The sequence below is a fragment of the Synchiropus splendidus genome, chromosome 7 (assembly GCF_027744825.2).
Source record: "Synchiropus splendidus isolate RoL2022-P1 chromosome 7, RoL_Sspl_1.0, whole genome shotgun sequence".
Taxonomy (NCBI): domain Eukaryota; kingdom Metazoa; phylum Chordata; class Actinopteri; order Syngnathiformes; family Callionymidae; genus Synchiropus; species Synchiropus splendidus.
In genome coordinates this window covers 17476900-17615271 of record NC_071340.1, presented here as the reverse complement: position 1 = coordinate 17615271, position 138372 = coordinate 17476900, and the positions used below count along the sequence as shown (strand labels likewise).

Sequence of the window (138372 nt, the reverse complement as noted above, 5' to 3'; positions counted from 1 at the left end):
AAAGCAGCTCAAGAAGGAGGCGCAGGAGGCGGAGCTTCAGGCGCTGAAGGATGAGATCATCGCAGTGGAGAAGAAGCGAGATGCCGCCATGGCCTGTATGGAGTCCTGGCTGAAGGAGGTAGGTAGAGTGTGTTTGGATGGTTCTGTAGGGCGGCAGCAGCACTCAGGTCATGTGACTTCCTCTTTCCAGCTAAGAGATTACCTGAACAATCTGAGAGTGGACTTCCCACAGCAGTATCATCAAGAGAGGTCGAGTTGGGAGAAGAAAGAAGACGTCGTCCGCAAGAACATGGATGAGCTCCAGAACCGCTACCGCGAAGTCCTGCGGCAGCTCCGGGAGGGTCGAGAGCTGGATTCCCTGCCCAGGATCAACATGCCCGAGCTGCCGCAGGTCCCCACGGTACGACCGTTTACGGCCGGGAAAAATCCACTGTGGTTCCCTTGTTTTACCTCTCTGCGCTCTGTCTTGCAGGCCGATCTCATATTCAACCAGCTGACCCAGTCCATTCCCCCCTCGGCCCCCGCACCCCAGCCAATCCCACCCAAGGGACAGGCCAACTATTTCCACCCCGCACCTCGATTTCAACCACCACCCCATCACCAAAGCGTGCCCCAGTTCCAGCCCCCGACAGTGACTCCCTCCCTGCCCCACAGTCGAGCGACCCCCCCACCCACTCACACCCCCTCTGCACCGGCTATGCCCGCCCTCCACCGTGCTCCTGCCGCTGCTCCATCCCCGCCTCCCTCCAGTGCTGCCAGCACACTGGAGAAAATTCTGGAGAAGCTTGCTGCTCATTACCCACAATGCAGCAGAGCCCAGCTCACATCGCTGCTCCAGCAGGTGAAGGTGTCTCGCAAGAGCTTGGCTGGCCTGTCCATCGACGAGGTGGTGGACCAGTGTCTAAAACGGGCCGCGAAAGATAGCTCCTTTGTAAGCATTGGCCGTCCAGCTGCTGCCGCTGCTGCCCTGGGTCCGATCCAGAGGCCTCCATCGTTGGACAGGCATCAGGGCGCCGCTGGCCGGAAGCTGTGCCTCATGTGCCAGAACTTTGTCGATCCAGAGAGTCGCCACCCGCTAAGCTGCAGCCACACAGTGCACAGAGACTGCATCAAGACCTGGCTCCAGTCCAGCCGGAACAACTCCTGCCCCTTCTGCCTGGCCAAGTGAGTCCACCTGAGTGACCGGACCAGGAGACCGGCTTCTGCTGTGATGCTGGTCAACGTGTGAACGTGGTTTAAATCAACAAGATGTGGGAACGTTGTATTTTAGTGTGTAAATAAAGTTGTTTATTCTCTGTTCAATCTGTGGTCCATGTGAGGTCATGTGGGGGGTCCAGGTCTGAGATGGCCCCTCATGAACGCTGCCCATGGAATGAAAATGGTGATTTAAAGTCCCAAGTTCTGTGCCGGTGATGCACAATCCGGTCCACTGTGTGTGCACCTACTCATCCGTTTCTGGGTCACACATGTAGCTTAGCATCTCCGACCTATTCAGGTTCAAGTTTGGGCTCCTGCTACAAAAGTCAGACCTGTGAATGAAGGAGTGGTTCTGCTGCACCTAAAACCACGTCAGCGTAAAACATAGATCTTTAGAACGGACTTGGCTGCTCACTCTGGACCAGTTATGAAACGTGGGTGGTCTTCACGTCAGGTGGACGTCTCACCTGGAAAACTGTTAAAACTGGAGGTCAGCTGATGGCATCGGCCTGGGAATGGCTACAAGAGGTTCATGGACGTGAGCGGGAGGCAAGGATTGCATCGCAAACACAGGCGGAAAATGATCGAATCAACTGGAGGCTTCATAATGAAGCTTTAACCTTTGACCCATTCTGTCCACTTCAGCTTCAACATCAGGTGGAAGTGCTCATGAAACATGTTTATTCGTTTTTTTCTGTCCATGACCTGTTGGACGGTCGTGGGTACTGCAGCCACAAAGACGCTAGGCTACAAAACACCACACTCTTTGAATTAAAGTAAAAAGAAATTCAGTCTAGTATGCTGAAGTGAGGTATGTTCCTGGCGCCACATTAGCTTAGCACAGTGGCGACTCAACCCTCTGGCGACCAAACGAAACGACCGGGAGCAGAAACCCCAAACTGCTGAGGGAAAATGTCAAAACTGCTTTCAACAAATCAAGTTCTGGACGGGGGCTGCGGTGAAGCCGCCAGATCAGCGGCGTAAACACTCCGAGACACAGCCGATTGCTTTTTAAAGGCTCCGGGCCGCGCTCGCCTTCCTCCCAGCGGACTTCCCAGTCAGCCTTAATGGGAACGCTGGGCGGTCAATGGTGGAGGTTAAGGGAGCTGTCGCCTCACAACAAACATCGCTCCAAGCGCCCCAAAATGTGTTTATCGGCTGTGTGTGTGTGTGTGTGTGAAATAATGACGCGGTGGGAAGTGCCTCTCGTTTGCTGTCCTGGACGTCTGTCTTCGGCCTAACTAGTTCTCCCCGGTCTCGGCGGGAAAGGTTAGCCGCCGAAATAAATGAGCAGAGAAGCAAGGAAGAAGAGGATGAAGCAGCCGGGGGTTCAGCCGGGAGGGACGGCCGCTCCCTGGAGGAGTCCTGGCTGCAAAGGCGGTTCTCAGGACTTCATGGTAGGAGCCATCTGATCCGAGATGTTCCTGAGGAAGACTAGGCTTCATTCACTACCGTTGCCATGGATGGGGCGCATTGAGGGGGGTCATGTGCCCTGGATCATCGTCCTGAGGGGTTTGCAGATGAGAAGCAATTGTGGCACTTCAGCCCCTAACAACCTGGAAACTGGAGAGTGATCATATTGTGGGCTTTATTTTGAAGGACCCCCCAGTGGCACCTGCAGAGAGCCCAGTTAAAGATGATCCGGAGCAGTTCAAAACTACTTTTATGTTGTTGGTGTGCAGTTATGGATCTGCTGTGTGAGACGGTCCGCCGTGCTCAGACCTCCGTGTGATTTACAGACCGCTGGACAAACAAGCATCATTAGAGCAGCCTATAAACGTGGGCCGCTCCTAAAGTGGGGTCTGGGGACCCTCCTGGGGGTGGGACAGCTAAGTGTCTCCCCCCTGGGGAACCCCTCAGCGCAATGAGAGAGTTTTATTTGACTATTACTTCATCGTGCTGGCGAGAAGAGACGAGCTGTCTGGGGTCAACGCGGAACAAAGATGGACAGAAATGTTGTTACGCGGAGATTCATGAGGACAATATAAAGGAATGTTCCGCTAAAAAACACCGGAGGGCTCTTTTTCTGAGGTCGTAGTGAAAGAGTCAACCTGGCTGGTGCCATTTTGGAGGAGGTTTCGAGTCCATACAAGCCTCAAATGGAAGCAGAAGTAGGATGCAACGCCGAGGCCCAACAGCCAGTAGAATTCACCTCCAGCATGGAATAAGAATACAGTTCTATGACCTTTACTTGACCACTTCTCAGAAACAGTTGGAGTGTCAGGGTTGGCGAACCCCTTCTCACATTGCGACTCGAAGAAAAGCAGCAGAGTTGTGAAATAACATGCAAAAGAAAAATCAATCATCTCCCTCTGCTTCCTTTATTTGTGACATTTTCCAGGACGTCAGCCGCTGTCACGGCGCTGGCAGAGGGAAAGCATCAATTTCAGCGGCAGGAAAGTGAAAATGAGGCGACGTTTACTGGAGGTTATTCACGGCTCGTCCTCGCCGAGCCTCCGGGGACAAACAAACACTTTAACAAGCTGTTTTCACACAACAACATCGACTCTAAATGCCAAACTACAGCTGGAGGAGACTCACTGTCGCCCTCTAGGGCTGCACTGGTGACACTGTAGCTCGCGAAGCCACCCCATCACGGTAGAAGCACAGATGTTTGGGGGGCCTGGTGCAAGAAAACAGGACATCCATCGCAGAAATATCTCACTCTTAAATAGAATTTAAGAGTGAAGGAAAAACCGCTACAGAATGGCCACTTTTGTCAGGCAGGGAAAAGGGCTTGAGCACCAGTAGGGGTCCATCCTCGCATGTGGTTGAAGCGAGTTGACCACTGAACATGCCTGACTTCGATAAGGACAGTTTAGTTAACTGTCTCTTGACTTGAGGACTCTCAAGAGGTTCCTCAGCCAGATTCAAACTGGCCATCGGCTCAACTGGTGACTCCTTCAAAGCGACACCTCTAGTTCCTCATGGGCCAATAATCCTGACCCTCACCTGTCATGACATCAGGGTTCAGATATGGGAGCAAAGAAACCTCGCAAGTGAGGGGACACGCCGACCTTCACAAACTCCTCAGGAAACCTCCATATATTCACCTGGATCTCAGAAAAATGAGTCTCTTCCTGGCTCCCCTCATCGTCCAGGAACCCGTCTTCGACTTCTTGTCGAGGCCCAAATGCAAATGTGCGCGTGATGCACATGCTAATGTCGCCGCACGTCCTTCGGAAAACCCAGACACAAGACGAATGGTGTTTATCATCCGGCCACAAAACCTGACGCTGTCTCATTAGCCTCTTTTTTTTGTCCTTAAAGGTTGTTTTTATTAGTATCCATCATCGCCGCTGCTCCATCAGTTAATGCAGTTGACGGCTGAGGAATTGTCACCGGCCTCGGTCGGCCTCCATCCTTCACCAGCAGAAGAACCTGCTCGCCTCTCGTTGGCATTAAAGACCTGTCATCCCAGCACGCCGCGGGGCCCCCGGCCCCAGCCCAGCGGTGTCAATTAAATTTGATTGACTGAGTAAAAGAAGCACACAAATAAGCCAAAACAACAGACACAAAAATCTATACATGACTCCTCCGCCCCTTCGCACCGGCTGTCAGAGCCGCCGCTTGTCTCGTCCGTGTGCCGCAGACGCTCCCCGCAAGCTGCTGTTAGCATCAGCCAAACGTCCCGCCTGCGCCCTAAACACAGCCGCCTGACCAAACACACACACACACACACCTCCTTCTCGCACACAGAACCAATTAGCAGCCTCCACCAGGAGCGCGGGCCCTTGGGTCTCCACTCAAACTCTTGTCCAATAAACGAGGTCTAATTTATCAGTTTAGCTTCACCCCGTACCCCGACACAAACACGCACAGAAAAAAAGCTAAACAAATAAGTTCCTTTTTTTTTTTTTGAGCAGCGGGGATAAAGCCGGCTGCGCTGGCACGTCACCGCCGCGCGTCTCTGTGCTGTTTTGCTAATTGTCAGGCGGCCGGCTCATGTTTCATATTCCCGTCGATGATTGAGGGACGCTATTAGAGCCGACCCCATTAGCCTCCGTGGGGAGGCCTGCGCCGCGGCGTGGGAACCATCACCGGCCAATTTGCCACCCAAACACCATAAATCCTGCGGCCTTAAGTGACTGTTTTTGATGCAGCCGGAGCACAGAGAAATAAATACAGGGGTGGTTATGTATCGTCCGTTAAATTACCACGGAGACCAATGCACACACCGCATCCATCTTGATCAGCTGCGCTGCAGCATGTGGCGCGGGCCACAGAGAGGGACGCTGGAAACACGGTGTGGTCCTGACAGTGTGTGTCAGACTTACACGACACCCGAGTCAGAACCCGGAAAAGAAGAGTGATCCATCAAAAGTGGGTGATCAAAGGAGCATATCTTGAGAAAGACCTACAACTGGAGAGGCAGCTCCGAGACCAAAGAGTGTTTCCGGACTAGAGACAGCACCCTATCTACTGGGCTCTGCAACCATCCACACATCCAGAATCAATTCTGTAGAAACATTTAATTCCAGACGTCAAGTCTTCAGCCTTACAAAACATCACACACACGTCGAAGGTGCTTCCTCCTCGTCTCGTCCTAAATCTACTTCATGCCAAAAATAAAATAAAAATAAAATACTGCATAGTCATAAAAAAGTGAGGAATACAATACAAACAATAATAAAACCAATTAAATATATTACATACAGTGGTTTTAAAAATACTGTCGCACGTACTCCATGTGCACTTTTGAAGGATACGATTGTGTGCATGAACATAAATATCAATATTGATGGAGACGCAATTCACACCGGACAGTTTGTCAGGATCTGAAGAGCCCTTCATGGGCAGAAGAGAAGCAGGGTGCAGTGCAGCAGCTGGATCAGGAGCTCTGTCTCAAAGCAACTGTTTGCCCCCACGAGGGTCCCAAGTTTTTCTGTCAACCAAAACACACCTACATCCTCAAACTTCTGCAGACTGGTGGCTAGCTCACGGAGGTGCAGCCTCAAGCGTCCACTGACTTTTTGACTATCCTGAGGTGCAAGTTGAGATCAAAGCGAGAGATCAAAGAGATCATCTCAACTCTGATGGGCCATGAGATGGAACAAGCAAAGCCTGCAGTCACAGTCAGGACCAAACCACAATCCAATCACTTGACTTGAGACCTGTGGCCAGGTTTCACCTTCACAAAAGTTCTTTCAAGCACAACTATCTAACTACACATCTCCAAACCCAACTTTCTCATCCGAATCGTGCTAAAGTCCTCTCCATGATGCAGTGAGTCCCTCATCATAATGAGGCTCTGTTTTAAAGTTATTGCTTCATAAACTTCTCTGTTGCCTGAAATCTCAGTGAATGAGAGGTTTTGAGAGTCAGGCACAGTGTGGTCTGGACCACTCGAGCAGGAGCCCAGCGTGTGTTCCTCTCTAAAGAACCCAGGGAGCGGACAGGGCGGCTCAGGTCAGCTTGTGGAGGTGGGGCTTCAGCTGTGAGGGATTTTAACTTACAAATCACAGCAGAGTGGCTGAGAACGAGATTTCAGCCCCCACGAAACAAAGCGAGTTTGAGGGGGCGGGGCTTATGCACATTTTCTAGAGCAAATATTTAATATCACAGAGAGTTCAGTGCGAACAGAGACAGACTGAAATGCTCAGTCACGGTCCAGTATTATATTAAAAGTCAGTACATAAGTTGCTCTTTGAAGTCCCGGGTGGGTTCACCATAGCTCTAAAATGCACGTCCTGTGATCACTGAGGAATGGTGTCCGGTGTGAGAGGCGTCTATGTTTCAATGTAGAAAGAAAGAATCTGAACACAAAAAGACCTCCACAGGATTGTAAAAACTACTGCAGTCCTGATAGAAAACAAGCTTCTTGACGAAGCCAGAGTCTCTTCACACACGTCGGCTGAGAACTGTCGCCGAGTAACAGGTGTTTTTGGCAGGTGAAGCAATGACTTATGGAATCTGGGCCACTGCTGCAGGGCGGACTGTTGAGGTACTGCTAAGTGAGTGTGCGTCACCTGGTCTCTGACTCGGCACTAGATTTAGATTTTTTTTTTTTAAGATCGAACTGCTCCTCCTGAGACTCATGATGCAGTTCCTCTTTTCTTTCAGCCTGAAACTGACGTGAGATTCTCTTGACATAAACAGGGGAAGCCACTAGAGGGCGCCAGAATCAGTGCTTAGCCTGCCAGAAACATCTCCTATGTGTAATGTGCTGGCTGTCCTCCAGAGGGCGCTGGTGTCTCAGACGTTGCTGATCTTGCTCTTGCTCTTGGCTCCTCCTGAATTGATTTTGCCCTCAGACTTCCTGCCTGGTGAGTTCTGGCTGCCCGCCGCTGACAGACTGTTGTTGTTGTGGTTGGCGTTTCCGCTCAGAGTCTCCATGATGGAGCGGAAGGCCCCGAAGGGCCGCTTGCCTTCAGTGCTACCTGTGGGAGTCCTGTCTTTCCCGGAGGCTTTGGTGGGCTCCTGGGCGGCGCTCTTCTGCACATGCTCGTCGAAGGTCACCCGCAGTTTGAGGTTCTGGGACGTCTTCCGGCGGGAGGACGGAGACTTCAGCGCGCTCTTGGGGCTGGTGGCCACTTTCTGGCCGTCGTCACAGGAGTCCGGCGTTTTGACGTCAGCGGCCTCGGGATCACTGGACGTCGGGGACGGGTTGTAAACAGAACCATCTACCGACTTGGACCCGCCGCCGGTAAACGCCAGTTTCTTCTCAGCAGAGGATGAGGAAGGCACATGCTTCTTCATCATCAGCTGGAGATGGTTGGAGACAGGCTCCTCTGTGATTGGCAGGTGGGACGGCCGATCGGGTCGAGCCGTGTTTGGCGGAGCGCCGGTCGGAGTTTTACCGTCCTCCGGCGGGTACCCGTCTGTGTCAGACTCGCTCAGCGACCGCTGCATGATCTGTTTGAGCCTGGCTAGCTTGAGCTCGCGCCTCTCGGCCAGGCCGGGCCTGCGGGCACCGGTGGAGTTGGGCCCCTCCCTGCTCAGTCCGCCCACCACAGGGGGTCGCTCCCTGAGAGGGTCTGCTGCGTCCTTCCCCAGCAGCTGTCGCAACACGGAGTCGGGTCCCGCCCCACCCTGACGGACCATCCACTGCCCGTCTGCCGGGGTTCCCTCAGCTGTCAACATCATCTCCTGCCACGTGTCGGCCGACGGCTGGTGGGAGCTGGAGGACACCAAAACAGTTGAGCATGTGGGGAGAACAGACCACATCACTGCGGCGTGGAGGAGGCCTGAGGTTTACCTGGGCGACCTGGATGGGGTGCCCTCGGCTTTGCCGGGTTCCATCACTCTCTGCAGGTGCTTCTGGAGAGCCACTTTCTCCACCGCCTGCCTGCAACGTCCCAGCAGTCCAGAATCAATCCACACACACACACACTAACTGCACTGTGCTGCTACACTGCAGCAGGAGGATCAGAACCTACTCTTGGAGCTGCTTGGTCAGTTTGACCACCTGCGACGCCAGCGACATGCAGGTTTCCACGACGACCAGGTAGCGGGCCGAGGTGGTGTGCCCCTGCCGCTCTGCGCACTGCGACGGTCGCTCCCCCTGCTGGTTCTGGACGGTCACATTGGAGCCATATTCCACCAGGGTCTGCACACAAACACCCACACGTCACCTACCCGGTCACAAGGGTGGGTCATGCGACCGCTGAGCTGGTACCTGAATGCAGGTGAGGTGTCCGTACTGAGCCGCCACATGGACAGCGGTGTTCCCGTTCTGGTCGACCTCGTCCAGAGAAATGGCCTGTTCCTGCATGAACTGGAGCAGCCATAGCAGGACCTTCTCCTGCACACACACAGAGCAACTTTGAAATATACTAAACTCTCAGTTGGGCAAAGCAGTGCTACCCACAGGGTTGACTTTCACTTTTTCCGGCTGCTGTCCTGCTCTGTGGTAGCAGCGTGGTAGGCTAACTAATACACCTCACATTAAAATAACATCAGTAGCTTGACTAGTCCAAGACAAAATGCAAACACTATACATCAGGTTTCCATGCTCAGGTCACTGCCAACAAGTTTTACTGTCGAGGCAGCGGCTCATCTGAACAACAATAATGGAGTGGAATAAATGTCACTTTCCCTCTGTGCGGTGGATTATTCACGTGTGATGTGTCACCTGTCCGTGTCGGGCTGCGTAGTGGATCAGGCTGGGGTGCTCTCTGGTGCAGCTCAGTTCAGCGATGGCCTCGGTCTCACTCACCATCCACCTTACACACTCCAGGTGACCGTTCTGCACACACAGGTGTGACTTTTCATGTCAGAAACACACAACTCTGAGCAAGCACACCACATTTACCAAGTCACCTGACCCAGACAGAGCACTGTGGTCAACCATGAACACTGCTGCTCTAACTGAACTCTGGAACTAGTTCAGGAGGTGCCCCCCCAAGTGGACACTGTGTGAAACTGCAATTGGAGAGCCTTGATTTTGAGCTGATTTCAAACATCTGTGGGACTTTTTAATTTCACAGTCACAGAAAAGTTACTTCAGTTTCTCACCCTGTCCATCAAAAAAAACTTGCACGGACTGAACGGGCCTCATGAGACCAGTAACATGCACCGTTATATGCTTGCATGCACACGTTGGAAATCTGTCATCCGGCTAATCTGAGTGGATAAACATGCCGGGAGATTCGAGCCAATCAGGACCCGGCATGCCACGGCACGACTTGTCTCCAGATAACACACTTCCTGTCTGGCAGCCGAAGCGGCTCCTGGAAGCCGGAGCGGGACCAACTCGGTGTTTATTTACTTTCTCTAGGCTCCAGGAATCCACCTCCTCGCTGAGGTCGACACAGTGGAGGTGACCTATCAAAACTATTGTGGAGCATGATGTCCTCATGATGAGGACTATTCCTCCTCATGTAAAGACTTGTGAACAAGTCGGGGTGGTTCACAAACTTGGCGTACAGCAGGGTAAAGAATGTGAGTAACAGAAAACAGAGGCAGATCTTCCAGGAAGGTGTTGGAGCGGTGAGATAGGGACAGAGTGGTGGCAGGGTTGCGAGCAGCACGTCACGTTGGTCACATCTCACCTTGACCCCGAGGCCGGCGGGGGTGAGCTGCTGGCTGTTGCGCTCGTTGAGCCCGTCCTCCCCCATCAGAGAGGTGAGATGCTGCAGACACTCGGCGTGACCCTGCGAGGCTGAGATGTGCAGCAGGTTGTTGCCGTCCTCGTCGCGGATCAGCTCCAGGTTATCAGCTGCCAGGTGAGGCTGAGAGGAGAGAGTCACAGACAGTTGTGAAACTTTGTTTGAACGGATTCTGTCAGATATCATTTGAGTCAAACTGTGCTGCGGCACGGCATCCCTCACCAGCAGCGACATCTGTCCCTCTCTGATGATGTTGATGATGTTCTGGTTCTTCTTGGACTCCTCGTCCAGCTCCCCTCCGGCACCCACGCCGAACCCTCTCGACCCCCCGGCTGTTCCAGTGGACCATGACTTCGAGGCATCCTGCCTGCTGCCCGGCAGGGAAAACATCGCCCCCGGACCTCCCGACGGCTCCACGCCGAGTCTCTGGGGTTGTGAGTCTGGGTAGACCCGGACGGAGAGCAGCTTGTCTGTATGAACACCAGAGTTTATTAACATTCAGGGTGAGAACACGGTCCCGCCCCCCCCCCCCCCCACAGATTCACCTGCATCAGAGAACGAGGAGAGCGATGAGGAGCAGCTGAGGAGGCTGGAGGATGAGAGCGTTTCCGGCTGGTAACCACTGAGGGACGGCGAGCGGTGAAGGTGGTGCATGTCAGGATCCATGGACTTGGACTTCCTCAGGTCCGACCATTTGACCGGAGACAACACACAATACTGTGGAAGATTTGAAATTGAGTAAAAGAAGACCAAAACAATCGCAGCAGAACACTCCACTAACCCTCTCAGTCCTAGTTAGAAAGTCTATATCACACTAGAAAACTGATGTCGAGAGGTCTCAGACGTTCAGATCAGGACTTTAATGGTTTGAAGCTCTCCTTTGACTCACTATCTACTACCTTGATTCCCTTCCCTCTCCCTTTATAGCAGTTTACTTGTTTACTAATCTGAGCTGTTATCACTCTGATCACTCTCTGATCACTGAGAAGTCGTACCGGGGTCTGTGAGCCGCCGCTGCCCAGACTAAGAGGCTCATTGTGAGTCTTCAGACTGCGGTTCCTCTCCAGAGTGCCCCCTCTGAGGTTACTGCTGGATGCGGAGCGTTTGTCGAGTGGGACGCGGGGCAGCGTGGACATCTGCTGGCTGGATTTAATGTAAGGCACGTCCAGGATCTCGTCCATGTCCAGGTCGTAGTGCTCCAGCTCGCCGAAGAGAGCTTGAGGGTTGTTCCCCCCGGCAGAGCCCTCCGGGACTTTGGGCTTTCCTGCCGGGACGCTGACGGAGGTGGACGCATGCTTGTTGGAGTTGTGCTCATCCTTGACCGACTCCCTCGCTTCCCCCAGACCCGGGACTTTCCCATCAGCTTCAGTCTCAGGGGTCTCGGGTTGGTGCTTAAGAGGGGAAACCCTCTTCACCGGCCGGAACTTGCTGTGGACCTCGGCGATGCCGGTGGGTTTGATTCCCCCGCCGCTGTGGGATGAGACCCCACGACTCCAGTTGATGGCAGGAGCTGAGGACCAAACGATTCTGTCAGACAGGTCTGGGATATTTAGTTTGGTGTGTGAGGTTTGGAGAAGCACTCCACTCCACCTGGTCTCTCCTCGGCTGGAGCGTCGCTTCTCCTGGACAACTCTGGGATGTTCTTCAGGGACGTGACAGGATACTGGGGAGGAAACACAAAGGAAGTTCTGGACCGAGGATTTCAGCTACTTCAGGTCAGGTTTTCACCTGAATAACGTGCAACCACTCATACGTACCACAGAGTCGTCGGAGAAGTCGATCTCGTCCAGGTCCAGATATTCAGGAGCCTCCATCTTCACACACCATCATCAGCCTCACCGCCAGCTGCAGACAAACCATGAGAGCCATGTGAGACACAAGCGACGGATTCCAGCGGACGAAGGAAGGAGCGACTTTAGTTCGCTCGTATTCATAGTAAGTAGTAGGTTTATTGAACAGACACCTGTCATGTATATGGAAGTCTGTCCAGCTATAGGTCCATATTCACAACAAAATCCAATCAATGCAAAGCTGGAAAAATGCCAAATGAAATTCGGAAGGAAACGGATCACACTCTCAGGAGTTCAGCTCTCTAACAGAACAATAGTTGAATTTAAAAGGGAATGTCCGGACTAGTTCCGCTCCGAAACCCGGCTGACGGTTCTGAGCTGTTGTGATCAAAGGACACAAACACGCGGGATTATCGGCACTAATCAGGAGGCGGCAGCAGCGTGACCGGCCACGCCGCGGATTTAACCACGCACCTCACCACAGAACCAGAAACAGGGTCGGAGAACAGCAGAACTGGCCCAGTGGGTCACCTTGTTCCATCTTGGAATCACAGCAATGTCAAAGTATAAATACTTGAAACATGAAACAAACATGAACTTTTAAAACAGGTGCATTTATGAGTAATACATGTATGAGAGAAGAAGTTGCAAACCGGGCTGACCTTATTTCATAATACAACTATATAAATATTTTCAATTTCTTGAAAGCCATCCATGTATTTCCACATCACCTTCCAAAAAAGGCCATCACACCTCAGTGTAAACCAACAAATGTTTGTTCTCTCTCTATAAAATGTGATATTTTGACAGAATGAAAAATCATGTCAAATCTGAACCTCCAGCTTGTTTTCTTCCTGGTGCAGCAGTCTCTCCTGTCCACAAACCGACTGTGCTCCCTAACTTTGCCTCCAAACGTTTCCAGATCTGTGACGGACTCATGTCTGAGCTTGTCTTTACTAGTCGCTCCCAATGACAATCTCCATTGATGTGGAGTCAGAGATTAAAGCTTGAAATCAGATGTTTACGTTGACGCTCGGTTTTATTTTCCAGGTCCAGCGTCTCTGCCGGTCACACATGTTGGGAACAAAAGCCGTTCGGACCAAGTGCTGAGTCGGCACGTGTTTTCCAGACAGTGTGGGCACGGCCACAGAACTGAACAGGCCCGGACCAAACCTCTGATTGCAGCTTTGGGAAACAGCTTGATAACAACAGCCGGACCCAAAAACAACATCAGAAATGAAAGCACCCACGGGGTTGACTCTCCTCTCCTGCCAGGCACTGAGACAAAAACAAACGGAGATGAAGAACTCCTGCGGTGGCGTCGTCACACACACACTCTCTCAGTGTGTGAGTCAGTGGAAGAGCCTCTCAGATTAAGGACTTGGTTGAATATAGGACAGACAGACCAGTCTTGTCAAACCTGCTGATATTTTGCATTTGGATTTTCAGGAGCAAGTGCAGCCGATCCAAAGTCGTTCTGCTGGCTCAACTGCCACCATGAATTTGTCCAGTGAAGCTGTGAATCTGGCATAGAATCAGAATCAGAATAGAATTTATTGCCATGGTCAGTGAGGGTCACACCAACTAGGAAAGTGCTTTGAAATAAAGTGTTGTTAATAAATAAAAATAAAAATAAAAATAACCCACAAACAGAAAAGGCTGATTACAAATTCAACAGTCTGATGGCTGAGGGGAAGAAGCTGTTCCTGTGACGGGAGGTTCTGGTCTGGATGGACCGTAGCCTCCTGCCAGAGGGAAGAGGAACTAACAGTCCATGACCAGGGTGAGAAGGGTCGGCTCTGATCCAACCTGCACGTCTCTGGGTCCTGGAGACATACAGGTCCTGGAGAGGTGGCAGGCTGCATCCGATCACCTTCTCAACAGAACGCACGACAGACAGGTAAATATGACCTGGACATCACACAGATGACGTTGAGTCTGCAGCGAAGCAGAGGTGAAGTTCACTGTGAGAGTCACAGAGAGGTTTGAGGGATCAGCACCTATCGTTTGCTATGGTGATGGACACAGGCTAGGAGGAGTCTCCAGGGACCATGATGTTTGCTAGGGCTATTTGGCATCCATAACTACAGCAAATGCAGAGATGAAGAATAAAACAATAACTCAAGTGTTTTAAACGATAACTGGTCCAAATGAGTGATACTAACACACAACACAGACATCAAAAGTCTCTTCACAGGAATCATTTCAGAGGTGATAAGATTTAGAATAGTCAACTGGTGAAACCAGTTTCCTACTAACCCTACAATATGTGACTCATATCTGCTAAAACATTCCTAAAAAGGAAGAGAAAGACGGATGCAAAGAAACCTCGCTAATTCATCATCTGCTAAAAGCTGTGTTGGCTCAAATCCCAAAGCAAATTCTTCTGCAGCGCAGCACGGTAATGGTGGGATTGTTGTGGCAGCAGAGGCTGGACAGTGCAGGGGCACAAGAATGGGTTTGGTACACTGGAACTGAGCGGAGAAGGGTCAAGAAGTTCACGGTGAAGAACAGGTTTTTGAGTTCTGCGAGCTCTTGCTCAAGAGTCCAGAGTTGATATCATCTTAAGAATCATTGCTTCGATGCCCATGATCAGATCTTGGGAGAAACGCTGTCATGACATTGTCCTCTAGATCTAGGGGAGTCCAGCAGGGACAGAGTGATCCAGCAGTAGATCACAGACGTGGATCAAGACAAGTGTTTTATCGCTCAGAATCTGGGGAATGTGGCAGGTTAAATGAACCACAACAATAGCATGGGTGTTTTAAAAATAGCCAGGACAATATGGAACCCTTCTTTTTGTTCAAGACAAAATGACAATGAAAACAAAACCACAATGTTAGAAAGTAGCATTTTCTTTACAACCCTGATGACCTCAAGTAACCTCTGTTGGTGTCCCTTGACCTCTGTTTTGGTCACTCTAATGACACACCTTCTATAACCCAAACAATTCAAAACATTTTGACTCACAATGTGAACACAGACACACATTTGAGAATGGAGATCCAAAACAGAATAAAAAAAACCTAAAAAGAATTTATTTCAGAATTATAAATAACAGAAACTAAGATCATCTGGAAGAAGAAGGGAACTCACCCTCCTTCAATACAATGGAAAGTGTCAAGGCGGTAAGCAGCGGCTTTTCCTCCTCTCCTCGCCCTGTCACGCTTCTTAACCTTAACCTTAATCCGCTCATGTAATAAGATGCAGCTACTTAGCTCAGTGGGCTAAGCTAGGGATGCTAACGAGAAAGCTAACTACTCTCCGAGTGGAAAACCGGGGCAAACCAGGGAAGCGAGATCAAGCTGGAATCAAGCGTCTGCCGCGTGTTTAAAAGAAGAAGAAGAGGTGCTTTACCTTGAGGGAGCGACGTGGCCACCGAGGGCCAGCAGCGTTAGCTTTTGCAGATCCAGCTGTTTTTCCTTCAGTCGATCCGAGAGGCACAAAGACTTGGACATATGTAAGCAGAGAGCGCCGTAAGATGAAAGACATCTCACTCTGACGACGCTCCCTATCCCTACATCAGGTGATCTAAAAGTGCACGGAGGCGACGGCTTTACCGGAGTGATCTCCAAAGACTTCCTATATAGCTGATCTGATTCCGAAAATGAAGCGCGTATCGACAAACTTTGCAGTTTTAGAAAATAGAAAACATGCCTTCTAGTCAGGCGTCTTCTTATTAGACGATCTTTAAAGCGCTCAGCGGCAGGAATGAGACCGTTAGTTTGGTACCGTTACCTTAGAATAAAAAACAAAACGCAGCATGGGCTGAATTGTGCCTTGTGAATTTGTTGAACAAATCTGCTGCAAAAAAAGAAATGGCCTCTGGTGTAAACATTATTCTCGCCATTGCCCACTCGCGTGCGTAATTGGTGTTAATTGATTTCGGTGTCTTACAAACTCAGTTTTTAAATTTAAATATGGGTTATTCAGTTGTGTCTCCGCAATTAAGGTGAGGTGTCAGTTTGTGGATGACCTTAAAGATATGTTCACTCGCCTCCTGGAATCCATCTACAACGAGGTGCAATTATGATTATTATTATTATTATTATTATTATTATTATTATTATTATTATGCATGCTGCCCAGAAGGGTGAGCGTTTTATTTATGATTTCGAGTGTATATTCTATCATCAAAGTTGCACGCGATACTGTGTTGAACACCGCCACCTGCTGGTTTGACTCATAGAAGAAAAAAGCTCAGAAATATTGGAATTTCTGCATCCCTCTGAGACTCCCTCAAACAAACTATTACTTACTCACTTTTCAAATAAAACTGAAAACTGGACATCGATCAGCAAACTTTATTCATGAGACATAATGGAGTAATACATAATGAAACAGCTGGGAAATTTATTTGTGCCTGGCGTCAAAAACAAAACACTCTTCAGCACCAAACTGGACGTCTAACATCGCCAATGAAACAAAATGATTCAGGCGATCAGAAAACTCTTCAAGTACTCAATTCCCTCAAGTATTCGCACAAAACAGCTTCCTTTGTACACAGACACATCCACTTCCTGTTTTCTGTTGGGTTACACTGGCGTTTTCAAAGGTTAAATAAAATCCAAAAGTCCACTCCACATGTGATCTTCTTCTCGTGGCTCACTCATGATTTCCCAAATATTTGGCCTTATTTTCTGAAAACCACAGCGATAAATGCGTCAAAATCCCAAGGAGCACTGCAGTGTTTGCTTTCTTACGAGGTGGTGACGCATCCAGAGACGTGGGCAGCGTTCCCTGTGTACTGGACGTCACACCGGACGATGTTGTTGTTGTAGTCCGACTCTGGAACCTGCTTCTTCGGGTTCACCGTCACCTGACGAGTCAGAGTGACTGGGATTAGACACAGTCATTACAACAACTGACATCTTGAGTCGCTTCAGCAACATGATGCTTCACCTTTGTTTATCACTCACTTATTTTATCGAAAATCCGGTGGCAATAGACCAACTACAACCAGCTTCATAACAGTTTTGACTCAGAAGGACCAACTATTTAGAAACACAAACCTACGAGATGAAAGTCATTGTACACAGTGAAAAGAATTCCATCGGTTAGAAATAGAAGATAAAATATATAGAATTTTTCGTTTATTCATATTTCATTTATTATGCTGCTGTGAGCAGATATGAGGCAGTGGACACCCTGGAAATGTCGCCGGTCCACATCGGGCTATCTTTAAATTTGATGTTGCAGTTCATAACTATGGAAGTCAAAAAGAGTGAGGGACCTTCAGGACGTATTTGCCGGGTGAGACGTCGGTGATGTCGATCCACTGGCAGTCGATGTCAGCGTTGTAGGTGTCGTAGCAGCCGGGACTCAAGCCCTGAACATTAGCAGAGTCATCAGGTGAGACGGGGCCGAGCTGCCGTGTGCTGCTCCTCACCTGCGTGTGCGCGGTGCAGGCGTACCGGCGGTAGTACCCGCTGTCGCAGGACGTGTCCTCCAGGCAGAAGCTGGCCTTGTGGCCTTCAGCCACTGGTTTTTGGGTGTCCACATCCAGCAGCTCGTAGGTGCTGAACTCGTCCATGCTGTGGAAGTGACTGTGGAAGATCCAGCTTTAGTTACGCTGGTGAAGGAGACAAGGGACGACTGCGGGTCTGGACCTACTTGTGGCAGCTGTGCCACTCCCAGGAGTATCTGGGTTTGCTGGGCAGGAAGTCAGCAGTGCCCTGGTTCTTGACCCGCTGAGGGAACCGCAGCAGAACCCGTGTGTCGTAATCCCGAGCGTAACTGGCAGAGCTGAGAGAAGAAAAGCAGACGTAGAGACGTTCACATCCTGAAATCTTCAAGTTGACTTTGTTCCTTTTGTGAACGTGGGATCGGTTCTTCGGTCCCAAAACTGGTCCCCAAATGAACCTGAAGTCACTTGATGAAGAAATGATTCTGGATTCAGAAGTCTTACGAGGCCAGGCAGTTCTCCTCAGCAGCGCAGCGGAGACTGTACATGGGGAGCCTTTGGATGTAGGTGGAGACCTGGATGTAGTTCGGGTCGGGAACCAGATCTGGGAGACCTGTCGGGAGAAATGGAGCATCTTCACTGTGGCAGTTACGCTTGCTGAGTGGAGACTCTGCAGTGAGTAAGGTGTTGTTTGAAGCCAAATTGTGTTCGCGTAGATACTGTTAACCCCTCATCTGTTGCCTGGCCACAGCAGCAACGGCTTTGTCATAGACGTGCAGATCTTTCCCATTAAATGGAGTTTCTTGTGCTGAACTGTTCAACGCTTCTGCATGAGGAGGCTCAGGCATCTTCTCCTGACGTCAAGATGGAGTGACAACTGAATCTAGAAGTCTGGGATGCTGATGACATAAAATGAGCTGAGCCAGAAGACAAAATCAAAAACACTGCTCACACCAAGGAAAAACATTCAAGAGACAGTTTCCTGGCCCTGGATGGACAAATGAGTCATCAATGAGAGACTCAGAGGGCAAGAAAAGTGTATCACAAACTGGGGAAAAACGCTTAAATCGACCCAACAATATTCGCTTTTTGGAGCTCCACAGGAGAGTGACATCTGCTGGTCGACTAACAACCGCTGAAGACAGTTTACGAGGCTGTGAAACCTGAAACTGTTTTTCAAACTTTCACCTGCATCCGAGACGTCAACAAGCTCATTTGGAGCCAAGTGATATGTTGGGCGGTGAACGACGGTTCATTTGGACTCCACCCTCTGAGACTGAACGAGTGTGACGTGTCATGAAACAGGTCATTAATTGAATTTATAGTCAGTCAATGTTTCTGACTCTCGCCCCCTGGTGGACTCATTAAGGCCATTACTGTCACGAATTTTAGGAACTTTTTCCAACTAACTCGTACAGTTTTTATTTAAAAATGCAGAAAACCTTTGGTACCAAAAACTTGGCTACTTAAGATCAGCGTATACAGAATTAAATCAATAAAAATCAATAGCCTTGGATGGGAGGTCTCATCCTTACCTTGCAGCTACTGATAGAAAGAAATGATTTCTGATGTCCATCTGCCCAATCTGGACATCAGTGACCACACACGGTTCATCTTTTCGGATCAAATCAAAACTCAGAATTTGGGCATATTTTGTCTTACTTACACCGTTTGACTGAGTGAGTTCAGTGAGAATAAAAGAAGCTTTAATGTTGAGTAGACTGCCGGATTAAAGCTCACCGTGCTGGTGGTAGCTGGTTCCGTACCCGTGCCGGTAGTGCGCCCAGGTCCGGGGTCTGAAGTAGGAGTTGTAGTAGTTGTAGTAGGGGTAGTAGTTGGAAGCCTTGTACGGGTTGTAGGGGTCGTCACCCACCATCATGTCTTCTCGGTTCTCCGGTGCAGAGACCCCTTCGTCACTGGCCGGTGGGTTCTGGGGCCGCTGGCGCGCCATGGTGCGTAATTGCGCTGCGCCGCTGGCTGCGGGGACGCGCATGGATGCTCGGGACACAGCGGAGGATGTTCTGTTACCACTGCCGAGGACCACAACCTGGTTAGCAAGGCGCGGTGAGCCTGGGTGTCGCCTGGCGGCCGGTCGGTACTGAGCTCCGGCGCCCAGGATGCTGTACACCTTCCCGTTGTGTTGCCATGTCAACCCGCGCCGCAGCGCGTCTCCGCCATCCTGACTTCCCGCGCAGCCCAGCCAGGCGCACAGGAAAGAAAAATGTGCGAAAGACAGCAAGAGACAGTCAAAAGAGAAGTCTCTCATGATGCACAGCGGTTTTCTACATCTGCGAGCTGAATCTGATGTGAGCGCTGAGGAGGTGAGGAGCAGCAGCTCACCGGGAGGAGGAGTCCCGGGACATGCCGGGGCCCCTCAGGATGAAGGAGCCGGGGGTCTTGACGTACGCAGAACCCTCTGACGAAATGCGACATTTCGTTCTGTTTTCCTCCTGCCTGGGAAAGCAAGTTGCTGGAACATTTATGGCTCTTCACCAAGTCAATTATGATTTTGTTTTTCAAAAACATTTATTATCTATTGACATAAAATTGGGGAAAAAAAAGTTTGGGGGGCCCAGCATCCCATATTAGATTGATGATTAGATGTAATGGTTTATTCATTTTTGGTTCAGTTTTAAACACATTCTCTGGATCTGGAACTGCTATATTGAAACTGACCAGAATTCAGTGTTAGTGGCAGTTTTACTGGGAAACAATAAACCAAAATGCATCTGTTTTAGTGTTTGATGCAGCCACACTTGTTGAAACGCACACAAAAAGTGATTTTTCATGAGAATATTTAAGATTGTGTCAAATTTGACAGTGCCTGCCACTTGTTATCTCGGGAGTCATTTACAATTTTCCCTCCAATGATAAAGAAAAAAAACTACTGTATTTTAAACATGGATGTGTGGTTAATAAAAAAAATGAATAAAAATAAAATATTATTGAAATGGAAGTTAAAGTGAAGAACTTTCAGAAGGGCTTTGTTTTTTACCACAGTAAAAAAAAGTTAGAAATTGACTATTGAATACGCCATAAGGAATACAGTTTTATTGCTTTGATTGAAGGGATACACGCTGTATTTTACGACTTAAACAAGACAAATTCTCATAAAATGATGGCCCAAAACGAATAGCTTCTGTCATAAACCTAAGATTTTTAAAAACTGTGTAAAATCATCAACAAAGGATCCGATACTGTTACCAGTCAGTGAAGTTTTGATTCACTGTCGTCAGGTCGGAACTAACCAACGTGTGTCATGTGACATGTTCTGTTCTGACGACGAGAGTCACAACAAAGTGAGGAGAGTGAAATCCGCGCACGTTTGAAACGATCATGCTTTTGTTCGGTTTTACGGTCCGTCCCTGCTGAGCGCTCATGAGGCTTTAAAAAACCCTGGAAGTCAGGCGTTCACCCGCCGAGGAGTTTCCTTCACCGTAAACGGCAGCAGCTGCCACCCACGCGCTGGAAACTCTTAACTCACCTGACGTGGAGCCACTGGCGCGAGGAGAACTCGAAGTTATGACGCGGATTGTCGCGGCCTCGGCAAGGTGCGGCCCGAGGGCCACATATGGCCCTTCAACTGCATTCATGGGGCCCTCAGGAGGTCAGCGTAGAAGGACCAAATCCTCAGGTGAAGGACTTCAGCTTCAGTCTCTCTCTCTGTCCCTTTGTGGGTCTTTCTTGTGCCTCAAAATAAATCAAAAGGTAACTAAATATAGAGTTGGAAATCATGTGCTTTTATATCATAATGACATGTTTTGTCTTTAATGGTGTGTTTTCAGAGCCATTTAACTAACTGTTTATACAGTAAAATCTCATTTTGCCTTCTTCATTGTGTCATGGTGTAAATATATCTAAAAAATCTGGCCCATTTGTCATAAATATATATATTTTTCCCCATCAATGAAGGCCCTTCTTTAAGGCTGTTGACCTGGTGGCGCCTCACAATGTGGCCCTTTGTGAAATGTCATTGCATGAATCCTTTCAAGGATGTGTATCTGTTTGAGTAGAGTGACTTTAGTAAAATAACTATTCAGTCGTAGCTTGCTTATGTTATGAACAAGGAGGTGGTTGGTGAACACATCTGGGTGGAGCGACCCAGGTGTGTTCACATCTAGAGCCACGGGGCCTCACTAAGACCTCACTGAGACTCAGTTGGACTATCTTCCTGTAAGGAACGCACCTGAGTGAGTTGGACTCCATGAGGCCTTCTCAGATGACACACAGTCTGAACCAGACCAGTGAGTCCGTGTGAGGTTGGAGACATGAAGCCGGAGGTATTTGTCGAACAAATGAGGGCACTTGTGCCTGAATTTGAGGTCGGGCCTCCAGCCGGCAGCTTCCTCCAGCAGCAGCGGGACGTCGGCCGCTGAGGCAGCTGGCTGCAGGAACACATGTGTGCCCTTTACACGTTCCTTCACCGTTAGAGGAAAAAGTGATGAAGCTGAACAAGAGCTGCTTTTATGACATCTGTGTAAAGATCAAAGAGGGCAGCTCCTCATCAGCAGCACGTGGCCAATGAGAAGCAGGTGTCGCTGTGATCCCAGCGCCTGGATCAGCTTCATAATGAGGGCCCGCCGGGCCTCCCGTGCACAGGACACATAAAGCTCGTGGAAACATCAGGCACAATAGCGCGGCCTCGTCCAGACAATGGCGGCCACGGCGGGAGGTTTGCTACACAAACTAGGCAGAGTTTACGTGAACTGGAGGGCGCCGTGATGTCAGAGGAAGCCGGTGCCAGGCGAGCGGCGACCCTGGACTGTAAAAAAGGTGTTTAACACCGGTGCTGGGATGTGGGTGAATGTCACACCTGGATATAGCAAATGAGGCACGTGATGGACCCAAACACGTGCCTCTCCATCCAGATCCAGATTCTGCACCACTCGAGTCGGGTCCGTGGACCAAGGTTAGTCATTCATCTCAACGCTTCCTCTGACCACCAGACTAGAGGCCAGGGACCTGATCTTCACCAAAAAGGCAAAGCAAAGCATGACACCATCTTTTCACCTCCTCCACACTACAGCTACCTATAGCGTCCACCCGGACTTGGTACTCCGGTTCTCTTCTCTCAGGTCTGCATGCATGACAGAACTCACAGTCCAGTGGCACAACTCAAATGAAGAGGCCTATCAAAGCATGAAGCTGGGCTACACAGAACCGGGATGGAGAAGTTTTGTGGCTTCTCCCACCATGAGACTTAAAGATCGGGGAATCCACAGTCCTGCGACAGCTCCATCTGAAGCAGCCTGTTGATATGACTTAAGCGGAAGGACCTTTGCTGAAAGCAGCATCACTGATGTCCTCACCTCACTCTCTACTGAAGATCACCTGTCATAACCCAGAGGGGCGGTTAAAGAAGGTCAGCTTTAGGCCCGTCTCAGGGAGGCTGCGACTGCCTGACTGGGTCAGGCTTGATCACCTTGAACCTGAGGGCGCACCAGTGTAGCCCCACCCTCACAGCCCACTACCCCAGGGTGAGACCGTACAGTTGCCCTGAATATCCTTGTTCAGTACCAAAGGACAGTACGGAATCTACCTGATCCCGTGTAAATACAGGGGCGGAGCTGTCGATAATTTTATGTGTCTCTCATCTGTCAGCAGCTCTATCTCAGAGGACCTCGTTCAGAGCCACACAGTTTCAGACCAGAAGCTCCACACGAGACCTTGGAGCCACTAGACACATCTGAGTTGGACATACCTTTGTTTCCCAACCATATCTGGACACTTTTTAAATCCACAGCAACTTTCTCGAGTTTTATCTGCTGGTTCCTCTCCTCATGCTTTGAAGAACATGCACCGCTGACTCTGCCTTCCTTGTTTACACTCACCTGTGAAGCTGCAGGATCAAACCAGCTTCCATAAGCTCGATTGAGCCAAAGACATGTCGGACCTCGGATACCAAACCCCAGGACTACTGAGCCTGTCAAACATGAACTGACGTCATAAGAGATTGCTCTCTATGGCTGCAGCGCCCCCTTGTGGTAGACCTTTGTATTACACCCAACTTCCGTCTTCATATTCTTCCATCGCATAGGAAACTTGATCGTTTCCCAGTCGTCCACCAGATGGCTGTAATGTTTAACCTCAGTCTAATCTAGTCTCGTCAGAGGTCAGCACCAGGACTACAGCTTGTTCTCTGGGTCAATCCAGAGCTGGTGACAACAGGTGAGAGCTTTGTCTTCTGGCTCAGCTCTTTCCTCACCACTTTATGAACATGAATCAGTATTATTTTAATAACTGAACTTTATTTAAAGCAGACTGAAACTGCTTAATCAACAATGAACGACATAGTATTATTTTACAGGTTTTGTTTATTATTATAAAAATATATATTTAAAATGGTTTTCCTGTGCCATTTCTCAATGCTGGACAATATTTTGAAATGAATTACTGTATAATTTGCATGGATTCTTCCAATTGATGACCATTTGAGGGGATGTTTTGAGTTTATTTTCGCTGACCAATATTAATGTTTTTTCTGACCTTCCTGTCATTAAACTGCACCTGTGACTTGTTCTTTACATGATGGACTTGTATTGATTTAATTGGAGCTTCATCTCTGAATCATCGACTCGGGCAAACCTCAGTCCTCCACAGAATCGAACCATCAGCCAGACAACAGTCACAAACACACCAACAAAAGTGAAACTACGTTTAACAATACAAATAAAATAGAATAAACATCTAAAAAAAAAAACACTACACTTTGACCCCGCCCCCGTTTGCTCCAGTGTGGTTAGCTAGACAGGAAGAACTGAGAGACAGTGCTTTACAGGGGAACCACAGGGACCAGAGGGACTACAGAATCCGCTCGAGGATGCCGGAAAGAGTTGGTGAGGCCTTGGCAGGTTGACAGGAAATGACGTGAAATGTCTGAATGAAAAAAAGAAGCTTAATAGTGACGAAGTCTCACAGTTCCTCCTCAGAGTTTCAGAAAAAAAACAGCAGCTCAGTCTCGGCTGCAGGCTCCAGTCCCGGCTCCGGGAATCTTCACAAACCTCTGCAGAGGAAAATCCTGAATGTGGGCCTGAGGGTCAGCTAGGGGTCACTGACTGACGTGAGGCCGCAGAGCCTCGTAAAGACCCTCGAAAGACGGCCGGTCCGAGATGTCGCGACCCCAACACCGCATCATCAGCTCGAAGAGAGACGGAGGGCAGAGAGGAGGGGCGTACAGGTGGATCTGGAACAGTCAGAGAAGAGGTCGTGGTGAGCGACAGCCTGTTCAACAGCAGAGCTCAAAGTGGATGAGGCACAGCTACAGTGTATGGAGCTGTGTTAGAGCCAAATGTTTCCAAAAATAAGTGAATAAATATATAATTGAAAAAGTTGAAATACATTTTTTTAAAACAAAAAGAAATTTTAAAGATGAAAAAATTTTATTATCATAATTCAAAGTTATTAATTGTTATTTTTCACTTTCTTACTTTTTCACTTTCAACAGTTTCTTACTGTCCTGATTGGACACACAACACAAACCAACACAGTGACACACGCCAGGTCCGGGTTCATCTCACCTGTCGGCCCTGGTTCCTGAAGAACTCGCCAGTGTTCTCGATCACCTGCTCGTCCGACAGCAGGCTGTACGGTTGTTCCTTGCACAGAGTGAAGATCTCCCACAGCGTCACGCCAAAAGCCCACACGTCACTCGCTGTGGTGAACTTGCCCTGCACAGGAGGCAGGGGGCGCCAGTGAGGAGAGATAAACCACACTGATGTATAGGGATCATCTGAGGTCCACTTACCAGCAGGATGCTCTCCCAGGCCATCCACCGGATGGGCAGCACGGCTCGGCCCTGGATCCGATAGTAGTCGCTGCTGTAGAGGTTCCGGCTCATCCCGAAGTCTGCGATCTTGATGGTCAGTCTGCGGTCCAACAGACAGTTTCTGGTGGCCAGATCTCGGTGGACGAAGTTCAGAGAGGCCAAATATTTCATCCCCGAGGAGATCTGGACTGACATGTGGAGCAGGTCCGACAGACTGAGAGAGAAAGAAGTGACTTTTCCCGACCAGATGGCGACTTTCTTGCTCGGTTGGTGGCAGTTACCTGACAGAGGGGATGTTGTTGGCGTGTGTCAGTGTGCTCTCGATCTCGCGCTGCGACAAGAACATGTTGAGGTCTCCGTTCTCCATGTACTCCGTCACCATGCACAGTGGGTCGGACGACACACACACGCACAGCAGCCGGATGATGTTGGGGTCGTTGAGGCGGGACATGATCTTGATCTCTTTCAGAAAGTCGTTGCTGCGGAAGCACAAGTTTGCTCTGAAGGCTGTCTGACAGAAGTCGAGCGCTGATGCCGTCAAATGGAAACTGGACCTACCGAGCCTGACTGGTGGCGTCGGCTCTCAGCTGTTTCACCGCCACCAACACAGAGCGGCCATCTCTGTCAGGAAGCGGCGAGCCCTCGCCCAGGAATTCTGGGAGACCTTCCGCTACACACAGGTGCACCTGAAGAACACACACACGTTAAAGTGACAGGACAGTGTGTCTGGGGCGCCACAGGACCAGAACTGCCCCTCACCTCTCCAAACTGCCCCTCGCCCAGTTTCTCCCTGAACAGAAGACGCTGCCGTGGGAACTCTGCAGCAGAGATGTCCTTCCTGGTCAGCGAGTCCACGGTGAGGGCGGGGACGGCGTACATGTTGCTGCCGGTGACACCCTGTAGCCGCACGATGTCCGTCTCTGCGTAATGCGGAGCGTTGCTATGGAAACACTGGTGCGGCGTGCACTGGGTGATGTCCGGCTCGGCGTAGCCTCCGCCGCAGGCTGAGGGCAAAATAAAAATCAATTTATACCAGTCTCCCACTAGTTCTACTCGAAAAGAAGTTCTCCTGAAGAGTGGCTCCCTTTTAGGCCCTTTTCTTGCTTTCCACATTCATCCTTACACTTCTGGTCTTTTTTGGTTCTCAGAAATAATGTGTCAACTCAACTGAACAGACTTAAAGCATCTTCTCTCAACACTTTTTTTCTGAAGTCGACCCTCAAATTCATTTACACATCCAACTTTTCTGTTTGTGTGGTCAACAGTTACATAACAGTTGATGTTGTATCTATTGTGACCTACGCTTCTATACCTTTCCACTTCCTATCAAATTCAATTGGAGGGTAAAATGTAAAAATATTTGCTACTTCTCTCCCAGGGCTTTTAGGTGAGGTGAGGATTATCTTTTTCTCTGGGTTTCCCAGGTTTTTGGGTTTAAATACAATTTTCTTTTGTGACTTTTATTTTCCCTCTGATATTTATTCTTCATTTATATTTCATTTCACTTTTCTGTTCAGGAGCCAGAGAGCAGAAGAACCTTGGAGTGTGGCAGCAGATGAGGTTTGAGGAAACAACGTGACAGACTGCTTTGGAGGTGAGCACTAGGGATGTGGCTGTAATTCAGGGATTTGAGTGGTAGATGATATTGAAGAGCAGAAATCAAGGTAGGAAATCCATAAGGTGAGTGGAGGATGAAGATTGATAATGTTATGGAGATGGAAATATGCAAAACCAGAAGGAGTGATGGCAACTCCAAAAATCCATTCCAGACCTGGAGCTATGTTGGCTAGGACGTCCGACCAGTGATAGAGAGAGACCCCCCCAACAAGGAGGTCAGTCGGGTGACAGAGAAGAGGGAAGGGTGATGTGAGCCTCTCAAAGGTCTCTACTCTGAAGCAGACCATGAGTGTTGCTGGGTCACAGCCAGTCATTTCAACCAGCACATAACAAACCCAGCAAAGGAGCAGGCAGTCGGAGTCATGTGACAGGAAGTCAGGATGAGAGAGGGAAGACGTGAAGCCTGAAAAGAGCTGCGGAGGACTAAACTAAGAGAGAAAGTCCGGTCACCTGATGCCTCAGCGCTCTGCGACAGCTCGGGCAGTTTGTTCCTCAGCACTGCCGGGTTCTGGTACTGAGGGTCCAGCAGGAAGACCCGCTCGTAGTGTGTGTCGGCGTGTGCGCGCCCTGGACAGACTCCACAGTTAGGTGGCGCAGCTGAACACCATCTAATGTCAGACACAGTCATGCGAAGCGTGTTTGCCTGCAGAGCCGTGTCCAGATCGAGGGGGCACTGGGGGGGTTTGCAGAATGATGGTGTCGCTGCAGGAGGACAGCCGGACAGTGACCTCCTCGTCCAGGATCCTTCGAGGCCCCTGCATGCGTGAGAGTGGCGTTACCGACACTGAGAAGTCCAAACGTCATGTCTTGTACTGCTGTCAGCAGCCAGCAGGGGGCGACTCCTTCACTAGTGGCAGGAGTTGGCCGGTGTGTTGCTGAGAGCGTGTTGAGTCTGACCTTCTCCAGAACCTTGCAAACGCACTGACACATGAGGATGAGGAAGATGATGATGACCAGCAGCAGGATGATGGTCACCAGGCAGCCAATCAGGATGGGTGTGTTTCCGTCGTCGGGCAGAACACTGGCCGAGGGGCTGACCGCTGTGGAGACCGACTCGTCAAATTCTTCTACACACACAGCCAGTGTGTCGAGGTCAAAGGTCATACTGCTCTTTGGTGTCGGGGCCACGGTGGGCGGTCTGCCGGAGGGTGAGGGGGTCACAATCATGGAGGACTGGGTCGGGAAGAGGGTGTCTTCTGACGGGACGACAACAACACAAGTTTTGTGTGGCTGACTATATAATGTGTGTGTGTGTAGCTTGCATAGGTGCACTTGGAAAAACACCTGTGATTGGGGACCTCCTGCCAAACCCCACAAGGTTAAGGTTAATAACTGGATTTCAGTTTGGTTCAGAGTCCTGGTTAAGGTTAGCCATGTGTTTTGGATGGTTAGGTTTAGGGTGAGAGGCTGGGGAAAGGGTATGGCAATGGGAGGTCCCCACAAAGATAGAGATACAAACGCGAGTGTGTAATGTACCTGACTGGAAGGAGATCTCACTGAACATCATCCAAACATCTGCAAAGTAAAAGCGGCAGCGCAGCGACTTGGCGGCACGGCGGTTCAGCGGCACGGTGACGTAGCGAGCACTGGGGTTCCGGTCGTCCAGCACGGTCGTGAAGTCGACAGAATCCGACTCCCAACTGTTGGCGAGTCTCGGCTTGAACCAGCAGGAGACGGAGGAGAAGATCTTCACGCCGCGAGTGAACATGTTGTTGCTGTGAACCTGAAGGCAGAGGCACGAGTTAGAATCCCGCCAGTGAGCCATCGACCTGTGACGACGTCAAACCTTCATGGAGGTGAAGTTCCTCGGTCTGTCGAACACAAACTCCATCTCCACGTGTCCCCGAGTTCCCAGCGAGTCGTTCCTCCAGCCCAGGTAGTCGTAGCCCGGCCACCCAGGATACTGCCGAGTCAGCTTGAAGTCGTCCTGGCCGATGACGCCGTCGGTCAGCTGACCCAGACCCCCGGACAGCCTCCTAACAAACCGGCGTCAGTGAGTGAGCGCTTCCACACTTGTGACTTGGCGAGTCCCACCTCCGCTCGTGCGTCCCGTCGTAGGTGGAGTCGTTGAGGGTGATGTAGGGAGACCCGGGCTGCATCATCACCTGACCCTCCGGAGCGCTGTAGCTGGTCAGACCGTCTGCGGGGGGGGGGGCGAGACATCAGCTGTCCATCTAACCAAGTCCGTGTGAATCCGACTCACCCTCCCACTGACACCCGTAAAGCTCCACTCTCATGCAGATGATGGTGGACAGCATGGTGACGGGGATCAGGCGGACGTGGCGCGTGATGACAGGAGGATGGAGGTCGTTGATAACTGACGTGTAGACGTTCTTGTTGCCCTCGATCTCCTGCAGCCGTCAAAACCATTACTCCCCCAGCCTCCACTGATGGTCAGCACATATTAGAGAACCACCATCTGAGCACTTCTTCTGACTCATGAACACCTAAATCTTGGGAATTTCCCAGGAGTCCCAGGAAAAAAACGCGACCAGGTCTAGAGGGTGTCCGTGGTGATATCCTGGCAGAGCAAGCAGCTGTTTTGTCTTCCTTCCTCTCCCTCGCTTCTATCGCTCCGTCACAAGCTTCCTCTGCCAGCCTCATTCTTTTCTTCGACCCGTTTCCCCTCGCTGCTTCAGAAACAGAACTCACTGAGTTACCGCGCCGGTTCCTCCACATGTGCCAGGTCAGCCCGTCTCGGCTGTAGTTGAGGCGGTAGGCCTGGACGAACTCCTTCCCCGAGCTGCGAGCGTATCGTCCCTGCGTCCCGATGATGGTCAGGAAGGTGAGTCGACCCAGGTCCACCTGTGCAAGGGCCCAGAAGCAGCAGGAGACGAGCAGAACATCAACTCATTTCACAGTTTCAACACAACTGCTTCAGCTCGAGAATCGGGTGGAAGTTGTGGGGAGTCAGGTCTGGAGCTACAATGGGGTCGAAACTTCTGAATCCAAAATCAGCTAATAAATAGATTATTGAGTGCACAAAGAATTTCATGAAAATCGGAAATAAAAAAATCAAACAAAACAAGTTCCCCCCCCAAATTAATAAATAAACAGCAAAATGTTCAGAATTCCACCCAAAACCGGAATCAGAAAAAGAGAATAAAAGTTTTTTCAATATTCAATATTCTGAAGTACAAGATTTTTTTCCATCTTTTTAGCAGTAAAAAAAATTTAGATTCAAAACTTCGCTGAGTTCACACCTGCAGGTACTGACTGTCGGAGGTCTCCTGCCACGCAGGACACCAGGCGCCGTCCCCCTCGTCACGGTTCCACCTGCAAACACGAACAGAAGAACTGAGCTGCGCCTCGACCAGAGGAAGAGACCTGGCCCTTCGGACCTGGCAGCCTGGGGCTCACCTGGCATACTTAGGTCCGGTGGTCTCGTGCGACTGGCTGGACGCCGTGATGTCACTGTCCTTGATCCGTCCATCCTCCATGCCCAGCGCATAGCGGCAGTGTGCTGCGGCGGTCACACAATATCAGAAGACTCGCAGCAACACGGAGACGACTGTGTCTCAGACAATGTCGCACCTTCCTTCATTCTTTCACATTCCACTGATCATGTTTCTAGGGTCCACTTTCATGGTCATACTATGATCCTCATTCACGTTCAATCTATCATTCACTTTCCCTTTATTGCAGACTTTAGAATGAAGAAGAAGTGTGTGTTTGTAAGGTCATTCTTTTGCCAGTTTAAGCCTCAATTTGAGGAAGAAAACTTTACTTTTAATAACTCATTTTAAGTGGGTTTCAGTTTGGTGCAGAGTCCTGGTTAAGGTGAGCCATGTGTTTTGGATGGTTAGGTTTAGGGTCCCCACAAAGAAGAGATACAAACGTGAGTGTGTGTGTGCGTGTGTGTGTGTACCAGGGTCGATCTGTGCGAGAGCTGCTGTGGTTTGAAGAATCAGCAGCAAGAAGAGGTGCATGATGGTCCGCCAGTCTCACCAGCCCACTCCCTACATCTCTGGAAGAAGATTGAGAGAAAAACTTAGTGATCTTCATATGATACAAGATCCACACAAGTCCAGACCCACCGAAGACCAGCACCATAAAGGTCCAGGACCCCCGGGGTTCAGAGCCACACGTGTACTTCTCCTCTCCACTGACGGTTCATGGATCTGGTCTGTGAGTCTGTTGATGTTTCAATGTTGCGTAACGGCTGTTTGTGTCCAGTGTTTATAAGATTGTGTAACACACACAAAGAAACAGCTGTCAAGGTTCTGTTTCTAAGATCTAGTCCTGACAAAGCAGCTGGAGGGTTGAGGAACAAGTGGACCAAGAGCCCGACGCCACATGCCTTGAGCCGCCAAGGTTGGTGCGTATTCTACCACAAACTCACGGTCTGTGACCCGCACCAGCTCAGCTCACCAAGCTGTTTCTCATGTCGACGGACGGTAGAATCGGACATGGAGCCTGGCAAAGCCTTCACCGATGTCATTCATGACCTCGCCCGAGGAGGGATGACTACACTCGGCTTCACTCGCCACCATCGTGGAGCAAGGCAAGGCTCCTCTTACTTACCCATCCTGACGGCACTTTCCCATGATCCAATAACGCATTCAAAAGATGATTCTGAACATGCTCCTCACTCAGTGTCTTCCCTTTCATGAGATCAGTTATGCCCCAAAAACCCCATGAGATCAGCCCGGAACACCAATGTCCCATCAATATTTCCCAGTAAAGACCTGAAGAGTCAAACCCTGGGGAGGCCGGGCTGAGAATGCTGCCCCCACGACCTGACTTAGAGCAGATAACAGATGGATGGCATCTCCGCGGCAGAACGTGATCTACTCACCATCTCATCTTTCATTCTGTCAGAACCTCAGTCAATGACATGGTTCTGTGGGGAACCCGGTACCAGGATGAGTGATGGTCCGGAACCTCGAGAATCTAAAGCATATTTTCTCTGAGTGTGATTCTTTCAGCCCTCCTTTGTCTCCTCTCTCTCAGCATCTGTTTTTCTCTCCCTCTCGGGTCACATGACTCTCCTGTCGAGATGAGCAACAGTTGAAGAATCTGAGCCGCGGCCAGACTCGTTACATAAAACTCTTTCACTTGTTGGCAGCGAGCGAGCGGAGAAGCGTCCAGCTGAACTCACTTCCTGAACCGGAGCTCGCAGCAAACGTCAGGAATAATGAGGAGGGGAAGATGGAAAGAAGAAAAGAGCTGAGGAAATGAACCAGAGACCTGCTGTCTCACTGCTCCTCAGGCCCGACGTGTCCAACCCAGAGGGACAGAGCCACGCTCAGGTATCTGTCAGAGATTCGGAGCGCAGCTGCTGCCTCTCAGAGCAGCAAGCTGAAGTAGGCTTTGAACTAGGTGTCGCTCTCAGACCTCAGAGTTGGAGGTGCTGATCCTCATCTGGAAGAACAGCAGACTCAGTCTATGACCTTTGAGGCACCAAATGCACCAAACCTCTGTACGTCGCTCACAACACAAACACACAACTTAAGCTCACATGTTGCTTCTTTTCCTTTGTCTAAACTTTCCCCACTTGTCCCTCCCCCCTCTGCCCCCGCTCACCTCCTCCTCCCTTGCTCCTGCGTCAGAGCGAAAGCAGCCAAAAGCCTCAACATTCCAAACATTCAACGCAATCCAGATCTCCCTCTTTCTCCGCTCCGACTCGCAGGACTCCACATGTCCCGCTGCCAGACTGTGGCAGGCAGGAATCTGTGTTTGGGGGTGAAGGAGACAGAGTTCACCGAGAGCAAACACGGCGCCCGGGGAGAGGACCTGCGACCCTCCCCAGAGCCCGGTCGCCAGCAAGAGGAAATCAAACTCATTGTTCATATGCAGCAGTGAAAAACAAGTGGAGGCCGAGTGTCGGCAAACCAGTCCCAGCGTCCAACCGGACTAGATGTGTGTGACCACATTAAACTATTTCTAAAAGACAGGGCGCGGGCGAGTCTAGCCAGCGCTAACGTCCAGCCTGCTTCCTCGTGCCAGTTTTGTCTTTTCACTTTATTTTCAGCCAGTGCGAGTCTGCACCGCCGACAGCCAGGTCACAGCTCACTCCAGTTTCTGCAGCCATGTTCGCACCAGACACGACAGACAAGACTGATTTACACAGGAAGTCAATGATAAGGTGACAGACAACACGCTAGCTAGCTAGCTAGGGTGATGCAACATGAATGGGTCGCAGTTTCAGCGCTTTTCTAGTAACTCTTTACAGGCGAGTATTAAAAAATATTCTGCGGCAACTCCCGGCTTGTTAACCAATCATAACCCAGAGTTTACGGTCATGCATGCAGAGAGGGAAAATTCATCAGCAAGAAGTGGCTGCTAGCATTCACTCGTCACTGAGCTGATGAACCCAGTCTTTTTCATCTAGTGTGGGAGTCTAAGGGTGGTGGCCACCATGTTGACTCTCCAACTTTAACCCGGCCCCCACCAGACTCTGAAGCAAGAGCAGCTACTCAGGTGCTAGTACTACAATGCAGTTCACCAAGTCAGGCTTGTTTAAGAGAGAGTCCTGACAGGGAAACTCTTGTTCTCTGGGTCACACTAGAGCTGGAGGAGAAACCCTGCGGTCAGTGGAGAACTCTGTCTTCTGGCTCAGCTCCGTCTTCACCACGAATGAAAACACAGCACCTATCCATCACTCACTTGTGAACTAGACCCCAAGATACTCCAGCCTGCACTGGACCTTCTGTGAGCGATGTGAGGCGTCCGACCCCCAACTTTTACATCGGGTTTCTCTGAAGTCATGAGTGGCCCCCAGGTCTGATGCACGTGGGCTTCTGAAAATGGACCAAAATGGATTGGCGGGCGACAGAGAGGTCTGACCGAGGCAGCTGGAACGTGAAGAATGCGGGGCGCTTGAGTTAACATGCAGGGAACCGTCAGAGGCATGAAACACCTGAGAGTGATTCAGCCCCGAGTTCTGACTGGCAGGTTCCCGCCCTACATAAAAATGGGTACAAGAACAAATACCATGTTTTAAACTCCACGACAGCAGAACTTGTTCCATCTGCGGTAAATAAAAACAGAAGTGGGTCCAGCACTCGCTGCATCACTGGAGTTGAAGATGAGTGACGCTGATGAGGAAAACAGTTTCCTTCAACAGCCAATAACAATATTTTGGTTAGGGGAATGAAGTTGTTTGACTCGACACACTTGAGATGCTCTCGATTTCTGCTGGCAAGAAACACCAAAGTGAGGCAAGAGAACCGAGGACGGCGTGTAGCTGAGAACGTTCAGCAGGCAGCAGAAGGACAAAGTCACCAGTGGCAATGAGGATCAGCACCTCCAAGTCTCTTGAGGAAAGGAGGTGAGCCAGATGACAACTGAAGCTCAGGTTCTCTGGGTCGCTCGTGCGATCGCTCTTGCAAGGTCAAATGATACTCCCCACCATCTTCCAAGCTCCCACTGGTGTCCACAGCTATTTGTCCGCTACTTCTCTCGCTGTACTTTGTTCAGTATTCAAGTATTTCATGAATATCGACTGTAATTCAAATCTTTTCACTGTTGCATTTTACATAACACCTTTTAAATATGCTTGTTCTTCTCTTTTGTTTTGTTCATCAAAAACACTGAGCAACAAAAGCAGTTGCGTTCCAGAGATGCTCGGGACTTGGTGGGTCAGCAGGAGAAAGCTGGAGGTCTGTGACTGGACTGAGCACCAACACTTGGATCAGGACTTCAGTGGACCAGAGAGCAACTACACTACTTCATTAAACACAGTATCCCTATCTCCTCTTGAGTCTCGTGAAGCGGCACCAGAAGGTTCCGGGATTTTCAGGTCGGTTAAATTCCAGCAAGTTAAAAGAGGCCATCATTTCCGTCGACATCATCAAGCCACAGCAGAGCCGGATCATCTCCACCAGATCCTCGCTGTGGTCTCCTAAATGGTTTAATGAGCCGCCGCAGATGGAAACTCGACGCTCCTTCGCTCATTTACACTCATCTGGAGCTACACGCAGTCAGATTCCCGAAAGCGTCTCTGGGGAGGGTCGAGGGCTGCGACACATGACCGACAATGATTGAGTTGATGGCCAGGACTTCAGGGCTCACCTAGTACGTTCTGCTTGCGAAGCAAAACACAGCTGGCGTTTCAAGGCAGCGGAGAAAGAGATGATTTCTGGGGCTATGTTTGGTCATTATACTGCAGGTCAACCTTCCTGTATCTGCTACAGATGTCCGAAGCTCTGCACCAAAACTCTTCTGTTCAGCTCTCAACTCGGGACACAGATGAAGTTATCTTGACTCAGTTTAACTTGGATATCAGTTTGAAATATAAACTGTGTTTGCTATGCTGATGGACTGACAGATAAGGAGAGGGAGGAGCCTCCAGGGACCATGATGTTTGCTAATGATGTGGTGATCTGTAGTGAGAGTAAAGAGATGGTGAAGATGGAAGAGGTGGAGGGACGAAGTGGAGAGGAATGGAAGTCAATACGTATATGGACAAGAGTGAAGATGGCTATTGTGTGGTGGTTGAACAGTTCAAATATTTGGGATCCAGAGTGAAGAAGGAAGTGAAGAGAGAGAAGAGAATGCAATGACGTCAGAGCAGCACACGGCAGATGTAGTCACTGCTGTAATGTTTAGAGTTTCAGGAGTCAGAGTTAGAAGAGTCAGAGAAGAAGATGCTGAGATTGTCAGTTGGAAGAAAGGATGACATCAGAAATGAGTCTATCAGAATGACACATAGAGATGTTTTGGAGACAAAGTTAGGGAAATGGTTTAGTGGAGAGGACCAAGGATGCTGGAGATGAAGAAGAGGTTGGTGATACAACTGGAGGATGATGTGAAGATGTCGCAACTACACACTGCAACGACACGCTTTACAGATGTAGCCTCAGTTTGTTTGAGATTTAATCCCATTTATCATCCCACAAACTGCATGATCGAATGACTGGAATGATTTTGCTTTGTGATCTGTATTCATCACCACATCACATGACCTAGGGCCAGACGTGGCCCCCAGGCTTTGTGTCGACACCTGTACAGAAGGTGTGTGATTAACACCGGCGTCGCTTCAGTGAGTGTTTGTAAAAACCTACCAGGTCGCGCTCTCTATTGAGCAACACTTTTTAATGGATCACACCTTTGGTTAACTGACACTGAATCAAAAATCGTCAGTTTTCAACTTTTTTTAAAGTGACTGTTCTTGTTATTACGAGGTTATTACAATTTCAAGAGCTGCAAATCTTGAATAGTTTCTCGGAAGACAAACAGAATGGTCCGCCTGGTTGGGCGGCCAGCCCCCGCTGAACACATCCGTATGAGGTGAAACTTATTTAGCTCAAACTTTAAAAAGTTTGTCTCGGACTGTTGAGTGGCGCTGGCAGGAACCCTGGACAGACTGCGGGCCGCCCACTGACCTGTCCTCCGTTAGCCTCCGCGTCCAGCAGCAGCGGCGACTCTCTCAACTGTCTCCGTCTTTCCGAGCTGGCGGGCGTCGAGTGGTGGTTCCGTGAAAGTCCCCTCCAGATGTTCACGGGATCATTCCCGACCGAACTCTCCCAGTCCTTGACGGTTCCACGCTTGCGTGTCGTCTCGGGTTCCGTCCACTTTTCCTGCAACAAAACATCAGAAGTCGACGCGCACACTCCGGAGAGAGGAAAAAAGTTTCAGTGTATTTACATCACATCCCGTTTCCGAGGAGGAGGAGGATGAAGAGGAGAGGGAGGAGGAGGCAGCAACCCGAAACCCTCTGACATCTGAGAAGTCTGGGGGAACTTTGGGAAGAGACGCGGCCACAGATTCAGTCGATGATTCCCAAATAGAAACGCATTCTGCCTGGATGAAATCAAACTTTCCACCTCAAACCCGTCTTTTCTAACCTCCTGCAGCCCCTCACCTCACTGATAAGCCACCGGTTCTTCTTCTCCACGTTGCGTTTTCTATTCATTAAAACCTGACTGTGCAACACAATGAGAATCTTCGTTATGTTTTATTGTAGATCTTTCCTTTAAAATATATTTCACTTCGTAAACTAATCTCTCTCATGTCGTGTATTCAAGAGCGTCTTCCTCTTCTCTTCTTTGGAGGATCGACGCATCATCAAACCCAACAGTGTTTGCAGGGCCCCTTCCCTCTCACCCTGGGGAGCTGGGAAGCGACCCCCCTCAGTACCATCCAAGATCAGAACGGATGGAAACTTGACAGCTTGTTGAAGAAATTAATTTGTGAAACAGCGCCCTCTTGTGTTCAGAAGACAAACTTCATCGCCACAGAGTCCCCAAACCGAGATCACTGAACTGTGTGCGTGCATGTATTAATGTCCCTGTGTGGCAAGACACTGATCTTATTTTGCTTTGTGGGACATTTTGGCCGAACCACATAGAGTTTTGAGGGTGAAAACATCAACATAAGTTGGTCATTATAGTTGGGTTTAGGTTTGGTTCAGAGTCCTGGTTCAGGTTATCCATGTGTTTTGGATGGTTAGGTTTAGGGGGGGAGGCTGGGGAAAGGGTTTATGGCCATGAGAGGTCCTCACAAGGATAGCAGAATGCGTGTGTGTGTGTGAGCGAGCAAGCAAGAGTGAGGTAGAGCGAGAGGAAAAGCTAGGAAAAACAAAATAAAACCTAAATAAAAGCGAAAAAGCAAAATGCACCTTGAATTGAGATGAGTTTCTGCGTCCACCCAGGACAACAAAACCTCCACGACGTGGTCTGAGCTAAGCCTCTCACTCGTTACTGTCATCAACAACAAATGCATTTTGAAATCAACCCCTCCTACACTGTTGGTTTGGAGTCAGGTCGTAGGGGCAGCAGGAGGAGCCAAGAGGTCGAGCCTTCCCGATTGTCCACTTTCGCACTTTGACGGAACCTTCCCATCACAGTGAAGCTGTCGGAAACGTTGAATGAACGGTGGTTTTGGTCATTAAATGAGACTGAAGGACCCTGTTGCTGCTGATGTGGAGTGAAATGCAATGCTTAAGTTGTCCTGTTCATCTCACAGTTGGGTCAAAGAAGCCTGGCATCATTGTGGAAAAGAATATAGCCAATCGAATCAAATCTGATCTCGAAAGTAGTCTTCGCTCCTCACACGTCACATGGGGCGTTTTGCTTTTTATTCTCAAATTAATAACCTTTGAGCAATCTCTTGTGTTAAAGTAGATCCAGGAACAAACACATTTACAAGGCTGAAAATGACACTCTATTCTTGCTCTCGCTTGTTGCTGAACAAACATGTCAGCATTGTCAAGATAAGTGATGAAATAAGGAGGTTTTCTCTTGATAAGTTGAGGTGAGTTCTGCCCCAGATCAGCTATATTATCAAATCAATCATAAAATCATGACGGATGTCGTGTGGATAACTGCTGCTCGTGCTAAAAAGCATAAAAATAATGAGAATGTGTTATTATGTTAATGGTTTCCTCACGCGCCTGTACTACTTTCATTGCGTATGATTCTCTCACAATAGTTTTTTAATTTAGGAATGTGATCTCCCGGGAGACAGATGGAGGAACCGTGACCATGTGAACTGAAATTCAGAGCAAGATGACCCAGACACTACAGGTGTTTGTCTAGACGGTCGTCCTGAGATAACCTCGGTGCTTGGCTGGACCACTGCATGTGCTTTTCCTGACTTAACCTCGTGTCTTGTCAACCAAACTCACGTGGGGGCACGTGCCAATCACAAGCCACATGAGGTAATGTGTCAATCAAAAAAACGTGACCACTAAAAAATGTATAAAAGTCAAGTGGGAGTGCTCCGGAGTTTCAGAGGTGACACACTGGATACGTGCACTCAAAGCTGCCTCCTGGACTTAATCTCATGTTTGGACTTGGTCTCTCGCCGAGAAACGGGACTTGGAAAAAGTTCAAGACTTTGGCTGTTTTTGCAGAACCTCCGCGAGAGGAATTTGTGGATTACACTTCCAGGACCTTATTTCTTTCTACATTTGGAATAAGTTTCCCTTGAGCTGGATACACTCTCCTCTGCCCGCTAAGGAAGGGCAGCCGGAGTGTCAGTTCCCACAGCCCCGCCAGCGGTCATTGCAGCATTTCTGTAAGGTCAACGGTTTCTTAGAGATTCTTTTTTTTTTCCTGTAACTAGAAATAGGCCATTTCCCCGATGGCGTCTGAGTTTTATACTTTTTATTTTTTAATTTTTATGCCTTTTTTGGAAACTGCTTTGCCATTGCTTAAATGCTTCAATAAAAATTAAATTTTTAATCTTCCACTGGACTTTGTCGATGAGGAGTACTACACCACACCAAGGCTGAGTTGAGGATTTTCTCCTCCGTTACTCGGGAAGCTGAGACACACTCAAATGCTTGGGTCAGGCACCACTACTAGAGTGCCACTGAAAACGACTGCTGATAATTCCTACTTCAAAATACCAAGAGTGGGCTGCTCGATTACAGCAGCTGAAAGACGGGTCGACATGCAGATGATTAGTGACTGTTGGAGCTGGGCGAGTCTCCTCACCGACCTTCCACGAAGGGAGTAGCCTGAGTTAGGATCACCTTCTACAGATACAAGGAGACCTGAGTGAGCCCTGAGTAAGGGCCTAAAGGGCAGAGTTCACGAGAGCCTTTATCAACCGACGCTTAAAACTCGTTCAAACTCTGAAGTCTGGTCAGTTCCTTGCATAGGAGGATCCAGGAGGAGCTGCTTCTCAGCACCAGAAAAGGGAGGAATGGGCGGAGCAAATGTCACGACTGCAAACACAAAGGACCGGTATCTAATTTGATGCTCCTGACAATCTCAAATCAGTATAAAGACTTGATGAATCTTGTTTCTTATCACCTGGCAACACGTCAGCTGACTTGACACTGACATCAATTTAAACATAAATGTTTTGAGAATCGCACAGTCGGCGCTGCCACTGTCCCTGCTGGGCTGCCATAGAAACGGAGACACGAGATTGGTCATTGCGCATGCGTCAGCCGACGTGTCGATTTCCCGAATGTCAGAAAGAGAATGCGAATTCACTATTTCTGCTGCCTCATGGATCCTGTAGTGAAAACTAGTCCTAAGTGTCCTTCAATCGATAGCACACGACGACCATCTGCTGCCACGTAATCACGACCTATTATCGCGACAGACCAGGGATGGAAGAGTGGAGCGGGGATGGGTGACGTCATAGAGTGGAAAACCGCAGTGCATTGTGGTCTTGTAGGTAAACGGAACAGGTTTGTGTACGTCCTCTCTCTGCTGCGCTGCGCTGCACTTGTTCCCACGGCGGTCCGTTTTGGGAGAAAACACGGTGGTGATATTTTTCATTTCCAACGTGGAAGAAGAGGCCAAGGAGTGCGAGTCTCGGAAGTAACTGGAAAGCCTGGAGAGCGGCCATGAGACGCCCCGACAGCCCATTCGACAGGATTACTGGAACCATGTCGGTGTGTTCACGGCATTTTCTGACTGGTCAGTCTGAGTGAACTCGATTAGAATTTTTGGCTGTTTCATAAGTGGCAAGTAGTAACATCTCTTTTGGACTTCACACCGTAGCCACTGCTCATGTTTGCTTTGCAGGGAAACCTGCGACCTGGGACCCTCGCTGCATCTGGCACATAATGAGATGAAAAGCTTCAGACAATTTCAGTAAAGAGAGCGAGCTGTGGTGCAGCTACTTCACCTGCACCTCCCACACCAGGTGTGGATCCTTTATCAACTCAAGCTACGCACTTGAGTGTCATCCTGCAGATGGAGACCCAGACAGGTACTGTACACACACACACACACACACACACACACACACACACACACACACACACACACACACACACACACACACACACACACACACACACACACACACACACACACACACACACACACACACACACACACACACACAATCTGCCCCAACTGTTCTCTACGCTACTTAAATCACATGGTGTCAAAGCCTGGTGTTAACTTGAGTCTTCTGTCTCATCACTCTCTACATTGATGTCACACTTTCAAATAATCCACCTTGCCGTCGACTTCCTCCTGAATTCAAAGTCAAAACTACTTTACAAAGACCTTGGGTATGGAAAAACAATATGACACACATTCGAGTGTCCTTACACAAACGTTGCCGTCAATGGTTTCCCTACTGGTCTCCTTAAAAACAACCATGTTATCGCAGTATAATTTGAACTTCATGGGCCAAGAGCAACTTTACATCAAGGGGACAGTAAAGTGCATGTGGTAGTAAACAAACCCTTTCGATTAACAAGTAACTAGAAAGAACAGCAGTTAAACTGCCTTTCAATTGAGGAGGTGACAGGTTACTAACTCAGGAGTCGCTTTTACCTCAAGTATGAAGCCAGAAAAAATACATAACTTATTATTTTTTTGTTTCAACCGTTAGCTCTCAAACAGATTGTATAACTCATTTTTTATAGTGGAGTGCAGGAAGATTGTCAAACAGATTGTATAACTCATTTCTTATAGTGGAGTGCAGGAACATGGGCATGGCAACATGCTAGAGCTGGGGCCTGGCTCTCTGCTTCGAGGTGATATATATGGCAGGGTTTCAACACCATGGCGGAGGTGCTCCACCATCACTGCTGACTTTTGTCACTGGTTTCTTGAGCATCAGGGCGAGTGCTGTGCAGCCACAGGCGCTTAGTTGTCATGAGCAAACTCTGTGGTGCTGGAGGTGTCGTTGCAGAAGGTTCCTGCTCTTCAGTTTTCAAAAGCTGTCCGACTGTGGTGGTGATGGCAGATCTGGTCGTTTCCATCTCTGTGTGAATGGCACTTCAGTAGTGTTGCTCGCCAAAACCAAGGCATATTAAATGTTTTGGTTTGTTTGTTGTCAATCGTATATCTCCTCTGCGTTGCACCTGTCACATCAAGGATCAACATCTGGATTAAGTATGTCTCGGTTTCGATCTGGGCATATGGCCATGCTGGAGCACAGAGTGATAGATTCTTCAGCAATGGGAATATTCAAGTCCTCTCCCCAAGTACTGTGAATCTTTTGTGTCAATGTTGACTTTTTTGCTTCTCCTTTACATGTAAAAGCCTGTTGAACAGTGGTGTCCATCATTCAACTAATGTTCAGTGACTCTGGTGTGTGTGTGTCCCTGCAGATGTCCTGCAGCTGCTGGTGATTAAAGAAGAAGTTCCTACTGAGCAGCAGGAGAGCAGCTCCAGTCTGGACCAGCAGGGACATGAGCCTCATCTCATGAAAGAAGTGAAAGAGGAGGAAGAAGAACATGATGTCTCCCAGCTCTCACACACTCCTGTGGATGTGAAGACTGAAGATGATGAGAAGCCTCCAACCAGCAGCTTAACTCAACACATGAAAACAGAAGCTGGTGGAGACTGTGGAGGATCAGAACCAGCCAGATGCTTGGACCCACCTTTACTCCCTGACCAGCAGAGGTCACTCTCTTCTGACTCTGACACTGATAACAGTGAAGACTGTAGAGAAACCAGCAACCCCATGAGTGGATCAAATGTTCACGACAGCAAGAAGAAAGGTGATGATGATGATGATGATGAAAGATCACTGATCTGTTCTGAGTGTGGGAGAAAATGTTCCTCAAAAGGTGGACTGACAAGACACCTGAAATCCTGCTCTGGAGGATCATTTACTTGTTCGGTTTGTGGAAAATGTTGTAAATGGGGACATCATCTTAAGGAACACATGAGTGTGCACACTGGAGAAAGACCGTTCAGATGCTCTCAGTGTGAGAAATCCTTTTCAACGAGTGGGCGCCGAAAGATACACATGTCAACTCACATCGCAGACAAACCTTTCAGCTGTTCACTCTGTGACAAATGTTTTACTCACAACCATCATTTGAAGGTTCACATGAGAACGCACACAGGAGAAAAACCTTTCTGCTGCTCTCACTGTGATAGATGCTTTGCGGGCTTGAAAAACCTGAAGGATCATTTGAGAAGTCACACTGGAGAAAGACCCTTCAGCTGCTCTCTCTGTGGCAAATGTTTTACTCACAGCCACCATATGAAGATTCACATGAGAAATCACACTGGAGAAAAACCTTTCTGCTGCTCCCACTATGACAAATGTTTTAAGGAGCTAAGGTGCCTGAAAGATCACATGAGAAGTCATTCTGGAGAAAAACCTTTCAGCTGCTCTGTCTGTAATAGAGATTTTACGTACAAGAGGAACCTAAATAAACACATGAGAACTCACTTTCGGGAAGAAGCCTCTTCTCTTAGTTTGATAATTATTTGAATGAGAACACGAGAGTTTATCCTAGAGAAATGCTTCTCACAGGTCAGGCGTGTGAAGGATTCACAAAGTAAATGACATCAAACCCTTGAAACCAGGCGTGACTTCTATTCTGGTGCATATGCACAGTGAGAAAGAAATGGACTTGTATATTTCGTATCTGCACACAGCTAAGTCAAATGAGCCTTTGGTCGATATTATAAGCAGCAAACAACAATCGGGAATGATATAGAAAAGTGCTCTTGGATCCTCCGTGGAAAGTGACAACCATATATGAGATTCAGATGAAAACGTGATGAGTGACTTAGCGAAGAAGTCGTTTGAACAAGGCTGCTTTGGTGTGTTGTAATATGATGGATCTGCTGTTGTCATCAGTCATACGACATGATTGACCTTCATCTCGATCCATAAGTCATTCAGCTGCCCTTCACTGAAGTCCTGTCAGAGGATCTAGTTCTGGGCTTCCACCTGGGAAGCACTTTTTAACAGGCACACAATACCCCACCAGCTCATCATCTCTTGTCTGGCTGCCTGTGTGTTGTTTACATACGTTTTCATGCATTGAACAGTCTCACTCCTCTTTCTGCCTCCGGCCAGCTGGTCCTTGTGGTCCCTGAGGGGGTACACCAGGAGCCGTTCCCTGTGTGTGCTTGCAGGCTTCACTTCCCTCACAGGTGTTGTCCAAATGCTGAAGTGCTTTGATGGTTTGGATTTCAATGTTGACAATGTTTACTGATTGTTAATCGACTGACCTGTGTGGTAACTGTTTTCCTCTCATTAAATATTTCTTATTCCCTCATTTGGTTGTCTTTAATGCCACGGACAGGTGTTGGGGGATTCACTATGCTGTTCATGGAATGATCAGGTTTTCAAGTACCATATCTCCTCATGGTCAACTTTGCAGAACAGCTGAGGCGAATGAAGACCAGCACGTATTACTGGAGAACCAATATGCCTCTTGCAAGTTGAAGTTCTGTGAAACCTACAAGATACAGTGATGTCTCAGGAGTCTTTTTGATGACTAGTGCTGAGGCTCGTCTTGGTCACCAGGTCTCTGTCACAGGGAAGTCCTGGTTGTCAAAGGTTGTGAGATCATTTCATAGCAAGCGCACAACAGTCTGAATGTGAGGGGGATGCTGGAGGAGTGGAGAAGCATTTCATGGCAACACACAGCGGCATATTTACCCGCTGTATTCATTCACAAGGTTCAAGGGTGAGGCAAGGTTTTGTGGAGATGTTCCACAAAAACACTGTATGGTCGGTGAAATTAAAAAAAATGAAAATATTTTCTAATAATTAGCCTTGCAATGGTTTTACACATCCATATCCATACAGGTGCATACAGGGGGCGTGAGAGATTCCTTGTTGATGCCAGTGATCTCAGTACAGCCCTTCTTAACAGACAGTTCATTGATATGAGCTCTGTAATCTGCCTGATACATTATTCTAATAGCCTTGTTCTGTAGCAGAAAAAGCATCCTGTAGTAAAAATACATCGGTGTAATGTGTCAACTTGATTCTCCATTATCACTTTTTCACTCCTGATTTCTGAGGAAGAAATAAGAGGGTGATATGTGGCAGTCATTTATTTGATTTCCATAGAACATAGTTTAACACACACATCAGGGTTTGCGGGTCAAGGACATTCACAAGCCTCGCCTGGGTGATTCTGGTGTCTCTGTGAAAGATTTACATGATCCAACTTCCTCTCTTCATAATTCATCACAATCTGAAACCTTCATCACACAGAGAGCAGCTGAAAGGTGTTTTCACGAATGTGATTTCTCATATGTACCTCCAAGCCACGTCTTCTGACAAAACGTTCACCACACTGAGAGCAGCTGAAATGTTTCTCTCCAGTGTGAAGCCTCATGTGTGTCTTTAAGTTGCATTTCAGGGTAAAATGTTTTTGACACAGAGAGCAGCTGAAAGGTTTCGCTCCAGTGTGACTTTTCATGTGTGTATTCAGATTGCATTTCTGTGTGAAACTTTTGGGACACCGAGGGCAGCTGAATGGTCTTTCACCAGTGTGATTTCTGATGTGTATATCCAAGCTGCTTCTTCTGGCAAAACCTTCTCCGCACTGATTGCAGCTGAAAGGTTTCTCTCCTGTGTGCTTTCGCATGTGAATCTTCAGGTTATGTCTGTTTTTATAACATTTTCCACAAACAGAACAAGTAGAAAATCTAGCAGAGCAGGTTTCCATGTGCTTTGCCACAACAGCTTTCGAAGAATACTTCTTCTTACATCCTGGGCAGCCCACTGACTTGCGATGATTACTTTTCTTCTTATGGACCTTCTGATTCTCCACAGCACCTGAACCTGACAGAGCTTTCTTGGTTTCGCTCCAGTCTTCACTGTCATCAGTGTCTGAAGGTGACCTCTGGCCAACAGAGTTGGGAGCTGTGTTCAAGACACTGGCTGGTTCTGATCCTCCACAGCGGCCTTCATCATCTCCTGTTTTCATATCTGGAGATAAGCTGCTGGTTGGAGGCTTGTCATCCTCTTCATCCTTCACAATCACAGGAGTGACTGAGAGCTTGGAGACATCATGTTCTTCTTCCTCCTCTTTCACTTCTTTAATGACATGAAGTTCTTGTTCCTGCTGCACGAGCCTGGAGCTGCTCTCCTGCTGCCTTGGAGAAACTTCTTCCTTCATGTGCTGCTGAGGCTGGACAGCTGCAGGGACACACAGGTCACTGGATTGTATGAAAGTGCTTTCGAAGTAGATTTACTTTGTAGAGGAGAGAGAATAGTCTTATGATACAACATTAACTAGACAATCAACACATACGAATAGAAACAATAGAGATATTCCTCGTCCACTGGATAAACTAGACAAAGTCTGCAGGATGTAACTCCCACCCCTTCTGTTTCCGTGATTGGTCAGGCCCGTCTCAATAAAGACAAGGAGAAGTGCGGGCGGTCTGACACACAGAACCATACAACTTTATTCAAAAAGCACCTTCACCAAGGGCCTTACAGACAAAGCAGAAATACCCTTCAAAACTTGTATAAACACACAGAGACAGGGGTGTGGTCACCTCATGTCTCACAAACAAGATTCTAAGAGAACTGTTCTCCACTCTGCTCCTCATTAATCTCTCTACATCACTCTCCACTCTCTACAGGTCACAACTCACAACTCAAGCAATGTAGGTCAACACCAGAAGCAATGACATTTTTTACTTGAGGAGATTGAAATAAACATTTGTTCATTCACTCACAACTGTGAGGATGATTCCGTGCATGTTTGTGTGGCGTACGTGAGCGGCTTCTGGAAAGACTCAGAGCAAGTGACTGTGTGAGTATGGTCAGGTGTGGGTGTGTGTGTGTGTGTGTGTGTACCTGGTCTCTTCTTCACCATCATCATCAGGATCCTCTTCTGCGCCGTCTCTCGTTTATAACTGATCAGAAAGGCAGCAGAAGGTCGCCGGCAGCTGCTGCTGGAGGGCTCGCCTGCCATGTCACGTTCAGTCTTCACTTTGACAGGAGTCAAGGAAAAGTTGGACACTTTGACGAAGCGGGGTCTCTGCCTCCCCTGCTCCAGGCTGGAGCTGCACGACCGCTGCTCTGGTGGACCTGCGTTCCTCACCAGCAGCTGCGGCACCGCTGCAGACACACACACTTGGATCAGTCAAACTATTTTTGGTCAAGGAGCAGTGGATGGCTAATAATTAAAAAAAAACAAAAATAAATTATAATAACATCGCGAGGTTAAAAGCTATCAAAACATTAAGTCCATGGACATTTCATTGGCTGATACTTTGCACAAAAGTGGAGGTTTTTGTTTCTGTCTTCATCAGATCTCAAACTTCATTACAAAGCAATTATCAGTACATACGAATGTGCCAGAATACTTTGTGTGCTCGTGTGTCTGTGTTGCCATTTTCTGTCTCATATTTTATAAACAAAAATAAAGTAGCTGCTGAAATCAAATCTCGATTGTAGTATATTTACGAGACTGAAAATGGAAACAATAACGGCATCAGCCACTGCAATATCGAGAGGGAAATAAATATTTAAATAAATAAATGTTTAAACTTTGACTCTGTCCCTCCGATAAACCGAGTTTTCCAGTGCACCTGGTCTCTTCGTCTCCATCTCCAGCGGGACTCTTCTTCTCCCACTCTCGTCGATAGCTGGGGACAGAGGCAGCAGTTATCAGCCAAGTCTTGAAGGAATCGTTCAAATTTTCATGCCAGACATTTCCTCCACCAGCGACCAGCGAACTGCGTGAGGACACGGAGGAACGGCTTCCTGCCGAAGGAAAAAAATGGCTGAACTTCCGCTCCACTTCCACGGAATTATTTTCTTTTTAAAGCAGGAGACTCACACACCAATGCTTTTATTTTGGTTTTATTGAACAGTTACATATTTTAAAAAAATCTAAATTTAAAATTAAAACGTAATGGACAAAAATATTACGAAATGTAATACCAGATCTGGACAGTAGATGAAGCCATTGGACTGTAGCGCCTGGTGAACAACGTGCTTCACAGTGAGAGACACGAGACTCTCTTAGATACCCGTCATAGTCCATGAGACGCCGCTCCAGCTCTGACGTCACAGTCCCACCGCGAGCGTAAAATTGAGTTGGAGAAGCTGGAGAGGCGGAGGTACGAGCTGGAGACAGGAGAAATGAAGCTCATCAGGAGCGAGACAGAAGCCATGTGTGCGAGTGGAGGAGCGGAGGTGGCAAGAAATATCTGGGATCAGTTTCACGAGTCAGAGCTGAAGATGCTCAGCTCGTCAATGGGAGTGAATCAATGAACAAGATTAGAATCCAGTATATCAGAGGGAGAAGTTTAGAGACACAGGTGGGGAGGCCAGAGGGGTTGGACACGTGGAAGTTCCAGGCAGAAGAAAAAGAGGAGGAAGACCATCAGTGAGGTGGATGGATGTGATGAGGGAGGACACGAAGAGGAAGGCAGGTGAAGATGGAGGACACTGACTTGCTGTGGCAGCGTTTGAGAAGAAACGAAAAAAACCCCAAAACATTTGTTGCTTCAGTTTCACAACACAAACTTTCAGAAGATGCACCTTATCAGGTCTGGTCAACGTGCTGCGGTGACAACCGAATTTCCCCGGACGCCAACTGCTGTCATGATGTGTCTGATACCCAGAGTTAGGATCCTAGCAGGTGCATATCCTCAATACACACCTCTGATGTCACTGTGAAGGAGTAACCTCTTCTTTTACTTTCATTTCCTGTCAGTTATCCTGATCATCACCATCTCTTAGGTGTCAGGGAGCAACTGCCTGGCTGCAGCTGCTGAACAGACTCATGTGCTCGCCGGTGTTGGGTTGGGCTGCTGTCAGAGCCCGTCCTCCTCAGTCACTGGTTCCACCTGACGACACACATCAGCCTGGTAGAGACAGGGGATGAGGGCACTTCACTAAGTGAGATAGACACACAGCCAGCAGCTCCATGGTGCGTTCAGGGCTCCTCCAAATACAGAACACAGTCACGTCCCATAACTGTTGCACAACATTCGCTTTCAAGCAGAGGTCTTAAAACAAAATCCTTAAAGACACAAAAGCGAGCTGCTTTGACATCTGAATATGGTGTGAAAGTATTTTTATTTGTTCTCAATATTAGGAGCAACACAAGGACTAAACTTAGCTGGGGTAAATTATGATCCATGTCTGTTAAATAATGAATAAATAATACTCAAAGATCACACTGCTTCCCGACTTTGACTCTCCAGCTGAGTCATGGACAAACCGATTAGTTTCACTCCTTCTCACTTAATTTTAGAGAAAAAGCAAGAGGTTGAGATGTTGCTGTTATCTCAGTTTCATAAAACAGTCAACACAAAACCAAGATCTAAGCATATCAATAGTTCTTTTCCTCTTTCTACCCCTGTCAGTAACATTTCAAATACCTGAGGTTTCAGTGACAGAAATAGTTTGTGCGGATGCGAGGCCAGTCTGACACCATACGTGAGGACATGAGACACTTCCTCATGTGGACAGAGCTTCAGTGTCTTTCTCCCTGCTCGTGTTTACCTGCTGAAAGTCACATTTCAATTCGAGCGGTCGAGGCAGAGAAAACACATTTACTCGAGTGTGAGTGCCGACATGTATCGCCAACTCACTCCTCCTGTTGAACCCTTTATCGCAGTAAGTGCACCTGAAGGGTTTTTCCCCGGTATGAATTCTCATGTGCACCGTCAGGCTCCTCTTCTGAGTAAAGCACTGACCACACAGTGAGCACTGGAAGGGTTTTTCACCAGTGTGACTTCGGAGGTGCACCTCCAAGCCACTTTTCCTGTTGAAACGATCACCACACTGAGAACAGCTGAAAGGTTTCTCTCCGGTGTGAATCCTCATGTGTTCCTTTAAGTTATATTTTTGTGTAAAATGTTTCTGGCACTGAGAGCAACTGAAAGGTTTCTCTCCTGTGTGGACTCTCATGTGTACCTCCAAGGTACGTCTCCTGACGAAACAATCTCCACACTCATTGCAGCTGAACGGTTTCTCCCCAGTGTGCAATCTCATGTGAATCTTCAGATTTTGTCTGCTTTTGAAACATTTTCCGCAAACTGAACAATTCGATCTGGCAGAGCAGGATTTCACGTGTTTGGTCAGTGCAGCTTTTGAGGAATATTTCTTCCTACATCCAGAACAGCTGAGGGACTTGCCATACTTGTTTTTCTTCTTACTGCCGTAAACCTTTCGCTTAGCCACAGAGTTTGAACCTTCTCTCCAGTCTTCACTGTCATCAGTGTCAGAGTCAGAAGAGAGTGACCTCTGCTGGTCAGGGTGGAGAGGTGGATCCAAGCAGCTGGCTGGTTCTGATCCTCCACAGTTGTCTCCATCAGCTTCTGTTTTCATGTGTTGCGTTAAGACGCTGGTTGGAGGCTTCTCATCGTCTTCAGTCTTCACAACCACAGGAGTGAATGAGAGCTGGGAGACATCATGTTCTTCTTCCTCCTCTTTCACTTCTTTCATGAGATGAGGAACTTGTCCCTGCTGGTCCAGACTGGAGCTGCTCTCCTGCTGCTGAGGAGAAACTTCTTCTTTCACGTGCAGCTGAGGCTGGACCACTGCGGGGACACAAATCACTCGAGTCACTTGGGTGAACTAATGTATTGTTCATGAACAAGAACACCAAGCGTATTAAACCTCAACATACTTAAGCATCTTGAAGACAGTGAGACAGTGTTCATATAACAAAACAACATAGATGAATGGAAGACCAACCAAAAATTTCAGAAGCAACTGGAGCAAGTTGAGCAAATTGTTCGCGTGAGCAATCCACGAGCAGAGCAGGAGAATTTAGACTAGCAGCAGAAGACAGGCCATGAGAGCTCGCAATTCATTGTGTGGCATGGTCGCCATTTTGGGTCCTGGGTTTACATTAGAGTCAATTGCGGCGCTGCGAGAGAGACACATAAAGAAGGACGGCACAGCAAAAAACCTTGTCTGGAATCATGACTTCATCTGAATACAATAAATTGTTTAGCCCTCACATGCAATCCTCTGAAACAGACCAGGAATGGAGCAGGGATTATTTCAGAGCGAGCCCTCTGGGTGTGGGGGCGGGGCCTCCAGTACAGGGGCCTAACTTGGTTCATAAGCTGGGTCATGACATACCATGCCACGTATATTTATAGAAGACTTACTGTAAGAACAACACTGCTGCCACCAAAGTGTTGTGCAGAGGTGAATATGTGAATAACACCAACCTTCAAACCAATATAAGGCAGAAGGTGCAGTAATAAAAAGCATCAAATACAGCAAGACAAGTTAAACAGAAACCAGAAAAACAAAGGAGGTCTTCTGAGCTTCTACTGAGCTCAGCTGTTCGTTTGAATACAAGCCAAGGAGGAATAGTGCACTTTAAAAATGGACAGTGATGCTGACTTTCTTACGCGACTCTGTCTCCTCTCATTTCTCTTTAGTGTTTGGTGCAATAGGAGCAGCTGGTCAGCTGACCTGAGGGACCGGGGAGGGACATAAGGGGTTAAAAGCTTGGCCAGATAAGGAGGAGCACTGGTTCTTTCCTCATGCTCACTGTTTCCACAGCTTTAGGGCCCAAATCAGGCGGAGCAGAGCGACTGGTTAGAAGGCTTGAGTCAGGAAGTCAGTGGAGGAAAAAATGGTGGGTGCTGAAGTCATCCTGTTGATAAGCAGGGCAGCACATTTCCATAACAAGGGATCACCAGAACACCTTGCCTGATACAGACCGACATGTAGCCATTATTTATGTTGCCGAGCTGAGTGTGTGTACCTGGTCTCTTCTTCACCATCATCATCAGGATCCTCTTCTGCGCCGTCTCTCGTTTATAACTGATCAGAAAGGCAGCAGACGGTCGCCGGCAGCTGCTGCTGCTGCTGCCTGAGGACTCGCCTGCCACGTCACTTTCAGTCTTCACTTTGACAGGAGTCAAGGAAAAGTTGGACACTTTGACGAAGCGGGGTCTTTGCCTCCCCTGCTCCAGGCTGGAGCTGCACGACTGCTGCTCTGGTGGACCTGCGTTCCTCACCAGCAGCTGCGGCACCGCTGCAGACACACACACACACTTGAGTTACTGGACAGTTGTTGGTCATGTGGCGGTTGATAAATAACAATATCAGTGTATTATTTCTATAAAAGAGGCAACTCACTATAGAAGCCATGACTATCCATGACTGAAGTCAAACAAAGTATTTTTGGACGGTAATATTTCTCACTCTATCAAACATTACGCTACATCAAAATTGCATTATCGGTATATTCTCGATATAAAAGAGACGAACGTTTCAAAGTGATTTCTCTGACCGGCTGCAGCAGAAGTTATTACTGACACATTACTGATGATTGATACGATCATGAAGAGAACGTCATTTAGAGCGACAAACAACAGATTTATACAGATTTGCAGTGTGTCCATAAATGGTTCCAAACTGCGATGTCTGTGGTGGTTTTTAACGGGGCTAAAACACTGAGAAACTGTGGCGGCGCCGTCTGTGTGACACCGAGCGGCACAGATAAAGAATAATGAATTTATCAATCCTCGCTTTTCACAAACAAAAGACAAACGTTTCGAGTGTGTTCGCGTGCACCTGCTCTCTTCGTCTCCATCACCAGCGGGACTGTTCTGCTCCCACTCTCGTCAATAACAGTGGAAAAAGGCAGCAGACGACTCTCGAATGAACCTTTCCAACTGTGAAGCCAGATATTTCCTCCGACAGCGATCAACAAACGGACTTCCGGTATCAGGCAGAAAATGGCGGAACTTCCGCTCATTCCTCCAACAGAACTATTTCCTTTTTAAAGCAGGAGACCCGCACACTAATGCTGTTATTTTGATTTTATCCCACAGTCAAAATCATAAATGAATCAATATGAAACGTATATTTTAAATCGCCAATAAGTAGAACGAACGGTAATACCTGCTGCGCCCAGAAGATGGCGTTATTACATCGCCGAGCAGCTCCCGGAACCCAAGCGCTGCTGGAGAACGAAGTCACCCTCATTCAGCAAAACCTGAATACAGAGTTTCGTTTACCAGCCTCTTAAATTGATCATGTGAGTAGGTTGTCCGCCAGAGTGATGGGATATTTGTAGGCGGCCAACACAATCAAGGCACAAGCCAAGTAGTGTAGCTATTATACATCATATCTCAACATGACATAAGTCATTTGTCACTTATGCAATGTAACCAACCGAATATTCAAGTGAACAATTCTCATCATGTACTAGCTTTAAATCCATTCCATTACCTCAGTTTAGGTTTGAACTCCTTCAGATTCGATTTGAGATGAGCTCAACAGGGCAATTAATATTCAACTCAATGAATGTTGAACCCTGGGGTCAAGCAGAGGTTACTTTGAGTGACTGACCCTCTGACAGCTCGGCCAAATCGCTATCACAAAACTGTGGAACAACAAAAAAATGAGACCAACAACATGATCTGAACATGGTGTCAAAGTGTTTTCATTAATTCACAAGTAAGAGAGGTTGAGTGACACTGCAGCCGTTGCATTTTCACTCACGAGGCATCAACTAGCGACTATCTTGGGGGCGACTTTTGCATCCTCTGCTGACGCACTGTTCCATGGAAGCACACGTTCAGCCTCCCTCAATACATTCTGACACCATGGGTTGTGCGTCATGTGACGCGTAGAGATGGAGGTTGGTGTAAGACATGATGGTGTCCCTTCACTCTATACCTCACAATATCACTTGCTTAGGTGTCTCCAGCGTTTCAGCCACAGTGACATCAGGAACTAGGTATCTGCATTGAAGTAAAGATGAAAACATTTTTAAAAACAGTCGACAGAATCAAAGTCAGATGAAGAGTTCTTGTTTGACCTAAAACACAATCAGAATCAGAATAGATTTTATTGACATGGTCAGTGGGGGTCCCACCAACTAGGAAAGTGCTTTGAAATGAAGTGCTTAATAAAATAAATAAATAAATAAAAGCTAAATAAAATAAAACCCAACAAACAACAAAGGCTGTGAGGGGTCACTTTGGGGGCCCTCTGCGCCCCTCCACCGACTCTTCAGACTTCACCAATCGTTCTTTGTGTCTTTCACCCTGCACTTGTACACCTGCTGAAAGCATCATTTCATTCCAAGATAGGTGCTCTGACTGCCTCTGCATCATCCCTCAGGTGAGCAGGGAAATCTACTCGTGAGTTCTGACCGTTGAATCACTTCAGGTAAAAACTTTTTGACACGTTGTTTTTTTTTTCTTCTCAAGAATGAATTTTTGTGTGTGCATTTTCATCGCTGTGACTTCTCAAATGTACTTTCAAGCAACTTCTTTGACTGCACTGATGAAACACCGAGAGCAGCCAAAAGGTTTCTCCCCAGTGTGCATTCTCGTGTGTGTTCAGGTTCTTTTTCTGCCTTAAACATTTATGACAATGGGAACATTTTCATCAGAGTGAATTCCCATGTGGTCCCTCAAGATGTGTTTGTCTGTAAAACATTTATGATGCTGAGGGCAGCAGAAAGGTCTTTCACCAGTGTGCTTTTTGATGTCTATATACAAGCTATTTCTTCTGGCAAAGTGTCTCCACACAGAGCAACTGAAAGGTCCCCTGTGTGCAATCTCATGTGATTCTTCAGGTTTTGTTTGCTTTAAAAAGTAGAAGATCTGGCAGAGGCAGGACTGTACGTAGTCAGTGCAGCATTTATGGAATATTACTTCTTACAACCAGGAGAGTGATCTGATCTGTGAGCATTACTGTTCTTACTGGCATAGGATTTTTGACGGTCCAGGGAGTTTGACGTGATTGAGGGTTCTTACTTTTGCTGCAGTCTACACGGTCATCAGTGTCAGAGGATGACCTCTGCTGGTCAGACCTGACAAGTTTGTCCAAGCAGCTGGCTGGTTCAGAACCTCCACAGTGGTCCTCACCAGCTCCTGTTCTCAACTGCTGTCGGCTGCAGCAGAAATGCAAGACTTTGTTCCAACGTCATGCAAGTCACAAAGCTAAACAATTGAAAAACGCTGCATGCGCTATCACTTACTGTATCTGGGTCAGACGCTTGGTCAAGTTTCATGTTCGATTTTAGTGTGTTATCCTGTTGGAACACAAGTCTGATCTCTGTCTAGTCACCACAACATGCTCCACTGATACAAACACATTTAAGTAATAAAAACACACATGGTCACTTATTAAGGGGCTCTATTTTAACCTTTGTCAGTGGAAATGAGGGTGTATTGCTTAGCTTAAGTCCCAGTGTCTTGAATGTTGTATTTTTTCTTGTTCTTTTAAAGGCGCCAAGACAGAATCTGTTAATATTAAAATAGAGGCTAAAACCAAGATCTAATTGAAGCGTCCTGGTCTCGCAGGAGATTCTCAGGCGTTGTTTTTCCAGATCCTGGCTTAAGGTTATTGCTATTTAAAGATAAGACAAATATTAACACTCTATCAGGAGATGTTGGCATGAGGAAAGGAGCTCTGCAGTCTTCATCTCTGTTTGTATTTGAGAAGTCATTCTTAGTTAGGCAAAGATGTTTCTAAGACAATAGTTTATCAGACGCCTTGTGCTCTATCAGATTACTGTGTGTGTCCTGTTTGTAGATTTCAAATCATCTTTTCCATGGAAAAAAGGTTGAGTTGTTGCCTTCATTTCTTTATTCCCTTTAAGCATACATTTTTCTTCCAAAAAGGCAACGCAACAGCAGTAAACAGGTCATACACAGTTTTCATTTGGCAAAAAACACCCACAGGATTTGGGGTCCCTTGTTCTCCTCCCCTCTTCCTCAGTGAGGTAGTCGCTGATTTGTGTGACAGGCCTTGAGTCTCAAGCTGCTTTCGCAATGTAGGTACCTTTTTAGTTCTTGGAATGATTTAGCCTATCAACTGGTTCCAGGTTGATCTCAGGCAGCAAGTCTGGCCACACATTAATGTGCGCTGAACAAGCACGAGGCCTGCCATTGTTGTAGTGAAGAAAACACTTGTGGATGGAAGGTTCATGAGGCACCATTCAGACTGCACAGAACAAAAACCCCGTCCACTCTGAGACAAGAATTCAAATTTCTTCCTTGATCCTCAGCCTCAGTTCTCAACCTCAAAAATGCATGCCCACGCAAAGACCACTGGACTGTCCTGAATCTTAGGAAGCGAAGTTCAGGTGTGAGATTGAGGGAAGCAGCTTCCTTAGGATTGAGGAAACCCAAGACTGGCCAGTAAGGATGCACCAGATATATTCATTGGCTGATGTGTCCTCTCTATTTGATCATTTGTTTGTTGCCAAGAAGCTAAGTCAGTTCATGTTGTCACCATGACGCTTCAGGGCAAAAGTTACTTACTAAACGTCGCTTTTGCGCAATGCTGTCCCCATGATCTGAGAACGTATGTGCAGTTAAGGGATGTCCTACTTTTAGGTCACACAGATCTCAGAAAAGTTAATGTTTCAGTGACTGAAAATGCTTGTGTAGACGAAAGGCATATATTTGGCAGACACATGCCAAATCTCCCCATTGTGGAATAATCAAATTTATCTTAGATTGACAATCCCAATTTCTTTAATTTGAATTCAAGACTTAGGTGTTCCAGCTTCCACTCCACATAATTCATCAGGAAAGGCATTTCCTTCATTGTGAGTTTTCACATGGGCCATCAACTCATAGCTACTGAGAAAGGCTTCGTCACACTGCGAGCATGTGATTGGTTTCTTGCCTGCATGGATTCTCTGCATGTGAGTCTTCAGGCTCCTTTCCTGTGTGAAACATTTAACACACTCAGAGCAAGGGAAAGGTTTCACATCAGTGTGCGTTAGCATGTGTGTCACCAACTCACTCCTCCTGACAAATCTTTTGTCACACTGAGAGCAGCAGAAGGGTTGTTCTCCTGTATGAATTCTCATGTGCAACGTCAGGCTTCTTTTCTGTGTAAAACATTGATCACATTGAGAGCAGCTGTACTCTTTTTCTCCAGTATGAATTCTCATGTGCACCTTCAGGCTTCTATTCTGTGTAAAACGTTGCTCACATTGAGAGCAGCTGTATGGTTTTTCTCCTGTATGAATTCTCAAGTGAGCCTTCAGGTTCTTTTTATCTGTAAAACGATGATCACAGAGTGTGCAAAGAAAAGGCTTTTCACCCGTGTGACGTCTGAGGTGCACCACCAAGCTACTTTTTCTGTTAAACCGATCACCACATTGAGAGCAGCCAAAAGGCCTCTCTCCAGTGTGAAGTCTCAAGTGTTCCAAAAGGGCCCTTTTCGTGGTAAAACGTTTATGACACTGAGGGCAGCTGAAAGGCCTCCTTTCATTGTGAATTTCCATGTGTTCCATCAGACTTTTTACCTGTGTAAAACCTTGATAACACTGAGAGCAGACGAAACATTTGTCACTGTTGTGCGTTCTCATGTGTTTCTCCAATTCACATCTGCGAGTGAAATAATCACTGCACTGAGGGCAGCTGAATGGTTTCTTTTCCTTGTGAACGCTCATGTGGAGCTTCAGATCAGCCGTGGTTGAAAAAGATTCTCTGCAAATGAAACAAGTCGAAGATCCTTCACAGCAGGCTTTCACGTGTCTCGTCAGTCCAGCCTTCGAGGAACACTGCTTTCCACATCCATAACAGACCAGTGATTTGTCATCATTTTTCCTCTCACTGACATGAGCTTTTCGATTCACCACTGAGCGCGAGCCTGACTGTGTTTTGCCGCTTCCCCTCCAGTCTTCACTGTTGTCAGTGTCTGAGTCAGAGCCCGATCTGTGGAGGGCGGGGTGCGGAGTCCTTCCCAAGTTTGGTTCTCCACATCCATCTCCACCAGCTTCTGTTTTCATGTGTAGAGTTAAGCTGGTTGGAGGCTTCTCATCATCTTCAGTCTTCACATCCACAGGAGTGAATGAGAGCTGGGAGACATCATGTTCTTCTTCCTCCTCTTTCACTTCTTTCAGGAGACGAGGGCCTTGTCCCTGCTGGTGCAGACTGGAGCTGCTCTCCTGCACCCCTGCAGGGACACAAACACACTCGAGTCACCTATCAACCACGCTACCGATCAGCTGTTCTTCTGTTGTACAGGAAACAGAACAGGCAGTTTTAATAACATAAACTACACACCTATCAATATATTTGGATAAAAATAGGTAAAGAAACTTTCAGACTACATCCACATGCATCTTTCTAATGATGCAATGCAATAGTAAGCCAGCAGGTGACATTGTACTGTGGTGGAAAAATGTTTTCAGACACCACATGCATTCGACAGTGAGCTAAAGGCAGAACCACTATATATGAATTTGACAGTTTGTTTATTCGTTCAGTTTTGAACACATTCTGGTTCATTTGCTTGTTGACCTTGATACTATAACCTTGAAACTCTTGTAAACTATAAACTAAAGAAAATCATTTGTAAATTTATAATGCACAAAAAAAACACAAATAGAAGACTTTTCATGATAGCATTAGAGATTGTGTAAAATTTTAAACATGTCCGAAAACCTGTTCCTGAGATGAAGATGGAGATGAAGGAGGAGCAGATGACATGGAGCATGTGAATGAGCTGGAGCACGGTGCTGCAAAGCAGCATAAAACACAAGTGTAGAAAGACATTCTTGTGAACCGCTGATGAGGATGCGCTCTTGCAATTCTTCTCCCAATGAGGGCACCTCCCAATGGGTTAAATAAAGTCGTCTAAAGTCGTCTAGCTCCAAACAAAAGTGACAGAACACTCTGTGCCTGGGGGGCAGAGTTGGTAGATCGCAGAGCTACCTGGGAAACGCATGAGTCCAGTTTGATCTGTCAGTTTCAGCACCTTCAAAACATGAGAAATGCCCAGCATGTGAGGTGCTGTCAACAATAAACTCAGACTAGCTTCGTGTCTCCCAGATCGAGCATCGTCACATAAGACGGGCCGAACAAAGTGGCTGGAATGTCATCGATGTGATGAGTCATGGTTATAGTGGCGGCATGACGTGTGTCTGTTTCATCTCCAGTCTCATGCACTGTTTCACTGACCTTTCTGAGACCAAGACTGCACCACTGCTTCAAGACCAGTGAAAAAGTGAATCGCTCTGCACTGTGTGACTGATGGAGACGCATGACGGAGATCAATGCCACTCTGTGATGGGTCAAGGTAATGAATGAAATGCCAGAATGACCATTACAGGCAGGCAACTGTCTGTGTGTGGGCATGTTTTGCCATACTTGTGAAGACCAAGTCTTGACAAGCCACCTTCTTGTGAAGACATTTTACTTTGTTAGGACATTTCGGCCTGTTCTCAGAAGGTTTAGACGGTTAAAACGTGTTTTGGATGGTTAGGTTTAGGGTGAGAGGCTGGGGAAAGGGTTATGTCACCAAGAAACCTCACAATGTCCCCACAAGGGAAGATACAAAAATACAAGTCTGTGTGTGTGTACCTGGTATCTTGGTCACCATCACCAGGAGGACTTTCTTCTGCGCCGTCTCTTGTTTATAACGGATTAAAAAGGCAGCAGATGATCGGTCACTGCTGCTGCTGCAGCCAGTTGAAGACCCTGCTCCCGCAGCATTACGACCAGTCTTTACATTAACAGGAGTGAATGAGAACTTGGAGACGTCGTAGTCTTCTTCTTCCTCCTCTTTCACTTTCTTCAAAAGACAAGGTTTTTGTTCATCCTGGTCCAGACTGGAGCTCCTCTCCAGCTGCTCTTCCTTACGTTGCAGCAGCTGCTGGGCATCTGCAGGGACACACACACACACACACACACACACACACACACACACACACACACACACACACACACACACACACACACACACACACACACACACACACACACACACACACACACACACACACACACACACACACACACACACACACACACACACACACACACACACACTTGAGCCACTGAATAATCGTTCCAACTTCTGTTGGTCTCAAAGCCGTGGATGATTCCTGATATAGTTTGCAATGAGCTCGATGGAAAAGCAGGTGGCAGCAGAGTCACAGAGGCCCTGAGACACACAGGAGGTGTGTGAATAAGAGCTGACACAGCAGTGAAACAAAGCTGGTGGTAGCATCCGCAGCCTGCTTGCTTGCCGAAACATGGCACTGCCACCTGGCGCTGTTTCCGTCCATTCAGAAGATTTGGAAATGAATACCAACAGAGACCCAAAAGGACAGGAGAGACTGGAGCAGGGGGCAGTGATGAGGCTGGTGTGTGGCAGAGGCAGTTCATGTACGACAGAAACCAGTTTCACTGACAGTAGACTTCCACCTCTTCAGGTGTCCAGATTCCCATAAACATAAAGGAGTGTCTTATCTTGAGCTGCAGATGAAGCGATTCATAGAGAAAACACATTCAGAAATCCATCTTAGATGGAGATTAAAATCCGAGTGACAAGCGCTGACTGTTTGTTAGACAGTTAAGAGGAGGCAGAGGACACAACTAATACTAAGCACGGAGGCATCACAGAGTACATTTTCAGCCTGACTTGGCAAACTCAAAGTTAGAAACCAGATTTCATTCTGAGTGGCTGTTCATCGGTGATGATCATCATAACATCATCATAACAGAGAAATGATCAAGTTGCTGTTCATTGTTTTAACAGCAATGGATGCCAAAATTAAACATGCTGTAAAATAAAATATACATATTAACGCAGGGGGGTACAATGATGTAAATCAAGATTTAAAATTGGATCTCGGAGCTCTCTTGATATTTGGACACCACCGTCGGTGACATCAGAGCCGACTGCAAGTCCGGACCCCACAATGCATTGTGCGCTTGTTGATCAGCACTGTCATTACATCATATGTATACAACAGAAAAGGGCGAATGAATGTACACGACTGCAACATTTGAACGTCTGTCCGTATTTTCTGATCGTTTTGCTGCGGCACAGAAGCTTTAGAACACACCAGTTCCACAGCATGAGAGACGACTCACGTAGGTAACGCGATAATAAACGATAACAGGCGAGTGTGGAGCTACTCAGCGTGTGTGCGCACCTGGTCTCTTGGTCTCCATCTCTAGTCAGGAGCTTTTTTGCACCCGCTTCCGTCAACAACCGAGAGAAAAGGCAGCAGATAACCGTCAGTAGCACTTGCCATCCGCTGCTTGAAGAAAATGGCGCAACTTCCGGTTATTCCAACGTGGGAGGAAGTGGTTCCGACGCGAGTTTTTCCCCCTTAAAAAGCAGGAACTACCAAACCCATATATATATATATATATATATATATATATATATATATATATATATATATATATATATATATATATATATACACACACACAGTCACAACGAAAATGGTTGTTCATTACAAACACCTCACCTGCAGTGTTGGCGAGTGCTGAGCCCTCAGTGCAGACATGATGTCTCCTGTCAGTGTCGGCGAATACTGTATCTGCTTTTAGTTTTTAGGATATGATGAGGAAAACATGGATCTGGAGCTGGCAGGGGGCACACACTCTATCCTTGTGAGGACCTCTCATGGCAATAACTATTTCCCCAGCCTCTCCCCCTAAACCTAACCATCCAAAACACATGGCTAACCTGAACCAGGACTCTGAACCAAAATGAAACCCAGTTAAAATGACCCAGTTATTCTGACGTTTTAACCCTCATATTGAGGCTTAACCTTGTGGGGACTGGCAAAGCAAGGTGTCCTCACAAGGAGGTGCCTCTGATTTTATTCTAAACTCCAGTTGTCTCTGTGGTGGAGGGAACTTTAGATCATTAGATCACATTATTATTCAAGAAACGCTAAGAACAGACACAAGGAAAATAATGACAGTGTCTTCTCTGATATTTACTGTTATTGTTTACTGCATTTCTTGTTTGCTTTTGTCTAACCGAAGCTCTCCACGATGGTGACGGTGTTGAACTCTGACAGCGATGATTCAGGACCACTTCAGTCGACACCACGTCTTATCACTTAGGCCACTCTCCTCAGTATTTCAGTTCACTCACGCAGCATGTAACAAAAATATGTCACAGGTGAAAGCACTTCTATATTGAATTCACATGTAAATCAGTCACTCATGAGGCATAATCACAATTGGAGTGACCGCACCGTCGGTCCTGGCACTGTCGGCTTGGAAACGTGATCATTGAGTAGAACATGTACTTAAGAAGCAGCAGAAATGCTTTAGAGAGTATTTGGCGGAGAGGATCAGCACTCTTATCAATATAAAATCTATATTGGTCTCAAAGAATAGGGAACCAAATCATTAAAGCAAGTCAGAGGACAGTTGTTACCCATTATTATTATTATTATTGTTGTTGTTGTATGTTTAAAAGCTGACCGTCACACTTGAATTCAAAAGTTAGGTGTTGTCAGATCCTGATGTTGGGTTTCTTCAATCTTCCTCTAGGTATGAAACATACATCACACTGAGAGCAGAGTTTCTTCAGATGTTACTTTTCAACATCTCTGTTTGAGCAGCTCTGAGCGTTGTGGGTTTTCATGTGTACTTTCTGGCTTCGTCTCTGTGTGAAGTATTTATCACACTGAGAGCAAGGGAAAGGCTTTTCACCTGTATGACTGATCATGTGTTCCTTCAGGTGCCCACCATAGGCAAAACACTTGTCACACTGAGAGCATATGAAAGGTTTTTCTCCTGTGTGACTTCTCATGTGCACCTTTAGGCTCCCCCTTGTTGTAAAAGATTTTTCACACTCAGAACAACTGAAAGGTTTTTCCCCGGTGTGAATTCTCATATGTACCTTCAGAATCTTTTTCTGTGTAAAGCATTTATCACACTGAGAGCAGGGGAACGGCTTTTCCCCGGTGTGATTCCTCATGTGCTCCTCTAAGCTAATTTCCCTACTAAATAACTTATCACAAAAAGAGCAGGTGAAAGGTCTTTCTCCAGTGTGCACTCTCATGTGTTCCTCCAAACTCCGCTTCTGAGCAAAACATTTGTCACACTGCGTGCAGCTGAAAGGTTTTTCTCCAGTGTGCATCCGCATGTGAATTTTCAGAGCATGTCTCTTTTTGAAACATTTGCCACAAACGGAACAGTTAAAGGATCCTCCACAGCAGGACTTTATGTGTAGAGTCAGTCCAGAAGTCGAAGAACATTTTCTCCCACAGTCGGAGCACATCAGTGATTTGTCATCACCATCATCTTTGTATTCACTGTTCTGATGTTTAAAATCACACTGAGAGTCGCTGGTTTCTCTCCAGTCTTCACTGTTGTCAGTGTCAGAGTCAGAAGAGAGTGACCTCTGCTGGTCAGGGTGGAAATGTGTGTCCAAGCAGCTGGCTGGTTCTGATCCTCCACAGTTGTCCTCATCAGCTTCTGTTTTCATGTGTTGAGTTAAGCTGCTGGTTGGAGGCTTCTCATCGTCTTCAGTCTTCAGATCCACAGGAATGAATAAGAGCGTGGAGACATCATGTTCTTCTTCCTCCTCTTTCACTTCTTTCCTGAGATGAGGCTCTTCTCCCCGATGGTCTAGACTGGAGCTGCTCTCCTGCTGCTCAGTAGGAACTTCTTCTTTTATCACCAACAGCTGCAGGACATCTGCAGGGACACACACACACCAGAGTCACAGAACAATCCTGACACTGAAGCGCTCCTGCTGGTGCTGCAGTAGAGGAGGAAGCATTACTTTGTTCAGGATCTGAATGCAAACAGGGAAGGTCATCACCAAGATCATTGAGATTTTTGAAATTAGGTGTGATCTGAGAAATAATTGTTGGTGTGCAATACTTGTGGATGTTCCGATCCGATACTCAGCATCTGCTGTTTTGGGAACACTGGAGAGCATCAGGTTTTGTCACATGGTCAGACAGTTTTCACAGCCCATGAGTCCCTGAAGGTCTGCTTTAATGTTGCAGGGATAGTTGGAGGTGATTTGCTCCACGGCCTACTCACGCCTTGAGCACATCCACGTTGATCTTAAAATGCCAACAAAGCGCCTGTACATGCTGCAAAACCTTCTGGAGCAAACCGTCACACAGCAGGTATCACATCAACATGTGCTGATGTGATACCTGCAATCACAGTGCTGAAGTGTGTTTTTTTCCAAGAAGAGGTCAGTGGAGGCCATGAACAGCCCTCTATTAGAGGCGGAGCCACAGTCCTGCATTGCCACTTCAGTGCCCTGCCAGAGGAGTGGCTAGTTGAGAGTGTGGAGGTCAGCAAAGCCAGTGGTGATGAGTCTGCTGAAGAGCCAGTGATAAAGGCCCCACAGCAAAGGTCAACAACAGGAAGCAGTAAATTCAGAAGCATCTTGGACGACATGGAAGAGTGAAGTTGAAACCAGCAGTGCCATCACATCCTCCGCCAAGTTTCTCGGCGCACAAGTGTGGACACTGAGAGGCTTCTCAGTTCTGCCTCAAATATGATGGATAAGAAGAGAAACAGTTATTCAGCAGATGTGTCTTTGTCAAAAAGAACTTTCACTTGGGTGAGGGTCAAGGCAGGCTCTCACCAGGCCCTTGCAGCTCCACAAGAACGTATAAGGGGTTCAATTTGGTTTGATGTTGTTGACAAAAGCATGTTTTAGTTGGAATATTTCACTGCCTGAATTCTGTACTATGTTCAGTTCCTTTGTCGTAGCAACAACTTTAGCACATTTGACCTAATTTTTATACAATAATTGTTAAGTTGTATATCGATATTTCTATGCTATAAAGCACAATAAAAACTACACATTTCCTCTTTTACTCTTCTGTTTGATGCTGTCAAGTTGTATAACCATATGCCATAGATTTCGGTGTTGAACCAAAACATGTGTAGAATAGGTATCGGAACGGTATCGGTGGAACTCGTCACTAAAAAAAAATCGGATCGGTTCTGGGGCAGAAAAAACCTGGATCCCGACATCCCCATTAGCTTTAGGAAAATGTTGTTGATCATGGATATTCAGCTGAAGCACCGCGCAGCCCGACGACAGACGTCATCCCTGATCGAATCCGACCTTCACCTTGATCCCTCCGTCACTGCTTCAGCTCACCTCACTGCAGTCTCACTGTCCGCATCCAGTGCGTCAAAACTATCAACGTCTCCTGCACTGGCCTCCGGTGTTTACGGTTGTAGTGACGAGACTAAAGGGGAAACATTGACGGCAGCATTTCTAACACCGAGAGGAAAGGAAACGTTTGCAGATCCGTCAGTCCATTTAAAAAGAAACAAGAAGAAACAACGGTAGTTTGGGGCTGTGTGTGCACCTGGTCTGCTGCTCTCCATTACTGGCTTTTGTTCCATCCCTCGTTTCTAACTGCAGCAGACGATCGTCAGCAGCAGCAGTTGCCAGTCGCTGCTTGGAGGAATGTTTCACACTCTGAAGCCAGAGCTTTCATCCACTGGAGGATCCACGAAGAGGAGATAAACAGGAAGTGCCTCAGAGGTCCGCCAGGAGAAAGTGACCACACTTCCGCTCAAGTCCGTGTTGGCGGACGAAGGTTCCGCTGATAAAACGTTTTTTTAGATACAGTCGATACATTGCTTTCATGCTCCCCATAATATGGATATTTTAATGCAGGAGAGTCTCACACCAGGTTATTTTTCATCCATCAAACGATCAAAGTCAAGCCAAACAAGCTACAACATCCGTGTTTACACACTGAGTCCAGCGAAGAAAAGAAAAAAAAAAAGACAAGAGGTACTCACGTATAAATTCAAGTGGGAATCTTTTGATTGAATTTGAATTTCTTATTGGATTCCATCCACTTCTGATGGTCTGGAACTGTCCGCGGAAGGCGGCACGTCACGCGTTATGAGTCTGGTCCGGCTGGCGCAGTGTGTTCACTCTCTTCTCCAGCGGGGGCGCCAGAGTCTCCTCCAGGGAACAGGCTTCGAGTCGATCATGACCGTTATCACGACCATCTTGATTCATATCCTGCGTGACAGTCTCCTGGTGCAGTACATCACGTGCTGTTCCATCTGAACTGTTGAACTTACAACAGTAATGAGGACTCCTCACCAACTGACTCATCTAAATCAGTGAAGACGCACAGTTGAGAATTTATTTTAATATTCATTCATGTTTGTGCTGCCAATAGATTACAATTTAATCTCAATTAATCCCACTAAAACTGAGTTAACTCGCGATTAATGGCTCAGTTTCAGTTCATGCAAACATTTGTTTACTATTTAGAATAACCTCAGAAGCTCTGAAGAGGCTCAGCAACATGCGAACAGTAGAACATTGTCAACACCAGCCCAAAAGAACAGCACGGAGAAAGCACTCAGAAGGAATATTCATCTTTATTTGGTTGCGAGCGACTTTAACGTACAAGTGTCTAAGTCAAGTTACCCTCAACCAGAGTGTCATAGAGGCTTCTTGTGTTGTTTTCCAAGTGTGCTACATAAAATATAGAACATCACATTCTGTCTATTTATTCTACTCACGGCAGCAAATGTAAAAGTATGAAAATCCAGGACGAATGAAAAAGAGCATTCAACAGACTTCCCCTCCTCTAATCGCCCCTCACAACATCACTGCTCAGCTCCCTGAGCTCCTCTGCAAGGTTCGGAGGGTCATTCATAACACCTATTGATCGCACATCAAAAACATTTGCAGCTTTAAGACTCATGATAGTTAGTGTGTTTTTATAGCATCTTTTCACCTGCATACATTTACTTATCTTAGATCACAGATGAATCAGGATTTAGGTGCTACTGAAGGTTACATGAGGGAAGTCTAATGTTCCATTACGCTTCCTCTTCACATACATGCATCACACTGAGAGAATGTTGAGGAGACCAAGATTCATTTTCTATCACAATACTTTATGTGTTTCCCCAGGCTACGTTTCCAGTTAAAACATTTACCACACTGAAAGCAACTGAAAGGTTTTTCACCATTGTGCTTTCTTAAATGTTCCTTGAAGTTACTTATTTTGTAAAAAGATTTATCACAGTGAGAGCAGCTGAAACGTTTTTTTCCAGAGTGAATTCTCATGTGCTCTTTCAGGGTCCTACTCACCGTAAAACATTTACCACACTGTGAGCAACTGAAAGGTTTTTCACCAGTGTGATTTCTCAAGTGTTCCTCCAAGCTACTACGCCTGTTAAAAGATTTGTCACACTGAGGGCAACTGAAAGGTTTCTTTTCAGAGTGAACTTTGATGTGGTAGTTCAGGTTCCTGCGCCGCGTAAAACATTTATCACATTGAGAGCAACTAAAAAGCTTTTCTCCAGTGTGTCGATTCATGTGTTCCTGCAAGCTATGTTTTCTGGTAAACATTTCATCACATAAAGCACAGCAAAAAGGTTTTCCTTCTGTGTGAGTTGTCATGTGTTCCTCCAAGCTACTTTTTCTGTTGAAAGATTTATCACACATAGAGCAACTGAAAGGTTTTTTACCAGTGTGGATTGCCATGTGAGCGATCATATTTTGTCTTCTTTTAAAACATTTCCCACAATGTGAACAAGTAAATGTTCTAGAGCAGGACGTCATGTGTTTAGTCAGTCCAGACTTCGAAGCACATTGTTTTCCACAGCAAGAGCAGATCAGTGATCTGTGATCAGCATCTTTCTTCTCACTGTCGTGAACCATTGACCCACTCTGAGAGTTGCTGGTTTCTCTCCAGTCTTCACTGTCATCAGTGTCAGAAGAGAGTGACCTCTGCTGGTCAGGGTGGAGAGGCGTGTCCAAGCAGCTGGCTGGTTCTGATCCTCCACAGTTGTCTTCATCAGCTTCTGTTTTCATGTGTTGAATTAAGCTGCTGGTTGGAGGCTTCTCATCATCTTCAGTCTTCACATCCACAGGAGTCTGTGAGAGCTGGGAGACATCATGTTCTTCTTCCTCCTCTTTCACTTCTTTCATGAGATGAGGCTCATGTCCCTGCTGGTCCAGACTGGAGCTGCTCTCCTGCTGCTCAGTAGGAACTTCTTCTTTAATCACCAGCAGCTGCAGAACATCTGCAGGGACACAAACACACCAGAATCTTGGTTTTGTTGGTGCCGTGGTAGAGCGTTCCGAAAGAGTGTTTCGAAAGGTGTCCTGGTGTGCTCAGAAAATGAACACACAAAAACCATTTTGAGTGCTGACCGGTGACTACTGGTCATCTGACTGTGATACTCTGACACCACACATTATTAAACAAGTACATTAAAATAGTGACACATAATCCAGGAACATGTGTGTCCCATATAAAATATCTGATCAACATCCACATCAAAAGGAAAGATAATCTAAAACGATGTGTTCGGTGTAGCTCCCTAGTTCAGTTCTGGTTATTGTTAGGAGGAGGAGAGAGACTGAGGACACTTCACTACATCACTGTAAAAAAAAAAAAAAAAAAAAAAAAAAAAAATCACTTTTGTAGCCCAGATGTGACGTGTGTGACATCATTAAAAACAAGTCAATCTCCGCTAACAAGTTAGCTACGTGCTAACCCACATGCTAGCTGTTAGGACGCTTTATCTTCACACACAAAACGAAGGCACGCTTTAGAGTCAGGAAGTACTCAGTCAGGAACCAATTAAAGGAACAGAAATGAACATGTTTTAATGGTTCCAGAGAATGTGATACTTTCTCACTGCTTCTCAATAACAACCACTTCTTGACGCCCATCCTGCGGCCTGTGTGTGTGTTTACAGCAACACGACGCACAGATTTTGACGTTGACCAAGTTTTGTTGTCGATATTATCAACGACGTCAACTAATCGTTGCAGCCCTAAAATAAACATCAATTTTGATTATATATCCATTATTTATCAGTTGACTTTTTAAAGTAAGATTTAAATATGGCAAAACTGCATGTAACTGAACAACTTCAACAACAAAATCACTTAAATAACCTTTTCTGGCTATAAACATTATACTGTATCTCACTGAATGTCCAAATAAAGAAGGCAACTACATGGCCTCAGGTCAGTTCTGATGGCCTAGTTAAAGTAGAGTTTAATCTATAGTCACAACATTTACCACCATCAGGCATCGTCGTAGCCTTCGAACAGATCATCAATGAAATAGAGGAGGTTAAATCACAGGAAGCTATAAAGCAGTCACTTGTATTCTTAAAAAAACGTACTTACTATTGAAACATCCAAATTCAAACAATCGTCACACACACAGGTTTGTTTGTCTCTTGCTCTCTTTGCCATAACCCTTTCCCCAGCCTCTGCCCCTAAACCTAAGCTCACAAAACACATGGCTCACCTGAACCAGGACTCACTGTGCAACATCGGTATAGATACATGTATTGTAGAGAGGCCTGCAACGATATACATTCCTGATGGATGTGCTGAACACACACCTCGACGGAAGGTGGCTATTTAAGCGGTGACACTTGTGACTGTCTCTTATGTGTTTGTATCTCCCTGCAGTACAGCCTTCGCTATCATTACGCGTCGTGCGATATTTACGGTTGAAGAATCTCTAAGGGAAAACAAGGAGGGCAACATGTTCATTGACCACTGAGTGGCAAATCTATGCTTGAAGTTTGATTACACAATTCTTCGTCCTCCTGCCATTTAATAAAAAAAGAAACATGAAACAACGGCAGTTTGTGTTTTGGGGTGCGCGTGTGTTTCGCCTGCAACCGTGCGCGTGTGTGTGTACCTGGTGTGCTTCTCTCCATCGCTCGTGTTTGCTCCGTCCCTCCTTCCTAAATGCAGCAGATGGTCGTCAGCACCGTTTATCGGTCGCTGCTTGGAGGAACATTTCAAACTCAGAAGGCAGAGCTTTTAGCCTCCGCTTCGGCGGTCCGGAAGCAGAAAATGGCCGAACTTCCGGCCAATTCTGCGTTGGCGAACGAAGGTTCCGCTGAGTCTCCCGCCAGCTTTGTATCAAGTCAGTATCAAGTCATGCAAAACCTACCTCCAAACCTCGAACATAAATGCGTTCACACGCAAAAAACATCAAACTATTATTTTAATAATAAATGTATTCAAATCAAAATTTCAAGATTCTCATAAAAGAGATTAAAAACAACAACCATCCAATTAATTAGCTCCCATTAACTCGTGTTGATGGGTTTCCAATAAGTTGAGAATTGAATCTTAAAGATATTTTAAGTTAGAAAATAATGTAAAAAAAAAAAAAAAAAAATCTTATGTTAGAAGGAATGCCTTGAATCTGACTGGATCTGAAAGTGAGCCTCTCTTCATTATGTAACCCGTGGCACATCCCTCTCTCTCTGTCTCTGTCTGTCTCTCTCTTTCAAATGCAGAGTTGCTAAAAGAGTCAGTGATGGGAAATATCTGCTTCTAGTTTTGAGAATGTGAAGAATCTTCGGCTTTCTTATGAAACTTCAGCCCAACCTGTAAAGTTTTGAATAACTCCACACACATGTCAGGTGCCACTATCCTCACGATCCACACTATTTCAATATCCAGCACTCCCCGCAGCCCTGAACAGGACAAATTAGTAGTGGTGAAAATGTATATATGTATTTTAGAAAATTCCTTAAGAGACAGCATCAGCCGTGGATAATTCCATGTGTATTGTTAATATACTTACAGAGAGTCTCAGTCGAATCATCCAAAAAAACAATTATAATAATAAAAAAATCTTTATTTTCATGTGTCATTATGACACATTTTTCAAGCGTGTGAGTTTTCTTAATATGAAATGAGCAAACCTTCCTTCCGCTCCGACTTGGTATGTGAAATGTCAGCTCAGAAAAATGACCACACATTTGTCCAGGCGTGAGTTGACCAAACATGGCTAAACCAAATGCACAATAGACAGAAAGATGGCGCGTTCAGAATGCCTGACAACCACCCAAACACTTTCGTTTGTCACTGGAAAATAAGGGACCTCAATGAGAAGACGGCACCATCCATGTGGGAAACCACTGACAACTAAAGATACTGTTCTGAAAACAAAAATTAGAATCAAATAGATTTAATCTCCATAAACATGGCAACAACTTGATATCAGAAGACATGTTTTAACTGCATTAATTAATTGGTTAAAACCACTGAAGTTATTTAACAGAATCTATCTTCCAAATGGAGAGCTCGACATGTTGAAGGTCATGTCTGAATAACATTGAGAAGCTCAAGTTAGTTACAAGACAGACGTCCTCTTCGCAGAAAACCTAAATCACATGGACAACTACGGAGAACTAGATTTGTCACCGGCGTGGTTTCTCAGCTGTTCCTCTAAGTTGGATAGACATTTAAAATGTTTAGTATACTGGGAGCAGCTGGAAGGTGTTTTTAACATGTGACTTTTCATGTGAGCCTTCAGGCTCCTTTTGTGTGTATAACATTTATTACAATGAGAACAGGAGAAAGGTTTTTCTCCGGTATGGATCACAAAGTGCGCTTCTAGGTCCCATCTTAGTGTAAAATCTTTACCACAATGAGAGCAAGAGAAAGGTTTTACACCTGTATGAATCATCATGTGGTTCTTCAGGTTCCTTTTGTGCATGAAACATTTATCACATTGAGAACAAGAGAAAAGTTTTAGACCTGTATGACCGATCATGTGCTCCTTCAGGTCCCTTTTCTGGGGAAAACCTTTCCCACATTGAGAGCAGGAGAAAGGTTTTTCTACATTGTGTTTTACCATGTGTTTCTTTAGGCCAATTTTGTTTGTATAACATTTATCACACTGAGAACAGGAGAAAGGTTTTTCACCTGTATGACTCTTCATGTGCTCCTCCAGGTTGTATCTGTGTGTAAAGCATTTGTCACATTGAGAGCAAGGGAAAGGCTTTTCACCAGTATGATTCATCATGTGAATCTTCAGGTTCCTTTTGTGCATAAAACATTTATCACACTGAAAACATGTAAAAGGTTTTAAGCCTGCATGACTCTTCATGTGCTCCTTCAGGTTCTTCTTCCGCTTAAAACCTTTACCACACTGAGAGCAGGGGAAAGGTTTTTCACCAGTGTGAATTCTCGTATGTTCCTCCAAGCTGCTTCTCCTGTTAAAAGATTTATCACACTGAGAGCAGCTGAAAGGTTTTTCTCCGGTATGACTCATCAAGTGCTCCTTCAGGTTCCGCTGATGCAAAAAACATTTATCACACTGAGGGCAGGGAAAAGGTTTTGCACCTTGATGACTTATCATGTGATTCATCAGGTTCCTTTTGTGCAGAAAACATTTATCACACTGAGAACAGGAGAAAGGTTTGAGGCCTGTATGACTCATCATGTGGTCTTTTAGGCTCCTCCTTTGCTTAAAACCTTTACCACACTGAGAGCAGAGGAAAGGTTTATCACCAGAGTGACTTTTTATGTGTTCCTCCAAGATACTTCGCCTGTTGAAAGATTTATCACACTGAGAGCAGCTGAAAGGTTTTTCATTGGTGTGGACTGTCATGTGGATCTTCAGAGATTGTCTCTTCCCAAAACATTTTCCACAACTTGAACAAGTAAATGATCCTCCAGAGCAGGATTTCATGTGTCTCGCCAGTCCACCTTTCGAGGAACATTTTCTCCCACATCCAGAGCAGATCGGTGATCTGTCATCTGCACCATCTTTCGTCTCACTGTCGTGAACCATTGACCCACTCTGAGAGTTGTCGGTTTCTCTCCAGTCTTCACTGTCATCAGTGTCAGACCCAGAAGAGAGTGACCTCTGCTGGTCAGGGAGGAGAGGTGTGTCCAATCCTCCACAGTTGTCTACATCAGCTTCTATTTTCATGTGTTGAGTTAAGCTGCTGGTTGGAGGCTTCTCATCATCTTCAGTCTTCAGATCCACAGGAATGAATGAGAGCTGGGAGACATCATGTTCTTCTTCCTCCTCTTTCACTTCTTTCATGAGATGAGGCTCTTCCCCCCGATGGTCTAGACTGGAGCTGCCCTCCTGCTGCTCAGTAGAAACTTCGTCTTTAATCAAATGCAGCTGCAGGACATCTGCAGGGACACACACACACCAAAGTCACTGAACAATCCTGACACTGAAGATCTCCTGCTGGTGCTGTAGTAGAGTGTGAGGTACTACTTTGCTCATGGACCAGACTAGCATCAATAATACATTTTGTCAACACAGTCACATTGAACCAACCCCAAAGTTGCAATATGTTTGTCTGTTTTGGAGTAAAGTTTTTGTTAGTTAATGAACAAGCAAAGGAAGAGAACCAGACACAAAACCTCTGCCACTCTGTGATAGGTGTAGGTCTAGAAGTGTATTAAATCTCAGGATACTTCAGTGTGTGAGAGGGAACCTTTGGCGAAAGTGTCTGATGAAGTCACTTCCTTTTGTTATGATTTCATGACTATTTCCATCGCAGGTTCTAAAATGAAGGCATCAAAGCTATGAATGAACACATTATGTTGTAAACAAAAAAGTGTGAAATGACGAATTTCATCATTTACATCATCTACAAAATAGCCACCGCCTGCTTTCATGACTGTGTTGCACACTCCCGCCATCCCCCTGATGAGCTTCATGAGGTAGTGACCTGCAGTGGTTCTCTTACAGGTGACACAATGAAGCTCATGAAGAAGGCCGAGGGTTTGCAGTTAGAGGCTACTTTGAATTGAATTTACCTTTTTTGTGACACAATTTCATATCCTGCTTCAGTGTGTGTGTAAGGTAAAAAGTAAGAAATAAATTAAAACTGTAAATCATATGTATTTACACAACATTAGCTGCACATTATTTCGGCAGCTTCCATACCTTCTGAGAGCATTACGGTTTTTTTCAACATTAAGTCGAGTGTATTTTAAGTAGATTTCAAACAACACCTGTCAAGTCATGTCGCTGTGGATAATAATATATATAGATATATACGGTGGTTTACCAAGGACACCGAAAAGAAAAAATAATGACCATAAAGTTTGTGTGGTGTCCAGAGGAAAATAAATGTTTCAAGATTGATAACGAAGTTCTCTGTTCTCCCTTCGTGTACCTGGTTTCCTGCTCTCCATGACTCGCTTTTGTTCCGTCTCTCGTTTCTCACTGCAGCAGAGGATCGTCAGCGGCAGTTTTCAGTCGCAGCTTGAAAGAACATTTCGAACTCTGTAGCCAGACCTTTCATCCACCGGAGGATCATCATAGCGAACATAAACAGGAAGTGCTTCAGTGGTCCGTAGCGAAAATAGATCCTTCTTCCGGTCTTTTCTGTGTTTGCGGACAAAGGTTCCGCTTCAATGTTTTAAGCAGGAGATTTTAATTCTTTGAACGGTCGAAGTAAAGCAAAACAATCTCAATTTATTTTCTTATATCACAAATCAGGACAACGCAGATAAGATACAAGAAACACCAGGAGGCGGAAAAGTCACGTATCTTCATGAACATCTGTAATTGAATTAGCACCTTAATTTGATTTCTCATTCTACTGACGAGACTCTTAGTGAAGAGAGAAAATCTGTGTGATCAAATGTGTTACTGTTGTGGTGAGAAATGTTCTGAGAAATGTCCTCAAACATATGTTGACGCAAATAAGACTGAGAGCCATGACTTTATTGGAATCTAAAATCCACATTGTGATGTCAGTTCACTAAGGAGAAAGTGTCTATTCAGAATGAGAATAAAATTTTAATCTTTTATGAAAAGAATGCCAAATCTCCCCATGAGGGAAGTATACGTCTGGAAAAAAATGGTACTGGATTGGAGCAGAAACAGCTGTAAGACAGTTTTTTCAAATCGAAAGAGAGCCTCTCTTTGCCCTGTTACCTTGAGAGTCAGACAGACAACCACTTCGCACATTCAAACTGAGGGAGATTATTTTCCAGACTAGATGGCCGTGGTCTCTGAACTCACCTCACGCTTTTACATGACAACCAGCCATATGCCTTATATATCCTTTACATGTCTAGAGTTTGTTTTGTTGTTAGGTATGTTTAGTTTGTCAAGTGCGGCAGTGGATCCAACAGCCAAGGTTAGAACAAAAACTCAAGTTGATTATGAATTTCAATCATTTTATTTGAAACCTGGATCCCCATTTTATGCAAATAAAGCCTCAATCAAACAAAGCAAACTGGATTTATTCAAGGTGAGGTCATCCTCAGAGCCATGATCTACAGGACTTAAAATCAGTTCAGTGTTTCAAGTTGTTGTTAGCTGTTGTAAGCTCTTCTTCTCCCGCTTATCCGGGACTGGGTTGCAGAGGCAGCAGTCTGAGCAGGGATGCCCAGACTTCACTGTCACCTCACACATCCTGCAGCTCTTCCGGGGGGACCCTAAAATGTTCCTAGGCCACCTGTGAGCTGTAGTCCCTCCAATGTGTCCTGAGTCTTCCCTGGGGCCTCGTCCCTGCGGGGCACGACCGGAACACCTCTAAAGAGTGAGGCAACCGGGAGGCATCGGAAACAAATGCCCAAGCCACCTCAGCTGACTCCTCTCCACGTGGAGGAGCAGCGACTCTACCTGACACTGAGGGAGCGCCCAGCCACACTGTGGAAGAAACTAATTTCAATCACATGTTTCTGGGACCTGGTTCTTTCGGTTATGACCCAGAGTTCATGACCAGTAAATTGAGACTGAGCCATCTGTCAATCTCACGCAGCCATTGTCCCTTACTCGTGAACAAGACGCCAAGGTACCTTAACGCCTCCTCAACTCAAGTTGTGCCATGTATTTCCTGTACTGTTCATCCTTGATTGCCGTGAAGTAATTTTAACTGAGTGGAGCAGAGAGTCAACGCGACACACTGCAGACACTCACACAGCACACAGGTGACACTGAGATATTAGCAAGTCACAACTATGACTGGATACTAAAACAAACCTGTATTGGGTTCACTGTCACTCAGAATACATGCAGACTAAAGGTTTGCTCCAGAGAGACCAGCCCGCTGACATCACACACACCCGCAGCTGAGCCTTTATTTAACCAGTTTCAAACACAAAATCGGAGGCTGATTTCCTATTGAACATAATCGCTTTACTAGTGTGTTCCAGAGATCCTGTCAAGCGAGTGAAGCCCAGTGCTGCGACTGACTGGGCCGAAATGGGTGTGTGAAATAGATTCCATTTCAACCCTTTGTTTACACCTGAGGTTGGGGTGGTCTCTCCCGCAGCACTGCTGAGAAATGAACTGCAGAGTGGCTGCACAGTGCAACAAATATCTTAAAACCACATTGTTTAAAATGGTGACTTCAGTCAGAATACGCTAAAGTGTTCAGCCCTAAGACGCAAGAACAATTTTAGGCTTTTCATAGAGAGATTACATGCGTCTTCAAGTCTGGCAACCACTGTAGCTTGTCACTGTCTTGTCATTGACACACTAACACACTTAACACGAATCACACATTTTACTCAACATCGTCCCTTAAAATTAATGGAGGTGTTGAGCAGTATCTATCTTTTCACATGCTTATCTCATCTGATGTTACAAGTACTTCCTCTTTGCCTAAACATGAATCACAATGACAACTACAGAGTGCTAGATTTGCCAGCAGCATGCGCTCTCATGTGTTCCCTCACTAAGAGCAGCTGGAAGGTGTTTCTACAGAGTGAGTTTTCGCATGGACCATCAGGCTCCTTTTGTGTATATAACATTTACCACAATGAGAGCAGGAGAAAAGTTTTTCACCTGTATGAATCGTTAAGTGCTCCTCCAGGTTACGTCTTTCTGTGAAACACCTATCACAGTGAGGGCAGGGGAAAGGTTTTACACCTGTATGACTCATCGTGTGAATTGTCAGGTACCTTTTGTGCACAAAACTTTTATCACACTGTGAACAAGGGAAAGGTTTTTCACCTGTATGACTCATCATGTGCTCCTTCAGGCTGCTCTTCTGCCGAAAACCTTTACCACACTGAGAGCAGGGGAAGGGTTTTTCTACAGAGTGAATTTTCATGTGCACCTTCAAGGTGTTTCTCTGCATAAAACATTTACCACACTGAGAACAGGAGAATGGCTTTTCACCTGTATGACTCATCATGTGGTCCTTCAGTTTCCTTCTTTGTGTAAAGCATTTATCACATTGAGAGCACGGGAATGGTTTCACATCTCTGTGACTCATCATGTGGATTCTCAAGTTCTTTTTGTGCATAAAACACTTATCACACTGAGAACAAATGAAAGGTTTTTCACCTGTATGACTGATCATGTGGTCCTTCAGGTGTGCATTGTGGGCAAAACATTTATCACACTGAGGGCAGATAAAAGGTTTTTCTCCAGTGTGACTCCTCATGTGAACTTTAAGGCCACCTCGCCGCATAAAACCTTTACCACACTGAGAGCAGTGGAAAGGTTTTTCACCTATGTGATTTCTCATGTGTTCTTCCAAGCTAATTTTCCTACTGAATAATGCACCACAAAGAGAGCAGCTGAAAGGTTTTTCTTGTGTGTGTACTCTCAAGTGTTCCTTCAGGTTCTTCTTCTGTGTAAAACCTTTACCACAATGAGAGCAGAGGAATGGTTTTTCTCCAGTGTGAATTCTCTTGTGTTCCTCCAAGCTACTTTTTCTGTGGAATGATTTATCACAGTGAGAGCAGCTAAATGGTTTTTCAGTGGTGTGGATTCTCATGTGATTCCTCAGATTCTGTCTATTTGACAGACATTTTGCACAGACTGAACAAGTCAGTGGTCCTCCAGAGCAGGAGTTTAAGTGTCTCGATAGTCCACCTTTTGAAGAACATTTTTTGCCACATCCAGAGCAGATATGTGGTCTGTGATCAGCACCATCTTTCTTTTCACTGTCATGACCTTTTGGCCCACGCCGAGAATTGTCGGTTTCTCTCCAGTCCTCACTGTCGTCAGTGTCAGACTCAGAAAAGAGTGACCTCTGCTGGTCAGGGAGGAGAGGTGTGTCCAAGCAGCTGGCTGGTTCTGATCCTCCACAGTTGTCTCCATCAGCTTCTGTTTTCATGTGTTGAGTTAAGCTGCTGGTGGGAGGCTTCTCATCATCTTCAGTCTTCACATCCACAGGAGTGAATGAGAGCTGGGAGACATCATGTTCTTCTTCCTCCTCTTTCACTTCTTTCATGAAATGAGGCTCGTGTTCCCGATGGTCCAGACTGGAGCTGCTCTCCTGCTGCTCAGTAGAAACTTCTTCTTTAATCACCAGCAGCTGCAGGACATCTGCAGACACACACACACACCAGAGTCACAATCCTGATACTTGTTGGTACTGTAAGAGAGGGTGAAGTACTCCCGTGTTCATGAACCAGACCAGCATCAACAACATATTTTTTCATCGCAGTCACATAAAGTTGATGTCATTGAGACAGTCAAGCGAATGTTCTAAAGTCAAATTAAATTTAGTTTAGTTCATTCAGTAGTTATTTTGTTCATTCATGAACCAACAAAGGAAGACAACTTGACACACAACCTCTGCTACTCTGTGAGTGGGAAACAGTGCTGGCTCCAAGTACACAACAGAAAGTGTTTGATGAAGTCACTGGCAATTCCATTTGCACAGACATATCTACCACCACCATCATGGGCCTAGTGTTCATATCATAGTATCATAGTATTTTTAACATATATATTTTATCATTGTGCATTGTGGCTTAATGCCAACATATTCATACACGTACACAACTTGAAGTGCTTTTTATTTTGGATGCTGCATCTTGTGACCCTCTAATCCTGGGACCTCCCATGATCTTGTTCAAGCTTGTTCAAGCTCAAAATTGCCATTGAAAGAGCACAATAATAATAATAATAAATATGTATTATAAATAGATTATATCATCTTTAATTGTGACTGATATGACCCCTGTATTTTAGATCACAACCAGGAACCTGAGGTCTTGAGTGATCCAGTTCAAGTCTGACCAAGTGTTTGTGAGATTGTTCTACGTTTTTTCCACACATTCGTACTTTCACCTGGGTCGCCGTTTTCGGTTTTCATATTTTATCGCATTTTATATGGCAATGTAGCTCTTCATTTCAGTGCAAATTATACTTATTTATACTTACACTTATCATTATTATTATTATTTTTTTTTTTAAGAAACGAAAGGGGGTAAAACGGCGGAAACGAGTGAATAAGGTCGGAAGGAAAATAAATCTTATAAGTTGGACCACGTAATTCCCTGTCCTCCCTTTTAATATACGGCAGACGACGGTAGCGCGCGCGCGCGTGTGCACCTGGTCTCCTGCTCTCCATGAGCCGCTTTTGTTCCGCCCCTCGTTTCTAACTGCAGAAGATGATGATCAGCACCAGTTATGAGTCACTGTTAGAAGACATATTGCAAAATCCGGCGGTTGCCATCCACCGGAGGGTCCTCGAAGAGACGATAAACAGGAAGTGCTTCAGTGGTCCGCAGGAGAAAATGACGAAACCTCCGCTCAAAGGTTCCGTTGAGCAGCGTTTTTGTTTTGGTTTGTTTCTGAAACAGGAGAGTTTCCCACCAGCTGATTTTTGTATCTGTTTATAGGTCGCAGAGAAGCAAACATTCAACCTTTTCCATACGTTTTTATGCATTCCAAAAATGTTTAGCGAAGAAAAGAAAAACAGAAAAAAGACACCAGGGAGACGATTTTTAAAATTGTATTTATTAACAAATCTCAATTTGATTCTTCATCTCGTCTGACTAGATTCATTGAGAATATACTTGGGTGACTCTGTTTTTAACGAACATCAACACCAGGTCACTGCAGGCTTCACGCCACTGCAATTCAACACCACTCAGACACACACAATTACGGGCCGAGAGCTCCACACCGAAGCACTAGGGAGCGCTGCGATCTTCAGCGCTGCGATCATCACTCACTTGTCACAAGTGCGCACTCAATCCGTGAGTCAATTCTGATGTGGACGACCATCAGGATGCCTGATTGAAGCGTTTTCTCTGATAAGCTTTCACTCTGATGTTCATCAGGATCAATCCGCAGCTGGGAGGTGAATGAGAATTTATGAAAATCAATAGCAGCAGAAACACTTGAGGACAGTTTTGAGCTTTTACAAGCTTCTGGACCAGGTTGAAAGATCACCTCTCTCCCTGCTGTTACCTGAGTCATGTCTCTCTCTTTCAACAGCAGGGTTTGTTTACATGATGGATCCCGTCAGTGCTGGGGAATATCTGCTTCCAATAAGATGAATCTTCTGCCTTCGTATGAAATATCAGTCTGATCACACCAGTCTTGAGCCAGAGGAAAACATGACCCTGGAAGAAGCTGGAAGAGATCCAGCTCATATTTAAGGGGTTTGATTGTTGATCATCACAACAATCAAACCCTTTCCAAGACGTGACAATGAGCAACATTTCTTACCAATCAGAGTTGAGATTTCAAACATGAGTCAGCATGTCCACTGCATGTCTAACTTAGCCCAGAAGAAAGGTTTTCCTCCACGGAAAACAGCTGTTTCAGGCAGCCATCTTAGTTTCAGTGTATATAAACTGTGTCTGAATCAAACAATCCCAAATGGATACAGGTATGGATGCGAACAAATATGTCTCTAGGATGCTGCACCACTGACACGATATAGCTTTTTATTGGCAGATTAATAGTTAGAAATGTCATGTATAACAAACGTCTGACAAACACTTGAGCTTGTCGCCGTCTTGCGATGAAAAAAGGACGACTGATAAACACTGAGTAAAAAGCACTAGTCACACGAGGAGGTGCTGAAACGTTTGTGTACTCTATTACAATCTAAAATCTTAGATTTTATATAGACAAACAGGGCAACACCACGCTGACCAATCTGAGCAAACAATGCAACATAATCAATTGAAATTTGAAGGTATTACTGAGATCTTACTGCGAACACACTTAGAAAAAAAATGTGACAACTCAAAATTCATCTTTGCAGATATCATAGATTACACTGCCAGCTGAGGTGTCATCCATATGGGTTTTCAAGTGTTTCTTCAAGAAACCTCTCCCTCTAAAAAGTTTACCACATTGCAAGCAACTGGACGGTTTTTCTACAAAGTGAATTTTCATGTGCTCCTTCAGGCTCCTTCTCCGCTTAAAACATTTATCACAATTAGAACATGGGAAAAGTCTCTTAGCTGTGTGAAGAATCATATGTGCCTTCTGTTTCCTTTTCTGTGAAAAACACCTATCACACTGAGAGCAGGGAAAAGGTTTTATATCTACATGACTCATCATGTGAACCTCAAGGTGGGTGCTGTAAGCAAAACTCCTCTCACACTGAGAGTAGTTGCAAGGTTTTTCTCTTCTGTGAATTCTTGCATGTTGTAAAAGACTCATTCTATGTGTGTAAGATTTACTGCATTCAGAGCAGTTGAAAGGCTTTTCTACAGTGTGAATTTTCATGTGAATATTGAGGCCCCTTCTCTGCATAAAACATCTGTCGCAGTGAGTGCAGGGGAAAGATTTCTCACCCGTGTGACGTATCATGTGTACCTTCAGGCTCCTCCTTTGCCTAAAACATTTATCACACTCAGAGCAGGAAAAAGGTTTGGCACCTGCATGACTGATCATGTGCTCGTTCAGGCTCCTTGTACGTAAAACATTTATCACGCTGAGGGCAGGGGAAAGGCTTTATACCATTAAGACTCATCATGTGCTCCTTAAGGTGCCCACTACATGCAAAACACTTATCACACTGAGAGCAGATGAAAGGTTTTTCTCCAATGTGAACTCTCATGTGAACCCTCAGGCAGCTTCCCTGCATGAAACCTTTTCCACACTGAGAGCAGAGGAAGGGCTTTTCACCTGTGTGATTTCTCATGTGGTGCCCTAAGCTACTTCTCCTGTTAGACGATTTATCACACTGAGAGCAGCTAAACGGTTTTTCTCCAGTGTGCAACCTCAAGTGTTCCTTCAGGCTTTTCCTCTGTGTAAAACATTTGCCACACTGAGAGCAGGGGAAAGGTTTTTCACCAGTGTGAATTTTCAAATGTTCCTCCAAACTCCATTTTCGGTTGAAATATTTATCACACTGAGTGCAGCCAAAAGGTTTTTCTGAGGGGTGAACCGTCATGTGAACATTCAGTGCTTGCCTATAACATTTTCCGCAAATCCAACAAGTAGAAGATTGTCCAAAACAGGTTTTTATATGTTGAGTCAGTCCAGACTGTGAAGCACATTTTTTTCCACAGCAAGAGCAGATCAGTGATCTGTCATCAGCATCACTTTTCTTCTCCGTGTCAGGACAACCTTTTGACCCACTCTGAGAGTTCCGCTGCGTCAGTTTATTCAAAACTATCAAAACCGAAAACAGCGTATTAATCAAAAGCAAGTCTCCTTTCCACTCTCAGGGACAAAACGCCAGGAGGCGATGCAAACTATTTTATCTGAATGATCATCTGAAATTGAATGCCAGCTCTTCCTTTGATTCCTCATTCTTCTGACGAGATTCACAGGAAAGAAAGAGAAGACCAATCCTCAACATCCCCATTGCGGAGTTGAAACATATTGGGTAGTGCATATTAGAATATATTTTCCATTCTGATGCTTAATGTTAAACAATGTTAAACAAGTAACGTTTTAATGTGTCGTGTGCTAAACTTAAACAGAAAAAAAAAAAAAAAACACGAGGAGAAGGAAGAGACCAGTGTATTTAAATCAAAAACTTTGAGTACAAACTCTTTATTCAAACAATCCTGGATTCTTTGTTGGTGGTGATGTTGAGTTCTCATAGAAGTAATGGCCACAGAGCCTCTGGAATCACTGGAGCTTTGTCCCCATTGCTTCAACCAAAGGTTGAATACTGGATGCTTCATCCACATTAGCTCTCCACCTACTTCTACTGTGTACTGAGAAGTAAAGCACATATATTTTAGACGATATGAAAATTGCTTTACATTCAAAAAAAAAAATCGGGATATTAACAATGACAATGACAGCACGAGACCACCATGGATAAAAGCTCCACACAAGAGATCATAAATAAATTTTAATGAAAAATAAGAGCATTTCGGCACAAGACTTTCATTGAACCAAGTGAATTACTGAACAAAATTCCAATCATACTAAGAGCAGGTTTTAACATCTTCTTTAAATGACTTGTCATGTGAACATTCAGGTTCCATTTGTGCCAAAATCACACTGAGAACAAGGGAAAGGTTTGATACCTATATGACTCTGCATGTGGTCAGTGAGGTGGCCCCGGTGCGTAAAACATTTATTACACTGAGAAAGGTCTTTCTCTGGTGTGACGTCTTGTGTGTACATTAAGACTGCTTTTCTGTGTAAAACCCCGACAATGACAGCAGATGAACAGTTTTTCACCACTGTGGTTTCTCACGTCGTGCTCCAAGCTACATTTTGTGTTACATTTTAATCACACAGAGAGCAGTTAAAAGGTTTTTCCCCAGTATGTAACATTGTGTATTCATTCAGGCTCACCTTACGTGTAAAACCTTTACCACAATGGGAGCAGTGGAAAGGTTTCTCACCCGTGTGCTGTCTCATGTGATCGTTCAAGATACTTCTCTTGTTAAAAGATTTACCACACTGAGAGCAGCTGAAGGGTTTTTTTGGGGGGTGAATGGTCATGTGAATCTTCAGAACCTGCCAACTTTCAAAACATTTTCCACAGAGCGAACATTTAAAAGATCCTCCACGGCAAGTTGTCACACGTAGAGTCAGTCCAGACATCGAAGAGCTTTTCTTTCCACACTCAGAACAAATGAGTGATCCATCGTCATCACTGTTTTCTTCTCACTGTCCAGACCTCCTGACCCACTCCGAGAGTTGTGGTTTCTCTCCAGTCTTGACTGTCATCAGTGTACATAATTAACGACTGTCAATGAATATCTCAAGTTTTTCTGTTGAGTTTCTGTGTGGAGAAACTCACTATTGGAGTTGAAAAAAGCACTCCAAAAAAAGTTTCTGAACTTTTAGGAAATGCTGGATCAAGTGAAGACAGAGCCTCTGGTAGCATGAGTAGGGCACATCAGAGATACCTATCAGAGAACGCCTGCACTCTGAGAAGAAATATTGCAAGCAATATTTTTTATATTATTTTGGGATTTTTGATCTTTGATCAAAATTAATAGATCAAAATTTAGATTCTATGATACTTACAGGATTACATATTGTCATCCTAGAATCAAGTCCACAGTTTCTTACTGAACTTTCACGCCATGAGGTGAATGATTTTTCATGTGAATCTTCAGACTCCTGCTCTGCATGAAACATTTATCACACTGAGGACAGATGAAAGGTTTCTCTCCAGTGTGTATTCCCATGTGTACTTTCAGGTTGCTCTTCAGTGCAAAACTTTTATCACAATGTGAGCAACTGAACGGCTTCTCTCCAGTATGAGTTCTCATGTGTTTTCTCAGATTACTGCTCCTCGTAAAACACGTATCACATTGAGAGCAGGAGAACATTTTTTCACCGGTATGGCTGGCAAGGTGCTCCTTTAGGAGCCCACTGCACACAAAACCTTTATCACAATGAGTGCATATGAAAGGCTTTTCTCCTGTGTGAGTTCTCATGTGCACCACCAGGCTCCCTCTCGTAGCACAAGATTTATTACACCAAGAACAGATGAAAGGTTTTTCTCCAGTGTGTATTCTCATGTGTACTCTTAGGTTCCTTTCCAGCGTAAACCATTTATCACACTGAGAGCAGTTGAAAGGTTTTTCTCCTGTGTGCACTCTCATGTGTTCATTCAGACCCCTCCTCTTTGTAAAACATTTGTCACACTGAGAGCAGGTGAAAGGTTTCTCACTGGTGTGGGTGATCATGTGAATCTTGAGAGCCTGTCTACTTCCAAAACAGAGTCCACAAAGTGAGCAATCAAAAGGTCCTTCATAGCAGGCCCTAATGTGTTGAGTCAGTCCAGACTTCGAAGAACATCTCTTTCCACATTCAGTGCACATCAGCGATTTGAGATCAGCACCATCTTTCTTCTCACTGGCATGAACCTTTGCGTCACTCTGAGTGGAACAAGTTTCTCTCCAGTCCTCACTGTCGTCAGTGTCAGAGTCAGAAGAGAGTGACCTCTGCTGGTCAGGGAGGAGATGGGTGTCCAAGCAGCTGGCTGGTTCTGATCCTCCACAGTTGTCTCCATCAGCTTCTGTTTTCATGTGTTGAGTTAAGCTGCTGGTTGGAGGCTTCTCATCGTCTTCAGTCTTCACATCCACAGGAGTGAATGAGAGCTGGGAGACATCATGTTCTTCTTCCTCCTCTTTCACCTCTTTCATGAGATGAGGCTCATGTCCCTGCTGGTCCAGACTGGAGCTGCTCTCCTGCTGCTCAGTAGAAACTTCTTCTTTAATCAAATGCAGCTGCAGGACATCTGCAGGGACACACACACACCAGAGTCACTGAACAATCCTGACACTGAAGAGCTCTGGTTGGTGCAGTCGTAGAGGGTGAGTGAATAAGAAGATGATCAATAATGTGCTGAGCAGACTCAGGTCCTTCAGTGTGAACAGAACACTGTTGAAAATACTCTTTTATAATGTTGGTTCAGTGGACGGTCAGAGAGGGACGGGAGGAGACTCAAGAGACTGGTCAGACGGACTAGGACTCCATAGAGGAGGGGGGTGAGGACGATGTTGGCTAAACTGATGTCAGTCATGGACAACCCCTCTCACTGCCAGACGGGGCGGGACACACAGCCAGTTATACAACTACAAGATTTTAGGGTGAAATGAGTCAGGAGACTGCAGTTGAACACCTGCATCTCACCAGTTCTAACAGCAGTGTTGTTAACTGTGTCGCTCAGTGATGCAAGACGTGAGCAACTTTTCACTGATCTGACCTGAGGTAACATGCAACATGTGACAAGTCTAAATCGATCCAATAATCCAGCTTCAGAAATGATTACTGAATAGCAGGAGAAACACTGCCGCACGAGGATTGAATGTAAAAGCTGTGCCAGCCGCACCTGAAGGAACAGTCCAAGAGAGGACAGCTGCAGCTGAGAGTTTATGGAGCTGAAAACGTAGCAGGCATTAACAAGATGTGTGGCGCGAGGATTGTATCGAAGGATCATGACGGATATATGGTACCATGGTTCCTGTTGAGTCTTTGACTTCAGTAAAATATAATGGACATTCATTTCCTTTTCACTTCAATCAGCCTGAAGAGAAGGTAAAAAGAGACCCTTGCTATAATATAAAAACGATCATGAGGAGCCTCAGTTGGCACAGCCCTGTTAAGACTGGACAAACATGCACGTCTGGTCTATCAGAAGCTCAAGATGTATGACATGTCGGACGACTATACGCGTCATCTGTCATGTTCTATTAACGGAAGTAAAGTAGACTGTTGCAGTGAACATACTGAAGAGTCTCTCAAAACAAGAACAAAGCCAGCGGCGACACACACACACACACATTATACATTACATTACAGTACTAGTGGCGCGTGTTTACCTGCTCCCTCGGTCTCCATCTCTTGAGTCCCGTTCATCCAGATCAGTAATACGTCGTGGAAACGCGTCAGCGAACCGTCGGCAGCAGCTACCAGAAGCCGCAGGAAAGAGCCTTATGCGTCTGATATTTCCACGGACAGAGGACACGGAGAAGCCGCTTGTCTGTTGTCATGGGCGCCGAAACAGAAAATGACGGAGCTTCCGCTCAATCCTCCACTGGCGGAAGTGACGATTCTGCCGCGGATCTTATGACCTCCGGTCAATTCTTTGTTAGCTGACGAAGGTTCCGCTCTGAACCATTTTTCTTTTTTTAAGCAGTAGACTCGTTGCTATTCTTGACGATAATGGTCAAGAATAGCAACAAACAGTGTTTAAATATCCTGTTCAAAAAGAAGGCAACAACAAATTGAAGCACATGCTGTTTAATAATGGCGTTTATATATTTCCACAATGAATATTCTAAAAAGAAAATTACTCTAAAACAGAAAAATAATTAAAAATCTGGTTGTTTTCCTGTTGTCTTGAACCGGATGAGAGCACAGTGGACGGCCTGGATAACAGAGCAGTGCATTGTTTTCCATGTCAAAAGAAAGAGGACAGTACTGCAGACAAATGAAGTGAATTATTTCAGGTAAAAAGCATCAGGTTATTTAATTATGTGACTAGTTATGGAACTAACTAGTACTACTACTGTCTATGATGTGTTACTTCAAGACATGGATATGAAATGAAATATGGTAACCTGGTTGGTTATAATGTAGAATGGGGACCACATATTGGCCATTAAAAAAGTCACAACTTGCTTATTTACAGATAATAATTGGTGATAATAGGGTTGATCGGTATAGTTGGAGCAGAGAGACAAAAACCTCACTGAGTAAAAAGTTCTCCTGAACATTTCTGACTGAAACAACTGCTCACGGAGAAGCTGAACTATTATGTGGAATAGTTTGTGTAGAAATCCAAAACTCTTCTGATGAATGTTTCTGTCTGAAACCGTCTCTGAAAAAAGGGAAACAACTCTTTGTTTTTACTCAATATTGACATTGGAATTAAATGTGTTAGAAGCACCTACCTGTCTGACTGTGCATCCACGTTTTGAAGATGATGTTTGAATAAACAAAATGGGAAAAAAAGATGCTAATGTTACAAGCTTGAATTCCTAATTTTCTTAAAACATGAACATTGAATGACAGAATGTGTTCTGCTGTGTTTCTCCAAATTGTCTTTCAGTTTTAAAACACTGATCACACAGAGAGCAGCTGAAAGGTTTTCCTACAGTTAGCATTTTCATGTACTACTTCAGGTTCAGCCTCGACATAAAACATTTATAACATCAAGGTTTTCCCATCTTTTTGACGCATCACATAAATCTCCAGGTTCCTTTAACGCATAGAACAGTTAAACAAAATAAATTTCACATCATGATGCAATTTCAGTTAAAAAGAAAGTGTTTATTCATGTGAATTTTACAAAACCTTTTGAAAGTGAACAAAAACATGATTACGTTATTATCGACTGGCAATCAAATGAATATCTGAAGTTTTTCTGTCGAGAAGATACAAGTGCGGAGAAACTCAGTGTTGGAGTGGAGAAAGAAACACTTCAAAGAAAGTTTCTGAACTTTTAAGAACTGCTGGATCAAGTGAAGACAGCACCTCTGGTAGCATGAGTAGAGCATTTCAGAGATACCTGCACTCTGAGGAGAAGAAATATTGCAAGCAATATTTTGGGATATTTGATCAAAATTAGAAGATCAAATTTTGATTCTATAATACTTATAAGGTTGTAGAATCAAATTAAATTAATCACTTTAATGTAATGACTTAATCAGTAAAAAGTAAAGGTTAGAGAGTAAAACACACTGTATTTTCATCATAATACACTATTTGAACTGCTGAGAATCATGAATCAGTCTTTGTCCTACTCTGCAATTTGCCATTGTCTTCTCCTCCAAGAATTAAGTCCACAGTTTAGTTGACCATTTTCTTAGTAGGGTTTCACACCATGAGCTGAATGACTTTTCATGTGTATCTTCAGACTCCTGCTCTGCATAAAACATTTATCACACTGAGAGCAGATGAAAGGTTTTTCTCCAGTGTGAATTCTCATGTGCACCTTAAGGTTGCTCTTCATTGAAAAACGCTTATCACACTGAGAGCAGACAAATGGTTTCTCTCCAGTGTGTATTCCCATGTGTACTTTCAGGTTGCTCTTCAGTGCAAAACTTTTATCACAATGCGAGCAACTGAATGGCTTCTCTCCAGTATGCGTTCTCATGTGTTTCTTCAGGTGCCCTCTAGATAAAAAAGATTTACTGCACTGAGAGCAGGCGAAAGGTTTTACTCCGATATGAATTTTCATGTGATCCTTTAAACTCCTTTCATGTGTGAAACTTCTACCACACTGACAGCAGAGGAAAGATTTTACTCCGGTATGACTCCCCATGTGTTGCTCCAAAGTACGTCTCCTGTTAAACAACTTGCAGCAATAAGAGCAGCTGAAAGGTTTTTCCCCAGTGTGCACCCTCATGTGTTCCTCCAGGCTCCGTCCATATGTAAAGCATTTGTCACACTGAGAGCAGTTGAAAGGCTTTTCTCCCGTGTGCATTCTCATGTGTTCTTTCAGACTACTGCTCCTCGTAAAACACTTATCACAATGAGAGCAAGTGTAGGGTTTTTCACCAGTATGGCTGGTCATGTGCTCCTTTAGGAGCCCGCTGTACGCAAAACCTTTATCACATTGAGGGCATATGAAAGGCTTTTCTCCTGTGTGAGTTCTCATGTGCACCACCAGGCTCCCTCTCGTAGCACAAGATTTATTACACCAAGAACAGATGAAAGGTTTTTCTCCAGTGTGTATTCTCATGTGTACTCTTAGGTTCCTTTCCAGTGTAAAACATTTATCGCACTGAGAGCAGTTGAAAGGTTTTTCTCCTGTGTGCACTCTCATGTGTTCATTCAGACACCTCCTCTTTGTAAAACATTTGTCACACTGAGAGCAGGTGAAAGGTTTCTCACTGGTGTGGGTGATCATGTGAATCTTGAGAGCCTGTCTACTTCCAAAACAGAGTCCACAAAGTGAGCAATCAAAAGGTCCTTCATAGCAGGCCCTAATGTGTTGAGTCAGTCCAGACTTCGAAGAACATCTCTTTCCACACTCAGTGCACATCAGCGATTTGAGATCAGCACCATCTTTCTTCTCACTGGCATGAACCTTTGCATCACTCTGAGTGGAACAAGTTTCTCTCCAGTCTTCACTGTCGTCAGTGTCAAAGTCAGAAGAGAGTGACCTCTGCTGGTCAGGGTGGATAGGCGGGTCCAAGCAGCTGGCCGGTTCTGATCCTCCACAGTTGTCTCCATCAGCTTCTGTTTTCATGTGTTGAGTTAAGCTGCTGGTTGGAGGCTTCTCATCATCTTCAGTCTTCACATCCACAGGAGTGAATGAGAGCTGGGAGACATCACGTTCTTCTTCCTCCTCTTTCACTTCTTTCGTGAAATGAGGCTCATGCTGCTCAGTAGGAACTTCTTCTTTAATAACCAGCGACTGCAGGACATCTGCAGGGACACACACACACCAGAGTCACTGAACAATCCTGACACTGAAGAGCTCTGGTTGGTGCAGTCGTAGAGGGTGAGTGAATAAGAAGATGATCAATAATGTGCTGAGCAGACTCAGGTCCTTCAGTGTGAACAGAACACTGTTGAAAACACTCTGTCACTCTTTTATATAGGTGGTTCAGCGGGAGATCAGAGAGGGACGGGAGGAGACTCAAGAGACTGGTCAGAAGAACTGGCTCGGTTGTGTGGACTGAGAGTTTAGAGGAGTTTATGGAGCTGAAAACGTAGCAGGCATTAACAAGATGTGTGGCGAGAGGATTGTATCGAAGGATCATGACGGATATATGGTACCATGGTTCCTGTTGGAGCCTTTGTAAAATAGAATTTTTATTATTTCACCTCAGTTCCTAAACTCTGACTAACGTATCTTGTTTAAAAAGTAGAATCAGCCTGAAGGGAAGAGAAAAAGAGACCCTTGCTATAATATAGAAACGATCATGAGGAGCCTCAGTTGGCACAGCCCTGTTAAGACTGGACAAACATGCACGTCTGGTCTATCAGAAGCTCAAGATGTATGACATGTCGGACGACTATATGCGTCATCTGTCATGTTCTATTAACGGAAGTAAAGTAGACTGTTGCAGTGAACATACTGAAGAGTCTCTCAAAACAAGAACAAAGCCAGCGGCGACACACACACAGACACACACACACACATTATACATTACATTACAGTACTAGTGGCGCGTGTTTACCTGCTCCCTCGGTCTCCATCTCTTGAGTCCCGTTCATCCAGATCAGTAATACGTCGTGGAAACGCGTCAGCGGATCGTCGGCAGCAGCTACCAGCCGCCGCTGGAGAGAGTCTTACACGTCAGATATTTCCACGGACAGAGGACACGGAGGAGCGGCTTCTCTGTTGTCATGGGCGCCGACACAGAAAATGACGGAGCTTCCGCTCAATCCTCCACTGGCGGAAGTGATGTGTCTGCCGCGGATATTGCGTTTTTTGCTATTATTGCTGGAGGCTTCTACACAAATACCTTTATCACTATGTTTTGTTGAATAATTAAAGAGAAAACAAAACAATCAGGCTTCATATCACACATGTTAATAAAATACGTATCGCGCTTGGAGGGAACAAACAAGAGCACTTGAACCATAAAGGCAAAGGCAGTTTAAAGGAGATTTTTTGTTTGAGAATTTTGACTTTTGAATGCGGAATTTAGCTTCAATTGCTATCAGGTTATTAGCTCTGAACCCTGAACAGGATTACGCGCTGGTTCACACACGATGTATATAAGCAGGTGTGAAATATCAGAGAAACAGGGAACACATTTATTTTTATTCATAAAATCAAAAGCCGATGCTTTCTTCGGTTAGGTCTGAAATAATTCTACGGATGAGGATAACGGAAATATTTTACCAGAAAGCCTTTACTCTGAGACATGTCAGATGTGAAGCAGGTTCAGTCAAAGGATTTCAAAGGTCACAGTTGTCGTCCTTTTAAAATTAGTTTTTAATAATTCACTGCTTGGATAGGATTTAATGAATGAGTCTGGAGGCCATTACTTGGTTGTAGTTCTTTTAAATGTTTCTCAAAGTAAGAGGCCGACCTTCTTCCGCACCACTGCTTCCATGTGGTTCTGCGTCCTGTGATTCACACACGCTCTAAATGTGATGGCTAAACTGCAGACGCAACAAGCACAGCAGAAGTTACTTTAAAACAGAGAGTGCTGGTCGCTGAGAGAGCAGAAGCCCACTGACTGACGCACCGTTTTGCTCCGTGACTTCCTGACAGCACCAACTGTTGCAGTCTGTTGGCCAGTATAGATGCTCTGATCCACGTTTGTTTTCATTTCCAATCTTGATACGTGTGAGAGAGTATCTGTCGATACCAATGTTCCACCGATCTGATACCAGAGCTCCGTTTAACTATCATCATGTAATTGCTATCGACTGTGTTTTAGAAAAGGCCACTAGAGGTCTGTATTAGACCAGAAAATGATGTCCGAAAAACAAGGAATCACATCAGGAGAAAGAACATTATCCTGAAAACAAATTTGAAACTCAAAACTTTCACACTGAAAGTTCATATTTATTAAATCCAAGACAGATGTGTAGGAAGATGCTGCTTCCCTGCTCGTTTGATCAGCAAAATGAGACACTCCCTCTTGTAGCATAAATAAAATGATTTTCCGACTGAATCACAGAGGGTGAATTGGTGACGGGGGACGTCTGAAGTCCAACAACAGCTGTTTGTGTGATTTGATGACATAACATTGCATTTTGCTGAGTTGAGCAGTTTACAGGCTGGGGACCCTGGCTCGCTGTCTCAGTGTAGACGCTGTACTTATGAGTGCTCCGGGTTGCAACTAACTCACAGACACTGTATGTACAGCACAGCCAGGACGGGAGTGATTCCACAGTGGCTGTGTTTGTCAGGCGAGTTTTAGCTGCTGCTAAATGCCTGTAAACGGTGGAATGGATATCCTGAACAGAGTCGTGTCTCAGTGAGATGCACAAACATTGAGGAAAACCATTCCACAGTTCACAGTGAGCTCACAGAGCAGCTGACAACATGAAGTTCATGAATCTGAAATCCCCACTGGTTGGATCGGCCATTTCTGATCTGTTAAAAAAGTTGGTATTGGAGTACCATCCGCATTAACCAGGTGTCTCTGGGTCCTCCTGGTGATGGCTGTCCAGCAAATTCCTGAGCAGGCAGCAGAAAACAGGGCTGCATGTCCAGATGTCACGCCTGGCAGACAGGTTCAGGAGTTAGACTTTAACGAATGTGGGTACTCATGTGCTTCTTCAGGACCGCTTTCCGTGAAAAGCGTTTATCACACTGGGAGCATATGAAAGGTTTTTCTCCAGTATGACTTCTCATGTGGTCCTTCAGACTGCTGCACGAGGTAAAACATTTTGCACACTGAGAGCAGACATAAGGTCTCTCTCCAGTGTGAATTTTCATGTGAGTCCGAAGGGCATATTTCCACGAAAAACCTTCACCACAATGAGAGCAGAGGAATGGTTTTTCTCCAGTGTGCACGGTCATGTGTTCCCTCAGGACATCTCCCCGAATAAAACAAAGCCCACATTGAGGGCAGCAAAAAGGTTTTTCCCCTGTGTGAATTCTCATGTGTTCCTTCAGAGCGTGGCTCCGGGTAAAGCACTTGTCACACTGGGAACAGATGAAAGGCTTTTCTCCTGTGTGAATCCTCATATGACTCTTAAGGGTGTATCTCCATGCAAAACGTTCCCCACAGTGAGTGCAGCTGAAGGTCTTTTCTCCAGTGTGAATTCTCATGTGCTCCTTCAGGCTGCCCTTCTGCGAAAAAGATTTATCACACTTGGCGCAGGTGAAACATTTTTCTCCTGTGTGGATTCTCATGTGCGTCTTCAGAGCCTGTCGATTTGACAGACATTTCCCACAGATGGAACATGTGAATGAGCCCCCACAGCAGGATTTCAGGTGTAGAGTCAGTCCCGACATTGAAGAGCATTTTCTTCCACATCCGGAGCAGATCAGTGTTTTGGGATCAGCACCACCTGTCTTCCCACCGTCAGGACCTCTTGACGCACTCTGAGAGTTACTGGTTTCTCTCCAGTCTTCACTGTCATCAGTGTCAGACCCAGAAGAGAGTGACCTCTGCTGGTCAGGGAGGAGAGGTGTGTCCAATCCTCCACAGTTGTCTCCATCAGCTTCTGTTTTCAAGTGTTGAGTTAAGCTGCTGGTTGGAGGCTTCTCATCATCTTCAGTCTTCAGATCCACAGGAGTGAATGAGAGCTGGGAGACATCATGTTCTTCTTCCTCCTCTTTCACCTCTTTCATGAGATGAGGCTCATGTCCCTGCTGGTCCAGACTGGAGCTGCTCTCCTGCTGCTCAGTAGAAACGTCTTCTTTAATCAAATGCAGCTGCAGGACATCTGCAGGGACACACACACACCAGAGTCACTGAACAATCCTGAAACTGAAGAGCTCTGGTTGGTGCAGTCGTAGAGGGTGAGTGAATAAGAAGATGGTATATTATACGGACATGTATCCCCTCCGGTGAAAAATGAAAGTGTGTTAAATCTCTACACACTTCGGAGCAAACGTTACCTGCATCTGCTCAACAGACTGAGGTCCTTCAGTGGGAGCAGGACACTGTTGAAAACACTCTATCAGTCTTTTATATTGTTGGTTCAGAGAGGGACGGGAGAGACTCAACAGACTGGTCCGAAGGACTGGCTCAGTCGTGTGAACTGTACCAAGGAAACCTAGGTCCCACAGCAAACACCTGGACGCTTCCTGAATCGCGAGGATGAATTATTGGGGTATCAAGACGAAGCTTTTGACTTCAGTGAAATATAACGGATATTATATTGCTTACACTGTCAGATTATAACGAGTAGCGCGAGTGTACCTGCTCTCTCGGTGTCCATCTCTTTTATTCCGTCTTGACAGGTCGGTAATGTGTCATGAAAACGTGTCAGCAGGTGACGGGCGGCAGCAGGTATCAGCCGCCGCTGGAAAGATTTGTTTACAGTTGATATTCTCGCGGACAGAGGACACGAAGGAGCTGCTTCTGTATTCCGGCGTAGGTTCTAAATGTGTCCGCTCGTGAAATGTGTCCGGGTGATGACGTCACATCCCGCAGTCGCCATCGGATTGTCTGAAACTTTGTAGTGAGGGAATTTATCTTCAAATGAAGGATTCGATGTCAGTTTTTATCACACACCAAAGATTTATATAAAAGAAACTCGGTGTTTGCCGAACATGCGCTCTTCCTCCTGGCGTAACGACGATCGCTTCGTGATTAGCTGACATGGACGGTTATTGCTTTTATTTACCATCGAATAATAGCAAGAAACAACTTTCTTTCGTACTAAATAAAGCACAGAAGTTGCATCTGTTCATCTGTCGTGAAAATGTTGGTCAATTAACACGGTTTCACTCTTTCTTTCTTTTTTATTGTTACCAAAAATTACAAGTCATAAATTAAGAAAATGGAAATATAGTCAGCAGCCTCAGTCAACTGTCCAAAGACATCACTCATGTAGCCCAAAATCTCAGCGTCTTATTTGACTCTTCACTTTCCTTTGATGCTCACATAAAAAAATCAGGCAACTGGGCCCTCAGATCCTCAGATGAGTCGTGACGCAGCTGTACAAGTGGAAGAGCATGATCCCTGACCTCCACTTTGGAGATACAAAACACTGTACATACCTCTGTACATACTGGATATTGTCCAGATTTTCTGCTTACTTCCACTTTCACAGAGATGATTTCCTCCCACACTTGTGTCACTGCATGTTTACAGGTGCATGTATTGGCACGCAATTCTCACTCTTGTTTACATTCTGTTTTGACTGGGAAAAACTGAAGAGTGCGTTGAAAGGTGCTGTACAGGGGCTAAGGCTTGGTTAGTATTATAATAGATCAAAATCACACAGAAACATGAATTGCACTTTAACTGTGATTATTTACACTCAACTCTCATGACACACAGCAGCCCCATCAACCAAGCCCTTTCGTCATAGCTCAGATCCACTTGAAATAAATCCACAAACAATGACGTGAGGATGATGTGGAGGAAGAGTCAGGTCTAGGACTGGAACAGCAGGATCTCTTGATGCCAGGTTTGCTGTTTTCCCCATTATCATATACAATGATTCAAGCTTTTACGGTCTGTGAACTTTATTGAACAGCAATAAAATAACCAAAATAATGTGTAGAACATAAACAATAATTTAACTGTTATCTCAAGATACTCATGAACAAATGCAGATTCTATTTGAATGAGTTTGAGCACTGCGCTCTACTCTGATGCTCCCGCTTCCACAGGTGTCAGGGAACACCTACCAAAGTAGAAGAAGACCACTGCTTCTGCGACAGAAGAAGGCTCTTGGAACAACAGCAGATTACTGAGCACATACGAAACATAAACTTTAATGTCATTCTAGAGAAAATATTTCAAAGATCAGAGTGAGCTGAATGACAAATTGTTGAATTTCCTGACGGTGGGACAAACAAAGGATGTCTAATGTGATCCAATGACAGCAACATCAAGTCTCTCATATATAATATAATCCTGCATATTTCATGATATATGATGGATATTTATTTGACTTCACTTTTTTTTTGTATTTTTTTGTCATTTAAATTAGAAGAGCACCATTCAGTTTGACATGTGGTGGAAAGAAGCACATACAGACAACACACAATTTGGATAGATTTCATGAAACCCCTCAAAATAGTTTTCCTCATCCAGCACTGTCTGAAATGGATTTGCATTGCTTCCAATATTGTTCGTGTTTGTGTCCTTGCACTATAGTGCTTCCCCCTTATTTTTGGTCTTTTATATGCATGTTGTGAAGGGAATTGAATGGAGGCAACAAATATAGGATGACCATGTAAATTGTGTTGTCCTGAGTCCACTTGAAGAGAACAAAAAAGACTGAACCATCTTGGATACATATGGAGACATTTATGGCTCTTTATGTATTGTACATTTTTCATCCTTCATTCCTTCACAGGTGAGATGAAGTCAATGGTGCCATCTGGGGAATACATGCATTCTTCATCACCGTCTTTCTGTCTGACTGCAGGGGTCCACATGATCCCGGTCACATCAGCATTGAAGACTTTCTTTCACGTGTTTTTTTAAGTGGTTCAACAGGGATTGTCTCTCTGAGAAACATTTTTCACAATAAGAGCAGGTGTAAGGTTTTACTCCAGTGTGAATTATCATGTGTTTCTTAAGACTCGCCCTCCGTCCAAAACAGAACCCACACTGAGAGCAACTGAAAGGTTTTGCACCTGTGTGAATCACCATGTGATGGGCCAGGGTTTGATTCTGTCTAAAACATTGACCACACTGAGAACATATGTAGGGTTTTTCACCAGAGTGAATTCTCAAGTGATTCTTCAGATTACTGCGCCGTGTGAAACATTGACCACAGTGAGAGCATTCAAAAGGTTTTTCTCCAATATGAATTTTCAAGTGTGCCCTCAAAGTCCCTTTTGCTTTGAAACATTTCCCGCACTCAGTGCATTCAAAAGCTTCAAAAGCTTCATCTTTCCGTTTAACTCCAGCATGAACTTTCATGTGCGCATGCAGGCTCTGTTTCAATGCATAACATTTCCCACACTCAGAACATTGGAAAGGTGTCTCTCCACTGTGAATTCTCATGTGCACCTTCAGATGACACTTATAAAATTGTTTTCCACAAACCAAGCAAGTAGCACGTGGTTTGCGTTTGGGTCCGCCGCCACAGCAGACTTTCAAGTGTAGAGTCAGTCCAGTCGATGAGGAGCATTTTTTCCCGCATCCAGAGCAGATCAGTGGCTTTTTAACGCCACCAACCGTTTCTACACCGATTTGAATAGCTGGAGTCTCCACAGACTTTGTGTATGGCTGGGTGTTGCTGGAGTCCCGCCAGTCCTTACTGTCATTAGTGTTAAATTCAGAGGAGAGCGACCTCTGGTGGTCTGGGTGGGGAGGTGGAACCTGAGGTCCTTCAGAGTTTTCTTCTTCAGCATCTGTTTTCAAGTGTTGAGTCAAGTGCTTATTTGAAGGCCCCTCCTTTTCTTCTTCTTCATCATCATCATCATCCTCATCCTCATCATCATCATCATCAACTTCAACCTTCACAACAGTCAATGACAGTTCGGTCACATCTTCTTCTTTCACTTCTTCAATAAGATGAGGTTCTTTCTGGTCGAGTCTGGATCTCATCTCCTGCTGTTCACTGGAAACTGCAAGGAGGCAAACACACATGAATCACTGAACTATCAATCCCTTTTGAATTTTATATTCTGTGTTGACAGTGCTTCTGTGCCACAAATGCGTTATGTGGTTCCACGACAAGGTAATGACAATATACATCGAAGGGACTTTTATCGTTTCTATCAACCTATTCAAGAGAGTATGCACAGTGTAGGCTACTTTTACCACAAAGAAGATAGTATTCTGAGGATGGTTTAGTTTTGTGACACTACGCAGCGTTACGTGAGTCACAGTTTTGACATTCACATGCTCAATTATGAAGAGGCCATGACGGTGTTGGTGAAGGTGGGGCTACCAGGCTTTTCTGCCAGCGACTGATGATGTCTGATACATTTAATTCTTTCATTTAAAGTTAAAAAAAAGCAGAACCCATCAGTCAGTCTGGACAAATATGGCTGAGGTGATCAGGGAGACAGGTAGAAGAGTTCTTGGTGTGTCATCTGGAAGAAAAGTGGAAAAGGAGACTTGGTGGTGGAATGATGAAGTGCAGGAGTGCTTACAAAGGAAGAGGTTAGCTAAGAACAAGTGGTACGTTGAGAGAACAGAAGAGAGTAGACAGGAGTACAGGGAGGCCCAGCAACAGACGAAGGTAGTGGTGTCCATGGCCAAACAGAGGGCCTACGAGGACTTGTATGTGAGGTTGGACAGTAAGGAGAGTGAGAGAGATTTGTACAGGATTGCAAGGCAGAGAGATAGAGATGGGAAGGACGTGCAGCAGGTTAGGGTGATCAAGGATAGAGAGGGGAATGTTTTGACTGATAACAGAAGTGTGTTGGGAAGATGGAGACGAAGAGCCGATGAATGAGGAAAATGAGAGCAGAGAACAAAGAGCAGAAGGAGTGACCATCGTAGATCAGGACGTAGCAAAGAGAAGGGCGTTGAAGAGGATGAAGAGTGGAAAGGCAGTGGGTCCTGATGATATACCTGTGGAGGTCTGGAAGTGTTTAGGAGAGGTGGCAGTAGACTTTTTGACCAGAACAGTTAACAAGGTCTTTGAGAGTGAGAGGATTCCTGAGGAATGGTGCCCATCTTCAAGAACAAGAGAGATGTCCAGTGTTGTGGCAACTATCGAGGGATAAAGTTGATGAGCCATACGATGAAGTTGTGGGGAAGAATGGTGGAAAGGCTTCATGCCAAAAAAAAAAGGAGCACAGCAGATGCAGTGTTTGCTTTGAGGATGTTCATGGAGAAGTACAGAGAAGGTCAGAAGGAGCTCCATTGTGTCTTTCTGGAGAAAGCGTACGGCAGAGTGCCAAGAGAAGAGTTGTGGTACTGTATGAGGAAGTCTGGAGTGGCAGAGAAGTATGCTGGAGTGGTGCAGGACATGTATGGCAGGTGTAACACAGAGGTGAGGTGTGCTGCAGGTGTAACAGAGGAGTTCAAGGTGGAGGTGGGACTGCACCAAGGCTCAGCTCTGAGCCCCTTCCTCTTTGCGATAGTGATGGACAGGCTGACAGATGAGGTTAGACAAGAAGCCAGGATTGATGAGTAGTGGACGTCACCTCCGATGACGCACGCATTAACTGATCTAACGCTGGAGTTGCCTCACGACTTTTGTTTTGATTGATCCCAAACGCAGCCGTTGTCACTCGTAGTGCAGTGCTTCGTATGCGCGCGCGCGTGTACCTCGTCTGTGTGGCAGGCTCATCTTATGTTCTGTCTGTCGTCTCTAGTCACCGAGCGACGTGTGGCGGTAGATGGCTTCAATGCTCTGTAGTAACAACGGACAAAGGACAAGGAAGAGTCGTTTCCGCGTTCTGGTTCCGGATAAATGAAGAAAGGGTCGGAGTCTATTTCATTTGGAATCCACGCATGCGCGACTTGTTGAATGACGTTCATCGCTTGAATACGGAGCATCGTATAAGACAAAAATGATCACAGTCATTTATTTCTACCCTTTAATGGCTTTAGTTTGGTTCATTTCAGTACATTTTAAAAGGTATTTCATACTTTGCAACCCACAACTGAGTTAGGAGTTCTAAACGTGTTGAATTCAGAAAAAAAATCATAGATTACAAGTGACACAGAAAGTGCCTGAACCCTGTGTCATTAAGTATTTTTTACAGCACTTTGTTAAACGCTGTTCACACAGTGCTTATCACAAAAGATTGGTCTGTACAAAACGGTGTAGTTTCTGACGTGTCCACTAGATGGCACTGTAATCTGTCACCGTCGCTGACAAAACAATTGTTGACTTCATTCTTTAATAGTTATTCACAGATATTATGCTCCGATTATAACATTTGATTGACCAGTTGTACATTTACCCATAGTGTATTTGCCAACATTTTGTCATCAGTATGTTGAAGACGAATAATTGATGATTTTTCACAAACATTGCCTTGTGATTTGGGGTCAGAAGGATAGACGTATTCAAGAGGTTGCCTGAGAGCGATGAGCAAAGTTCACACTTACGAATCTCAAATATTTTAATTTCTGTTAAAGATATTTGCATAATCATTTATTGGATGGGGGGTCGCATTGTATATTTGTGTTGATATGATTTTTGTTTTTATTGTTTACACAATAACTGCCATTCTAGTCAGGCATAAGGTCGGACACCTCACTTCTTGGAGAGACGGGGTCCTCGCGGTTGTAGGCGCCGATCCAAGCTGCAAAACACAAAACGCTTGTTTATTTTTATGTTTGTTTACGCCCTTGGGGAGGTGCAAAAATGGCTTCAACGCTTTTATCGCCGATAGTGGACTATTACAACGACGAGGAGGAGCTGGATAGCGTGGATGACGACGACGACCGCAGCTTTAGAGGGAGAGACTCCGAAGAAGGTAAACCGATTGACGGTTGGGCTCCGTCTACTTGTTGGAAGCGGAACACGAATCCGCCTTTATCGTTGCGAGAAAATTTTAAAATAGGTAATAAAATAGGTGGTGGACAGCCGAACTCCCTATGAATCAATCCGTCACAAAGTTGTGCAGATTGCATGAAATAAATGTGAAGTTGATGCTAGAGTTCGTTTTACGCACGTCAGAATAACTCGAATTCTTACGTAAACAAACAAGCCAGAAGACTGAATTTACACCGAGAGCTGATTGTGCCATATCCGGTTTTGTTTTCGAGTGAGCGGACACGAGCCGTAAGATTAATTCTAGTCGCCACTATCCATCCAACCAACCAACCAACCAACCTGCAAGTCCCACACTGATCCACAAAAGGGCTCCAACTGACCAAGAGCTACCAGCCTCCCCAGTTCGGGGACTCGGGAGTCAGAGTCAGGCGTGACGATACTGAGGTTGACATTGGGGGGTGAGCTGCTCAGGGAATCACAACATTTTTGGAGGGATGTTATGACACTGTTGCTGCACGCTCGTGGTGTGGATCTAACCCAAACCTTTCCTTACGACTCCTTCCCATATAGTGCAGTCATCCAAAATGGAAAACACTCCATGACTCAGCTGTTTTTTTTTTCAACCCTGTGAAGTGACCAGAAGTGAGATCGACGGTCTCTGGCATCGGGACTGAGCGCTTGTGGCGCTGACACGCCGCAGGGTCTCTTGCTCGAGGGCTGCTCGGTGTCGGTGAGGTCACGCGGCCAGCAGGAGAAGACGTCCGGACAAGTCGCGAGGGAGGAGTTCTGTGAGCCTCCAAGTCCCGGTCGGTCGGATGGATTGCGTTACGTTGACATGTCGTGTTGATTACTCATCACCGTTTGTGGCGACCCGCTATGGTTTTGTTATAACTCGCTTCGCCACAGTAATGACGTGGTTGCTGGTTAGCCAGTTAGCTGTGTAGCGCTAGCTCCGGACAGGTCAGCGCTTGGCTGCTGCACTACAGACGCGATGGCAGCTCCTCAAGGTTGGTTCCTTTCTGATCTTACAGTCCTCTCAGTGGTCAACCCCTCGTCCTTCTGGTGTCGACTTAAACCCGCAGTGATGCCTCTCTTTGACCGGGGCTAACTTTTAGCTGCAGTTGCTAATGGAAAGAAAAGGTGCTGTGTCAGCTGGAAACCAGTGAGTGGAAGCCTTCTTCTGTCCGGGTTTTACAGGCGATACGCTGTTAGATTCCTCTACAAAGTTGTCTTCAAAGTTTGCGTCCAGTGGAGAAACGTTTTTTACTTCTCTGGGTGGTCGGTCCCGGCAGCTCGGCCAAGTTAGCCGCAGCAGCCTGCGGCAACAGCCGATGCTCCGCGAGTGTCACCCGGTGACTGCAGCTGCCGCTAGTTCACCTTCGTGTGTTCTGGTGATGTTCGGTAACCAGAGGCCAGTCACCACTGACACTCTGTCTCTCTCTCACACACACACACACACACACACACACACACTCACACACACACACACACACACACACACACACACACACACACACACACACACACACACACACACACACACACACACACACACACACACAGCCGCTGGTGAACCGTGTGGCCCCCACAGCTCTGTGTGACAACCGTTTCATCAGAATCGAATCTTTTAAATCATAGTGGTTATTCTAAAATGTCTGCAATATTTAGGAACAAACCCAGTGTGACGTTTCTGTGAAGCACCGGTGTTCGAGCTGTTGTAAACTGTCTTTTAGAGATGCTTTTATTGTTGTGAAAACGTGTGCAGATGGCTGACTGGTCTTCACGTTTTTTTGTGCGCAACTATGGAACTTAAAAAAAAAAAAACGAGAGTACAAAGTTACATGTAGGGCTGCGACAACCAGTCACCACAGTCGAACAAGTTGCAACGTCATCGCTCTCTCCGCAGTGAGCTGAGGCTAATGGAACATCAGGACTGTTTATCAAAGGACACATATTCTTCACTCACATTATGAGGGACAAAAATCATATATTCCAGTATAAAAACAACCTCTAACACTATACAAGTGCTCCCAACAATTAACATAAATAAACATAGATAAAAAAAAAAGCACATGTTGATGTTGCCGTTTTCATTAACCGGAACACGTCATAATCTGACTAGTTGACGAGTTGTTTGTTTAAAATTGTTTGGCTAACGTCTGTAAAATTAACCTGGACCTAAATCCATCCTATTTACAACCAAATGACTCCTGAAGCTTCTAGCTTGTATTGCAAACACAGCAAAGTCACACAGCTGGCTGGTAATAACGGCAAGCACATGAAGGTAACCAGTCAGGTGAAACAAACGGCACCAGACTGATAAACAACCGCCTGTTACAGCCTTCAGACACCTGATTGGTTGGACTGAAAACCCGCACCCGCACGGCCCCCGTTGGGACTCAGTTTGGCACCTGTGAGCTAGATTCCAATGTGTATGAAATGATTAGTTACTGCGACTTGTCAATACGTTTTTAATAGCCCCTTAATAGAAGCACAATCTCTCATTGAAATATTCATCTGTAGTTTTTAGTCCAGGTCTGTCCTGACAAAATCTGTGTGGGATGTCACTGATGTTATGTGTGCAGTTGCCATGATCTTTTGGTGACAAAAACGCCTCAATTGTGAAGAGATCCAGGAAAGCCATAAAAAAAAGTGTGTGTGTAGCTCGTAAATGCTTTCCACGTCAGCATGCTAGAAGAATGTCTGAAGCTCAGGATGGAGCCCTCTCTCATGAACCCTTCCGTCTGACTTTCAGACACAGAAGACGCCAGTGAAACGGACCTTGCCAAACATGACGAGGACGATTACGTGGAAATCAAAGAACAGTGAGTCTCGTGTGCAATATTGCAGTGTCACATTTGAATCTGAGCGTGTGACGTCTGTTTTCTGTTTTATTGCAGGATGTACCAGGACAAACTCGCTTCCTTGAAAAGACAGTTGCAGCAATTGCAAGAAGGTAGCTACGCTTTGGGCTTTGCATTGATGTCTTCATCTTCACCTCCTCCACGCTCCTGTGGAGATGATTAGTTTGATGATTTCCTTGCTTTATTGTCAGGTACACTTCAAGAGTATCAGAAGAGGATGAAGAAATTAGACCAGCAGTATAAGGAGAGACTCCGGAACGCAGGTGAGTGAAGCTGAAGTGAAGCGTTCATCCTTACACACCAGATTTCAACAGTCCATTTGACAGTGAAAGGAGTTGACTAGCTTTTCTCTTGTCTTTCAGATCTGTTTCTTCAGCTGGAGGTGAGCGCCGTCACTCTTCTGGCTTTGAGTCCCTGACAATTTTTAATTCTCGATTTTTGCGGTGAATGGCGTGTAGAAGGACCAAGTGGAGAGAAACTATATCAAGGAAAAGAAGGCGGCGGTGAAGGAGTTCGACGACAAGAAGGTAGAGCTGAAGGAAAACCTCATCGCCGAGCTGGAGGAGAAGAAGAAGATGATCGAGAATGAGAAATTGACGATGGAGCTGACTGGCGGTGAGCGCACTCTTAGGCTGTGTCCCATTTCTCACCCTAACACTTGGTTTTTCACCCTAACTCTCGGTTTTACGCATAAGTAAGCGTAGTATGTCCCAATTCTCCTAAGACCGAGGCCACTCACCGTGAAATGATCCCTTCAAACCCAGGGAGCTCCGGAGCTCACTTGAAACCAAGAGGGAATATGAAGTGTGGATAGATTTCCAGGATACCATAGTACTTTATTTAAAAACAATGTTGGATAGGACAACAGGGACATTTTAGTAACCAGGACTACTATTCCGTTTGTTTACTTTCTCTTGTATCCCACGTTAGTGACCCAAATGGTCTTCAGTGTCCGACAACATGAACAATCCAACGTGTATGTACAATAGTATGTTTTTATTTCTTCTTGACAAACAACAGTGGGCTAGTATCCATGCTAAAGCTAACATCGTCATACCAGATCCATCACCGCAACATAGCGGCGCGGCCGGCTTCGGCTCTGCCCATTTCTTCTTTGTTGGTTCACCAAACCAAGTGAGATTATCAGCACCGATGCAAGAGGTTGCAAAAACGTTAGAGACGGCATTTCCAAAACGTCTCCAACACTCGATATGCAGGAAACAAAACACAGCACGGACGCCAATGACACGCTGTCTGTACGCATGGCGTTATAAAGTGTAAAGGACTTATAAAGTCCCGATTCTTAGTGACGTCAATCACTTCACCGGAGGGCACTTCATAGTTTAGAGCACTCAGGACCAAGTGCTAGGTTTAGGGCGAGAAGTGGGACACGGCTTTAGATGTGGTTGCAGATAGATGAATGTGATCGTTGCTCGCAAATATTAGTCAATAGTTTATGCAGATGTAGACACTTTGTCTTTGTGATTAGAAAAAAACGAAGATCATGTTCACATATTGCAGTTTCCAGGATGATTCAGGGAAACCGTATGTCCATGTCTGCAGTTGTGGAGATTTGAAATGACATCAGCTCAAAGTGGACAGCAGCGTAACTCACAGAGGGGAGGTCATTCCACAACAGATGTCTCCAGACATCCCTGTGGTGTTTTTGATGGCTGAAGAGTCGAGGGAAGCTCAGTCAAGGTCATTGGTAAAATTTGAGCCAACATTGTTGTGGCCTTCTGTCAACACGCAGATCTTGCTGTCTGTAAACATTTGAGTGTGAAGTCATCATCTTGACAATGGTGACACCCAAGGCACCTAATGTGATGCATTCAATCGGGTTACCATGGGTCATTCTAACATCTTGGCTGGTTTGGAGGAGGTCTGAAAGGGACATTGGTTGTGCGTATCTCTGGGTGTAGAGCCATGGATGTGAGGCAGAGTTCTCATGGTTCTGTTGGTCAACAGACTCCATGGAGGTGAAGCCCATCATGACGCGGAAGCTGAGGCGGCGACCCAACGACCCGGTTCCCATACCAGACAAGAGAAGAAAGCCAGCGCCAGATATCCTTCACACGTCAAGTTGAATGTTGATGCTTGGAAAAGCTTCCCTGCTTCCTTGACTCGTCCCACCTCAGCTGAATTATCTCCTCACAGACGACCAGATCATGGAAGACCTGCGGACGTTAAACAAGGTAACCGCGAGGTGAAAATACCAAAGTTGAAGACTCTTTTCCAAACCTGACTCTTTCTGTCTTATTAAGCATGTCATCACCTTTTCACAGCTGAAGTCGCCCAAACGTCCAGGTAGATAACTCTCTCGCCTCAGGTCCTCGCTTTGATTCCCACTCAACCGGAGAAGGTGCTTTTAACGTCCTGCTTTCTCCACAGTCTCCCCCTCCACCCCGGAGCACATCCCTGCCGCCCCTATGGAAAACCCCTCACAGCGCTTCGAAGCTCGAATCGAGGAGGGGAAACTCTACTACGACAAAAGATGGTGGGTGTTTTCTCTTGTTATTGTAAAGCTGCCCACTTAAGACGCCACTTTCCCACTTTAAACTCTCATAAATCAACACTTTTTTTCTTTTTTATACCTTTTTCATTTGATCGCATCACGTACATCATCGTCACCATTTCTTCATAAATGAACCTTTTGGAGGCATTTTCTTCCCACCACTAGATGGCGGTAGTGCTTTAGAAATCGACCCTTCCAGTCCAACGAGGCTGAAGAACTATTTATTGATAAGGCTTGGAAGATTATCGAAGACTCTGTAATTATGGAAGCCTGATAAAAAAGTGGCTTCAGAGGTTTCAGATTCCCAAAACCAATTATCTGTGCGTTCAGCAGCGAGGGCAGGAGAACAGGCGTCCGTTTCTTCTTCTCTTTGTTTTGAGCGACTGAAGCAGCAGAGAGCGTGTTCCTCAGCAAGCCGCTTAATGATCAAATGAACTGGTTATCGGGCTTCTCTCCGGCACAGCCGCGCTCTGCCGACGGTTTGAAGCCATTAGGAGAATATTACAGACTTTCGGGTCGGACTTCCCGGTCCAATTATGCTACCGTCTTCTCCACGAGTGGAGCGGGAGCCATTCAGCCGGAGGGTGTTGTGCACACAACTGATGTGTGTGTGTGTGTGTGTGGCGGCAGGTATCACAAGAGTCAGGCCATCTACCTGGAGTCAAAGGACAACACCAAGATCAGCTGCGTCATCAGTTCTGTTGGAACCAACGAGGTGAGATCCAGTTTTTGTCTTTGTTTCTTCTTGGGCCAAATGAGCTCAAAGATCTGACGGTGTTCCCTGCAGGTTGGTAGAGACGTGTTTATTTTTACTGCCTTCACTTCCTCTTTGTCACTCGGCTTTATGTGGAACGGCTCTCAGTGGTTAATGTCTTCATCCTGTCCCTGTATCTCAAGTGGTGCCCCAATAATGAGTCGCAGGGGCTCATGCGCGAGATGGCCTGAAAGCGCCATGAAACTTAATGATCACTTTACTCCATCGACTGTTGACCTCTCACCAGTATTCATGACCAAAGTTGACTCGGTGGTTTACGAGTGAGACCAGTACGGTGATGGACTGGTGCAGTGTCTCCAGTCCTGAAGAGTCACATGACAACGCTCTCCAGTGAGCTGTATTGCTCTCACCAGCCTTGTAGTCACACAGGAGCATGAAAGCTGTAATGTAGAGCAGTACTGCCATCCACTGGTGAAGTAATGTATTACAAAAGGGACACCAGCCATTCAACAGAGATGCAGCCGATGGACAGTGGGTCTTCTGGGGAAGACCAAGGGAAACCTTCATTCATTTGAGATTGTGCTCTGGATCCCTTCGTAGGCCTCTAGGAGGAGGTCCAGGGGCTGACCCAAGACACACTGGAGACCTCACGTGACCTGGAGCTAGAGGTTTACTGGGAGAGGGGTGAATCAGTCCTGGCATTAAGACTTTAATGACAGGAGTGACGGGTGGAGTGACATGTAACAGTGAGAGACCAGAGAGTTTTGGGGGACATCTGCTGTATAGAACTGTCAGTATCTACTGTAGAGCAAGTTAGCACACAATCAAATCTAAATGTTTTTCCAAGACTCGACATGTGTCCTGCACCAGCCTGAATTCAACCTCAGTTCTGACTGCAGCTGTTTGTACAGCATTGTTGCTAAGAATCATTGCATGGCACTCAGACTGCTCCTTTAATACATGTGTTCTGGTTCTTGCCACGTTCTGCAGATTTGGGTGAGAAAGACGAGCGACAGCACTAAGATGAGGATCTACCTGGGTCAGCTGCAGCGGGGAGCGTTCATCATCCGGCGGCGGTCGGCGGTGTGAAGCTCCGCCCCCTTCCCTTACGACCCCCTCATTCGCTTCCGAACATGTGTACAGTCTGATTTTACCTTTTTCAAAATAAACAAGACCATTGTGATAAAACTGGACTCTTCTGTGGTCGGAGTATTCCAGAGCGCTTCTGCTGCCAGTGTAAACGTTTACAAACCAACAAATGGCGGCGATTTCCCTCCTTGTGTGGAGCAGAGCATCTGCTGACTGTGCGTGGAAGCGCTCCCAGTTGTGCAGTCGGTGCTGGCGAGCCTCACTGGAGCTGTTACTCTCCGCAGTGGTTATTGCTTGTGTGCATTATCAGCCGCTGAGAGCATCAATAAATAAACTCCCCCAACAGCTCTGACTCGCCAGCTCACTTTCCACTTTCATCCTTAATCGAGCGTTCGCTTCACTGCAGGAGAATGGGATGTGGCTGAGATCAGGCCCGGGGAGCGAGCCGGGACCAGGTGGGTCCAGATTGGCCTCCGGTGCTGCGGAGGGTTGTCAAGAATCCTGCGGTACCTGTCTCTTTATCGCTCTGTTGCAGACTCAAACACCTTTTGATCCTCCACTCTGTGGAGACGCCTTTACATGATGGGATGCTGGAGTAATGAGTAATGCCACTCATGTCAAGCTGAGGGCCACATCCAAATCATCTGGTCCACAGACTCGCAGATATTCACAAGTCTCATAATGCACTGCAACAGTTGAAACTTAACATGCCTACTGTGGTTTAAACCAAAAAGTTTAAATCTAGAACACCCCAGGATGCAGCCAAACAGCCTCCTTGTTTCTGGATTTTAAAGTCCTGGTTTACATTTGACCCCTCAGAGCCAGAAGCCTGGGGCGTCTTTGAAATAGTCTATATGATGGTTCAGGAGTGCCTGGGTCTACAGGTGCTTTGGTTATGAACATCTACGTAGGAGAATGGAGCAGAGGCCCGGCTTGTGCCATTACTCCATAAAGAATCAAATGCCTAACTTCATCTGCAACCTGGTCTTGTCGTGAAGAGCAGCTTGATGGTGTCCCACTGTGTTTTCAACAGTTCAATATCATCTGCTTTTTGTGTGAATGATGGTGGACTTGGCACCCTGGTCCTCTTCACTGAGGCCAGTGTACATCACAGAGCGGTCGACAAGGAGAAGTCGATGACTGGGTATGGCACGCTCCCACACCTCTCTCACGTCCGGCGCCGCACGCTCCCAACCAAAATGCAGGCCAAGGTTCGGCATCTGCGTGTCTGTGAGATGTGTGCAGCAATATCTTTGTGTTTGACTGAGATGCTCCCAAATGAAATAAAAGCCAACAATATCATTAAAGTTTAAAATGTCTGATCACCTGATTATTTTCCCGCCGGTGAATATTTAATGCGCCATTAAAACTAATTTAGTCTGGCGGAGAGCAGCCTCTCTTATTGATGCTAGGAAGATGTTTCCTCGCTGAGAGTTTTCCTCGACTTAAATTATACAACGTGATGCTCAAAGTTTGGGTTCCAATGCACTTGGGACTTTGGTGCTGTTCATGGTCATGTGACCACGACCACACTCTTGCAGCAGCTGTGACATCACAGTCGTCTCCACCCCTCTCGCTCTGTCCATGACTCTAGATTGTTAAGTCCCAATACTTGTCTCCTTCTTTACTCATCCCTCTTCCTCCCTGTCATTCAACTCACTTCCTCTCCACCTTCTCCTCCTCATCCTCCTCACTCTCACCCCAAATCACTATATCACCCACTAACATCATGGTCCCTGGAAACTTCTTCATTACCCAAACTGTCACTCTGTCTGTCAATGTCATTAACATCTATGGGACTCTTTCTCGGCGTGAAACCACTCTGCTGCTCACCAATGTCCCGACTCAACAACTGATGAACTTGATAAAAGCATGTGCCTTAATCTGAAAGATCTGAAACTTTATTTTTCGCTTACACCTTCTTCTGAAACTGCTTCTTGGAAAGCTGTCTGTGATCCTCGGTGCGAACACAAAGAGATCTTGTACCTACAAGGTGTGCTCTGCTCGACTGACCCATCCCTTGACTGGTCAAAGAAATAAGCAGTTTCGATGGGGTTGTAGACATTTCTGGCTCATTTGCTTTGGCAAAAGATCAGGGCGCTGAAATGAAGAGTCTTGCGGAGCCTGTGGAATCATCACGGGTTTGTCAGAGAGGATCTTTGGAAGATGGTTCATCCAAAACCTCCAGATAACCCTAAATTACCTCATGACTGTTTCCTAAGAAGCTGCAGCATCTTGGCTGGTTTTGGGGGTCACAGCTGTTTGCTGATTCCTGGAAGGCTATAAATCATTGAATCAATCCGTGCTGGACCCTCTGTGGTCTCACTGCAACTCCGACACTGCCCATGTCGAACCTTCTCGCCTCAGCAAGCGATCCCAGCGGTGCGACCTGCTCCAGCCTTAATTAGCCTCCGCTAAGCTAAGGCCACGCTCTGCTCCCTGTGGTGTGGAGTGGACCTAATGAAAGGCCATTGATTATTGGACCTGTCCTTGTGACATGAAGGAGCAGGCAGAGTGCTTTTCAAGGCCTCCGGAGAACATGCCCCTCGCCTTTCCCCAGCATTTAGGAGGTGACCAAGCCTTTCAACTGAAAGCATGTGTTAAATACACATTCCAGATGCAATGGGAAACGTGTAGTACAGTCATCAAAGTGCTGTTTCCATCCAAATCTGAATTTCTTCACACCAGACTTTGAGTGCGGAGTACAAGTAAGATCCGACTTAAGACTTGCTCAACTTACATCCACATGTACTTACGACCACGGCCAGCAGATGCTTTTTTTTTTTTTATTCAATGTCTGGCACTGCAGCACGTAGCAGCCCAGCAACACCTACGACAGTTACGGCAGCACAGTATCCCAGCACCTCGCTCTCACAGCTGACTCTCATGATCTACCACTACAGTAGTACCTAAAGTATAACCCTTGCCTCAGATATTTTGAATGGTATTGGACTTAGGTCCAATCTGACTTACGATTGTTGGTTGGTCGGAACCGATCCCAGTCGTAGGTCAGATGTTACTTGTACTGAAATGAACATGAAGGTCCCAAACACTTCCAGTCGGGTGTTTGCGATTTATTTGTGATTCCTGGAGTCAGTTTGTGTGACTTGTCCACACATAAGAAGTGCACCCTGATGTACTATCAAGTCAACAGCGTTCTAGTCAGGACCGTGTGTCGAGAGAGATGGGAAGATATAAACTAAGACCAAGACTATGAGGGACCTTGACCCAATGGAAACCAAACCAAATGAGGGAGTGACCAGGCAGAGAACAAACAGAATACAGGATATACAAGTCTTTTGTCGCACTGAAACATATATTAATTTCTTACGACATAAGAAACTGTAGTCATTTCAAAAAAGAAATCAAGAACTGAAATGGTTTCAGCGGAACAAACCAGTCGGTTGTTCTGTTGTCTTACTCCCTCATTGGATTGCGCTCGGTTCCTCATGAGTAGCATGCTGTCCAGTCGCTCCCTGGACGATGGAACTGTTCAGTCTTGAGGACAACTTTACTTCATCACTTCGACCTGGTCCTCCTCAACAGGCGCTTGCTGCCCTCAACTCATCTGCCCCAGACTTGAACTCTCCCATCAGACTTCGGTTGGGTTGAAGCCCTCTGCTCACATTAGCTTTATTGAAGCTGAAATTACTTTCAATTAGAGTTTCCACGATAACACACCGCTGTGTATTATTATATCCTTTGGGTCGCTCTGCTTTCGCACTTGTCTGGAAATTGTTTTCGCTCTCCCCTGGCATTTCACGAGTCGTTGTGTGTGCAGCTACGTCGCTGCTATTAAGAAAAGCAATTTCTTTCTGCGTTCCTGCCCGTTCAGAACAAGAAATCAGAATAAAGGAAGGCTGCACTCGTCGACGCGACGCGTTCCAGGAGCTTTTATTTGCTCGGGCTCCGGGAAGGAGTGTTATTTACTGCCTTGATTATTTCTGAAGGGAAGCCATTGTGGGGTTTGAGAAGGAGGAGGATATATTTGGACGTGTTGTCCTGCAGCACAGCATCTGCACGCTGAGGTCCGAACCCAGAATTAATCTGAAGGAAACCTATGAGTTGAGTGGTTTGTTCAAGAGTATCAGGACAGATTCTTTCCTACAGTGTTGCCACTGCAAGTCCTTCACCCGATCATCATCAAGACACACCATCATCTCCAGCATTCCTGGTCCAACTCCCTCTCTCCTCTACACATGTCCAAACCATCTGCCTTCCCCAACTTTGTCTCCAAACTTCCCCACATGTCCATCTGATAGACTCATTTCGGATCTCGCGCTTTCAAGTCACTCTCAATGACAACCTCAGTACCTTCGTCTCTGACTCTCCTGACTGAGTCCCGAGCCATGGCTGCCTCCTCTCCACCGTGGCTGCACTCTCTTCTTCACCTCCTCCATCTCCTTTCTGTTTGCTAATTCTACTGAATTCAGAATGATCCACCTGCTCTTATCTGTCCAAAAAGTGAGTGGAATTATGTGAGATGCATCAAAAACCTGATGTTAGATCTGTCCAGGACATTATTTCCTTGTTTCTACGGCAACATTTAACCAAGCCGTAATGGACCATTCAGCGCCGCCCACACAGTCTTTATCAAACTGAACGCTTTCGGTTCTGTTCAGATGAAATTCCTCAAAGTGTAAATTGTTGATTTTCTCTATGGTCTTTACTTCGCTGCTTGATTCCCGCTGACTAAGTGACAATTTTCAAGGCCCTTCGGAGTCTGCGTCAGATTCTCCGGTGTGAGTCACTCAAAAGTCAGACGTCATTAAAGGAAGAAAAGGCCAGGAGTTGTTTCCAAAACTGCTGAACAAAGAGGCTCCACTCCAGGTCATTTTTGAGTACACTGACTGTCACTCCCTTGTTGAAACATCAAATTAAAATGGATTGACATGTAAAATGCCAGGAACAGACTAGTCATTCTGAATGACCACAAACCCAAACAACAGCTGATTTCAGGACTCGACAAACTAAAGAACACAAAGTTGCTCTTTATGGTGGCCAAACTGATGTTGCTTAATTTTGTTTGTTTTTCTGCCACATTTTGCCACATCTATCACATCTTCATGGAACACTGAGATCTGAACTGAGATCTGTCCCGGTCGCTGACAGTAGCAACCGCGTCTCACTTAGTGATGGAGCAGGTGATGAGTCTACTGCGGGTGTGACATAAGGAACAGATGGAGGACGTGGACGAAACTAAAGCTGGCCTCTCATGAAGGCAGTAAGAATGACTCATTGCCCAAATGAGTCCAGAAAGTGCTCAGTAAACAGCAGAGAGGGTGTTCACCATCAGAACACATGAAACACAGGAGGAAGGAAAAACTACAAACTACTAGACCAAGAGGGACCAGAGCAGGATGTGGCAATGGAGGTGAAGAACATCTACTGTGGGTTCGGAACCCAAAACTTTGCATGCCACTTTCCTGATCTATTCCGGACCCAAATACGACTACAGGATGTTCAAGGGCTGCTGAACGGTTTCTCTGTGTGAAGTCTGGGAGCCATCTGCCGAACGTGGGACCTAAGTGCACATAGCAACTGCAAGAGAGGCGACAGCGTGAGTTCTGTTATAGAATTTATTTACACAGGCACAAAGGAGAGGACACAATAAGGAGAAGAAATAAGAAGACAGAACACAACCGTACAAGCAGAATCACTGCAAACACAATAGTACTACTCAGAGTGGTCGAATACAAACTTTGTGGGAAATACAGAATACTAAAAAACAGTAACAGAAAGTCACTCACGTATGACAACAGAAAAAGAAGCAGAGCAAGGAGAACTAAAGGGGCGTGGCAGAAAACACTAGCACACAAATGAATACGAGACAAAGCTTAAGCACCAGGAAGACTGGACTGGAACCTTGGTTCTTATACAGGGAAGCAGGTGTAATCGGTAGATTAGGTCCAGCTGTGGAGCAAGAAGAAGCAGGAAACAAACCAAAAAAATCTAACCAAAATAACACTGAAAAAACACCGGTGTACCGGACAAACTCCAGGTACCACTTCCATCACCTCTCATTTATTCCACATGGATTAAGGTAAATCCCCACATCATCCATCAGAAGTCGGTTTATGACCACTCAGAGTGAAGTGCCCAGGATCCCAGTGCTCCTAACACAGTCGAGAGTGTCATCGGAGCCTCGATGGACACAAAAACACCAGTGGCCTCTGAGCAAACCTTTGATTGAGCCGACGAAAACATCCCTCTTTCTTCTGGCGGGAAACAATGGTCTGTGGTGTCAGACACACTCAGCCGTCCCGCGGCATGTCAATAAAACCCTGTCAGTGGCTCCGATGAAAGACTTTTCAGAAGGAAACATCCGCACAGGAGAGATTGTTATCTCCATCACCGGCAGCAGCGGCTGTTGACGTTACAACAAAACAGGAGCGTGAAATTCAAACGAGGGGAGTCGGAGAGTTCAGACGCGTGTCGAACACAATCAGATCATCAAGTGTTGCTCAGTGGCGGAATCATCTGAAACGGACCAATTGCATTTTGATCTGAAGACGGCAGGAATGTGTGTTTGACATGGGCTGCTGTGAGAACATGAAGGTGTTTTAAAACCTGTTGGACTGAGGCCGCGTCTGCTGCAGCCCTTGGATCGGCACTGAAGCGTTGACAAGCCAAAACAACACTTGTTTTTTTACTGCTGTAGAAGTGGGTCTGAAGGTAGATGGAGCTTATCACCAACAGCCATGGCAAAGGGAAGGCAGGTAGTAGGGTAGGTCAGTAGACTGGCGGCCAAGGGATGAATGCAGGGTAAATATACTTGTGGGTATGTATGCGGCAGTTGTCATGGGGGTTAAATGCCGATGTGGAGCAGGTCTGGTGATTGGGATGGTAGGTTAGTAGAGAAAGAGGGTAAGAATGAGAGAGAGAGTGAGAGAGAGAAGGGTCAAGGTGTGTGGACCTGAGGGTTTATCGTGAGTTGGGAGGTGGGAATGGTAATGTGCTTGCAAGTGGACCAGCAGTCAGCTTGGTGGTTTGGCAGGTCAGGATGGTGTTTTGGTAGGTAAGGAGGAGGGGGGCAGGAAGTAGGGTGGTCGGCACTCGGGCCAGCTGGAAGGAGTTGTAAAGACAGCAAGGTAATGAGGGAGATAGGCAGACGGGCTCGTAAGTTCAGAGGTGGGTAAGCAGCCAGAGTTTGGGATTGTTTGTTGCCGTTGCATACACAGTAAGGTGTGTACTGCCTGGGAAGAGAATCCAAGGCCAGGACCGTAGACCCCTGAGACCGCGACAAGACTGAGACTGGGAAAAAGTGTTCTGATGTCTGACATGGATTGCTTTGAGACCAGAACCAGTCTCGGGTCCAGTTGGCCGGTAGGTAGGGCGGGAGGGGACAGGTTAGCTGGTTGGGAAGCCATGATGGAGGTGGGCAGAGGGACACCAGAGAAAACCGTTTCTTATAGAACACCGGATGTCGACAGGTAATCGAGTCTCTATTTTGTGGCAGCAGACGAGTTCCATAACCGCAAACGTCTGTTAGTCGATCATAAACTTGATGAACAAAACACCTGGAGAGAGATCTATTTCCCCGACACTTCGTTTCTTCTCCATGTATCCGTCAGTCATGCGGCGCTGCACTTTCATCTGAATTAGCGAGCGTCTATCTCAGGTTCCCAGGCGGGGCGGTCACGTCAGCGGTCTAACAAGCTTCCCAGCAGGACGCAGGCTGGCGTCTGCAGGGAAGCGGCTTGTTTGCTAAGGTTGTTCTGCAATCCTTTTCGTGCTCCACTTTCAAACATCTGCTTTGCTGCCGACACTCTTAAGTGTGACCGACGGGAGGCTTGGCTCCGGAACGCTGCTCTGGTGGCTGAGGAGGAAGATATGTGATGGTCGGGAGACGCAGAGGAGACGAAACTCAGAGTTCAGATAAATCATGTGAATATGAGCCACGTGTCTGAGATGAGGCAGAAAAATGAGTAAAAAAAATGATTAAAACGCTCAGTGGTATTAAATCCTCTTCATTGGTTCATGTGAAAACTAAACAAACCGAAGATCCATTTTCAAATAGAAAAAACAGGAGGATATTTTTTCTTTTTTGTCACAATACAATGTTTTAATCAATAATTTTTAAAAATAAATACGCAATCACATAGGATAGGACACGCTGGGGAAACTGTGACCCTGGGTTGCTCCAGTATCAGCCGTCTGAGGAGGTTTTCTCCTGCTGCCGCCTCAGATAAATGACGGATGGATGGACGGATGGCTAGCGCTGACAGTGGTCAGGACTGGAGCCCCCTCCTTCACTCTTTAACAATATTAATGAAACGTGTTGATCTGCCAGTGAAGCCATGAATCAGCGTCGACCAGGTACATTAACAATAAAAACTAAATAACAGTACACTAAAAACAATTCAAGCCATGAGATGAATTCCATATGGACATCTCTACATGGTCCTTCTTTCTCTCACAACTCCCTCCACGTGCCAGCATCTTAGCAACATCTGCATCTTTCCAAGTGATGGAGCGTTGCAGCCGTCTCCACATGGTGGTGGTGTAGCAGTGAGAGGAAGCTAATTTAAACTCTTGGAGCAGTGAGCGAAAAGCAAGTGCTTTAGAATCAGAAATTAGCATAACAATTAGTCTCGCCAGCCGTTACACAGCTGCGACGGCACCAGCGTTTTAGCAAAGCATCCAGTGCGGGTGAGTCCTCAGCAAGACGTGGATCGATAGGTGAGCCAGTTTGATGTCGCCAGGAATGATTTCTGTCCGAGTTCACTAGCTCTGTGATCATGTTTGTTCGTGGTTAGTGACTCATGAACTTGAGGGCAGGTGACAGAGAAGAAGTGTGGATGCTCTAACTGACTTAAAGGGTAAAATTACAGCGTTCTGTGAGAGTCATCTTAGTTTATTTTGACTATAATGTAGGACCAGTTCTAATGTCCCCTTTCTCTATCATGGAGCTGTCAAAATTTTCCAGATACACGTGTGATTCCGGGTCAACCTTACCTCCCCAGTGTGTCCAGGACCAACTTGGGCATCAATCGACATATCGAACTATAGAAGAGCACCACGGTGGTCTCTCCTGGATTCCTGGGCTTCTCTCTCTTATAGAGTCCAGACAGAGAAACTTGTTTTCTGGTCCACTCCAACAGGTGAGAGGAGAAACCCACCAGTCAGTGAGGCGCTTTGTCGTCTGGCTCCTCACTCGTGAAAGTGACTCCTCCGTCTGTGGAGCACTCTCACCTCCACTGGGTTTTTTGTTTCATTTCACTTTTGTGTCAGACATGAAGGGTCACACAGGCTCATCAAAACAGTGAAACTCAAACACTGGCCCCAAAGAAACACATCTTCTCCTTCAGCCACGTAAAAATCACGTCACTGTTGTGTCGCGCCACGAAGGCGCTTTAAAGGTCTTTGTAAATTTAACGTGCCTGTCGTCATAATCCAGACAGTAAAAGCTTTGGAGTCCGTCCCCGGTGAAATTGGTGCACTCTGCTGTCATGTCTGCGCCGCGGCTGCTGGAAGTAATGACGGTTGATATGTTGATAACGGTGATCTGAGAGGATGTGAGGCCATTACTGAGGAGAGGACGCAGCCTGTGTTTGTCACACGTCCGCTGGCTCCATGATTAATACGGCCGTGTCAAAGACATCTCACATGAAGCAGCAGCGCTTGTTTGTTTACTGCCGTCACGTTCAGGTTGATGCGATCCAGACATTAAAAATCAGCTTTTCAGTTGTGAAAGCTGCAATAAATCACTGGAGAAAACAGGGTTTTTATCTGCAGCTGCAAGATGCAGGTGAAAATACAAATGCAGGGACTGAATAGTGTTTAATTTTTTCTATGAACCACACCATGTTTTTAGCAACAACTGTGTCTGTTTTGACAGTTTCATTTCAGAAAATATATGATAAAATCTTAAATTGTTTAAAAACAAATCTAGTTTTCAACATTTTTATTTTATTATTTATATATTCTATATTCTCTGTTCCTGTCAATTCCCGCTTATTTTTAACTTATTATTATTATTTTATTCAAAGGTTGCTTTTATTTCTATAGATTTATTTTCAATTTGTCCCTGGATCTCTCGTTTCAATTCCTCAGCAAGTGCTGGTGACACGTCCACCATCTCCCTCCATCACGGACCAGGACGCCATCTTTGGCCGCCGTCCTCCACTGAGTCGTGCAGTTGTGAAGAGGGTGAGAACTTTGAAGCCAGGCTCTACAACCTCCGTCTGCGGTTCCTGTTTCTGCAGCTTTCTGTTCACTCCTGGATGCTTGTGTGTAAGAAACAAGTGGCTTCTGTTGAGGTTCGGTAATCCTCTGACTCCATCACAAGTGCTCCTCTCAAGTCAGACTGGAAGAGGATGTCTGCTTTCAAATCTTGGTGCCAGGACATGAAAAGCTGGAAACAGAAGCCTGTGGTAGGACTAAGAACCTGCATGTGTGGAGAAGACATCAGGCGTGACGGTGCCACTGTGAAGAACATAGGCCCGTCAGAACAGCTGCCAAACGCTTAGCATCCGGTCTTGTTGCTTGCGTCCCGGCGAGTGGAGCTTTGAGATAAATCCCTCCGTCGCTGCCGGCCAGAGGTGGGATTACCTCTGGGGGGTGCCGTGGACTCGGCCTGCGAGTCTTGTGGGCGAGCTGGTGAGTCACGACACAAATCTGTCGTCCTCACATCACGGTTGAGCTGATCGACGGTGGCACTCACCCATGTTTCCACCGACGCCTCAGCAGCTCAAACCGAACTTAATCATCTCTGTGCAAGTCGAACTCGGGATTCACAGACGTTCAACCTCTGGAGAGGGAGCGGCCACCTGACCATCTCACACACACGTTGGTCTATCCTTGTGAGGACCTCTCATTGCTTTTCCCCAGCCTCCCCCCCTAAACCTAACCATCCAAAACACGTCGCTAACCTTTACCAGGACTCTGAACCAAACTGACACCCAGTTATTTTGACATCTCTGTCCTCAAATTGAGGCTTAACCTTGTTAGGTCCAGCAAAAAGTCCCCACAAACGCCTAAAGGCCCCACAAGGGGCTGTTGGATAGATATTCTTAAAGACAAACACGCACAGTGCTGAGTCATCTCAGTTGGAAGGATTGACTCAGTTGGGGTGAGAAGCGTCGACAAGGTCAGGTCACATGGTTGACTGTGATTCCTGCCCAACTGAAGGCAAACTGTCGCCCTAAAATATAGTAGGTTTTAGTGATCGCTTTTACAAGGATATGAAGAATATTCTTAGGACAACAATGGATGGATATATTTTATTATTTTAAAATCGTATCAGTTTATTCATTTGTTGTCCAGCAATCCAGTCTCAAATTCATTCCAAATTTGATTTTCATTTAAATCAATTCATCATATTTTTGAGAATTAATTTCTCAAAAGATTCATAGTTTCTGTTTGTGGTGCCTTTCTGGCTGAATATGAACGAAACAATTGTGTTTTCTTTCCTACTCTTTTTTTTATAAAAAATGTTAACAAATCATTGAATGTTTTTTCTCTTTTCTTATTCTTGGTTTTACAGTTTTTGTCTTCACTCCGGCCCGGCAGCGGAGAAGAGTGACGTCACTGCACAGAACAAAACTTTTGCTGAGGCAGCAGGTCTTTATCTCCTCCTGTCTTGGCGCCGGCACAAGGTCGAGTGGAAGAGAGGAAATATTAGCATGTGAATGATCGACGAGCCGCGAGATAGCACTGTGATTCAAGTTCCTTCAACTGAAGCTCTGAGTCGGACTGGATTCTGCAACTCTTTTTTTTGCTTATGAGTACTTTTTAGGAGTAGATTTTTCATGTTCGAATCAGTCTTTTTTTCTCAACGTTTTGTTTTTTGTATTTCTTCACTGCTTCACTTGATTTCATGAAGCCCCGCCCACATTTGCTTCACCCAGTTACAGAGGAACCTTCAATTACGACTGTGACTGGTTCTGGCCCACAGACACCTTCAGCTCTCATGGTGGAACCCTGACCATCCGAGGGGGCTTCAGCTCTCCATGGTGCTGAGCCTGGGCCTCTTGGCTTCAGGTGCTGCCCCAGCGGCCTGACCTGGGATAAGCATTGGATAATGGTAATAATAATGATCAGCTGACACACCCAGGATGCTTCGACCTGCCACTGAATGATGTCATGTGACCAGGGCGCCCGCAAAACCAGACCGGATGCTGCTGCATTGAACCTCGCTCACCTTCACAAACACCGACATCCATCTTCCTTCACCCCCTTAAATCAGGTCTCCAGTCTCGGTGCACGTCGTCGCCCCCAAGTCCGATTTCAAGGTAGACTGCACGTCTAAATTTAGGAGCGATAATTCATTCATCATCCTGTTGGTGAAGCCACGTCTCCCCCTCCCCCGCTGTCCTTCAGGGTTCCCTGCACTCGACTGTGAGACTGAGGTGTCCTCCACAAACACGTCTGGCACTAATGGTCCCTGCAGGTGGAAGCAGGCGCACCGGAGTCTTACGTTGGTTTGGCAGCGACAGTAAACTCTGCTGGCTCCACAGGTGCCTCAGGGCTGTGGCCCGTGGTCACATGACCTGCCGTCCACACAAACGGAGCCACAGGATTCTTATTCAAATGCTGCTGACAGAATCCTCCCCACCTCCTCAGCCTCCCTCCTCCTCCTCCTCCTGGCTCCTGCTGACTGCCCGAGTTACTCACTATTGATTTTAAGAGTTTGCTGATTACCTCCGCGGCTCTAAGTAGCCTGACTTCTAATTACATGAAAGATTTATGAGTCCCCTGGTCTCTGGACTCACACTGGGATCAGAGCCTCACGCCGCCGCTGATGGAGGCGGAGCCAATCTATGAAAGAGTACTGGGGAAAAGAAACAACCAAAGAAATGAAGAAATTTGATGTGTCGCAGCGGTGATGTGATGTTGTCATGGCAACCACATGAATGGGTAGTTTAGATGTTTCACTTAAAGGTGGTCACATGATCCTGATGTTTTGTGTGGTTGCACCAATTATATGTCAATTAATGAATATCAACTCGACAAAACCGTAGGAAGACTTAAACTCGTGTAGCTGGAACCGATGGTCTCTCTAAGCTGCGCACGCGCAATTGCGCACAGCTGATACGATCTCAGCGCACAAAAATATCTACGCTGCGCAACAAAAATTCATCCTGAATTGAATATAGATTACCGCAATTTCCGGACTACGGGGCTTCTGACGTCGCTACATGCACAATGGGGCGAACAGCAAGAGCTGCTATTTGAAGTGAACTATTGGAGCTGGCTGATGTTTAAGAGCTGATTCCTCATAAAGTTGCTCGTGATTGGTCAAAATGTGCGCATGCCCTGAGCCAATTGGGCGGCGGAGTTACGCACAGGAAAGAGAATCGTTGCAGCGCAGGTTTCAGACTACAATACACAGAGTCTACACCCTAGTCAGGTGAGAAAATTAACAGAGTTGTCAGTGAACGAAACCTGTTCCTTCTTTATTTTAACGTGATCCACACAGCCTCACTCTTCCGTGACCAGCAGTCACAGAATACGGTGGCCTCCAGTGGACAAAATTATAGCTCAACTTGGTCCAGGTGACCGCTCAGAGAGTTTGTGTGTTTGCTCAGATGCATGAAACATTTGAGGGAACATTGGCTGGAAACAATATTAGTAATAAAGCAACACATCATTTGCGATCTCACACATTCCATTATCCATCAATTTTCCTCAGGTTTCAGGTCGGATCATAGGGGTAATAGCTGAAGTTAAGAGGCTCGACTTTGTATTTCCATATCACCTGAGAGACTTTCTCTCGGGTTCGCCCTGGTGACTCCCCCTAGTGAGACCAGTACTGGATCTCCTCACCAGCTGGAGCGCTGGTGTCTCTCCTCAATGACTGATTGAGAGACAAGCACACACCAAACCAAAAAAAGCTCAGTCTGCTGGGGGCGGGGCTAAAGTTGGTGGAGCGTCAACATGGCGGATCAGTGAGGAAGAATCGCAGCTACTGTGGAAGTCTGTCAAGGCAACAAAACGACTTGGACTCTGGGTCCATCAGACCCTTCAGAGGATCTATCAGCTCAGTGACTCAGAGTTAACAACTGCTGTAATCTAGGCTTGTTGGAAATACACCTCCCGTGTACCTCCACGTGTCCGTTTACTTGTGAGAATGACTGCCAAGAAACCAACAAGTTATATCCAAGAAATGTATTCCATGGCAGAGGAGTCTAATACATAAGCAACTACGCCTGACTTAGCCTTAGCAGTAGGGCGATAAAAAACTATCTGAGGTCTTGACCCATTTATCCACAACAATTCTCTACATGGGCTCCGTCCACAGCCGTTGACGCCAGTGCCGGTCGCTGGCTCCCTCGTCACCATGGCAATGCTCCCCTCCTCCGGACTCAGGTCCCTCTTATCAGGACCAGCTCCTTCCAGCCCGGGAGAAGATGGTACTTTCCAGCCTCCTCCATCTGACCTTGGACCCTCTGAGTTACAATGTCTGTTCAGGCCTCCAGTGTCTGCTTCACTCCTGCCTTTGAACTCCACATGTAACTTCTCTTTCTCACGCACAACAGGAGAGAGGAGAAACCCGCCAGTCAGTCAACAACCTTGTCTTCTGGCTCAGCTCTCCCTCCACCACAGTAAGGCTCCTGATGACCTGGGAGAGGATCCCATCTCCCACCTGGACCGGACCCTTTTCCAACCATGAGGACCGGGAGCTATGAGGAGCAGATACAGTGCTGAACAGAAAGTCGACTTCAGGCAGCACGTCAGAGGAGCTTGAACTCTTTGATTCAACACACGTTTCTGCAGCACAGACGTCCTTCACCACACTGAAGAATTGTTCCGTCTTTCGTCGCTGCATGTGGAATATAGAACACTTGTTTTTACACCTGAACAAGCCAGCGAGAAACTCAAGGTTCTCTTTTCTACTCCTCATATCAAACAGGTTTCGCCCACACAGACGCTGAAACGTCTCCGGTTCAGGCAGCAGTCGAGTTCATTCCCCTGCAGTTTACACACCGAGTCTTCTGGAGGCCGAGTTTCTTCTGCAGCAAATGAAAGGCATGAGTTCGAACCTCTCATGCGGATGGTAAAGCTTCCTAACCGGACATGTGGCGTCCAATGTGGAGGGAAGTCAAACGGATAAAGTCATCAGAGCAAAGACGTTATTGAAACTCTCGGTTTCACCGTCCAGTCATTGCTAAGCAACGGTAACCAGGCGCCGCACGAGCCCGTCCAGATGTTGAGTCAATGTGAGGGAGAGGCTCTCCATGGAGAAAGTGAAGTGTGGTGTTTCGACTGCTGCACTTCAGAGACTCACACGCAGCTGTTATTTTTGGAGTGTTCTCAGCTCACCGACGGAAACACCGTCAGAGGACACAGCCACTTCAAGACTGATGTTTTGAACATCACAGTTCCAATCCAATTAAACCGCGCACATGTTAACACACTGCAGAACCTGAAGTAGAACCGCCACACCAACAGAGGCCGGAAGAGGTTGGAGTTTGTTTGAGAAGGAAGTCTGGACCACTCAGCTCTGGCTGCTGCCCAAGCGACCTGAGAAGCAGATTCTTATTTTATTTCTTAGAATTTATTCATATATTATGATGACTAAATATATAGGTATGGCAAACAGTGACAACATAAAAACTGAATTAAAAAAAATCAAAATTTGGATAGGAGATGTGGGTGTGATGAACACCAGACAAAAATACTTGCATTGAATTGAAGGGCTTCAAACAGATAGAAGAAAAAAACAACAATGAAACCATTACAAAACAAAGACCAAGAGATCAAATGGAACAACAGTGAGTTCAGTTGTCACCTGGCTCCTCTCCACAGTAACTGACTGTCCTCCTGACTGAAGATCCCTCTGTCCATCTCCATCCTTCCCTCACTCATGAACAAGATACTTGATTTCCTCATGAGGAAGCATGTGTCAGAGGAAGGTACTCCAACTTGAACTGGACACTCCGCTGTTTTCTGAAGAACCACGGACTCAGACATGGATGAGCGGGTCCTGATCATTTAATGTTGTCACAGTCACTATTGATAACAGCAACATTAGGATCTGTTCCTAATGTTGCTGTTATTAACATTTAAGCTCCTACAAAAAACGTATATCGGTATTTGGTACATATAAATGCAATAAATAAACAGAATAAAAGTTCAGTTGAAGTTGTAGATATCAAAGTCTCTGCTCAATTTCCAACATGTTTAAATCTGGGTAAATACTATAGAAAACAAGGCATAAAAATGATAAAAAAGTGGTCATAATTATGCAGAAATAAAAAACAATATTGTACATAATATATTATAAATAAATAAATAAATGGGAGTGAAAAATTAGGGGCATAATCATAAAAGAAATTCAAAATAGGTTTTAAAAAATTAAGAACCAAAAAAAAACAAGCAAAGCAGAAACAACAAATGCCTCACTACACAAGGAAGCACCAATTGAAGTCACTCTGAGATGAGAATGTTTGGAGGAAAAAACAGTGAAATGACGGTAAAATATTGAATGATAAAAAGATAACATTTCAAAAGTAGCAAATATACGTACTGTAAATATCCACAGCGGAATATTCAAGTTCTTGAAACTGGAAAATTGTACAAAATTTGTAACACTGAGAACTTAAACGTACATTTTGTGGATTTCATCTCTTTCATCAGTTCTAGCTCACAATTCAGAAAACAAAATCTTGAATGAGCTTTTGAATCCCACTTGAGAGTCTGTGGACCAGAGAGTCAAGGCAGATCCAGCTGTGACGGAGTCCTTCATCGAATGGGCAGCGGCCGAGGAGGCAGTGATGGAGGAGCAGCGGTGACCTCTGGAGGACGCATTACTCATCGTTGTAATGGCCTCCCCGATAGCCGGGACAGAAGGAAGATGTTGGGGGTGTGATAATGCCCATTATCCAGGGAAGAGATGACCTGGAGGAGACTGGGGAGGTGAAGAGGCAGGCGCCATCGTGAACATCCCCTCGACCTTGGTGTGGACACAGCAAGCAACATAAAATAGCTTCACCCACAACTGTGATCTGAGTCTGAGCCGAGGAACTGGAGGTGGCAGCCGCTCTCACAGAGTCATCAGTTTGGTGTGACTGCTGCTGGACGTTGCATTGTACCTTGCTAAATATGAGGGTGTCAGGGGGGGAGGCATGTTGCGGGACACAGTGTAAAAAATATTGTTGAAAATCTGATGCTTATGAAATGGTTCCACAGAAACAGCATGGCTCTCAAAGTGATGAGCAGTTATCGCTCACTTGACAGTGAAAAAAAGACTGGTCTCTGATTTCCTCCCCTTTTTCTCCAGCGCTGGTCACCGGTGGCTCCAGTCGTGATTAGAACCCAGCAGAGAGCTCAGAGGTGGCGGCGATAAAAACATCCCGTTTAATGACCCAATGATTCAAACGTGTTGTTGTGGTGTCACTTCACGGAGCACAGATGGTGGCGAGCTGCGAGCGTTGTCCCCGCAGTTTTATGTTTTAATCTGCTACAAAAGCAATTATCCCCGACAGATTTAACATTAGGAGACGAAGTCGAGCTGAGGGCCGACACGGCAGCACCCTCTGTGTCCCGTGTTTGTCACCACCTCACACCTCACTGCGGCACAACACAGACTAGTTTTCATCCGATCAGACAGCCCGTATCTTCCTCTTCATCAGGTTTGATGACTTCAGTTTTACTTTTCATATCCAGCATTGTGGTCGAATAAACGTCTGAAAACAAAACATGCTTCTGCACGCCTACATGTTGCTCCCTGATCCCCGTGTGCAGATAGATGCTTGCACTCAAGGGTCCAGACATCAGCATCTTCAGCCTTGAGGCAGCTCCGCTGATGTTCCTCAGATCCTGGAACACAAGCTGCCATCTTCAGCCTCAGCACCGACCTCAGCTGCCAGGTCCATGTATTTCTGCACTACAGTCTCCGCCCCCTCTTCTCACAGAACAGGAAGTTCTGCCAAGTCCATTGTCTCCTCTGAGGTGAACCAGAGGACAACATCTGGCCACAGGCAGGTTGGCGTGATCTCGAGAGGGAGTCTCCGCTGCTGCTTGACCTTCATTTCCCACACTCCCCCAGGTGACAGCACGACCTGGTTTCTCCTCCTGCTCCACCACTCAGAAGGTAGTGAGACTTCCATCCATTTGCAGCATCCTTGCATCAGTGCCACCTTGCATCTTCAGTGGTTGTGCAGCTTGGATTATCTCTGAACATTAACCCCTTGCAGCGATTGAAACCTCAGGCTACACTGCACGTCATCTGCCCCGAGGTGTCTCCACAGAACATTTAGCCTAGCCTCCAGCGTGGACAAGCATTCAGCAAGGAAAAACACACAGGTCCTTCTGACAGCGGAATTAATCAGTCAGATATCTTGTTTTTGGACCGACCAATACTTGATCACAGCAGACGCACATGGAGAGGAGGACACAAGGAAGTGCGAGCATCGATCCCACCACTGTGACGTCTGACAGGAGTCCACCCAGAAGTAGAGACAGGCTTCTCACTGCAGGGAAAAGTGGTGGTCTTTACTGGACAACAAAAGGTCTCCAGAGTAGAACACAATAAGAATTGTCCATTCAATATCAGAGGAATAGACAAAAGTACAAATGGAAAGCTTGGAAGGAACCTGTTCTGGGCAGAAGAAAGCCTATGTCCCTGGTTGTCTTTGTAAACAAGGCCAGATCCAGGGTGGTACAGAGGCCAGGTCGTGTTGACCATCTGTCGAGGGGAAACATCATGATCTCTGGCTTGGTTTATGTTTCCTTGTTGGACAGATGTCCAATATGTATGTGGTTGTGGTTGATGGACAGTTTCTCCCATTCTTTATTGAGTTTCTCATGGCGGAGTAAGGCTGCAGATTATCCAGTCTTTCGACAAGGTGCCGGTCACACCCTTCCAGATATATGGCCGCCATCTTGCACTAACATCTGACATTGGCAGCACTATAGGTTCTTGTTATGTGAGTTCTGTCTCCTTGTAGTTCTGCCGGTGAGAGTTCCTCTCGCTGTGCCCCGCCTTCTTTTCTGTGTTTGGATATTCTGCTTAGTTTTAGATTGTCTACCTTCAGGTTACTGTTTGGACCATTTTTCCCTGTGGATGATTTTTTATCAAAAGAAACTGAAAATCTTCGATCCTTTGACCATACAAATTCTTGTTTAGTTTCCCCAGTAGCTAAAGACAGCTTCTCCTCAAGTTTCTTCTTTTGTCATGAAAAAACAATGGATGGTGACCAGACAGTAGCAGGGGCCAGACTGACCGATGATCTGAGAGATGGATTGAGGGCTTTAGAAAGTATCTTTGACCAGACACTCAGAGGAAACCGTTGTGTCATGCAGTTTCTCCCTCCCTCTGGTCTTTGTCAACAATCCTGCAGAGGATTTCCGATCAAAACCGTGAAGCACCTTCAGTCTAATCTATTCAAACAGCTTTTGTCAAGATGCTTCCACAGATCTCGAACACAGACTCAGCAATGGCAGCGCGCATGAGTCTGGCTGCCAGACGAGGCTGGCGCACAGAAGAAGCAGATGCCTGTGATAGGTTGCCACTTCCACTCGGTGGCTTCACACTCTGATGTTTCCTCTGGTGGGCGATCGCAGGTCCAGCAATGTTTCCCCGCCAGCGCTCATGACAGCCGGCGATAAACAAGGAGATGAAGGACAAACTGGGACAGAGAGATAGAGAAGTGCAGCGGACCACTGGTGCTCACACTTGGCTCTCTGCGGATGGATTGAGGTCATGTGACTGCATTAGTCGAGTCAACGGTCAGAAGGAGACGGAGAGATGAGAGTTCGTCCGCCGCTTTCATGTCGGAGTTTCTTTCTTCGGCTTTCAATCTCCCTGTGTTACTGTGGTCTGACACTGAACCCACTTTAGTCAGAGACAGTCTAACACTGCTCTCACTCCTGGTTTAGCTTTCATTGAAGCAGGAATATTGATATTTGGGACTGAAGAGTTTCCTTCATGATCTTCTCTCCACGGCTCATTGGTGAGGTGAGCAGTGTATGGTGCTGTCAGGACGCACACGTCTCAACTTGCTTCTATTATGATCAGGGGAAGAGAGATTTTTTAACAGAAGGAGAAATGAATGAGAGGAAAAAGCAGAAATGACTACAAAGGACTGGGAATCTAGTCATTGTTTAACCTCGCTGTTTTCTCATTCAAATTCTTCATTTACTGAAGACATGTTTTGCTTTACTCAAAGAGTCCTCTCTGACCGTAGTCTTGACAGTTCCCTGCCTTTATTGGGGCGCTCCATTCTTGACCATTAATTCTTTAATTCTCTGAGCTGCGTTCCATGCGTGATTTTTTTCCTGTGATCGTTATCATTCATATTTGTTGTTTTACCTTTCCTCCACCTTTACTTCTGCTTTTGCACCAACCAGTGTTTATTTTGTTAGAGGAAACAAGCCGATATAAAGTATTTAATGTTGTCGAAAAAAACTAGACTAAAAAGCCGTCAGTCTCCGCCTTTGTGAGGAGGTCCGTAACAAAACAACAAGCGCCCGGGAACTACTCACAGAACATCATCATAAAAAAATATGCTGCTGTATCTATCCCTTATTATTTGTGGAGCTGAAGAAAGTTGAAACTTAAAGCATCACCTAGACAAGTGCATTTCGCTGTGCCAGCAAATGGAATGTCCGTCTGACCGAGTCTGATCAGGAGCCCCTGGGTTGTGCGTGATGTCGGGAGGAAAATCAGAACAAATGCATGGTTCAACAAACAGTCTTGCTTTTAGCAAGGTGGCATTGAGGAGTCAGTCGGTCAGTAGAACTGATTCAAGATCTTTGTTATTCCAGACATTTAGCTAATATTTTAGTGAACAAATTAAAAAAAAAGATCTCTTAATGAAAAAGGCTAAAATGCTGCGACTAAACAAGATTTTTTTGACTAAAACTAGACTCAAATGGTACGACTTTTAGTCAACTAAAGCACGGCTATGACACAATGATATGTGAATGAGTCCAGAGCGAGACCATGAATTAACTTTGACTCAAGATGAAGCGTAATGGGTGCGACAAAATGAACACTAGCATCAGCCTTCATAGTTGGCAACACTGCATGTTCTTTGGAGTTGGAATGGTCAACAAACCCAAAGCGGATCTCAATCGTGGCTCATGACACTTTCGGAGTCTGCATGAGAAAAGTGCGCTGGAGCCTGCTGGAGCCATTTTTACTCTCCATTCTTGACTACTGTAGGAAAAATTTCAAAAGTAAACTAAGTTCAAAAAGCAACTCCCAAAAATTTGCACAGAAATTCCTAACTAGAGGAGGATCAATGTCAAACTCGGAGAGAGCACCAGGACTGGTTGATTCTCATTTGTGGGGACCAACTCTTGAAAAAACACTATTGTGATGCCTCAATTTGAGGATGAAGGCTTCAAAATAACTGGATCATCATAATTGGGTTTGAGTCCTGGTTCAGGTTAGCCATGTGTTTTGGATGGTTAGGTTTAGGGGGAGAGGCTGGGGAAAGGGTTATGGCAACGAGCGGACCCGTGTGTAGGTGTGCGTATGTGTGTGTGCAGGGTCCACACAGTTGACCACACAACCCCTCCCTCCCACAGGCTTGTACAACTCCCCCGTCACATGCGTAAACGCCAATAAAACATGCTAATGTAGCAGTAAAGCCAGGAACATCTGCCACCTCTCCTCCACACACGCCTGTAACGGAGGCACTCACCACTGTGCACTGAATAGAAGGTTGTCAGGAAAAACACTGGAGGCGGAGGAGCCTCTTGGGAGCGCGGCGGGAATACTGATGGCGGAATTCTAAGCGTGGATAGGTGCTGGGTTCCTGAATCACCGGGATGTCATTTCAGTGTTGTCTGAGAGAGCAGCTCTCTTTGTGTGTTGATGATGTTGAGAGGCGCTGAAGTCTGAGAAAATTAGGGCCATCAACTCACGTGTCACGCAGAGGCGCTGATTGCAGAATTCCCACATCAGGGAGCAAAGTCCATTATCATCCGTCATCCAGAGTCAGGGGCGAGAGAGCGGGGGGGGGGATTCAGATGGAGGGAAGGAAAGGAGGACCAAGGTAAAGGGACTCAATCGGACTCACGGAAGAGGAAATCACATGTCACAGTTTGGCCGGAGTCTGACAGGGAGTCTGAGTCAGAGTCGCGACGGCCGCTCCGCATGTCAGTCACCGTCCCCGGCAACATTCATCACCGCTGCTGCGAAAACATGCCAGTCGACTGTAAGGTGAAGCCATCCATCACTGTGGAGCTTGTTATGAGAGAGATAATAAATCTGCGAGCGACTTCAAGTCCTCATAAAGCATATTTCCGCCACGAGTGAGATGCAGAAGTTGTTAGCAGATGATTCATGTTTTCACTCAAATCAAATCATCTTGTGACAGAGAAGCGGGATGAAGACGCGTTTCGAAAAATACGTGTTTCTGAGTCGCTTGGTAATTTAGTTTGATCCATTGAAGCGCCTCACTCGCGCCAGGACAGAGTTACAGGGAGCTGCCGACACATTCTGACCACTTGGCTAGCAACAACTGTCAGGCTTTTATTGTGAAAGACACTTGTGTAAGGATCTTGTCCACATCCTTGATGGCACAATTGAGCCAAGACCTCCGGAGGATCAATGTCAAGCTAGTTGGAGTGTGAGGTGTTGATTTGGAGGCCAGCACCTGATGGGAACCGCCTGTGTGTGTGTGTGTGTGTGTACCTTGTGTAGCTCTAGTTGTGGGGACCAATTCTTGGAAACACACCTCCTTGTGGGACCCTTTCTCCCAGACCCCACAAGTTTAAGCCACAATTTGAGGGTTAGAACTTCAAAATAACTGGATCATCATAATTGGGTATCACTTTGGTTCAGAGTCCTGGTTAAGTTTAGCCAAGTGTTTTGGAGGGTTAGGTTTACAGGGAGAGGCTGGGGAAAGGGCAATGTCGTTCTTTTGTTCTCCTGCTTCTTCCCCGCTTGCCTCCACAGCTCCACACCGGACCCTCCTGTCCTTTATTGCACTGCTTCATTAGATAACTATCATCTTCGCTGGAGGACACTTCGCAGTGAACGTTCATGATGGTGAAGACTCTTGGGCTTCCTTCTGTCTCCAATGAATCATCAAGCAAGATATTTCACTTTGAAAAGAGGAAAGTAGCTGCTTCAAAATGCATCAAACTGCATGAAAACTGAATTGTTTTTGAAGTCAGGACCTGCTCTCTGAGAGCAGATGCCCCCTCTGAAATAAATGTTTTGCTAAGTGTTGCCTCTTCAGAGCCTGTGATTCTCTTTAAACACAGTTTGAAGATTTATCTTATCTGGTGAAAAACTTCCTCTTAACACTCAGAGAAAAGTAGAAAGCCAACGTTTGAGGCGTTAACCTCCGCTAAAGATATCAGCGCGGGGAGCAGCGGGGAATGTCTGTTTCCAGTGGATACCAAATTGGAGTCAAGCGAAGCAGACAGGAGTTAGAGTCGTTTTATCCCCCAACCTTCTTCTCCTTATCGCTCTTATCCCAGCATGACGTTGCAGCAGAAATGTTGGAGAATTCTTCCACATCTGACGGTTAGAAATGTCAGAGTCTGGGTGCTTTTCTAACAGCGATAAACACTTTTCTGACCGTTTTTTTTGGAATGTTGTTTTTGTGTTCAACAGCCCAGAAAAGAGAACACGAGTTTTGGTTTAATGACTGCGAGTGTGTGTTAGAGGTCGACTAAGGGAGTCCCGTGCCGATGAGATGGGCTGGAAGACCTTCGACTGACCAGCAGAAACACAAACAGATTCTTAAATTAAAAGACAGCCAATCCCTGCAAGTTCTGTGAGGGACCAATTCCACCAATCACTTTAGTCTTCTCTCGCTCACCCTTCATCATATTCCCTCCCTCCTTTTTGAGATGGAGTCATGTGTGATGCCACACGTTCACGTTTCCACAAATATTGACACCAAGGGTCGTGATTCGGACGTGAACGATTCTGAATCCATTCATAAAAGCCCAGTTTCTCATGATTGAAATGTAGAATAGACGGAACTAAAAAAGTGAAAATCGCTAGTGCAGCATCACCCGAACACTACAGACGTAAACAAACATGGCTGACCACGAGATCCATCTCTCTCCACGCTATTTCAGTCCCTCTACATCCCGACCCTGAGGAACATATCAGCAGTTACTGTTTTAACTGGCTGCATTAATGAACAACGCTGGTCACACACAGACAAACATTCCCCACCTTTAGCTCTCAGACTCCGCCCATCCAAATGTCCTTCAGTCTCCACCCTTGTGAGGAGCTCTGTAACAAAACAACAGTCCTCACTATGCACTGCCCGCAAACTACACACTGAACATCATCATAAAAAAGATGGACTTATATTATCATCACTTTTTATTTAACGTGTATGTGATCTTTGCACTTGAAATACTCATTGCTTTTTGATTTTATTATTTTTATTCGGTTAAAATCATTGCAGCCTGGAGCTTTTTTATTTGAGTTTTTTTCAAGCCCATTTGCAAAGCTCCTTATTTCTAGTACCAGAACTATAAATGATCGTAGCTTTCACCTCATTGAAAAAAGAAAAATCTGGAAAAAAAAATCTGGCATTTTTGGCTGCAACAGTTAGTAAATAAGTCTGAGAAATCCTGGAGGGACTGCAGATGGTGATGGTGCTGGAGTGACCAGTGCATGAAGGCTCTGTGCGGGAGAGACCAGTGTTGCATTGAAGAGCAGGGGGAGGGGCTGACAGTGAGTGAGCCTGCGTCTTCAGCTCCTGCACAACATTACCTGGCAACCTAAAACTGAGGGTCACCCAACATGGTGTACTGTAGTCCCAGGTTAAACTTGAGGGTTCATCAGTGTGACTCTGTTGGTGGAGGGGCACACTCGAATGGTCCACCACTGAGCCAGCTGAAAGCGTCTGTTCTGGCAATAGTCCCTCAGCCTGCCCTGCCTCCTGAAGTCTCTCCCGCAGGTGTCCTCACAGGGCCCTCAAATATGATGGTTCCCGTGACCTGGTCCCCAGTTTTGTGCAGTCTATAGAGACACCACAACTGACTCCTGTATTTCTTCTGCTCAGAAAAACAAACCGCTTCTCATTTTTGTTTGTGTTGATGCACCACAGAAACGCTCCATTTATGAAGCACTTTATTATTATAAGTGTGTTTGACAAAGAAGCCAACCAACATAAAAAAAAATAATTGTGTTGCACAGAGACACAAATCGTTTTTTTTTTTCTTTCAGAACTCTGTTTATCTTTTATTTAATGCTTTCAGACATGGTTCAGGACTGCTGCCAATTTAGACAAAAAAAGGACATTTCACTCAGAAAAAACACAAAAGAAAGATGTATTTTGCTGGAATCAATATTTATCTTCACAACTCCCTGCGGGAGTAATTGTAGTCCAGATAAACCAGTCGTTTCAGCGCCAGATGGAATGTGACGTCTTGAATTTGTCGGCTGTTCTGTTGTGCTCCTCACTCGCTCCTCCCGCTGGGCTCAGTTGTCGATTCGTTCTCCACAATGATCCACCCTTAGCAAGTTTTCTCAGCGTGCCCCTGCACACGGATGGATGGAATAATGATGGACACATCAGAGGTGGATGGATGGAGGACAATGGACAGAGATTCATTCAGATGGATGGAGAAGGATAGAGGAATTCATCAGGTGCTTCAGTAGCAATGACCCCTTCACGCAAGTCAACATCACGCCCACACTCTGACTGGAGAACACACGGTCGCATTTATTCTGAGACAAATATAAGCAGAACATTCCTATCCAGAAACAAACATCTTCTACCAACTGCCCTTGAACTTCTCCTGCCACCAGCGTCACACACTCAACCCTCTGTAACCCGAGCGCCGGCTGGCACTTCAGGAACATCTGGTGGGCTGTTTGGACACATCCAGACGTGAACTCCTGCGGCAGTCTGTCCCGCTGATGCTCATGGAGCTGAGCTGACGGATGAACTCTGTCACAACAGACGTCTCAGATCAGAGACATCTGAAAACATGGGTGGATGAGCAGATCCAGAAACAGTGTCTCTGCAGGTTTAATGAAAAAGTTCCAGTGAATAATTCAATGAAACCATAAAAATAAGTTGCAACCTTTGTTTGAATCACTGTAAAAAACGCACAGTCATTCATTTCATTGTCATATTGAGGCTCAGTGAGGAGAATTATCTGAATGAGAAATGATCCCGCTGGTCCTGATAAGCAGAAGTGACTGCTCCCTTGCTCCATCTTGAATCTTCTGCTGTGATGCAGGCGGATAACAGCGGAATGAAAAACCTTCGGAGCGACTCTCTTGTCTGCAGGTGTTTTTAAGCAGGAGAAGATTGAAACTGCGGCGAGACAAAAGTCCTGATGGAGACAGCGATGCGGTCCAAAGCTTGGGTCGACTTATCTTCATCTGAAGATACCGGCGAGGCTCTCGCTGACTGCAGAACACGTCGTTTCTGCAGGAGACAAATGCGCTGCTCGCTCCTGCTCCTCTCTACTGGCCTCACACTTGCACTTAGTTTGTTACCTTCAGAGTGATGTCAGGACTGAAGCACCGGTTCATTTGTGTTGATCTGCTCAAGGTCATTACTGCGGCACGTGCTTCAATAATGGTTTCTTTACTGGCTGAGCTCTGATTGGTCCAGGCCTTTGGATACAGTGGATGATGTGACATGACATCACGCAGCATCAACCAAGAGTCCATAGTTCTGACCACACCAAAGACTGATGTGGAGAAGATGTACGTTCTGATCAATGTCCTTGGAGCTGCATAAATGAAATGCAAACTTCAGTCATCGTCGAAGAACAATAATGTGACTGATCCGTGAATAATGTGAATGTTTCATCTAAGAGCATCCAAAAGGCCAAAGAGACCGTTGACTGAAGGAACCAAACCCAAGCAACTTCCCTCCGCCACTGGATTTGCTTGAAAATACCTACTTTTTTCACACTACTTGAGGCGTCGCTTTCCACTAGCTCATGAAGCCACATCTAGGACCAGCAATGGCAACTTACAACAACTTAGGAAAATGTTTTTTACTCTGACTACGCATAAGGTAGGCTGGTAGGCAGGTACAGTTTTGTACATAAAGGGACCAGAAATTAGTCTAAACTCCTCCATTGGAACGTCACCTAGGAGTGGGAATATTTGACTCCATTGAAACCACGCGGAAGGGCGACTTCAGCGTCAATGATGGATGAGAAATCCAAATATTTGGTGCCTTGGGCGTGAGACTGTGTTTGGAGGTCCAACTTTGATGCAACATTCATCTGATCCAACATGGGTCCCAGGTCAGAGACGAAAGGCCTGAAGATTGTCACCAGGATTCTCCATCCTTCAGACCTCCAGATGGATCTTCTGCTCTCATTGTGTCAGTGTCAGCAGCAGCAGGTCCAAACTTTCCAGCTTCATAAAAGACATTTCTTTGCGCCATAATTAAAGCACAGTGGAATGTGTTCATCAATCACCGGCAATAATGGATCCACATCAGCTTCTTCATTAACCAAAGTCGTTCTGGCATGGAAATATTTTCGCAGTGACATTTCCTCTAATGGATTATTCCATTAGAAGCAAAATAAATACTGCTTCTCAAGACGGCGGGATCATTAGTGTGACGGTTTGATGCGCCGGCTGATTTTCCTCAGATAACAAGAATCAATCTCCCCTCAGCAAATGGTGGGATGTGTTTTTGGGCAAAGATAAAAATTCAAGTGATGGTTGTTTTGTGTATGTGGTGGCTGCATAATGAAGCAGGGTTTCATGATGGCGATAATTGGCTGGAAGAATCTCTTCAAAGTATAAAAACACCTTCTCCACTTGCACCAAAAAAAGCTCAGCTCCAGTCCTCTTTTCAGGGCGCCGTTCGCCTGTGCACAAGTGTGTGTCTCTACTGACACGCTCCTTCACTGACAGACCTAGAATGATTCACGTGAATTCCTGTCATTTCCTTTGATAAAGTTGCTTTATCTCACAGGCACTTTTGATTGTGAGCATCTGTTTAGGGTACCACCGCCTTTGGGGGGAGGCGCACCACCAAGGACCCTATTTTCGAACCAGCCAAACCGGACGAGATGGACTATTACAAGCAACATCCGACTTTCAAGTGCTTGACTTATGCCCACCGGTACTTATGACCACGACCAGCAGATGCTTTTTTTGAATTCAATGTCTGGCACCGCAGCACGTAGCATCCCAGCAACATGTACGACAGTTACGGCAGCACAGTATCCCTGCATCTCATTCTCACACCGCGATCTACCACTACAGTAGCACCTATAACCCTCGCGTCGGCTATTTTGAATGGCATTTGGCACGACCAGTTGGTTGGAACTGATCCTGGTCGTAAGTCGGATGTTATTAGTACAATGTTCACGGACCAAGCTCAGGAAAAGGGGCACGGTTCAGAAAGCTTTATGCTGAGTCTGTTTTTGGAATCTGCTTGAAGGTCAGAATCAGAATCAGAATCAGAATCAGAATCAGAATCAGAATCAAATTTATTGCCATGGTCAGTGGGGAGCCCACTGACTAGGAAAGTGCCTTGGAATAAAGTGCAACAAAAAACAAATAAAATAAAATAAATAGAATAACATTACAACAAGGCTGTTCATGAATTTAACAATCTGACGGCCGAGGGAAAGAAGCTGTTCCTGTGACGGGAGGTTCTGGTCTGGATGGACCGTAGCCTCCTGCCAGAGGGAAGAGGAACAAACAGTCCATGTCCAGGGTGAGAAGGGTCGGCTCTGATCCGACCTGCACGTCTCTGGGTCCTAGAGGCATACAGGTCCTGAAGAGGTGGCAGGCTGCAACCGATCACCTTCTCAGCAGAACGTACGATGCGCTGCAGTCTGCTCTTGTCCCTGGAGGTGGCACTGTTGTACCAGACGGTGATAGAGGAGGTGAGGATGGACTGGATGATGGCCGTGTAGAACTCCACCAGCAACTTCGTCGGCAGTCGTAGTTTTCGTAGCTGCCTCAGAAAGAACATTCTCTGCTGGGCCTTCCTGATGAGGGACCTGATGGTTGGCTCCCATTTGAGGTCCTCAGTGATGGTGGTTCCCAGGAAGCAGAAGGAGTCCACAATAGGAGTGGGTAAACCAGCCAACAAAGATGATGTCAAAGATGCATCATGCTCCACAATGGCACCCCAGCTACTAGTCAACACAGTTGAAGTCTGACCCAGCAGTACACCTGCCTCTCGGTCCACAGTCCTGGTCTTCTGTTATCCAGCTGTCACATGCTGTCCATTTCAAAATAAAAGACTCACAACTGCTGACCTGTCTGTGCTTGGATCCTCCACCCGAACTGGTAACAGGATGAAACTATTCAAGGAAATGTGTTACAAAGTTACAGTTGTTCAGGTGGGCTCCGAGAAATAGAGATAGAATTTCTCATGGGCGTTGTCTGGAATCACGTGGTACTCATTGAGCTGAAACTGAGACTCAAACGCTGGATGGGCTCAGCTCAAGGTTGCTCCTTTACTGCAGGAACTTCAGGTTAGAGGATGATCTCTGACCCAGCTGGTCAGCTTCTCCGGAGTGTGTCGATACAGTTGGGTTCCCTTCAGAAATAAAAACAAATGACCTGTCATAAAAGACGAAAGCCAGCCCCCCACATCTATATTCAGCAGTTGGAGGCGGCACCAAACACTGGGAGGACATCTCATTCCTCTTCATATCGTCCAATCTTCTCATTTTGCTGAAATCCTCCACAGCTGCCAGCAGCTAATAGAGCTGGCCTCTGTGTTAATTGCATTTAGAGGTTTGGAATTACGCAGCAGTTGGAGCTGGAATTAAGTTTTCTCCAAGTAGCTACTGTGAGGATATCTCGCGAATATTAAAAAGCACGGCTGCATTATGTACCACTGTAATGCACCGTTCCGCCCAAAGGTAACATGGTGGGGGATGGGCGGCCACGGCGCTGCGGCGGCCACCGTTCTTATAATCCCTCCTTATATTCCACACTGAAGTGCACTTTGAGACGGGATTAGGGGACTATATAAAACTACCGAGAGTATTTTTTTGGCTCTGGATTAATATGCCACAAATACTACTCTTTATCTGCTCATTGTGAAGGCGCCTCACGATCAATTTACTTCTGAATAAATACCTGGATCAGACACACTGGAGGCTTTCAGAACAAGATTAAGGCTCTTGGGAGCAGCTCCGCGGATGACTCACCAGTATTTTATCAGTCAGAAACACTCGTGAAAACACCTTTGTGACTAGTTTTCTGAAGGTTGTTGAATACAGGTAGGCTGCCGCAACTCTATTTCACTTTATGAGAAAAAAGGTACTTTCAGTTGGTATCTGAGTGCTTTTATTGACGCTTTATGATGTAAAACCCAAAAATGACGGGCAGCAGGTGCGAGGTGCCGAAACATGATGTGCAACATGCATCCTGGGACACTTGCAGCTACTAATGGCGACACTAGCTGCTGGTCCAAAGTGTTAGTTTAGCTCTAGTCAGAGCAGAAATCTGCTCTCAAAATCACCCAGTTTGTGGTCCGTAGCCTGCAGTAATGCCCCCCTAGTGGATGTATTGGTGAACTCATGGAAGCCTGTGATCAGCGACGGTAACATGGTTTGGAGAGAATGGCTACATTTTCGTACTTAAAGGGAGCAGAAAGGCAGATGGTTCAAAAATTGAATGTCGAATTTTCGTCTGTGACTCTGCGACAGCAACACGTGTCTGATGAACAGCATTTGTCTTCTGTTCCCAGGTAAGAGTGAAAATATGGAGACTCTTATTAACCATTAGCCGCGGAGGCGCGGCGCCATGCCGCGTTCTATATCTACATTTAGACCTGGAGTCAAGCAATTACCCGGGAAGTGAGATAAGAATGTGCCGGCGGCTGACGGCTGTAGAGGAGGTCGTTATTTCTGCTCATGAATTGATTTAATGGAAGAAAGACGACAACAACACCATCAATCTGCTGATCACAGTCTTCTTCAAGTCCGGTCACGTGGTCACATCGATAGAGTCATCCATCAGAGTTGATCCATATTACACGTACTGCAAGTACCAAGTACCAATTGTGTTGCTAATGGTTGGCTAGTACTGCTAACTGTTAGTTGAATTCTACTACCACCACCACCTACTATCATTGCAGTAAATACTACTACTGCTGCTCTACTTCAACTTTCCTATGTCTCCCACTAGTACTGTGAGGAGTACTGGAGCAAACGTTTCTCCATCCACACTCTCAACTGTCTCCCACTTATCCTCTCACCTTTGCTGAATCCTCTTGGATGTTGCTGACAGTTTCCATACTTGTATATGAACTCGACGTGTCTGGCAGTGAGATATTTTATCTTACAGCTACAAACATCTTCTTGCTGCTCTACACTGAGCCACAATGTTGGAAGGCAGCATCGGTGCGTCACGCAGTAATTGCTGGATGTATGTTGTTCACCACCTGTTGAGTGTTTATTCTGCGGATGAAACCCTTCAAGAAAATTCTCCCACAGACGGGAACAAACACAACAGTAGAAAAAAAACCCACTGCGTTTATTTCGTGCCCTCAGAGAACAATCTGAAGCTAATTATGATGAACAGCGTGCAAAGAAAGCATTCGAATATTTTAGCGGGGAGCTGCAGCGTATCATTAATCCCATGGCAACTGATGCAGCGTTGGCGAGACTCAGTGGGGCCCTGCTTAAATCCACCGAGCAATCATGGCGGAACAATTGAACTTCAGTGACGGCACCAGCGGCAGGTAAACACAAGTTGCTGAGCGAGTGGCACTGAACCGCAGAGGGAGGGGCCCAGCACTTGGGAGGCTCGTCGAAGCCACTATACCCCGAA

General features: G+C 46.1%; 13 protein-coding genes across 23 annotated transcripts in view; 3 read left to right on the top strand and 10 right to left on the bottom strand.

Annotated features, from left to right (window-relative positions):
* Nucleotides 1-1288, top strand: part of rnf214 (ring finger protein 214) — a 2625-nt gene extending 1337 nt beyond the window's left edge. Inside the window, exons 4-6 of the mRNA XM_053870719.1 lie at nt 1-118; nt 191-400; nt 473-1288. The exon at nt 1-118 is cut by the window's left edge and continues 111 nt beyond it. Coding sequence (XP_053726694.1) covers nt 1-118; nt 191-400; nt 473-1168 — 1024 coding nt within the window. The 3' untranslated portion in view covers nt 1169-1288. The remainder of the gene's footprint in view (nt 119-190; nt 401-472) is intronic.
* A 4060-nt stretch (nt 1289-5348) lies between these two features.
* Nucleotides 5349-15561, bottom strand: sncaip (synuclein, alpha interacting protein). Its single transcript, XM_053870686.1, has 12 exons — nt 15395-15561; nt 12005-12092; nt 11838-11910; nt 11243-11757; nt 10793-10964; nt 10470-10717; nt 10191-10370; nt 9272-9385; nt 8816-8941; nt 8577-8746; nt 8396-8485; nt 5349-8317 (listed from the first exon to the last, which is right to left on the bottom strand). Exons 2-12 carry the CDS (start codon nt 12059-12061, stop codon nt 7393-7395), a joined length of 2670 nt encoding a protein of 889 aa, XP_053726661.1. The 5' UTR covers nt 12062-12092; nt 15395-15561; the 3' UTR covers nt 5349-7392.
* Nucleotides 15562-16736: 1175 nt separating this feature from the next.
* LOC128762398 (protein-lysine 6-oxidase-like) lies at nt 16737-19707 on the bottom strand. The gene is made up of 6 exons (XM_053870629.1): nt 19182-19707; nt 17946-18054; nt 17651-17782; nt 17427-17583; nt 17271-17366; nt 16737-16856 (listed from the first exon to the last, which is right to left on the bottom strand). The coding sequence occupies exons 1-6, from the start codon at nt 19705-19707 to the stop codon at nt 16737-16739; spliced, it is 1140 nt and encodes a 379-aa protein (XP_053726604.1).
* A 4375-nt stretch (nt 19708-24082) lies between these two features.
* ddr2l (discoidin domain receptor family, member 2, like) lies at nt 24083-36404 on the bottom strand. 3 transcript variants are annotated; one of them, XM_053870674.1, is made up of 19 exons: nt 36153-36404; nt 30692-30790; nt 30184-30286; nt 30027-30099; nt 29476-29628; nt 29027-29174; nt 28858-28963; nt 28610-28799; nt 28300-28546; nt 27930-28019; nt 27721-27863; nt 27467-27578; nt 27274-27390; nt 25966-26210; nt 25765-25892; nt 25488-25685; nt 25186-25420; nt 24959-25108; nt 24083-24624 (listed from the first exon to the last, which is right to left on the bottom strand). In XM_053870674.1, the coding sequence occupies exons 2-19, from the start codon at nt 30750-30752 to the stop codon at nt 24490-24492; spliced, it is 2634 nt and encodes an 877-aa protein (XP_053726649.1). In that variant the 5' UTR covers nt 30753-30790; nt 36153-36404; the 3' UTR covers nt 24083-24489. The 3 variants fall into 3 exon arrangements, with proteins under 3 accessions (XP_053726649.1, XP_053726647.1, XP_053726648.1); XM_053870672.1 differs by having other exon boundaries at nt 27721-28019; XM_053870673.1 differs by lacking the exon at nt 36153-36404 and adding an exon at nt 31622-32294 and having other exon boundaries at nt 27721-28019.
* A 3400-nt stretch (nt 36405-39804) lies between these two features.
* On the top strand, nt 39805-43691 carry LOC128762486 (gastrula zinc finger protein XlCGF17.1-like). 2 transcript variants are annotated; one of them, XM_053870794.1, is made up of 3 exons: nt 39805-40123; nt 40257-40443; nt 41804-43691. In XM_053870794.1, the coding sequence occupies exons 2-3, from the start codon at nt 40428-40430 to the stop codon at nt 42919-42921; spliced, it is 1134 nt and encodes a 377-aa protein (XP_053726769.1). In that variant the 5' UTR covers nt 39805-40123; nt 40257-40427; the 3' UTR covers nt 42922-43691. The 2 variants fall into 2 exon arrangements, with proteins under 2 accessions (XP_053726769.1, XP_053726768.1); XM_053870793.1 differs by having other exon boundaries at nt 39805-40148.
* Nucleotides 43692-44500: 809 nt separating this feature from the next.
* On the bottom strand, nt 44501-47144 carry LOC128762475 (oocyte zinc finger protein XlCOF22-like). Its single transcript, XM_053870777.1, has 3 exons — nt 47004-47144; nt 46267-46530; nt 44501-45597 (listed from the first exon to the last, which is right to left on the bottom strand). Exons 1-3 carry the CDS (start codon nt 47020-47022, stop codon nt 44660-44662), a joined length of 1221 nt encoding a protein of 406 aa, XP_053726752.1. The 5' UTR covers nt 47023-47144; the 3' UTR covers nt 44501-44659.
* A 1359-nt stretch (nt 47145-48503) lies between these two features.
* Nucleotides 48504-52101, bottom strand: LOC128762457 (gastrula zinc finger protein XlCGF57.1-like). Its single transcript, XM_053870751.1, has 3 exons — nt 51973-52101; nt 51158-51430; nt 48504-49970 (listed from the first exon to the last, which is right to left on the bottom strand). The coding sequence occupies exons 1-3, from the start codon at nt 51989-51991 to the stop codon at nt 48886-48888; spliced, it is 1377 nt and encodes a 458-aa protein (XP_053726726.1). The 5' UTR covers nt 51992-52101; the 3' UTR covers nt 48504-48885.
* A 2901-nt stretch (nt 52102-55002) lies between these two features.
* Nucleotides 55003-85548, bottom strand: LOC128762041 (gastrula zinc finger protein XlCGF17.1-like). 4 transcript variants are annotated; one of them, XM_053869826.1, is made up of 3 exons: nt 60323-60442; nt 58743-59042; nt 55003-57333 (listed from the first exon to the last, which is right to left on the bottom strand). In XM_053869826.1, the coding sequence occupies exons 1-3, from the start codon at nt 60339-60341 to the stop codon at nt 55910-55912; spliced, it is 1743 nt and encodes a 580-aa protein (XP_053725801.1). In that variant the 5' UTR covers nt 60342-60442; the 3' UTR covers nt 55003-55909. The 4 variants fall into 4 exon arrangements, with proteins under 4 accessions (XP_053725801.1, XP_053725804.1, XP_053725803.1 ...); XM_053869829.1 differs by lacking the exons at nt 55003-57333; nt 60323-60442 and adding exons at nt 60647-62840; nt 85384-85548 and having other exon boundaries at nt 58954-59042; XM_053869828.1 differs by lacking the exons at nt 55003-57333; nt 60323-60442 and adding exons at nt 60647-62840; nt 64493-64665 and having other exon boundaries at nt 58954-59042.
* LOC128762043 (oocyte zinc finger protein XlCOF6.1-like) lies at nt 65433-68982 on the bottom strand. The gene is made up of 2 exons (XM_053869831.1): nt 68837-68982; nt 65433-67190 (listed from the first exon to the last, which is right to left on the bottom strand). The coding sequence occupies exons 1-2, from the start codon at nt 68853-68855 to the stop codon at nt 66037-66039; spliced, it is 1173 nt and encodes a 390-aa protein (XP_053725806.1). The 5' UTR covers nt 68856-68982; the 3' UTR covers nt 65433-66036.
* LOC128762040 (gastrula zinc finger protein XlCGF26.1-like) lies at nt 69873-73233 on the bottom strand. The gene is made up of 2 exons (XM_053869825.1): nt 73086-73233; nt 69873-72087 (listed from the first exon to the last, which is right to left on the bottom strand). The coding sequence occupies exons 1-2, from the start codon at nt 73102-73104 to the stop codon at nt 70337-70339; spliced, it is 1770 nt and encodes a 589-aa protein (XP_053725800.1). The 5' UTR covers nt 73105-73233; the 3' UTR covers nt 69873-70336.
* A 1390-nt stretch (nt 85549-86938) lies between the features above and the next one.
* Nucleotides 86939-89858, bottom strand: LOC128762042 (gastrula zinc finger protein XlCGF57.1-like). Its single transcript, XM_053869830.1, has 2 exons — nt 89698-89858; nt 86939-88939 (listed from the first exon to the last, which is right to left on the bottom strand). The coding sequence occupies exons 1-2, from the start codon at nt 89732-89734 to the stop codon at nt 87372-87374; spliced, it is 1605 nt and encodes a 534-aa protein (XP_053725805.1). The 5' UTR covers nt 89735-89858; the 3' UTR covers nt 86939-87371.
* Nucleotides 89859-95456: 5598 nt separating this feature from the next.
* On the bottom strand, nt 95457-100731 carry LOC128762044 (gastrula zinc finger protein XlCGF8.2DB-like). Of its 2 annotated transcripts, none has more exons than XM_053869833.1 (2): nt 99866-100731; nt 95457-96689 (listed from the first exon to the last, which is right to left on the bottom strand). In XM_053869833.1, the coding sequence occupies exon 2, from the start codon at nt 96667-96669 to the stop codon at nt 95563-95565; it is 1107 nt and encodes a 368-aa protein (XP_053725808.1). In that variant the 5' UTR covers nt 96670-96689; nt 99866-100731; the 3' UTR covers nt 95457-95562. The 2 variants fall into 2 exon arrangements, with proteins under 2 accessions (XP_053725808.1, XP_053725807.1); XM_053869832.1 differs by lacking the exon at nt 99866-100731 and adding an exon at nt 98347-98491.
* Nucleotides 99288-106808, top strand: suds3 (SDS3 homolog, SIN3A corepressor complex component). Of its 4 annotated transcripts, none has more exons than XM_053869835.1 (12): nt 99288-99506; nt 102282-102351; nt 102427-102482; nt 102582-102653; nt 102753-102772; nt 102849-103005; nt 104359-104454; nt 104524-104585; nt 104676-104697; nt 104782-104887; nt 105536-105620; nt 106611-106808. In XM_053869835.1, exons 1-12 carry the CDS (start codon nt 99395-99397, stop codon nt 106707-106709), a joined length of 957 nt encoding a protein of 318 aa, XP_053725810.1. In that variant the 5' UTR covers nt 99288-99394; the 3' UTR covers nt 106710-106808. The 4 variants fall into 4 exon arrangements, with proteins under 4 accessions (XP_053725810.1, XP_053725809.1, XP_053725813.1 ...); XM_053869834.1 differs by having other exon boundaries at nt 104655-104697; XM_053869838.1 differs by lacking the exon at nt 99288-99506 and adding an exon at nt 99794-100332 and having other exon boundaries at nt 104655-104697.
* The last annotated feature ends 31564 nt before the right edge of the window (nt 106809-138372 follow it).

Bases quoted from the DNA above. Each gene is read 5' to 3' on its own strand.
- sncaip (XM_053870686.1), bottom strand. From the start codon at position 12,061: ATGGAGGCTCCTGAATATCTGGACCTGGACGAGATCGACTTCTCCGAC. The intron at 8,942-9,271 runs GTGACACATCAC...GTGTGTGTGCAG, and splicing joins ACGCAGCCCGACACGGACAG to GAGAAGGTCCTGCTATGGCT. The intron at 8,486-8,576 runs GTAGGTTCTGAT...GGGACGTTGCAG, and splicing joins CTGACCAAGCAGCTCCAAGA to GCAGGCGGTGGAGAAAGTGG.
- LOC128762041 (XM_053869826.1), bottom strand. The intron at 57,334-58,742 runs GTACACACACAC...GTGTCCCTGCAG, and splicing joins GATGGTGACCAAGATACCAG to GGGTGCAGGAGAGCAGCTCC.
- suds3 (XM_053869834.1), top strand. From the start codon at position 99,395: ATGGCTTCAACGCTTTTATCGCCGATAGTGGACTATTACAACGACGAG. The intron at 102,483-102,581 runs GTAGCTACGCTT...CTTTATTGTCAG, and splicing joins GTTGCAGCAATTGCAAGAAG to GTACACTTCAAGAGTATCAG. The intron at 104,698-104,781 runs GTAGATAACTCT...CTTTCTCCACAG, and splicing joins GAAGTCGCCCAAACGTCCAG to TCTCCCCCTCCACCCCGGAG.
- LOC128762398 (XM_053870629.1), bottom strand. From the start codon at position 19,707: ATGAGAGACTTCTCTTTTGACTGTCTCTTGCTGTCTTTCGCACATTTT. The intron at 17,584-17,650 runs GTAGGTCCAGAC...GATCTTCCACAG, and splicing joins GAGTGGCACAGCTGCCACAA to TCACTTCCACAGCATGGACG. The intron at 16,857-17,270 runs GTCCCTCACTCT...CTGACTCGTCAG, and splicing joins CCGGCAAATACGTCCTGAAG to GTGACGGTGAACCCGAAGAA.
- LOC128762042 (XM_053869830.1), bottom strand. From the start codon at position 89,734: ATGAACGGGACTCAAGAGATGGAGACCGAGGGAGCAG. The intron at 88,940-89,697 runs GTAAACACGCGC...GTGTCCCTGCAG, and splicing joins GATGGAGACCGAGGGAGCAG to ATGTCCTGCAGTCGCTGGTT.
- LOC128762475 (XM_053870777.1), bottom strand. The intron at 45,598-46,266 runs GTACACACACAC...GTGTCCCTGCAG, and splicing joins GATGGTGAAGAAGAGACCAG to CTGTCCAGCCTCAGCAGCAC.
- LOC128762044 (XM_053869832.1), bottom strand. From the start codon at position 98,368: ATGAGCCTGCCACACAGACGAG. The intron at 96,690-98,346 runs GTACACGCGCGC...GCCTCCTTGCAG, and splicing joins GAGCCTGCCACACAGACGAG to TTTCCAGTGAACAGCAGGAG.
- LOC128762457 (XM_053870751.1), bottom strand. The intron at 49,971-51,157 runs GTACACACACTC...GTGTCCCCGCAG, and splicing joins GATGGTGAAGAAGAGACCAG to TGGTCCAGCCTCAGCTGCAC.
- ddr2l (XM_053870672.1), bottom strand. From the start codon at position 30,752: ATGCACCTCTTCTTGCTGCTGATTCTTCAAACCACAGCAGCTCTCGCA. The intron at 25,686-25,764 runs GTAGGTCCAGTT...GTGCTTCCGCAG, and splicing joins GACGCCACCAGTCAGGCTCG to CAACGACTTTCTGAAAGAGA. The intron at 24,625-24,958 runs GTGAGATGAACC...TGACTGTTCCAG, and splicing joins TCAGGAACCAGGGCCGACAG to ATCCACCTGTACGCCCCTCC.